The sequence below is a fragment of the Drosophila persimilis genome, unplaced genomic scaffold (genome assembly GCF_003286085.1).
Source record: "Drosophila persimilis strain 14011-0111.01,24,50 unplaced genomic scaffold, DperRS2 tig00000002-arrow-pilon, whole genome shotgun sequence".
In the NCBI taxonomy this organism is placed as follows: Eukaryota; Metazoa; Arthropoda; class Insecta; order Diptera; family Drosophilidae; genus Drosophila; species Drosophila persimilis.
The window spans coordinates 13,918,477-14,054,528 of NW_020825289.1; the positions used below are offsets into that span (position 1 = coordinate 13,918,477).

Genomic DNA, 136,052 nt, shown 5'->3' on the forward strand with positions numbered 1-136,052 from the left:
ATATAGCCTCTGATATTCGGATAAGAAGTATCCGGTATTGGTGGTATTATCCATTGAAACATTCACTGCTGCCGATTAGATCACATGGCATACGTTTTCCCCCCACCAGAGGCGTTCCCTTTCCCTGGCTATCAGAAAAACACAGTAACAGCAACCACTGTGGGATCAACCAGGGCAGCTCCACAGGGATCCAAACAGAGTCAACGAATCGTTGCACGAGCAGCAACAGGAGCTGCGGCTGTGAAGCACATTCGCCGAACGAAGCGAGAACTGCTTGTGGATACCCCGTTCGACGTTCCAAGACGCACTTGTTTTGCGTCCTCGACAGGCGGGGCTGCTGCGATTGTGTAGGTGTGTCTAAGATGTGACCCATTGGCCTCCTCATTGGCGTCTCTGTAAGACACAATTGTTGTAAAATAGAACATAGATGTATAGAAGAATTTAAATTATTATTTAATTTGGAAAGAGTACGCCGGCCTTCTGGCTGTAGCTTCTTGTTGAAAAAAAGTAATTTGGTCAGAGTACTACATACCTTGCGATAATGTATACCTTTAATGTATAAATAATGTAGTCAACTCCGTTGCATGTACTCCACCTCAGAGCTTTGTCCACTCTCTGCCCCACACGGATGCCCGGACAACAGCTGGTACGCCTGCTGGTGATGCAGCATGACTGTAAAATTGTATACGTAATTTAGGAAAATATTAGAAAATCCCCAGGAAAAATAATCAACAAATAGCCAAGAACAATTTGTCTACTCTTTTGACTGGTAAACATATATTTATACTACATATATGGGAATTTTATGAGTATTATTCTTTTTGCTGCTGGGGTAGGCCTTTGGGTCGGGCTTTATGTTCTTTTTTTTCTTTATTTGTCGTCCACAGTTTGACAGATAGGTAACATGCACAGTGCAGCCTTAAAAAGCGTAATAACCTTTCCATCTTTACCCTAAAAAGCATTTTAATGGACTGATTAATAGGAGAAGATTCAAGCTGCATGGGTATTCAATGGTCGACAGAGAACATCTTTAAGGCGAAAGAGGCCTGCTCTGTCAGTGATAGTAATCGTGTAGCTTGCCCATCTGAAGCCTCTCAACTGGCACTCCTACCTCTCTCTCTCTCCCTGCCACAATATTTGTGCACAAGTGTGCAGTGTTGCATAAGCTGTAAGAATAACCTGCCGTCCTCTAGCCCATATGCATTGGCAGCCCATATACTTGCCACAGGACAGGCAGACAGACACAGCCACTGCCACTCCTCTGGCATTGGGAAATATTTAGTTTCGATACGCTGCCTTTGGGCCAAACTCATTTAGATGTAAATTTTCGGAGCCAAGACGCTACCGGCTGCCGGCTGGTAGAGGAAGACAGGAGGGGAAGTGCATAAAATTTAATAACTACTAGCAAGTATTTATCCTTTGTGCTAGTCAATGGGCAAACGATTGGGAAAAGGGGCTGTGCACTTTGTGGCAGGGATAAACTGAGCGGATTAAGCACCAAGGGAAATGCTCTACATGTTGTACGACCACAAGTCCTTATCCCAAGTCCTTTGTCTTTGTCGCCGAAAGTGTGAAAAGAATTTTAAATGTGTGTGCAATCACTCAAAAGATGTCCGCTTCCACCCCCCCCCACACAATGCACCTTTTTGAGCTGCCACAGATTTATGTGGTGCCCCCGAAAAGAGGGGGTTGAGATAGTTGACCGGGCCAGCCGGACCAGACAACCACTTTGACATCCATCCAGCCTCGTTCCCCGTTCTGCCGTTATTTTTCCGAGCAGCTTTTCAAGCTAATACTCTCGATCCGTTGGCACCTCTCGCTCCCTCTCTCTCTCTTTCTGCCACCTGCTTCCTGATTTCTGCTGCTGCTGTATGTTGTCTGGCTCTCGCTCTCTTCATGACAAATGTTTTTGTTTACCCCAACATAATTCTTTTGTGATTGATGTGCTCGGTCCTGCAGCTCCCCTGCTATGCTATGTTCCGGCTACAGTCGGATTTCCCTCAGTTTTTCAGCCCCTGACTTTTTCTCTGCGTGTGTGTGTGTGTGTTTGTTTGCATAGAAAAGAGGCAGGAGAGAATGGTATGTATGTATGTATGTACGTGCACCTCTTTTGTCGCCCTGGTCTTGTGGCACTTGTAATAATTCGTTGCCAGAGTCTGGGTCACTTTCTGAAAGGTGCAGCAGCGGCCTTATCTCAAGTGTTTTCCCTGGGAGTGGAGTGGAGCACGGAAGAAGAGTAGAGCACTCCTGTGCGCCTGTTGGTGAAGTATTTATGGGAAGGTGGGCCCTAGGGCTTCATAATTTTGGAGATGGAAATTTACTTAACACAGCTATCAGAGTGGAATAGGTGTACGGATAGGCTAGTAAAATAAGATGCACTTAAAATCAGTTTCCACCTGAGAATGATTCTCTCGTACACCTATTCCTATCCGTACAACTATTTCACTCTGACGGCTGTGTTAAGTACAGTTATCTTTAACGACAATTATCCAGTTGATAGCAGAAACCAATGTATAATTAATTGCAAAATGTTTCTATGAGAAAAAGTCAAGTAAGACAATTTGTTTCGCCGCAAACCAAAAGTTTGTCTTTCTTAATGTATAAAGGATAAATGATATCTTTCTTTCTACATATACTTACCTAAATATACTATCTCTGTCTTTCCCATTTTCAAAGAATTGTTAAGAGAAATTGAAATTGCAGCCAGAACGAACTGCTCTACTGTCAAAGTGCCTTTCCTCCCATCTAACAATACACACATCAACTGAAGGAATGAATTGAGCAAAACTGGTCTCCCGGACAGGCCAAAAGTTAATTTAAAACTTGTGGGAGACACCACCACCACCACGCATTTCCCGCACTCCCACCCCCGAGAGAGATAGAAATAACAGATATCAGCAGAGCAGTTCGCTCCGTAGTTTTCCCAGATGACAACATTTCAAGCTTGTCTGCGAACGTAAAAAAGTTCTTTAAGCCTTAAAGGATTTGAATCAATATGCGAGTGGGACATATGTCCGCGAATCTTTTAAGAACTTGAACAATCACCATCCCTACAATATGTATATAAGCACAATGGGGGGATGGGGGTATTAACCATATACTCGTACATATCTACATATATCCCTCAACCTGGATACACTTTCGAGAAAATTCAAAGAGAAAGACGACGCGTCGCGACATTGCCCTGGCGTAAATTGACGGCACATTTCTCCACCGCACTCTCTTTTCCCTTTCCCGTTTTCACTCCTTTGGTTTTCCCTAAGCTGTTCAAAACAACTGACAACCGCAGAAGTAGTGCGACTTTTACTGCGCTGCTGGCATCCGCCATGGGTTGCACTCCCCACTCCTTTTTCTGGGGCGCAACTTTCGTTCGCTTCCGGCGACAGCCGTCGCCCACCCCCGACAGTGCCGACAGTCGACAGTTGTTGAAAAGTCAGAGGAGTTCTGGCTCTGGCGGATCTCCTCTTCCTTCTACCTTCTTCATTCTAGCTTCTGATTCGGCCTCTGCCGCTGCCTTTGGCTTCTGGTTGCTGCTTTCTGTTGTTGATGTGCATTTGGCACTTGATGTAATTGCTCAGCCTTCTTCTTCCCCCCAAACAAAGAGTGGGGGGGGGGGGTGAAAAATGGTCATTGAATAGTTTTGCCGCTGCAATGAGCGTGAACGAGCATCAAAGTCGCTTTTAACCAAGCTCGCAGTCGAAATTTATTACAAAATTCCATTAAATCTGTAGGTGAAGCATCAGCTTCAGGCTTCGGACATTGTTCGCAGCCGCAAAACTATGCAAATAAGCTGGGAATTTGTTAAATAATGAGCCAGGAGCAGGAAACCTCTCCTGATGTTTCATTTCTAGCAAGGGGAGGATGATGCAGCTGGACAGTGCTGTGGCCAGGTAGACGGAATTACTGCATCCGTTAAGGCCTAATTCTTTCCGCTGAAAGCTTTTTGGTGTTTTCTGAGGTGCAAGGAAGAGAAGAGAAACCTTTGTTTCAAGCCAAAAAAGCATTAGAGCCCCTCCACAGTACAATTTTGGTCAAAATGTAAACTACAGAGCAAGGGATCGCACTTTTTCGGAAAATCAGGAAAGTTTCTCCCAGAAGCTTCTCCTATTGGAAAGTCATTTTTCTTCGGATTCTTATTCTCTTATTCTTGTAATATCATTCTTTTTCATATCATTCATATCTCTTTCATTTGTCACCGATTTTATAGTGCACACAGACACCCGAAAATATTCGCTTCGCCCACCATTTAATGACATTTTCCTTTGCATTTGCAGAATTTCCTTTTATTTTTTTCCTCGTTTTTACTCTTGAAATGAAATGAAATTTATGCGAAGTAACAAAATGCAAATAATTCCAACGAAATTTTCATTTCTCATACAAAAAAAAGAAGAAACACACACACAAAAGATTAACCCATTGAGTGGCGGCGGGGGTTAAACGGCTGTAAGCAGCAAGTGTCCGACGGGTAAATTCCCTCCGATTAACCCCTGTTATGGTGTGGGGGGGATGGGTGGTGAGATATTGCTCAATGTATGCATCAGCAGCAGCAGGAAAAATAACCCAAAGAAGTCGTAGCAGCGGATACCCTTTTGCAGATTATTTTGCTTCGATTTGCCAACAAATACTTGATTTTCGCTTCAATTTCTCTGGTATATAGTGCTTCGATCTGCAAATAAAGGGTCTTGGTATGGGACTTGATCGACTCCATTCGTTGCTTTTGGTCCGGAATATATATCTATATGTGGACCATAGGCTTCTCTTTCTGTGGAAATCGTCATACCCCCTCCAAACCCTTTGAAGGGCAAAAGAAGAACTGCATTGCAAACATATGTATGTATATGTATTTATATGGCCATGCGGTCCTCCAGCTGTGGCCGCCTCTCACTCTCACTTCCACTGGCACTCTCTCCCTCTCTCTTTCACTCACTCTCGGCGCTGTGTGGCATGCGTGGCATGCATAAATTCGTAACTTGACCGCTTTTAAGTTGCATAAATTCTCGAATCCAAAGTGTCAACAGCACAAAATGCTGTTGTTGATTGTTGTTCTTGCTGTATGCCCCCTCCTGGGCGGCGGCTCCTTGCCCTCAGCCCACAGTTGCCTCCCCACCACCGATGGGTCATTGGGTTGATGATAAGCTTTACGCGTTCGCTGGACCATTGTCCTGCCTCTGTATGGCTGTGTGTGTGTGTATGAGTATGTGTAAGAGAAGAAAGATGGCCGCTTTGATCCGCGTTGATATCAGAGGCCACACCACTGCTGCAGCTGCAACGTCAGCGGCAGTAAAAAACGTTTCCAACACAGTGAAAAATGGATGAGGGGGGCAGTGGGGGGAGGTAGGGGGCTGGGGCATTGTGTGGATTATGCGGCAACTGCAGCAGGCAGTGGGGCAGACACGCAGACAGTCCACGTTCGAGTGTCAACAGTTTGTGGCGCCCCCAAACCCCAACCATTCCCAGAGACGCAGCAGGGGGAAAATGGCCGTCACTTTTTCAGTTAGTTCCGCGCTTAGTTGTTGAGTCCGGAGCCCCTCTCCTCCAACAACTAGTGGCAAACACACCTTTTTGTGCCATCATTCGCTTTACCCCCTTGCTTGCCCTATTCGTCTCTTGCGTCCACTCCATTGTTAGCCTTGAATGTGGCCACATGTGTGGGGGTGGGGATTTCATTTCATCGCGATAGAGTTCTTTGACTCTAATTTAATTTAAAGGGAAATCACCCTTAAAACCGAAACTATATTCTATATGGAGAATACAGTGATATTCAATGTTTATTCTATGCTTTGAACGATAAAACTGTATATTTTTGTTCGATATTTGTTCCAAAACAATCTGAAAATACGGCAAATACTTTAATGATCAAGGCATATATTGTGTTTCTGCTTCATCTTCCATTTCATTCGATACCCTTCATCCAGATGCAACTTAAACAAAAGAAAACTCCATCGAGACTCCAGTGAAAAGAGGCACCTGCTGCAGGTAGCATCTCCGGTTGCTGTTTCAACCCGTTTTGGGCCAGAAAAAAGGGAAAGAACTTGGCTATCAAGTTGCTTAAAAAGTTGTCACGGCGCTTAAGCCACCATACCCGCCAATGCTGCAGCAGCATGCAGTTGAGTGCAAATGAGAGACCCCACTTTCCCTGAGACAGCGAGCATCAAAATGTTCCCCGAGTATCTCTGTCTCTGAGTTGCAGCAGCTTTTCATTGCTTTTTCTTTTAATGTCTCCTTTGTCTATGTATTTATGCAGTTTCCATTGCTGCTTCCATCCATAGCAACTTTTGTGTTCCTTTTTTTGTTACGTCGAAAAGTTTCCATGGAGAATAGAGAGCGGGGATTCCATTATCATATACGCTGTGAGCTGCAGGGTATTCCCTAGTCGATCATTGCCTGGGTTTCCCTTTAACTTTTTCGCTTGAAACTTTCGCAATTCTATCAAAGTACACTTGCATTCCACTTCCACATCGCAACGCCACTCCCTTTCTCTCTGTGTGTCCTTCTCTGTGTCAAAAATTAGTCAAATGTATCTGTGTTTTTTGTCCAATCGCACCATGCCAGACTACCATTAGCAAACATCCTCGAAAGGGGCACTGCATACAGCATACAGAATTTTTCCTTATTATACCTTATATGAGCAGGGTATTCCGATTTAGTTGAGAAGTTTGCAATGAAAAGAAAGCATGTAAGTACTCGCAAAAGTGTCTAAACAGAAACAGAGTTTTCTTTTTGCTAAACCTTACATAATGGATCACTGTATCATAGAATATAGAAAAGCAGTATAGGGAAAAAGTTTTTGTTTCTTAAAAGAATCCCATACAACTTTGGAAGTCAGTTAATTTGTAGGTGTATGTAAAGCTACGGCTATTTAAGAAAGCTCTTCGTTTCCCAATTTTTGATTTTGATTTCACTTGTACTTTGGAAGGCCTGTTATGCTGTCTCTGTCTCTGTTTCTGGGTTCTGTGTGCTTTGTGTGGCATTCGGTTCCAAAGTGCCCCTCTGGTGCAATTTCATCACAATTTGGGTCAATTACACGCACTTGTCCAATTGAATATGCATGTGTGTGTGTGTGTGTGTGTGTGTGTGCTCGAAAGGGAGAGAGAGGGAGAGGTAGAGAGGAGTGACTGGATAAGGAGACAGCTCGCCTCTGGCTTGAACTTTAGGTCGAGTGAAGGAAAGAAGAAAGGTGCCTGCTGCGTGTCTGGAGTTTAGCATAAAAGTGTAGTATACATTTCAGAGTTCGTTCCATCAACCTAATGAGCCGCTACTGCTTCACTGCTCCACGCGTGTGTGTGTGTGTGTGTGTGGCTTATGACAGAGTGCCCGCATGCCAAAAGAGAGCCCATCAATTGTGGCCATAAATCATGTGGGAATAAACATATAATCGTGTAGAGGATATAGCAGGATATATGCAGAAGGGTTAGGGGACTGCAGTTGCAATGAAATTACTGAGAAAAAATCAACATTAAATGCAGTTCTCTAAAAGGAAGAACAAAATCAGAGACAGAATAGCCAGAAGCGAAGAACAAAAGAAAAGCGCCGAAAAAAGGAAACTGCGGCCAGTGCGAGTGCGAATAATTACTCTGGGCCACGGATACGTATAGATAAATTTATATGTATATAGCCGCCGCATTGGCTGTACCAGTTCACGGACAGTAAAAAACGGACAAATGTCCTGCTGTATAGCTGCGGTGAATGTTGACAGCATCGTGTGTTCAGCATCCCGGCATCCACTCTGCAGTCTGCACTCTGCATCCCCCTTCCTGTCACTGTTGCAGTTGATTCTGCCGCTCCTGCTGCTGCGTGCTGTGAAGCCCCAATGATCGATGTCGTATTGTCAGTTTCATAAAAATTCAAATAGCCAAGGCAACAGACAGTGTTCCTCCTCCTTATGATGCTGTTGCTGCTGCTGTTGTTGCTGATGGTCCTGCCCCCCAATGGGGCGTAAAAAGCTTTTGTCAAAAGGCTTAAACGGCCAGCGGCCAAACTGTCAGAGCTCGGTGACCCCCAATGTCCAGGGTTCCATTCGACGAGGCACTTCTTGGCTTTATTGTTGGCCATTGATGCCACAGCAGCACCAGCACCAGCACCAGCACCAGCATCGGGTACAGTGAGAGCAAAAACCAAACTCGCAGAATGCTGTAAAATGCAATAAATTAAACAATATCTGCGCCAAATTGCTGGCCCATGCCATATAAGGAGTAGCTGCAAGTGCGGCGGTGGGAAAGGGATGAACTGAAAAAGGGTTATGGGATGCTGCTGCTGCAGTACGATGTATTTTCCCCGGATGCTTCAACACAAATGCAGTATTCGTGCTGAATTTTCTTTTTTTTTTTACATTTACATGTGTGAACGGCATTCCGATTGCCCCTGTGAATGGCAAAATATAGCGAACGGTGAAAAACCTGTCGTGCAACAGTAGCTGCTGTTGGTTTTTGTTGATGTTGTTTTTTCTTGCGGGCCACCGTTTTGTTTTTTGTAAGAATTTTCCGTTTTCGTTTTTGTGGTTTTATTATCTGCCACGCCCCACGTTTCTCTCTTCTCTCTCTCTTTCTCTCTGTACCTCGCTCTGGCCTATAGGTTCTGGCCAAATACTTCGAGTCCGCCCCGCGCGCTTTCTGGTAGGTTGGTAGGGGAGCCAAATTGAATGAATGCGTACATTGGCCAAACACGCAGCGATTGCTACAGGACAGGACATGGCATCGGAACATGACTAACGGCGGGTGCAGAAGGAGCAGTAACAGAAGCAAACGGAGCTGTGGAGCCGCAGGACCAACACCAGTACGAACACCAGCCACAAGGCGCAGCCATTTAATTCAATCAAAGACAAAGCTGCGATCCTGACAAGCGATGGCCATGCAGGATTCTCCACAGCAGCATTCCAGTAGCTCTGAATGGGTAGCGTTGCCTACACTGAAAGAAACAAGAGTAGTATCCAGATAAATGGAAAATATGCAAATCAACGACTTAGTCCCGGAGGGGCTCCCTGATTGCGGCGCCTGCTGCTGTTTGTAGATTCTGTGCTGGGAAAACCCATAAGTGAGGCTCTAATTGTAACACTTTACCAGCAACAACATCATTTCCATTCACAGATAGAGAGAGACAAGCAGACAGAGAGGGAGTGAGATAGCGAGTGCCATTACCGTTTCTGATTTTGGGCCACTTCTCTGCTGGACTGGTGTTTTACTGGAGCGCTGCTGCTGGACATTTAAGGGGGCGACCTGTCAGTATGTGTTAAGCGTAAAGGTTTCAGAATGCCTGTCAATGCAATTAATTGCACAATTTACTTGCCTCACGCCCTCAAACACACTCTAGATATGGAATTCCCTACAGCTTGTGCGAAGCTCGTGTTCATTCATGTCCCACGCATGACGAACGTCATAAAGTCTGTGATGATTCGTAGTCCATATCGATCATAGTTCCAGCTATCCTTGATGCCCAGTTTCTGGCCCCTCGTCAAGGTGCCATCTTTAAGTTGTGCCTTAATTTTGGTTTCAACGTTGAACTCTCATAATTTAAACACGATAATTCTTATAGTCCCACAAATGAGATTTTATTTACTTGAGGTAATATTGCAATAGTATTTACTAGTATATTATTTGTTTACAGAAATTTTCAAATTGCTGGCTGAAAAGGTAAATAATATTCGTTTTATTGATTTTATTTCATATATTGGGACGTGACGCCTGTTGTGGGATAAATTAATAAGCATATTCAAAATGCAATAATGAGCGTATCGGGGCTGTGAACAGTGCCTGACATTACTATAGAAAGGCCAATAATTGTATACAATCATCAGTTGGACTCAGTATGGTATCGAATTGAATAAGGTCTATTTTCAGACCTTAGCTCGCGCACTGTACTCTGCATATTTATGTGATTTATATGAAATTTATTAAAGAAAATGCAAATAAAATGTCCAAATGTGATTTGATTGGGAAATCGAGGAGGATTTTAATGAATTTGACAGACCCTTTTCGAATGATATGAGGCCTGCCTATTACGGGAGGGGGCAAGCCGTGTAAACACCACATTTATGTACATACATTTATGTATGTATCCCTGATTGCCTAACTCCCTCTCTGACTCCGTCTCTTGGTTGGTGCTGTTATAATCCCATGGTCTTATCCTTTCACCATGCTTTGACACGCTTACAATTCACTCTTGAAAGTCAGAGGCTAATCCCCATCCGCCATTACACACTGGAGGAGATGCCTAGACACCCTTTGACCCTTTGCACCCGCGTGCTCTCGCCCACGTATCGCCATCTCTCTTTCTCGCCTTGTCTGTGATTTCTCGCGCTCATTTCGCGACACGTCTTCTCGACCCGCATACGTTGTCTCTGTCGCTGCCAACTGAAGTTTTCAATGCTTTTCATGCTTTTCCTTTTCTTTGCTTTGGTTTTCATTTTTATTTGTTTTTTTTTTGTAACATTTTTAATACCCGCAAACAATTTAATTAAGCGGTACGCTTTTTATATGCTCGTTGGCTCTCGCTGGCGCTCCGTTTCAGTCCTTTCACACTCCGCTTTGTCTCTGTCTCTGTCGCTGTCTCCACTTTGTTAACCCTCCCTTTCCGTCCCATATATCTCTGTCTCCATTTCCATCTCCTTTCGGGGTCGTTCTTCATTCTGTCTTTAGCTGGTTTTGCTGGTGGTTCTCATCGTAATTTTCACTTTGTCAAACATTTGTTGACATTTCGTTAATGTCCTTCCACATGCAGCAGTAGCCCCCTACCCCTACCATACCCCGTATATCACCCTGTTTTTAATTGTATTTGATTTGATTTAATTTTAAGTTGTATGTCGACGCCCCCCCGTGATGGTCTGTTGGCCTCATAAAGACATTTAAAGTTTTATGTTGATTTGTATAGTATTCAACTTTTTGACTTCCATACAAAAAAAAAGAAAAGAGCACAGAACAGAAGCAGAGTGTCTTGCTGCCTGCTCTGCATGTATTTCTGGTTATACTTTGTGATTTTTATAAATACCGGAAACGGAAATAACAGTCACTGCACGGAAATGGCACGCCATTTAATTTCCATGTACTGCGGCCGTGACTGCGACGCGTCTGCTGGGTCTCTCTCTCTCTCTCTCACGTTCTCTCGCTAGTTTAATCTCCATCTTTATCTGGGACATGCGTGCCTGTCGCTCTATTTAGCATTCAGCTGGATATTTTTAGGGCACAAAATGGCGTATGGATAATTAGCTATTTGTATGAGTGTACATCAAAAAAGCAATTTCAAGGGAAATGTCATTCATGGATATATCATTTTCTCAACTTCCTGTCCAGATATGTATCTAACAAACAACACGATTCATCGATTAGGTCCTTCAAACTGTTTAAAAAATGTTGATTAACTAGAGAACAGTTTTTTATTTAAAGGGAGATTGTATTTATTTATAAAAATCTATTTTCTTTAGCATTTGAAGGAATAGACACGAGGGTGTTACTTATTCTCTAGGAGAGAAAATTAAAAAAAGAACAGCGTCTCGGCGGAGTTTTGGGGAACGCAGAGCGATCTATAAATAATGTACAGACTATCGATACCAACCAAACTATAAGTAGCTTATATCCGATTGTCGTAATCTGTAGTATCCACATTTTTCATCAAAGGACCACCCGAAATGCCTGTCATTGAAGACCAGGAGATAATTTAGGTGTTTACAATAGTAGAGTCATTCCAATTGGATCATCTGCCAATGAATATAATTATTTATTTAATATTTGCATTTAATTATGATTCGACGCGTATTATTCATCTTATTTATTCATATTTTTTACAGTTGCGGCTGCTGCTGCTAAACTTATTAGCACTTGGGGCAGCCCATAATATCGCTCATTAGTTCTTAATTGGAGAAGCAATATACAATACAATACACCATAATATATATCTCTATTTATGTTTGCAAATCAGTTTTTAATAATTTTATAAATTCTCCCAATTGATGAAAATGGACCCCGCATTTTGAGTGGCCTACCGCATTGTCGATTTGTTTTGTATTTTTTTTTAAATTAAATTTTTTTGTATTATTTAAATGAATTAATAAATGCATTTGTGGACAGGACGAGGGCTTTAATTGCTGGAAGGCAGAAAACACTAAAGGATAAATTTAAGCGCTTTTGTTGAGAATTAATTGCGAATGCATTAAACCATCATTAAAGCCCCCGCTCTAGGCAGCATCCCTGAAGAAGAGGATTCTGTCTCCCTGAAATTTTAGTGAAGATATTTGTTGAGAGCAGACAAAGTGAAAGTTTTGTTGGATGGCGATATCATGATATGCAAATTTGCCAGCAGGGAGGCAAAACATCAAAGGCAAAAAGGACCCCCCGCAAAAGCGAAAGAGACAATGACCCCACTGCGATCTGCCTTGCCAGTCCCTACCCGCACACCATTATTTTTGGCTTCTCTACGGTTTTTTATTTGTTGGAGCCCATTTCGACAGCTTTACAACAGTCCGCATTTTATTTGCACGTTTCGTTTTACGGTTTTTGTCACTTGATATATACCTTAGCCCCCAGCCCCCTCTCTCTCTGTCTCCGCCTTTGTTTGCTTTAATTAAAAGTTAAGTAGGTGCGAGGCGCCTCAACAATGCCAGAAGGAGTACCGCTGGCTGCAGCAGAAGGAGAGGCAATGGTGGTTGGAGGCAAAGTCAACTCAAATGTTGGAAATGAAGTTGTCAACTTTTTCCACCTTCTTCTCCCTAGAAACACAGAAGAGAGAGAGAGAGAGAGAGAGAGAGGGGGGAGAATGGCATTCCCTTTTGTAGCCCCCAATTTTTGCAATTAATAAACTTTTTTAGCCCCCAATTTTGTGTATAATTGTTGGCTGTTGTGTGTATTCTACTGTTTGTGCAGCAGCAGAAGCAGTTGCAATTAGTTTTCCCAGCAGAAGTAGTTTTCCCAGTGCTGCTTTGATGCCTTTTAGGCACTCAAAATTCGGAAAATGAATGGACAAAGCAATGATGGGGATGAAGGGGTACCGGACAGGTGCCCCGACAGATTTTTGTGGGTCTCTCCGCCCGCCTACTTGACCATTTCTGTGTTTAGTTTCCCCTCTGAACAACCTCTGTGTCCTGTGTAATTAACGTACAAAATGGATTGAAAGTGCTTCAAAAAACAAAGAGGAAAATGGTAAAAGTGAAAAATACTAAAGGGGCAAGATAATTATAATTACTCATACTTTCCTGAAGAGATCGGAAATAAAGAAATAAGAAAAGGACACATTTATCTCCTCCACTTTTCTTCAGATGATAACGGACGTGGCAAATACATTCCTCTGCTTTTTGTATTTGATTTTTGTGGCTGTAAACAGCAATAAGATTTCACTACGCTTGTGGTATTTTGTTTGGAAAATTATTGGTGGGAAGCGCATCGTATTGATCCTGAGAAAAGTAAATACAAATTGTTCAAATGACAGTCTCTGCCATTTAACCGACAGACAGGCAACAAACGAGAAGCATCGTCGATGCCATGGCCACAATCTGAATGGCGTTAAAATCTGGAAAAACAGTAACATGCAACAGCAGTAGCAGCACAGCGGCCGCCGCAGTCCATGCAACCCAAAACCCCCCGACTCCCACTCCCACTCCCAAGGCTGTCTGAGGTCTATGGGGTTTTCCAGCGGTGTTTGGTGGCCAATTTTCTGTGGCATATTCCTGGGGATTCCTGCCGGCGTTGCCGCGTGGAGAGAGATGTGTGGGGTGTGGGGGTATTTAAACAAATGCCGGCATGTCTATAATTTCCCACAGTTTTGCACTCTTTTCGTATGGCTGTTCTTGTGCACTTCTTTGCGTGTTTTAAATTGTTTTTTCCCACCGAACGAAAGGCTGTTTGCGTTGAGGGTTTTTCCCCGTTTTGCAATTAAATAAAACGGAATGAAAATGTTGCAGATACTCCATGGACCCTCTTCCCAGACCGCAAATTGAGTGTTAATAAAGTCATGTTAATAACTTTAACGTAGGAGTGGAACAAGTGGGAGGTGTCGGGAATTGGGAGAGTCTTCCTTCCGCTTTTGCTTCTTCCTTGGGAAATTAGCAGAGAATGACCTCAAAATTCATTACATCTGCCGGCCGCTCTGTCGCTCTCTGGCCAGAGCTCTGCATATGCCAGGCATTCCCTCACAACAGATGCGACTGCAGCTCCGGGACGGGACGGAATGGGATGGGATGAGGTGGGAAGGGAGTTGTCTCCAGCAGCAGCTCGATTCCAAACACCAAACATCCGTTTTGGCCTTTCGCCAGGCCGCAACAAAAGTTACCCTTCTGACGACGACTGACGACTGCCTGGCAGCGGGATGGAAGGATGGCAGGATGAAAGGCTGGCAGGCTGGGTGGCAGCCAAAACTACTCCTATGCCTCGCCCTGCTGGCTCTTCTGCTGCACTCGTTGCCATGGCCATAGTCATAGAGGAAAAGGCGAGCCTCAAAATTTCATTGCAATTCATTCGAGTCAAGGAGGGGCGCCAGAGGCCAGAGAGTGCAGGGGTTGCTGGGACAATCGGCATCTCCTTTTCCTGTGACAAAAATGTAGCCAGAAAATATCCAACAGAAACCAAAAACTAAAGGCGAACTGTAACGGGAAATACCCTGTTAAAACTTGAAAAGTAGGTTCTCATTGTAATACTAGGGAAATATTTTGAGGAAAACGCAACCTATTGAGGAGTGAAGATTTCCATCGGTTTTCCATCATACCCTGCTCATAAGACTCTGCATATCCTTTGATAGGGTATCGAAAATAGAAAACAGAGGCATTGAATAAAAAGGGAAGAGCGCGAGAGGGACAGAGAGAAGGGGGGCTAGCTAGCGAGAGAATTGTAGCTTTCTTTTTTCGTCCTTTCGGCCCTCAAACAATGCTTGCAACCGAGGCAACAAAACAGCAAACAATTTGAGGCATTCAAATGTGCAACCAGGCAAAAGGGCAGAAAACGAAGAGCAGAGTGGAGCGTCGTGTGAAAGTTGCAGTCTCGTTCTGGTTGTTGCTGCCACTGCTGCTGCTTCTGCTGCTGCAGGTCCTGCTACTCCAGCTACTGGTGCTACTTCTGCTCCTACCACTGCAATTTGAGTGCGAAAAAGTTTGCATACCAAAACAGTAAAAGGCATTTATTCCAGCGTGAATCCGTTTGCCCAGCCAGGCAGTACAGGACGAAGACGAGGAGGCAGGAGAAGGGGCAGCAGCAGGATCTGCAGCTGTAGCTGGAAGCAGGAGTGGTACTCTCTTGCTCCTGGATGCAAGGCTACTTGCAAGTGCAGTCAATTGCCTATGTGGGTCAGCATTGCATTTACGCTTAATGAGCAGAAATTATGCCCGGCTGATGCTGCCACTCCTGCTGCTGATGCTATTACTGCTACACGTAACGTTTTCTCCCGACGCCTTTTTGGGGAAATGAAATCTGAAGAGCATTGTCCGAGCATCGGAAGAAAGCTTAATATTGCCGTAGAAAAAGCATCGTGCAACAGAAACATTCCTTTGCCTATGTGTCGCATCAACTTCTGCTGCTGCTTCTGCTGCTGCATGTACTTTAAATTCTTATAAAATGTAGTAAAATTGAAAGAGAGATTCACAGAAATTACAGAGGTGTAGAGGGGCAGGGAAAGACAGGTGGGAAGTGCGGTATACCTGGTGCTGCAAAAAGTAAAATAACAAGGAGCCAGGAAAAGGCAGCAACTTTTTGCTTGCCTTTTAAAAGTTACTTTTGCCACCAGCGCCACACTCCACACTCGACGTTCCCCGACACACCAATACCCCACCTTCCGAACACATACTCTCTAACATATCCTTGTGAAACCTTTTGGCAGTGGAAAATGTGTTTGCAATATGAAGAAGTAACTCCCATTCCCAGCCGCCATAGCTTTTCCCCAGGTAAAAGTTTACAACAACAGCAAGAGCAACAGCAACATTTAGTCGTAAATTATAATCAAAAAGGTGCCAGAAATGGCTCTCTCTTTCTCTCTGCTGCTGCTGTTTCTGTTGCTGCTGTTCGTGTGTGTGTCGGAAAAGTAAAGGTAAAATAAATAAACAAACCGCTGGCTGCATTTTAAAGGCTTGGAAAAGTGATTTTCCGAGAGCCCTGGGTGTTGGCGCTTGAACTCTAGTTGATTTGCCAAATTGCTACAGCATGCACCAAGGAGAAATTCTCTATCTGCCAATGAAGTTTAGTGGGTTTTTAAGGCTCTTAAGATAAACCTTGATTTGTAATTCGAGTTTTATATTCACTTAATTAGTAATGCGTTTGAGGGAAACATTTAGAGAAAACCCTAGAATCATTCCTAGCGTTTTTGGTTACCTTTAAATAGAGATTTTAGTAGGACAAAAATGTTAAAAACCATGGGATATATTACATATCACTAAAAAAAAGATATCATATATAGATTAAATATTCCGAAAACAGAGGTAGCATCGAGTAAGCCATTTTCCATTCTTTCAGAGAACGCTCAGCTTGCCGCTCTTCAAAATGCAATTGATATTTGTGCATATTCGGATGTACTCATAAGAGGTAAGAAATAATGACTAATTGGTGGAGAAACCTTGAGTTTTATGCGATTGTGGATTGAGTTGCATGAACTGCATGTGTGCACCGTTCTCTCTCTGTATTCGTATATTGGATCTTATTTCCACCTCCGCTCCTCTGATGCATCTGAATCGCATTCTCATTTCAACAGCATTTCGTCCCGTCTCATCTCGACTCAATTCAATTTATTTGTTGTCTTTGAGCCGGGGCTTTTAGTGTGCGCCCGTTGTACCTTTCCCTCACCGTAAACGACAATTTTTGTTACTGCAAATTTAATGCCGAATCGTGTCGGAGAGAGATAGCGCGCCGAGGACCAGACCAGTGAGGAAACCGCAGTCTCGGTTTTTGACCCTGTCTCTCTTTCTAGCTTGTGGCAGGACTGTACTTGGTTTTTGGTTTCACACATGGCTCATACATACATGATGCATGCAGCATACAGCGGCATGAGGCAGTCAAGCTAAAAACTCAGTTGAGTGCAAGACCCAAGAACAGGCTAAGGGTTATAGAGAGAGGACGAGACAGAGAGAGAGAGAGAGAAAGAGAGGGAGGTGTAAAGATGAGGAGGCAGAGTAGAGAAGTGTATAGAGTGGATAGTGGAGTGCACAAAAGTGTAGGGAACGGTGTGAAGTGGCATGATGCAAGGTTAGGTGAGAGCCAAAGTTAACTTTTGCCACGACAAAGTGACATATTAGCGTACTCAACTTTACAAAAGAAGAAAGACGGGGAAGTGCGGAGTGTCGAGAGTGTAGAGAACTTAACACTCGACTGCACACACACTGGTCTTGCCACTAAGACACTTGAGGGTTAATTTTGTTATTTGCCAAAGAAACTTTGAACCAAAATTTTAGGCATGTGTCAGCCAGGGCTCCAGCTCAAGAAATGTACTCCTCAAGCAACCCAATTTTTATAGGATATTTTTCCTCTCCACAGGAAAGACGAAACGAAATCAAAAACCAATTAGAGAAGGCTCTGGAATTTTGGGAAAACTTTTGGCCGGGCGCTATATAATTTGCCACGCCCTTGTAATTGCCTCCCAGCCTCCCAGCTGCAGAAGGGGTTTGAGTATTCATGCAAATGTCTCATAATTGCAAAAACATTTTCCTACCCAGTAATTATAGACTTAAAACCTCTCTGTTTCTCTCTTTTTGTAATTTAAAGACTTTTTCCTTTGGTGCTTCCCTGAAAAGTTGTGCATAAATTTTGTCAAAGGGAAAACTTAAACCCTGAAAGGGCGGTACGGGACGGGACGTGGATTGTCCACCTTTAAAGGATGGGCCATGCAGTCGTACCAAATAATAATTAAATATAAATTAATACTGAAAATGCATACACATGATGGCTTATAAATATCAATGGAATCATTTCGATTCACCGCATTTCCATTGCAGTGTCAGAAGAGCTATAGCCCATATATTATATATATATGTATGTATATAGGGATATATTCATTCGATTCTGTTATTTACATATTGCCCTACCAAATGATGCGCCATTTATTAATTATCTATTAAGTTCATTTAATAAACCAAATTAAAACGTGCCCAGCAAACTGCGCCAACTGCAGAAATTCAATAAAAATCCACACATTTTATGTTTATTAGTTTGCAATCAAAATTGCAAAATATAATAAAATATATGAAACGAGATAGCTGGCAATTTTCCATGGCATTTACAATATTTAATAGCCACTCAATCGGAGGGGAGGGGCAGGCAGGTGGAACAAAACATTCAATCAGCATAATGAATACAGAAAATGCATTATTAAGCCACTTGATTCTGGTCAATTGAGAGTGACAATGCCAGCCAGTCAGCCTGCACTGCGGTTGGGACCCTCCAAAACGAGTAAGTGGCTCAATTTCCGCAGATGTTTCATTCAAAATTATAATTAGTTTGCACAGTACTCAACGTTTAATTTGACAGACCGCAAATAAAACAAAAGAAGCCAGAATAAGTGCAAATAAATGTTAGAACTAAATAGCGCTAATTGGATTTTAATGGGAGAGAAAGAATCTTTTAAGCTGCAAGAAAATTATAGAAAATTGCTAGAAATATTCGAGTATTCAGATTTCTGGAGTACTTAACCACACAATTCCATTGAAATAAGGGAAAATGTATCTGTATTCACATAGTTACAGTTCCTTCCCCATTCATAGCCTTCACACTTCATCGTACAGCTTTTTGCCTAATGAATACTCAGCCATAAACTATCCATAATCGTTAAACACTCACCGGCAAACCCTGCACAAAGCCATAAAGAATGTAAAGCATATGTAAATTAAGTATCTCTCCCGTAAGAGAAGTGGCCACATTAGTTGGTAGTTGTCTTGCCGCAAAGTGAGTTGAGGGTTCCACGCGTTCACGCACCTTTCACTAAATTTACATTTGAGAAAGGAGGAGAAAAGGAGCAGATCAGCAGCAGCAGCAGGAATCCTGTGCTGTGCGCCTAATGCGCATTGAATAAAGTACTAAAAAAATAATTTGCAACCTCTGGGGCATAAAGCAAGGTAGGTGGAAGGCCCTGGTCCCAAAAGGGAAATCACTGGCAGCGACGCTTTTCAAAATTTTTATGTTTATTGCGTATACGCACTGTGCTTCACTGAGTATCTCTCCCTTTCTCTGTGTATGTTTGTGTGTATATTTTTCGGTGTATTTGTGGGAATTTTATATATACTTCCGGTTGGCGGTTGGCAACGCCCCCACGACCTCGCCTCGAGTTTACATAATGTTGTTTTGACGCCGCCATATTAACCAGAGGCGGAAACGGTGCGTGTGGCAGTCGTGGCAGAGTGGCAGGAAATGTGCGCCGCCAGGTACTTTCTATGTAAATGGATACACGCATTTGTTACCCTTTGCGGGAGGACTCCTCTCTCTCCACTTCACCGTTTAACCCTTTTTTTCTCTCTCTCTGTTTGCTTTGGCAACCCAAATATTTATGGCCCGTAGGCATATGTTTGGATCCAGCAATTTATTTAACCTTTTTAAATGTGTCCCCACATTCTGCCCCACCTCCTCTCCAGCCGTGTGTCACCGTGTTGTTTGCCCAGAAATTTGCGTAGATTTGTTACACATTACAGTGCGGAGTGGCCAGAGTTGAATGCAAAATGCGAATGCGTATCAGTGTTTAATTTTGTGGGGAAATTTGAGGAAATTTGTAAAATGAACAATGTACGTATGTCCTTTATGTAATTCCCTTCCATTACTTTAAGAGGAATATAGCTCTAGCACTCTTTCTACGGCTGTCAAAGCTAAAACCTGGATATGAATGGTAGCCCACACCGGTAATACACAAAAAATAATCTTCTCTTATGCGATCAAATGGATTTGACTATCAAGACAGTCTTCACTCACATCATAAGTTATGTTTACTTTTCATATATGTATTTAGTTTTTTATTTACATCTGTCCGCAGGCAACCTCTTCACAGTAAAACTTTTCTTTATTTTCATTGTCACTTTTATTTACGATATAAATTGCAGAATACGCTCCCTTCCAAAAGGGGAGTGTGGGGGTAGGGAACGACTGACCAAACAATAAAAGCGCCGACATTAATCTTCTCTGGACCTCCATCCCCCCGCCCCCTCAGCGAGGGAGCGCGTGAATGGTAAATGGAGGCCTTGCCAGTTCAGTTCAGCCTTCAGTTCCAGGCCCCATCTCGCTCCTTTTTGTTGCCAATTTCCGGTTGCAATGCTGCACGTTTCCGTCTGCGAAAACTTCACAACGATGGCGACGAAATTGCTTAAATGTAAATAAATCAGTGGTAAGAAAATGTTTCAGCGGTTCAGACGGTTCTCGCTGTTGGTTTGGCGGTTACCCTCTTCTCTGTTCCCTGTCTTTACTGCTGTAAGTGTTGGCTTATAAATCAGACAAACTGCAGTGCAGCCGCACGCTTCTGACAGACAGACGAGCGACTGTGCATTAATGGCGGCTTAAGAGAGTAACGACACAAGGAGAAGAATTTCCATTAATTGCACGCAATTTTTGTTGTATTTCCTGGACGGCGGCAGTAAAAGCGTTTTATTAGCTTTCCGCGGGCATAAATCAAGCAAATCGTTGCGGGGAGAAAACTCGTTTGTCATTTCCGACAATCAATTAAAACCAAATGTTGCATGAATACATGAACTTTTCATCATTGATCCATCATTCATCGCTGCCTGGGGTAGAAACCTTTCGTTTTGGAAAATGAAACTACATTCAAAATATGAATACGGTTGCACGATATTGATTGTTCTTCGGTTCGAGGCTTTAAAAATAAAAAATGAAAACTATGGAAAAACAAGCATTGGAGAAGGGAGTAACATTTTCTCTTAAGTGTTTAATTCAATGTTTCATCCTCTCCATTGTTGTGTTGCCTTTAACATTCATTCCGGATTCCCTCTTCCCTCTACTTTTCCATTTGAATCGAATATTGAATATTTACGAGTTTTTACGATTTAGAACTGCAATTGAATGCAATTTTTATGTCATCAGCAAATACAATGGCGCGGCTGCTGGCATTTTCATTTCCATTTCCGGTGTGACTTTTGTGTCGCTTAATTGCTGTACCGTACACCGTACGGCGGTGCGCCGCCTGATTGATGGGGCAACAGAACGCAGAGATGGAGGCTGGAGCAGGAATGTCTCTCCAGGAGCATAAACAGGCTTTTAATTTATAATTTATGTGGTGTATTTTGATTAATCGATTTCAATTTGGTGAGTAAACGCCACTCTGCCACTCTCTGCCGCTCTATCGCTCTGCCTCACGCCCTCCCTTTGGGTGGGGTGTGGTCTTGTTGCCTGACACCAGAAAGCTCCTTCCGGCAGGAGCAAAATCGCGTGGCAAATATTTGTGGTTCACACACACAGGCACACACACAGATAAATGCATAGGTATATACATAGGTATACATGTGGCATATCTGGATGGGAAATCTAAACAGGACCTCGAAGGAGGTAGCAGGACCACCTCCCTTGAAGCTGCTCCAAAATGTACAAGTCGTCGACGAGTCGAGCGGTCAAAATTTGCATAATTTACTTTGGATGGTAGGCGTTTCATAACTGCTGATAGTGGCAGGACTATGATCTGTGACTCCTGCGGCTCCTTGGATCGCCTGTCGCCTCTTTCGAGGGGGTCCCTCACTTGTGTTGCTTCCTGTTTTCATTGCTTAAGCGAAAATGGTGTTAAGTGCTTTCGCATACAAAATTTACATGCCATGCCGCATCTCTCTCTGTGACAGAGGTTTTGAACGAAGTATCGGCCATGCTCGGTGCTTTGGTTAGTGGATATCGCGCGCTATCCTGGATGTCGTCCCTGTCCTCGATGTCCTGGATGTTCTCGATGCGGCTGGTACTGTTATTCCTTTGCGGTCATGTCGCTCAGCTTGACTTCCGTTTCCGTGTGTTTGCTCACGCGGCCTGTCAATATTTACCCGATTGCTGCGCTACAAGGCAACAATCCGCAGTCCCTCCTGCCCCAATTCCTGGCTCCTGTTACAGTTCCTGCCCTTTTTCCTGCTGCCAGACTACAGTCGCCGTGTTCGTGAACATCAGTGTGCAACATTTGATTGTTCGGTGTCCCAGCAAATGTTTGCTCCTCCTCCTCATCATCGTACTGTTGTTGCTGCCAGAAGGCATTCCTCTACCGGCCAAAAAAGGTGAAATCTAGTGGACCCTCGTTCCATTTTGGGGTCACTTTACTTTGAAGTTAAATAAGTGGAGAAAAGGAATGAACTCTAGTTAAATTTTGGATGGTAACAGAACATAGTCACTCACTACCTGACCATTAAGTGTTGGCTGGAGCATGTCGGAACATGAGATCTCGAAGTCCCGCTTTTTGCAGGGTATCGAGCAGGTTCGAGCATACTTAATCCAGTTCTCTGATGTTCGAACTGATAGAATTTGCTGGACCACACTATTCGTTTGTGCAAGAGCCAACCAAAACCTCGCTTCAGATTCGTCTTTTTCTTTGCCTTTGTCGTGTTTAAAACCCTAACGCGTCGATAATGAATGGCATCTTAATGAAAAAACGGATTCCTCGGCAACAAGATGCGTCTTTGGCAGTAAATCTTTCCCGATACGAGGCTTTTCGGTTCATAAAATTATAGAATGTGACCCCAAACCCAGCTCTAAAGTGTCACAATTTTTCTTCGTTTTGTTTCATACATTTTATTAGGTTTAATTGTTATTAACTTTAGCCTAAAACTTATTACATTGTCAGTTAAATATTTTACATGCAGCTGCTTGGCATTTTAGATTTTATTTTTTATCCATTTTATTGTTTAATTTTAAATGTATGTTTTCATATCTCCATTTAGTGTTTAGTACTATTATAAGTAGCTTAAACTAAGTTCGATTTTCGTTTTTCCTTTACGTATAAAATGCAAACTGGAATTTGCTGCTCCTTCGGGAGGCTCCCCTTTTCTTAAGACTAATTTTTCTTTAAATTCTCTTTGACGATTCTTTTAATTACAATTTGACCTAATCTAGAGGGGGAAGGGTCTTAGATCTATTCGGATTTGATTTATCTGTCTGGTAAGTGTATGTTGTCTTATGCCTTAGTTACAAGCATAAGAGTGGATAATGAGGATGTATCTGGGGGTTCTCTGGGAGTACGAACCAAAGGGTAAACAACATTCGTGAATTGATTTACTTTACTAAAAGTTTTTCCGCGTTTTCCTGCCGCTTTAAGCTGCTGTTCTTTTCTTTAAAAATATATTAACAATTCAGTTTTGCGTTCCTGCAGTGCAGTGTCTGCTCTGCTACAAAATGTTTATTAATTTTTAGCCATAATTATAGCTATAAATGTTAATTGTATTCCATAATTTACACGACATCTTACTGGACTAAGTGGGGAATCCCATTCTGGCTTCCGTTTTCTGCTCTCTGTTTCATGCAAAATGTATTTATTGTTATCTTTTTACAGGTTTCAGCTCTCCTTTTTATCCTCACAATCCATCTACTGTGCCCCTTAAAAAGTGCCCTAACTAGGTTCTAGGTTCTTCCTTCCATTAACCATTCATCCAGTACTCGGACTCCTTTAAAATCATCCTTTCAATCCTTCCTCCATCACATACAACTTATAGTCAATTTGTTTACCAATTATTCCCCCGATTACCGACTTTTCTTTTGATTTGCTGACCTTCCGATGATCCTTTGGGGTACGAGTATCCTCCCCCGATGTAGCCTCAGATCTTCACTGGGAACCTCTTCGATCAGCTGCTGCTCCTGCACTCTTTCCACTCCTTAATATTTAGCGTCAGAAGCGTGTCCCGGTGCCATGATTACGATCCTGGGCGATCAGGACATCCTCGCCATTCAGCTGATGGTGCATCTCCTCGGGCACGGTCTTCAGCAGCTGCGGCTTGCCCTGAAAGACATGGATATAGATGCTTAAGCGAATATGGCAAGGCATAGCAAAGCCACAGACAGGACAGATAGAAGATGACAGGCAGGACAGGCATAAACAACACAAATGAGACACTAAAGAGCCCGTCTCCTTCAGAAATTAACGAGGCGCACATCATTCGAACATACACTGAGAGAAACAGCCAGACCCGAAGATAAACCTAAAATATATGCAATATTTGCACTGTTTTTAGAGTGTAATCAAAAGCCAAACGTGAAACGAAGAAACAAATGGCCAAAACACAACCAGTGCCGCGGGCCAACAGCGTCAACAGCGTGTCCTGCCCTTTTGGGTGGCAGGAGAAAAGCTCAAGAAATGGGAGGAAAAAAGTTAAATAAAACATTGTCCTGGTAGATTCGTTTGGTTTTTTGTCTCTGCTGTTCATTTGCGTTTTGCTGGCCCTGCTATTCGGGTCATAATAATTGCAATCATTAGAGTCAAAGTTGCCACACCGCAGTGTTCTTTTGGCATGGAATTGTTGTAAAAATGCGTAAAGTTTTATTGTACCCTATGTATTTCAGGGTATTCTAGGCAGATGAAAAACTTTGCGAGTCCAAATATCGCAGCAATCGGATGAAAACTAGTTCTAAGAGCTTCTATCTTTTTTTGTATGGTGCAGAAAAGAGTCGTTTAAGGTCACTTCCATCCACAATGTACCAGGTATTTCAGTGTCGAGTCTAAAGTTATTTCTTAAAGAGGTAATGCAATGCCAAAGCATTGCCAAAGGACCCCGACCAGGATGAGGACCAGGAGCTGTTGGAATCGCATTGCGCTGGGCCAAGAGTACACATAATGGCATATTTATAAAGCGCGACTGACAGAGACAATGAATGAGAGAGACAAAGCGCGTGAAAGAGAGAAAAACCCAGGGAAAGAGAGAGCCAAAGAATTTTCTGTTATTATTATTATATTTTTTTTATTGTTCTGCGGCTGTCATTTCTGTGGCACATTCCGAGGTCATTTACCGCACTCGGAACCCCGAATGAATGAATTTTCGTCGGTTCTTTTTTCGACAGAGTTTCAAGTTGTCTGTGCAAAAGGGGATCAAGGGTTATGGATTGCCAGAAAATTGCATTGTCAGGGAGTGGATGAGCGGATGAATCCTGGAATTTGAGTCATCTGTTGATCGATGGGCGCCTGCCGATGCTCTGCTCTCGAGGGCCACTGGACTTCCACTGTCCAATCGATTGTAATGGAAGATATACCGGGAGACAAAGTGGAGTTGTATGGGACTTTTGGATTTGAGGGGAAGGAATGAAAATAATCTGATAGGGGAATACGAGTACCCTTTATTTTCCCCTGCCCTTTCTATTAGCCAGGTTTTTATCAGGCGAACCGCAAAAAGCCATTTTCTGCCCCAGCGGCTGCCCCATTTATAAGGCGAAAGAACGAAAACAAAATCGGGCCAAAGATAAATGCTTTCCTGCTTGCTGCTTCCTGCTTCAAAATCCTTGCCACCGAAAATCCACTTTGCATATTGATGCTTTCAACGTTTTGGACATTAAGAGAGAGTGCTGCTATCATCAAGGGGCGGGCAGCCGGGGATGGAGCGGCAAGGAGTCCTGGACAGGTTCCGACAGTACGAGTACATCAAACTGCCACTTACCACATCGCTGCCATAAAGGCTCATGCCCACATTGACGCCGACAATGCTTCCGTTTCCGCCATTTGCCGTTGTCTGGTGCTGGTGCTGGTGCTGTTGCTGGTGCTGTTGCTGGTGCTGTTGTCCCGCTCCCGAAGATGTGGCTGCCACAAGACCCATGCAGGTCACCGGTTGGAGAAGTCCACTTTCGCCAGTGGCGGTCATCACGCTGTGTGTGAAGATGGGCGGCGGCGGCGTCGGCGAGAAGGTGGCCATTTGTGATGGATGTGACATGGTGACTCCGGTGATGGTGCTGTTCGTGGCGAACATCGGGCTGGTGGAGTACATGGGCATGGGATGGTGTGCCAGATCGATCTGTGTGGGCAGGAGAGTGGTGTGGAGAGAGTGGTAATGAGGTTTTAGTCATGTGATGATTCATATACATATGGCCCAAGGGTTAGTCACGGGGTGAAATGAAAAGCAAAGCCCACTCTCGCGGAGTCCACTGCTTCGCTGTTTACTCCTGTGTGTGGCTAGCCACACGCATATACAATATTGTGGCCAGCGTCAACTCTGCGGTGGTGCCCCTCTGACCCTGCCTCCCTGTGTGCGGCAAGGTACTACAATAATAATAATAAAATATTGCCGTACGGCTTGCTTATACACCCCTTACGGAGACAGAATTATGTCCTTCCGTGAACGCTCTCGATGAGATGGCTTTTAATAAAATTAAATGTATTTATAAATAACTCTAACATTGAAGGCCGAACAAGTTGTTGGCCAAACTAGTAAACATTTCAGACAAAATCGACAGGCAATACATTGTAGACACCTTTACGGTTCGATTAAGGTATGTTTTTGGTCTAGATTTGCTCATTCATTGGATTGAACTTGAAAACAGTTGCAGCATCATTAATAACTATAATTTTAGTTTTTTGTACTTGAAGGATATTTCGAAGCTAAACCTTTATAGACCTAGTTATTCTATATAATCTGGCCAATTTTTGTTGTATGTCGAACGAGTTTTCCATTTCTGTACATATCGATGAAATGTTGCGAAATATTTCCCTCTAAATAGATTTTCCTGCCAAACATTAAACTTTAAGTTGATTTTAACTAAATTTCTGGTTACACACACTTTTAATGACAAAGTAATCAGTGCTCAAAACTCTAACACAATAGAACCAACAGACTACTTAATCGAATTTAAAATAATTGCCAATAAAAATAAGGGTCAAAATCAAACGGCCAACAGCAGAAAGGGGGTGGTTGGAAGCTGCTGTTGGCAAAACTTCTGCATGTCATGTAAAACTCTCCAATAAATGACAATAAAGCCAAACAATGTCATTAGGTGGAAATGGTTGGCCCAGAACTGTTGTACCCTCGCAGCTTCTGTAGTGCTCCTGTTGCGGGTCCATGTCTGAAAGTTCCATTTAAGTGCATGTGCTGCCAATTGAACCTTGTGGCCATAAGTTGAGTCATTACGATAATTGCAGGGCTGGGGAGCTGGGGAAGCAGGAATGCAGGAAAACAGGACAAAGAATATTCTGTGAAACCTTGCTGGACAATTGGATCATAACTTGCGGAGAGTTTCAGGCACACAAAAATAAATGTACAGATACCTCAAGCTCTAAACTGTTTAGTTCCTACCCATTCATCATCTGACAGATCTGTCAGAATTACAGCTTCTGCCTTTGCACTCCTAAGCTCCTGAACAGAATCACTCTGCACTTAATAGAATCCTCCTCTGCCTTCTCTTCAATTCCGTATCGAACCCGTGCGTATGCGTAATTTTCAGGAATATTTCTGATGCTGCTGTTGCTGGCATTGCATTCTCTTTTTTCTCTCTTTGGGGTATGTGTCAGCTGTCGTTCTATTGATTTGCCACGAGTGTCTCTGTCTGTGCCACAGTCTCGGGTTGCATCTGATGGATTTCCGAAGGGTCCTTTCTCTTCTTATGACTCTTTTGTGTAAAAAGTAATTAAAAGTCCTCGCACTTGCAGCTGCAGCTTCAGCTTACACTTGCCACAGCAACCGAACTTGAACGGAAACACTCTTGAATCCCAGGGTCTCTTCAAGTTTATTAAACGAAAATACACACAAAAATCAAAACAAAAAAAACATATCATTTAAGAGACAGATCCCCCTCTAACCCTTACACACGCGTGGCATAGCCTTGTAGGTAGAGAGCCGAGGAGCAGGAGGCGCCACCACGGCCGCCCACATTGTCCACCACAGCCCCGGCCACATAGCTGCCACCGGCCGCTGTGGCCGCCTGGAGGTCGGCCAGTATCTCATCATCCATCATGACATTTACCTGCGAGTAGATATTCGGTTCGGCCCGCTTCAGCTCCGTCTGACCCCGGCCTGGCCTGCCCAATGTGGCGCTGCAGTACGGTGCCAAACGCTGGACGCCCACGGCACTGCCCACCATCGGAGCTGTCAAATCGCTGTAGCTTAGTTCAGTCTGGAAAAACGAGAGGATATAGATATAGATTGAGATAAGAGTACGTGTGGAACGTCAATCAGTTGGATAATTGTCAGGTGGTAAGGTCTCGTATCAATACGACTGTCCGCAGCATTGGATTCCCACTTTTCTCGCTTTCCTGCTTTTGGCTTTAAAGGATAATTACTACAGTTTTTGATCGGCTTCACTTGAAGTGATGTCTGCCAGTGTTTTTCCGGGGAAACGCCCCATATGCAGCGCCTGTTTGTAATGTGTCTGCCTTCAACAGCTAACCAACACTGTCCCCACTCCCACTCCTACTCCTGGCTTTCCCTTGCCACATTCGCACATTTTCCCTTTCCAACCTCAACACTTGGCCGCTTATTGCATTTTGGTGCAGAAGCAGCTGAACCAGACCCAGGGCCAGACCGGAGCCAGAGCCACACACAAGGCACATCAGGATGCGCGCATCCTTTGGCTCCTTAGCGTTTTCTCTGGTTTTCCTTGTACCTATTTCTGCTTTGGAGTCCGTTGCTGCTGCTGCCTCTACTGCTTCTGCTGTCCGCCTGCAACTTATTTTTATTAAATTCGCAAATGGAAAATTTATATTGCTGCAGCTGTGGCTCTTGCTCCTGGAGCTGCTGCTGACTTGGAAGCTCCCACTGGGCGTGTAAGTGTGGGCGGGGCCTTACATACAGAGTAGAAATTTCTACTTAAATGATTTTCAAATTATAGTTTTTTCTCTCTCTTTTTCTCTACCTCTCTCTGTTTCTCTGAATATTATTTTGTTGTTGTCTTTTCTCTGGGCGACCTTCAGGGAGCATTTCTTCAAGGTTCGTTGGAAATATTTCTTCTGCGTTCTGCCATTGAAATGACAGCAGCTTCTAAAGAGAAATATATATAGAAAATACATACTGATACATATACATTTTGCTATCCCTAGAAGCCATTAATTTCCAATGAAACCTAGTTCTTTCAGTGTTTTTTGGGGCAACTTCAATCAGCAAAGCATGCCATTGAATTCGGCTGCCCATCAATTGTGGCTTAAACAATAAACTGGCTATAAAAACCACTTAACCCGAGACCCGAAACCAAACCCCAACCCCTCCTTAGGAGAGGGATGGGTTCCAACCTGTGCTGTTCATTGGGTCATAAATTAAGATGAGTCTCTGCCACATGTGGTACGGGTTAAAAGGTTAAATGTTTGTCCGCCGACTAAGAGCGGATTAGGGGCTCGTACCTTCTGTTGCTGCGGCACTCCCTGAAGCTGGTGCTGATGCTGATGCTGGTGCGGATGTGTATGCTGCTGTTGCTGCTGCTGATGTTGATTGGCGTAAGCGCCCATTTTGCTAACGGGTATAAGCGTATTATACTGTATATAGGGGCCATGGCCGGGAGGCGGGCCCCCGGTCTTCTTGTCGACCACCGCATACGTGGGCATCAGGTGATCATAGGTGCTGGAGGTAATGACGGCGTTCTGTTCGGCCAGGGCAGCCGTGGCATAGGCGCGACTGTGACCCTTCGTTGTCCACTCATCGTCCACGTCGTGGCCATCTGTTGCAAGAGAAATGGGATGGGAGAGAGACAAGAGAGAGAGAGAGAGAGAGAAAAGGCTAGAGACCTTTGACGATGGGGGCACAGGGCACCTGTGGAACTCACCCAACCCACCTTGCGGTATGATGTCCGGATTCTTGTCAATGCTATCCAGACTGCTCGTCACGTGGCAGGTGTCCCTGCCGATGCGATGCATATCCTGCACTGATTGTCCGCCATTGTGGGCAAGGGTGCCGCCGATGCCCAGACTTCCATTATTGTTGCTCGCGAGGAGGCCCAGACTGCCATTGCCATTGGCGGTGGTGCCACCAGGACCTCCGATTCCCGCACTGCCAGTAGCGCCACTGCCAGTGCCACCTCCTCCTCCGCTGCCTGGATGCGAGTAATTATTGCGATCGCGTCCCGTTGAGCCGCGCACTCGCACCACAATCACAATGATGAGCGCCACCAGGAACACGCTGCCCACAATGCCCGCTAGGATGCCCAGGAAAGGCCGGATGTCCTCGATGACGGGTGCATAGGCCAGCGACAGGTCTGCGATGCGGGTGTGCAATAAAATGGAAGAGAGAAAAAAAAGAGGGCGAAAGAGAGCCCCAGAGATGGTAGAATGAGCGCGGGATACATATTTCTTTATATTGTTGTGCTCCCTTCCTCGGAACACTCTTTCCTTTTACTCTCCTGCTGGAGTGCTCTTTCAGAAAGGCTGTTACACTATTTTCTAACTGTTTGTGAGGCATGTTACATCTCCAAGGGGTATATCTATTCGTATGGTAATATGCTAATAGAAGTAGAGTATATTCAGCTTCGGGCACTAATGTTGATTTTTCTTGTTTTCCTATGTCTGTAACTGCCTCTCTCTCTGTCTCTGCCCCTTCGTCCTGGCATTGTTTTATGAGCTACTAACTACCTTCCATTCTTGGTTCCTGGCTCTTCCTTTGGCTCTGCCGCATATATGTAGATATCTGTTGTTGCCAGTTCCAGCCGCACGTGCCTCAAATTTAGTGTCGCTTTAATGAGCTGCATGTGTGCCCTACTCTCTTATGAGGGTCCACTGTAAGCCCCACCAGTGTTAAGGTTACTAATTTGTGTCTCGGTGTCCCACAATCCCACAGTGTGAAGCATTTCTAGATGGAAAAACAATGGACGGAACGATACGGAAAGGGGAATGATGCGGTAAAGAAAATAATAAATCCCGCTTCGACACCGGATTTATGTGTGTGTGTTTAAATGAAAATTATACAGATTCCATGCAGAGGAAAAATACTCAAGAAAACAGTATTCAAAAGTAAATAACTAAAAAAAAATTGCATATTATAAAAGTGCAGTAAAATAAAAATATATTGAAATAAATAAATATAATATAAATAATGATAAGAAATAAACATGCAAGAAATTAATAAAACTACTGAATAAAGTCAAAATAATAAAAATAATAACTGAAATTAGATTTAATAAAATATAATTGAGAAATAGGTGCCACCGCTACCTTCTGCCTGCTCCTCATCCTGCTCCTGCACTGCCGTGCCCGCATCGTGGCCCAAGACCTTGCCCTTCCCCACTCCAAGGAACTCCTCCTCATCGCATATGCAGTCGCTGGTGGTGGCCATCGCGGTGGTTGTGGGCCTGCGTCCCTGATAGAACTTTGTAAATGTGATTCTGACTGGAAAGCATGCCACAGAATAAGCCAAAATAGGGAAAAGGAAGAAGAAGACATAAAGAAAAAGAAAAATAAGAAAAAGGACAAAGCGTAAAGCAAAAAAGGGAAAGGAAACAGTGTCAAAGGCGGAAGTGAGGGAATTTAAAGCAAATTAAAAGAGAAATGAAAGAGCAGTAAATGCAAAACCAGCGTCAATTAATTTATAGGCAGAACAGGACCCAGAAAACGAACCAGCAGCCAGCAGCCGGAACTCAGGACATGCAGAAAATTTTCAAACGTACGTAGGGCACTTCGCCGAAACGAAACGGAAGACAGAGAAACCCAGTCCCGCATCACACGAGTTGTGGTTCAATTTTGGTTCCATTTCCCCCTTGGGAAATGACAAATGCGGGGACCCAGGATCCTGCCTAAGGACACTCACCCGTCTGCTTTTCGGGATCCTTCAGTGTGTAGACCTGCAAAATGGTCGCATTGCTCCGTCCCTTGGTGTTGTTGGCGATGAGGAAGACATTGTAGCCCATGCCGGGCACTAGGCCGCTCACCTCGAAGTACGGTCGGCTGCAAAACGTGGAAGGGGAATCGAATCGATAACCACAAAAAAGCCAAGAGCCATGAGGCAAGAGCCAAGAGGCATCACATGGAAATGCACATTCGAAAAGAGGAAATGGGAAATGGTTCATGGGACATGGTCATGTCCAGAGCATCCCACTGCCCAATGCCACGCATCGTTGGGTTTGTTGTAATGCAAAAGTCACACGGCGTGTGATTCTGATTGCTCTGTGTCCATTTCGATGTCTCTATGCACATCTCCATGCCTCCTTCTCTCTCTGCTTTCTTCCTTCTTCCTTCAAATTCGCTCCACTCACTTTAATCTGGAAACTTTTGGATTGCGTGTCGTTCCATTCATATAAACCTCCATTATAAATTCCTGTTGCAGACCACCGTCAAAGCCCTCGATGCACTCGATTTGGAAGCCCGTCGATGTCTGATTGAGTACCGTGCAATTTAGCAACGGATCCGGTTCGCCTATGACGGGGAAAACACACACAGAAAGAAAAAAGATAGCAGAAAATCCAACGATTATTTCGATTATTTCCATTATTCTTGCTGAGACACACAGCATAGCATAGGAGATCAACAACGAGCCAGCAAATTGCATATCCCCCAATATTTCAGCTTTCCAGCTTTGCAGCCTCGAGAATCAATATGCCACAGCTCCCGTCTAATCCCGGACGGAGGACCAGGAGTTCCAAAATGGCCAAAAGTGCCAAAGTCATCGGCAAATAAGCACTGAAGGGAGTCATCCCCCCAGGAATAACAAAAGCATAAGCAAAAACTGAACCAAAATGAAAAGCGGATGGCACTCCCTCACCCCCGTGCCCCAAGAAGAGGGATGCAACACTCACCTGCAGGGACTATTGTGTACACGCAGGGGTCACTTTGATCGCCAATCTCGTTGGTGGCCCAACACAACAGTGTTCCGTAGTCCTGGAAAAGCAAAGAAGGACACGGATGAGCAGGAGCGGGTAGCCGTAGTGCCGGTTGAGTGACAATGCATTTCGTTGGCTTAATTTATGCATGCAAAATGTAACATGCAACACCGTTGGCCGTTGGCCGATGGCCGATGGCGACACTCGTCTCTTCAGTCTTAATTGAAAATTCAAAACCGCAACTCGTTTGGAAAATTATGTGTCCGCCTCCACTCTCTACCCCAGCGATGGGCTGATTTATATGACCCCTAAAAGTACAAGAGGGGTTGGGGAAATGCGGATGTGGAACTTACATTCTCCGTCATGGGCGTGTAGTGGGCGATGCTCCTGCCCCTGTCGACGGCCACCTGGGAGGCGGGTATGTCCACGGTTTCGCCCTGGCTGGCATTAAACTTCCACACGTAGGTGGCCTCCATGGGATTGGCATCGATCTCGCAGGCCACCTTCACCGTCTCGTGGCGCCCGGAGCTGTAAGTTGTCCTCTGGCCGCCACGGCAGACAGGTGCAACTGCAAAATGGTACAGGAATCGAAAGATGAAATTGAATTGGCAAGAAATTTGCATAATTAAAGCAAAACATTCGACGGCTGCAACCAGAGAGATCCAGAAGTTGATTCTGCTTTTGCTGCTGGGATGGCATTAAATATTTAAAGGAATTGTTGCAACAACAACATTCCGGCCAACTGCGGACAACTGGTATGCCGTTTAATTGATTTATTTTATTTATCCGATGCAATTTGTCGTCCCTGACAGGCAAAAAGATATAGGATAAGTCAGACAAGTCTCTCGACTGTGATGTAATGGCATTGTGCAACGTGTTTGCTACAAATTGCAATCACAAAAATGGCAATTCCTTTTTGATTAAGATGTTATGCAAATTAACACTTTGTTCGGGCCTTTAATTAATTCGCTCCAGTCCTTCGGGGACTACGACTACTCACATCGTATGTCCAGCTGGACGGGATTGCTCTCGCCGTCGCCCTCCCGGTTGCTCCCCACACAGGTGTAGATGCCGCTGCGGGCCCGGCTGGCGTTCTGCAGCACCAAACTCTGGTTGGACACGGCGATGCCTTCGGCGGGATTGTTGGCTAGGATGGCACCCTGCGGGAGAAACGAAGGCAAAAAGCGAGTGGAAATTTTAGTCGGGATAATGGAAAGCGCAAATTGAAAATGTGCAAAATGTGAAATCGAAATTCAATTTACGGATAACTGCCGGGAATTGAAATAAATTTAATTTCTCAGGCTAATAACACTTTTATGTGGTATGTGGCACCCCGCATACGTTGAACATTGAACGGTTGAACGATGCATGCCCCTGGCAACGGCAGTGGCAGTGGCCGTGCGGCTGATTGAGGAAGCCGGAATAAATTAGGCATCCGGCTGCATAAATTTCCCAAGTGCGGGGGATAATTCAGTAACAAATTCTATATGTGCCGGTGTGGGTGGCATTCAATTTTCGTTTTAGAATTCAATTTTTGTGGCACACCTGAAATATGCAACAATTACAGATCCAGCCCCCAGCAGAAGGTAATTTATGGGCAAAATATAATGAGAATTACAATAATAATATGGTGTTTAAGGCAGCCAAAAAAAAAGGAAAAGTTTTCCGCAGATGATTATTCAGTGAATGAGCCTCCTCTTTTCATTCGACTTATTCCATAGAAAACGTGTCATTTTTTATTTAAAAATTACTGTTCACAGCATGTTCATGTTGTAGTCCCAACAGCACTTGAGAAATACCATTATTCCATCTACTTATTGGCGAAATCGGATATCTCCCTCATTTCCACTTACATTGTGCCGCCAACTGACTTTGTAGATCCACGGATTCGACTTGATGTTGCACTCGAAGAAGACATCGATGCCCTCGCGCAGCGTAGCATTCAGGGAGTTGGTGCCCAGCTCCAGGCTCACAACGGGGATATCTGTGTGGGGATAAACCAGGAATCATCTCTCGTTAGCAAAAGATAAACTCAAAAGGAGTGAGAGTTAGCGGATGCCATGGCAGCTGATGCTCTCAAAGCCAATTACTTTGAGTCGCCATCGCCCGCGCCCAGACACACGAAAGTGGCCCTCGCTTCCCGAATCCCTCGAATCCCAAGCAAAAGGTGTAATTATTGTGTAAGCCCCACAAATTAGACGGCCATTTAAGTTGTAGAAAATGCCATGCCCCTCACCCTACGCCATCCATCCGTCTGCTACTTTGTTTGTCTGTACTTCAGAGATATCTGCTGTGTTTTCGGGGTATATTGAGCCTGTGGTTGGGGTATGTAACAGCCAAAAGAGACTAGAAAATGGATAATATTCCTGAAAATACTACACTATGACTGCTACGACCACACACGGAGAAAAAACACTAAAAATGTTCATATTTTCATTTCGATTTACAAATTACAAAAATGTGGAAATTGCAAAAACATTGTTTTTTTTTACTTAAATGTTAACATTCATTTCGATTGAATTCGAATAGCTAGTAATTGTATTTAATTGCACTATTTTTGTTTGGGTTTTGCGACCGAATGTCTAAATTGATAAGTTATGGGTACGTCATACATGTATGTACGATTCAAGTTTCTTCTGTGAATGTGAATGTGTTTTTAATGGAACTCTTTAGTGGTACCATCCGTATTATGTATCATTATGTATCGATTATCTTTCATTCTCCCACAATTCTCTTAACTTCCAGAAATTCCAAGGTATCTCCTTGTCGTAACCCTCCAACAACGGCCTACTCTCTTGTTAATATTGTGTATTTTTCGGTGCTTTTGGCCAAGCAGGCAATTAGACCTTAAAAATGTTGATTTTTCCGAGCCCCAATGCGGATGATTGGGTGAGGCACTGGGGAGTGCTGAGTTACTGGGAGTCAAATTTTAACTTGATTAATTCAGAATTGTAGCGCGAATGCGAATCAATTAAGCTTATTAAGCAATCTATCAAATTGTGCAAACAACCCAAGCCCAGGCCCAATCCCCCATTCACTGCCTGCGTGCCCCTTTAGGGGGCAGATATTTCAATTGAAACAAGGCCAGAGGGTGGCAGGCTGAAAAGTAAAAAGGTAGGCAACAAAAACCGCACTTTCAGGGCAAACAGGAAGCGGTTCAGACCTCTCGCTGGAATGGCGCCCCGTTGGTGCTTTTGGCCATTTAAATTTCGTGCAAACAGGTCGGAAAACTGTAAAAGCGTTAAGATGACTCTGGCTATGGCCGCTGCCGCTGCTTGCGGTGCTTGTGGCGGGTTAAAAAGTTTCGCAAGTTTTGTGCAAAAGTTTCGCCGCCGCTGGAAATTAATTTGCCAAAACTTGCCGCAGCAGCAGCGGGCGAGGGAAATCGAAGGAAAACCTATAGAAAGTGTGGGCCAGCTATTTTTTACAGTGTTCCCTTTTTTTTAAAGCAATGCCCCCGATGGCCCGCTTTTGTGCTTTCGTTTTCATTAAAAAGTTGCTAGAGCGCGAGGAAAACATTTAATATTTAATCAGGATAACGCAAAACTCACGATAAATGTCCAATTTCCAGCCATCCTCCATGCCCGATTCGGGTATCATGCTCTGTTCGGCGCGGCAGGACAGGAACTTGCCGCGATCATCGATGGTGGGCGTGAATGTTAGCACCGAGGTGGTCATATTTCCATCCGGATTGGCCTGTGGAAAGAACACAAGCCAAAATTAAAAGCAGTCAAGACAAAGGAAAGGGCCCCACGAAAGGGTTGTCGAACGGGTTCAGGCACGTTTCATCGGCAAAGATTGGGGGCTGCTTTTAATTGGAGCCCCGTTGACTGGTACGTGACTGCCGTTCAGGCCTCAGCTCCAGCTTCAATTACCGCAAAAGCATGTGTACTGCTCAGCTCTCCCATTTCAGGAGGGTAGCAAAACTTTGCATCCGGGCCTGCCATTAACAGGGCTGACAGGCATTTCAAATTTGCATGTTTATAAACATTACACAGAGGGTAGCAGAACAGGGTATGCCCAGGAACTGAATGAGGATGAATCGGAGAGTTCTCCTGAATTTATATGAATATTTTGTATGGGAATCAACGCAATTCCATTCAAGTGAAGAGTATCTGTAAAGGGCATCACTTTCGCTGATAGATTCGAAGCGTTCTAGAAGATTAAATCTACTTGGAGTTTGAATTTTAACAATATCGATTCATAGGAATCCATAGGAAAGCCATATAGGCTTTGCGCTTAATAATTTAATGAAATCCTTAGAGAATAATACTTTATCTATCCTGATTTGAAACAGGATACCTTCCAGTCGTATCTAGAACTTCGAGGGGCTGTAGAGGAGGTTTCGGTTTTCCTTCCTTTTGGTCGTATTGTGTTCTGTGTTCACTTACAATCTCGTGGGTGTTCTTCATGGGGCTGCTGCCCTTCCACCAGGTAATCGTCGGCGCTGGACGTGCCCCGATGACAACGCAACTCAGTTGATAAGAATTTCCTGCCGACAGGGGCCGGTTCTCGCCCTGCAGCTTAACAATCAAAGGACGCACTGAAAGATACAGATACACAAATGCGACTTAGAGTGGGGAACCTAAGGGACTACTGGCACTCTCACTGGCACCGGAACTGGCACTGGCACACTCACAGTTCATGTCGAGGACAACGCTGCTGATAATTGGCGTTGTCAAATTATTGTTCTCCGCCCGACACGTAAGCTGCATGTGGAGATTCCTGCGCTCCAGGCGCGCCAGCGATAGGACATTGCCCACCCTCCGCTCCGAGAGGGACTGGCCCACACTGGCGTTCTTGTAGATGGTATTCCCATGCAGCCAGGTAACCCTCGGCTGTGGCCGACCTGCACGACAACGCCGAACAACGAACGAGAGAAAGAATTATCGAGTGTGTGGTAAGATGGGGAGGTGATTGTGTGGTGTGGTGGTGTGGCATGTGGCGTGGTGGTGTGTGTATGTGTTTGAAACTGATATGTTTGTTATACGGCTTGGACTTGGCGAGTCCTTTTCCTTGGCATTTCAGCAGAGGATGCCTCCGTTTTCTGTTGTTTGTTCAGAAACTGCAAGAAGTGGCTGTGTGTGTGTGTGTGGTTTAGTGGGTGAAATGGTTGTGATTGTGTGTGCACAAGTGCCTTTCGCTGTTTCATTTGTTGTCTTGTTTGGCTTTTAGCAATTTTCAAGTGCTCTCAATGCAATTTGTGGGGCCATTGTGTCTGCCCCTCTCCCTCACCCTCTCCCTCTCCCTCACCCTCTCCCTCTCTGTCTGTGTCTGTCTGTCTCGATGGGTATCCATGTGTGGCATGCAGCAGACAGCTAGCCGTGTGGAAATTAAATAAAATGTGAAAATGTGAAAATCCTTCGCCTGCAGCTTGCCCGCGCGCTCTCATCACTTTTAATTGTCAGACACAAGAAGCGCGCGTCACAGCGTCAACACTTTTCCCCACAGAGAGAGAGACAGACACGTGGCCGCCGCTGCTGCTGAAAAAGGACTTACCGCCGATGGCCACGCACGTAATGTTAATGGCGGATCCCTCGTTGTAGGGCCCCAGTGTGTGGTCCTTGATGGTGGCCCCCTTGCTGTCCAAAATGATGACGGACTCGGGCGGAACTGTCGGGGCGAAAAATGGTAAGGGAATTAGTGACGAGACACAGAATTTCTCTAGGAAAGTGCACCCAAAGTTTTTCCCGGACCCACCTGACTGCATTCCTTTTTGGGCCGTAAGATGAAGGCCCGTACATTTACGTCGACATGTTGGACAAACTTTTAATTTTCGTGCAGCCAAATTTGCTTGTTTTGCTCTTGCCACTTGGCATTATTTTGACTGCTCTTTCAGACCGTTTATCCACTTGGCTATGTGTGTGTCCTAACCCTCCGATTATCCCCCATTTTGCTGGCATATTTGCAGGGGGCGATCCGCTCTCTACTAACCCTACTTCCCCTCCGCTCGCATTAGCAACAGCAAAAACTTTCCGAAACACCCCGGGAGTGGGGCCTAGGGGCAACTTTTAATCTAATATCTTCTTTAAAGTTTTTTCCATACAAAGTTCTGTAAATCCTGCGTTGGTTTTACGCTTCACATGTCACAGCCACACACACACACACACATTCCCCGTGCTCCAAGCCCCTTGGTTTTGTGTGGGGCATGTAGAACATGCTCAAGGAGTTGGTAAAACACAGCCGCCACGCCCTGTCTCGTGCCCCACGTTTACGCTTCATCTGGCAGCAGAAGCAGCAGCAGCCACTATTTACCAAACAATATTCGACCATTCGGTCCATGGCCCTCTCCGTTCTTCTGCTCTCTTTTGGCTATATATCTCGTCGACTAAACGCCTTTGGAAACGCATATAAATTTTAATGGTAAATTGCAAGCCACAGCCACTGCCACTGCCTCAGTGCACAGGTGGCTCCCGCATTCCTGGAGAAAAACACAAGGAATGAAATTGCAATTGGCGAAGGCTCCTCATAGAAGGGGATTATCCAAAGAAGAAAGAGGGCTAAAGAGAGCAGAGCTACCGAGGCATGGGATACCCCTGCGATGGGAATAGTTAATATGTATAATAATTGGAAATACGAAAGTTATAGCCACAAAAATGGGATTTTCGAGTAAGGGTTTTTGGGTAAGGGTAGTTTTGCTAAAGTATTTTCACTACTTTCATCATAAAATTTCATTCTAAATTTCTTAGTAGAAGTTAAGTGGTTAAAGGGGCTAAGAAACAGTACCGATTTGAAGATTCTGTGCTCTAAATTTCTACTCTTTTTCTGCGCCCAATTCCCAACGAATCAATTCCTTGAGAGACAGAGAGAAGGAGCTCAAAAAATAGGGAAAAATCCATTGAAATGCCAACAAAAATTCAATTCAAAACTTGTCCCTTCTCTGCGCTCTCTCTTTGGCCAGCTTTAACCCTCTGGAAGCTGCAACTTTTGGCCAAGTTTGCACTTTAAAAGCTGTTTTCAGAGCCCCCTCCCATAGGGGATTGGAGGGTAGAGGAAAAGTTGGCAGCCCGAGCATACAGTTGGCATCTTCTTCTGTAACTAATGTGTTTGTCCAAGAGCTGAGTGGTGGCTGCGGTTGGCCCAAGGGTCGCTGGCCACAGGACATGTCGCTGCACAAATTAGCTGCTCACTTATGCTGCAGGCCCTGCCCCGCCTACCCCTGCAACATGGAGAGTACGTGCATCTCAATACTGTACTTACTTATGACTGTTAAATTCACTTTGGAGTTACGCGTCGGACTCTTCTGGAAGTCTACGCGGCACCGGTATTCGCCCGTATCGTCCTCCGTTGTTGACTTGATGCTCAGCGTGCCGGCACGGCCTGTCACGTTAAAGGACAGCCGTTCCCGATACGTTTCGTCTGACCAGTGGGTGCCCCGGTCAAAGTTCGAGTCCCTTGTATCCACACTGGAAAAAAAAGGAAAATGGAAGCAAAAGCGTCAGAAAGAGTGAGAGAGAGAGAAAGAGATTTTAAATGGGATTTTTCAAATGAAAACAAAAGGTGGGGCCTGATGAAAGTTTTTCCCCTCGTAATTGGGTTCTGCAATGAATTAATAACCCCCCACCACCCCCTCCCTACCACTTCCGCACCTCCATTTAAATTTATTGTTTTTCGCTTGAATTTTCCGATTATTGATTAACTTCCATTGATATTTGGAGAATTTCGCGTTGTAATGAGTTCATTTTGGTGGTCAATCAATGGTCTTAAAGTTTGGATGGCTATTTCTGGCTTGCTTTTTAAAAAGTTTCGAGCCAGAGAGAGAGAGAGAGACGAAAGAGTGCCTCGAGGGGGTAGTGCTATCGGCGAGTGGCGTGTGGCGGCAAGTGAGGCTCCTGATTTAGGTCAACATTTAGCCAAGTGGCCAAGTTAATTGGGTTTTAAAGCTGCCTCTCTCTCTCTCTCTTCACAGTCAACATATACTCGTAGTTAATTATGCAGCAATCGTTGTAATATTCAGCTCCATGAACCGGGGCAACAGTAATTTTAATCGAGGGATTTTACTGCCAGCTTAATCTAGATTTCGCCCACATGCAATTTATGAATTAATCATTGGAACGGCAATCAGATGGTTGCTAAAATTAGTCAATAATTTCTGCAAAGGGCCGCACTCCCCTAAGAATTCCACATAAATTCGCTTTTCACATGAGTAGATCTTAACTGCAGCTCTTTCCATCTATGTACATTGTACATATCAATGGCAGTTTTCTCCTGCTACCCTTCTCTATGGCCGTCTTTGCCACCTCTCTTTTTTCTCTGACAGCTTTTCCAATTGCTAGAGTCTGTGTTTTATTGCTTTTCAATTTTGATTTGTTCATGAACATATGGCGGGAACGACTCTTGAATCTTGATTCTTGCTGCTTGCGCAGGGTAGCTCTTGACTAGAGAAAGTGGCGAGGGGAGAAAGAAGAAAGGCGGAGGGCAGTGTTTCAGTGGCACATAATGAGGTTCTGGCCATCGCCTGTCCTGACGCTGGGGCAATAAAAAGTCAATGGCATTGACGGACTAGAATCGAGCTGAAAATTAAATGCTCCCCAAGTACAGAGCTCTGGCCGAATGTGGCCCGAAATAGTGGCTAGAGGATGGGAGGCGATTGCGATGGCTTTTCTGGAGTTTCTTTTATGATTAATTTACTTGCTGAGTGGTTTTTAATTACCAACAAGAGTTGGCCATTGCCGCGTATCGTTGTGCAACGCTAATTACTGCGAGACGAGTATTTTTGCTATAGTCATTTGCCTTGGAAGTCCGCCCATGAAGAGCGGACGACCCTGCCCTGCCCTTCCCTGCTCTGCCCTGCCCTAACCGAAAGTTCAATTAGTTTTAGCCGCCGCCTGGCAATCAGCTAATCAGCGCCCCACACACATGCCCCTTGCTGTCTTCTCTTCTCTGCTCTTGATGGCGGACAAATCCAATTAAAGTTTCACGCCTTTGATGTACTATGTAACTGGAAATGGAAATGGAACTAGAACGTGTGTATCTGTGAGATACTTGTACAAGAAGCCGAACATAATGTCAGACATGAATAATTGAAAAAGTTTTTGTGCTGTCGAAATGTAACCTTGGAGCAGCCACCCCCTGGCCACCCGTTTTCCAGGGAAAACTTTCATCAATTTCTGTGTGGCGGTCCTGGTCCAGCCTCTCTGTATAATTTTCTAGTTATGCTAATTTCCATGCCAGACGATGCATAGATGGGCGAACATTTCGGGAAAGAGTGGGGAACGTATGCCTTAATTAGCAGACATTAAATCAAAATGAAAATGAAAATGAAAAACCTGACATGTGCAGGTCCTTGCCTTGCCTCTCCTCTCCTATAATGTTGTCATTTTCTGCCTCATCTGTTGTGTATCTGTCTGTGTTTGCTGTATCTGTGTGTGTGTTTATGTGTGTCTGTCTGCTCTCGTATCTCGTATGTCTATCTGTCTGTGTCTGTGTGTATGGGCGTGTGCGTGTGCTTTTGTGAATTGAGTGGCGAGCGGGTTGAGTGCGTCAAAAGTTGTCTGTGGTAATCAATTTTGTTTATTTATGAACCCACCCCACACTCCCCACTGAATTCGTGTGTGTGTGTTTGTGTATCTCTGTGAAAATGTATTTGCGGTCAAAGTTCGGTGTGAGGCTACGGCCTGTAGTTGACACAAAAGCTTAAAGAAGAGGACTTAAAAACTCTTACGACTCACCTGTAAATGGGCGTCTTCAGGCCCACCTTGTACCAGATTACCAATGCCACACGATCCTCGTAAATGGGCGGCGTCACGTTGCAGGGAAGTAGGCCGACGGTGCCCATTATGGACTCGGAAAGAACGGGCGGACCTGCAACGCAAAAAGAGAGAAAACAGATGAGAAAAATGTTGAGCCAATGATGAAAGATGCTGTGACACAGACACACACAGAAAAAGTATGAACCGGAAGCGGAAGAAGCGGCAGCGGCGCACTCGGCGCGTAACAAATGATGTATAATTAGCCGAGGGCATTAGCACTTTGTTTTGCTACCCCGAGAGAGGAGGGAAAGCGGCGGCTACGATCTGCAGCTTTGGACCCACTAATAATACCATAAATAACAGAGGAAGAAGCGACTGAAAGGACACCAGAGAGAGAGCAGACGCAGACAGAGTCAGAGATAAAAGTGACGTAATGGGTGCGACGTCTTCATCGTCCTTCTGCCGGCGTCCTGCGTCTTGGCCGCGTCTTTACATTAAAGTGAAATTAGCGAGCAAATCCTTTTTCTATGCTAATTTCTTTTGGCTTTCAAGACGCGCGGATTGTTTTGGCCCCCGCCAAGATTCGTTTTTCTCGCTTTTTTCCTTCTTTTTTACTTCTTATATTCTTCTTCTGCCTTGCTTTTGCTCCATTTTTTTTGAGTTATGTCCTTTGGCTTTGGCTTATTTTCCGAGTCTTTGCTCTTAACAATTTCCTTCCCTTTCAGCTACGGCTGCGGCATTTATTTGTGTTATTTTTGGCCTGCACTTAAAATTCGTTTGCCTTTTCATTATTTTCGAGGCGGCCCTCAAAAATATTACAATGCAAGAGATCGAAAAGGGAGAGATAAGAAGAAAGATAGGGAAAGCGAGAAACAGAGAGAGATAGGGGTTGCTGTTTGAAGTTGACATTAATTTTGGGGCCTCTTCTGGGAGATGCCTTTTGTTGAGTGGAAAGGAATTTCTATATAGAATATTGTGCATACACTTTACAAGGGATACCATATGGATACCATAAGGACATGTCCAGCCGTTTTAGGCACAGAAATTACAAAATTTTCTCAAATATATGAAAAATTCAAAATTCAATAGAAAATCCACCTATTACCGTTCCTAGAGGGTATCCCCATTCGATCCTCAAATCCCTCCCTTTAAATCCAATTTTAATTTAAATTTTATAAGATTTTTGCGCTGGACTCTCAGACTGTCTTAATTTTGTGCTTTCGAAAAGTTTTCGAACCCTTTTTCGGGACATTGGCAGTCCCTCGTCACAGAGTTTTCCATCCGTTGCGTGGGGTGTTTGTATCTGTATCTGTGACTTATTCAAATTTAGTTGTCGACTAATTTGCATTTTGCGTGGGAGAAAAACAGAGGGAAAACAAAGTTATTAAAATCCATTGGCAGCAGCCGCAGACGGCGGCAGCAGTTCCTCAACTCAATTACATGGCTCATACGCAGCGGTGTCCCAGTCGATAGAAAATTCGATGCGCTGCGGCATGGACTCGTGGACTGCTAAGTCGTGAAGTTGGGCAAGCGATCCCCGATAATGCAATGCATAATTTATAATGATAATAAATGGTTTTTCCTGGCTCCCTGTCCATCGATTTTGCATAATAATAAGCCAAGTCAGACAAGGTGGGTGGGTAGTCCTCGTGGCTTATTTTCGTACCACATCCACATCCACGCGAAAGCCCAAAGAGTCGTTTAAAATGTCATGTTGTCTGTGCCGGAAATCGCCCGGGTAACCATTTTCTGTGTGTGCGGGCTGTGGGTCGGGTCCGGGTACGGGTCCGGATCCTGACTGCCGCCATGTTTCGATTTTCGCTCATTTCATATGCAAATATGTTCGATTTGCCATTAACTAGAGAACAGTAGGTACGCAGGACCACCGCAATAATAACAATGCTCCAATGCTGGAGGATGTGGGATGGAGAACACACATTCGCCTGCACTGCCACTGGCCCTGTCAGCAGGGAGGAACGCTCAGAAATTTACATTATCCTTGCGTCTCTCGTTAAACGAAATGCCAACATTAGCAAAACATTTAATTATAGCAATTAGCTAATTAGAGATTTCGCCCCACCACCACCCACCATTTTTGCCCCAAGGCCCGAACGTAAATTGTGTCCCCTCTCCCACTCTCTCCGATTAAACAGCAAAAATCAATCGGAAAATGCCCCATTTCGTGGGCCATTATGCTCCTGCATGATTTTCTGCTGAGGTTGGCAAATATTTTGTGGCTGTTTTTGGGGTGGGCTTTTGTATGCATTTTGTGTGGTTTCTGTTTCAGTTTGGGAGTTGAAGGAAAGGGTAAAATCGGTAGGGAATTTTTAGATTTCCAGGCAAGCTGTCTTTCAGGAATATTTAAGAGAAATCAAGAGAAGTTAAGAGAAATGCCATTGACATTAATTGCCACAACACGGCTGACATTAGGAGTGATGTTTTTCAGTGGCTGTCACATAAATGGGGCAGCAGCGCTTGCCACTCATTAGTTTGGCCAAAAACTGCACCCGTATTTTTGGGGGTGGTTGTCATTGCGATTCTGTTCGGGTTCATGTGTGCGTGCGTGTCTGCTGTGTGGCAAATTAATTGCACATAAAATTATAACGGAACGCACTTGAAACAAGCGACAGTCTTCCACCTTGCCACACACACAAACATTTGATGCCACTCACAGATGGCAGTCGGAGTCGGATGGCAAGCCAAAGGTCATAAAAACACCCAACAGTAACTGCCGAGTGCCTCCTTAGAGCCACGCCATTAATTAAAAGCAATGTGTTGATTCCATTTCTTATTCCTTGGGAGAAACCCTCGCTCCTCATTCCCTGCTCCACCCACTCTGCCAACAATTGGCATTTTGTTTTGACTTTTAGAGCATTTATAGCCAATTATTTTTATGGCCCAGAGGGTGGCCCCAGCTCTGGCTCTGTAAAAGGTGTCTGAATAAATGAACTCCAGGATCGATCCTTCGATGAATGTGACATGTATTACATTCGATTTATGCTTCGGGTATAAGTGGCTATTGAGTGGTTCTTAGAAGACGTTTCTTAATATATACTTTGTGATAGGAAACAGGAAGTGGAGAGTGAATTTCCTTTGAATTTTGTCCAATGAGGACAATATGAGTAATTAAATGTTGGAAAGCACTTGAAGATATTTTCTCCAAATAACACTACATCAATCCCATGATTATCATATAATACCTATAGCACAATTTACAGCCTTACGATGTGTTCTCAAATCACAAATCATTGGGGCATAAATGCAATTATTATTAATTATTTTCACAAAGTGATTCATTAAAAAAATATTGTTTTTTTGTGTGACAAATGTCCTGGAATATGTATCCATTCGCGGTTTCCTTTTAGTCCAACCACAATGCAACTGTGCAGCAGAGACAGGGATAGAAATAGATATGTTACTTGGGGACAAAAAAATATGACATTCTATGAGTGGATGTGGCCATAAATTAAATTGCTTTAATTAATTTTCTCATTAAACGTCATTAAATTCAATTTGTTTGAAAATCAGCGGGCAGGGTCAAAAGAAAATTTACCACAAAGCGGAATAAAATATAGTTTTTGCTATGAGGGAATCCCCCGTTTTTAAACAATACTTTAAAGATAAATTTAAAGAAACGAAACGGCCCAGAGGAGAGGAAAGGACAGGACTCTCTGGCACAAAATCTGGTAAAAATTATTATGCAAATTTGCTTTCATATTAGTGGCTTTTGCTCTGGCAGGCTCCACTGCCATCCTCCCTGTGTAAGATGGAAAAAAACGGAATCTGCGAATGGAGACATGGAGACATGGAGACATGGCAGCAGCCAGCGCCAGAACTTCACTTGACAACGGCAACATTTGCTGATTTGACAAAAATATGCACACAGAGCTAGAAGCGCACAGGATATGCCAGAGGAGAGGCAGAGAAATGGAATGACATTGCCGGAAACTCCACAGCCAAGAAATTGGCAGAGAAATTTAAATAAAAATCTTGTCAATATTGGCAGCAGATGCAGCAGCAGGGGCAGAGGGGTAGAACAGAGGAGTGGTGCAGTGTGGAGTGGAGTGGAAAGCGACCCCCTTTCCCCCCTTAAATATGAGTAACAAAAATGTTGTTTCAAATAAGTGCAAACATTTGCATAATTTGCTAAAATCATGGTGCCATCGAAATACAATCAGAATGAAATAATCTTTCGAAGCTATAGATACCTTTTAAAAATCATATTTTCAACAATAGATAAGTAGTTTTTGGGGGTTGGGGAGTGTAGAAACATATGCGAATGGGTTCTTTTCTGTACGATTACTTTGATAAAGGGGTTACTGAAAGACACATAAGGATCTAAGGATGAATGAAAAAGTATGAAATGCCATGGAGTGAGGTATTCATTCATTCAACGACCCCTCCGCTAATTGTTCTCAGCGTCAGCGGGGGAGAGGCAGAGAGATCATTAAAAACTGTAATCAAATAAAAATCAAATAAAAATTTCCAAATTCAAGCAAGCCCTGGAGGGCGTCCTGGATGGAGGTCTTTCAGTTACAATTAAATTAAATCTGGAAGCGGCAGGAGGTCCGTCTGGCAACTATTCATGTGTAAAAAATTCGAACAAAAGACTTTGCTGCTGCTCCTGCTTCTCCTGCTGCTCCTGCTCCTACTGGGGGCGACAATTACTGGCGACGGTCAAGAAGGCAGCACCACAGTCTTCGACTTCTTTTCTTTCAGTTTCTTGTTCCCTTTTCCGTTTTATGGCCATTTGCTTTATGTAATGCCAAGTGTTTTGGCCAGCCCACGGACGGCATAAAAGTAAAGGGCGACAGGAGCGTCGCACTTTTAATGTGCAATAAACTGTAACGATAATGATTATGCGTTGTAGATGGGGCCAAGGAACAACCAAACCAAACGAGGGATAGGCCTCGGTGCTTCTGTTGCAGCAACACCCGTCAATCGGGGGCATAAGTTGGCTTTAATGCGCACCCAAGTGGCAATTATTGAAAGTGCTACAGTCCGATTCCAGAGTCCAGAGTCCGAGTCCGAGAGAAAGTGTACCAAGAAATCGTTTTGTTATCGGCCTCTGCTGTGCAAAATGAATTTTATATTTAATTTAATTTTGCCAAGCACTTGGATTACCATTTTCTAGGGGTTATAATTGGAGGCGACTGCATGAGTCCTTGCGCTCTTTATATTCGAGTTGTAAATCTAGTTGTAATCGAGGCATAAAACAACCCTTTCAACACACACACTTATTCCCATTTATTTCATTACAGCAACCCAAAGAACACAAAGCCCGAAGATGAAGATGGAGATGATGTCCGTAAGTATTTTCCATTTTCCATTTAACTACGAGTCAAATAACTGATTCTCTTACATCCATGGGAGACATGGCCCAACTGCTGCTGTGTCCTGTATCCCACATCCTGTTCTAGCCAGCCTGTCTACCCTTTTGGCCACATAAAAATGCAGTAAAGTCGGTAGCCGACTGACTGACAGACTACCAAAACTTTCACTTCCTGTGCGGAAGCCTCTTTTCAAAGGGGAAAAGATTCTTAACTGCCAAATTTTAGTGGCCATTGTGTGTGTATATGTGTGTGTGGCATGTGGCGTGTGGTGTACCCTCTGCGCATTTACATTATGCCTGCCACACAGTCGATAAGTATCTGAGGGATACAGTGGGATAGGATACTCGCTTTCTGGATATCTCTTGCATTTTATGGCCCAGAGGAAACACTCTGCTGGAATCAGGTGGATAAAATACACACAGGCCCACACACACGCCCACATGGGAGACCAAGTATCTTTAATGCAGAAATCAAGTCACTCGAAGAGCACTTTTTCTATAAACATTTTCATTTTATAGATACTTAAAAGGGCTGGGCCGTCGGCGCCGCCTCGGCCTCGCCAGCATTTGGAGAGTAGCTTTTATGCGGGCGGGACCTTGTCCCTACCTTTACCTCTCTCTCTCTCTCTCTCTCTCTCTCCCGCTCTTTTAGCCCTTCTACCCGTTTTGGCCATTATGCTGGGTCTCTTTGTGCCAGTCTGTGATTTTAGCAAGCCTTCGAAAATTGTTGCATAAGGAAGGAAAAAGGGCTGCCAACACGTTGCGTTTATCTGTATCTGTATCCACACGAGTATCAGGTGGAACATGTGTGTGTGTGTGGGTGTGTGAGTGTGTGCGTGGAGAGTTCATTGAAGCCATGACCGTTTACGTTTCGCTTTTTTATCTGTAAATGGCATCCGGCTAATGCGCTGCTGACTCGAACAATGTCCCCCCTACTATCTTTCTATCACTATTACAGGAGGAAATCTCCATGTAAACGCATGAATTTAAGCTGCCACCAAGTGAGAGAGAGCCAAAAGTCAAAAGATAATTTTATTATAAGAGCAAAAGACTGGACTGGTGTAATATTATGAAAGAATAAACAAATTACATGAAGAAATTAATCTGTTTCTGCTTCTTTTTTTGTTTTAGTCAGAGGAAAGCAGGAACAGAAGGAAAACCAAAGCGAATTTTCTCTTAATTGCTGCACAAGGAATTTCAAAATGAAATTTTCATTTCAAAAGTATCTTATTTTATTTTATAATTCTTCATTTCATGGAATAGAGATACCCTCGACCCAAGGAACCTGAAGCAGTCATCAAATCCGCATAAAGAGTATCCCCTAGTCGAAAGATGAGACCTGTATTTCCGTTCCTTTTTTTATTCGGATATAATTTGTTGTGCACGCGGAGTTTTTTTCGCCAGTAAATATTCTCGCATTTTGCTTTCCATTGATGTGATGGCTGCTGATGCTTTTCTTTTCTTCGCTCTGTTTTCTCTGTTTTCCGGGTCGCACAACCCGCGGCTGTTGTTTCTGGTTCGTATATATTTCGTGATGGCATTAGAAATTAATGAAATCAATTCTGGCCAAAAACAAAAGATGGATGGGCGGGTATGGGCGGGTGCGGGATCCACAGATGCGTAGGGCATGAAATTAGAATTGGAGCATAGCAAAAATGATGCCCCCGAAGGCGTTTGTTTTACGCGAATGTGTATTGATTGGATTTTGATTGATCATAGGCTCTCGGTTTATGATTCTGTTTCCCGATTCTGAGAACTTCAGGGATACGATACTCTCTGCGCGTATGTGGGATTTGCCTTTTAATTGGCGAATTGTCTAAATACTTTCGTTGGAAAACCATTCAGTTTGGGGCTTGGTTCCCTGCCATTGAATATGCCTCTGCCTTGGACAGAAAAAGGGTCGCCGACCGCATAAAATATGAAATGTCCGGCCATTGAAAGGGGCAATCCGCATAGCATCGCATCGCTTCGCATATTTTTCCATGCACACAAAAAACAATTTGCTTTGATTTATGCGCTCGTAAAAAACAAATAAAATTTACATGCTCTCTCCCATATACATACACATAAAAGGAGTACTGGGCGACCGCTGTGCAAACATACTCGTATCTACATATATCCCCGTACATCTCTCTTTCGTCTGTGTATCGTACATAATATACCCGTAATATAATATTTTCCTAGCTAATATATTAAAAAATACGAAGCCTGAAAGTGCGCACCGAAGTCCTTGCTGCAGCATAAAAAACATCCTTTCTGCTGCTGCTCTCGGGGTAAAACAAACACAAATACAACAGGAAAGGAGCGTAATGTGTGCGTAATGTATGGCAAATATGTGCTCCCCACACACACATACACACACACACACTCAGACACACACTTACATAACTGAAGACCCCATAAATATTTCATCAAATATGTGTTGTGCCCCATTTATGATGTGTTTGTTACACTGTCCGACCCATAAACATGCGAGAAACTGCGAGAGCATTTTCATGATGCTGATGCGACGCCTGTGTTGGCATGCAGCATTTATGAATGTACATATGTGTATATTCCCAGCCCTCCTCCTCACCCTCGAATCGAAGCTCTGTTTTTTTTATGGTATTCTAAAGCAGTGGGAAAGGTGCACTCGATATGATAGAGTGTATTGATATGGATTATTGCTGCAGTCTATAAATAGATCGAAACTACAAAGAGCTTATTGCTTTTTCGTAAAGTTTCTCACAGTTTTTCTGCCCTAAAATCTGATCAGAATGGTATTCATTATCGTTTCGAGGAAACAATTGGTCACAGGACACGAAACGTGCTCTTTCAACCAAACTCTATAAGATGGCAAGTCTTTCTGCAAAGATTATTCCCTAAAATTATAACATTTCGGAGCGTAAATTCCTTCTAAAGAAAAAAATAGCAAAATGTGATACAAACCTGTAGAAAAGTGTCTGCCCTTGCCTATCTTTTGCATTCATTTGTTGCCTTTTCACAAGTTTGTATTTCACACACCCGAGTTTTCACATTGTCAATAATAGCGCTGTACATGGGCGAATGGCTTAACGCCGATTAGTTAATGCCACACAATTCGATTTGGCCAGGTTAGCCAATAGGCATTAGCAATTATGGGACCATTGGCCAGCGGGTAGGTCTGTTGGGGTTACATCTGGTTACGATAGCAACCGCAGAAGCAAATTAGGCAGCAGTCGATGCCTTCTGAATGAAGGCGGTGCACGGTATGTGGATGCAGTTGTGGATGAATGGCTGATGATGAATGGCCGTCCAAACGTGTCCGAACGTGCGAGAGGGCCGATTACATTACAGGAGCACCCAGCCACCACCCCCGCCCCCTCCCCCGCCACCGGCCCCGCCCAATGGCTAATGAAGTTGCGCAAAACGATGATCGGCAGCTTAGAAGCGAAGCGCTAACCGCGCTTAGCTAGCACGTGTCGTGGCCAAGCAGCTTGTGGCTAATGCTGTAATGGGAAATATGGCTGTCCCTGCCCTTGCCCAAAGTGGAAACTCAATTAAATGGGGCACAGAGGCATGAGGTACCGGCGAGCACAAAAGCAGAAGCAGAAACAGACGTTCATAACGCTTCCCGTTTGAAGGATATTGGTGTGGAGATCGCCGTCATTGTGTGGAGGCCTTGGCGCCCACTTCCGCCGTATCATGCTCCAACGCCGCAGAACAAATGAAACGCTCTGTCATGTGTCACTGCAACTGTGGCAATGGCAATGGCATCGGCAATGCCAGTGGCAGTGGCAATGCCTGTGGCAGACGCAGCAGCTCTGAACAATCAGTAGGTACATGAACGCTGACGTCCCATTCCGCAGAGCTGCACAGAGCAGCGTTCGCCCCGGAGTCATTGTCATTAATTTAACAGTAGAGTCTGCTACTGCTGGCGGCCTGAAGGCAATAGCTTAGGAGCTGCCTTCGGGGGCCAACGACTGGGCCTGTTCCCGGTTCGTTCCTCTGGCAATGAGAGTGCAAAATAAGAACAACTTGTCTGCTGAATGGGAGATCCCTCGTCGGGGAGTGCAGACCTATGCTCACAATAATAGCATGGAGAGACCTTTGATATTTCCACTGCCGGATTCCCCAATTCATTCCACTGTGCTGGGGGCCCTGGGCAATGGTTCTGGGAAGGCGCAGGGTCTAAATTAAATAATTCCCACAACTGTTACACTGTTTCTCTGTTTTTGTGTGCAGACAATAATCCCCCTACACCCCAGCCACCGAGTCCCCACAGTCCCTGGTGTTTTTTGTGTGGAATAAGAGGAGCGAGGATACAGGACGCTTGAGGACTAGCGGATAGCAGAGACTCCTGATAAATGAGTCCCTAATATGAGCGCTGTTAATAAAAGTGGCAAATTAAACGTCAACCTCTGCTGCGACTCTGTGCCATTTGTTCTTGTTGGGGAGGGGATGGGAGGAAAGTTGTTTCATTCTGTGGATATTGCCAGGACCCTCTACTGATTGTTGCTGTTGGTTCAAGGGGTATATTGTCTTTGTACTGCTTTGGAAGATAGCAATAGATACAGCAAGTTAATTATGGATTCTTGTGGCATCTACAATTTTAAAAGAAATATAATTATCTTTCTATCTAACCGTATTTATCAGAATCGTATGATAAATCTATCACCTACTACAAATGTCTTCCCTTTTCTACAGATATTTCACCCTTTTAGGGTATCCATCAGTCGATTTTCCGACTGTTGAGCTATTTCTTGTTTAATGTCTATTTGTTTGCTTTTCAAATGCCTTTCGGGCCCAATGACAAAAGTTTCCACAACATACCCTCCTCTCTAGTCTCTCCTTCCACTTCTTTGTTGTTCCAAAAGGATGTGGAGTCTCTCATTATTTGTCGGACACGCCCTTGCAACACTATACTCGTGCAGACGGGTGGATAGAGGGGGCGGGCGGGTGGACTGTTGTTGCGGCTGGTTAGTTTATAGTTTGTCGCATGATTTTCCAGTTAAATTGCTTACAAAATCCTTTGACAGTGCACGGACCGACTTTTGAGTGAGGATTTTTAATGAGTTTTCTGTCCCCTAATAAGGACCTCCGAAAAAGGACAAGTCACCCCTGGGGGGCTGTTGAATATTTAATTATCCTTTCTACCCTGCCACTCCCCCTCTCTGCATGCAGGTATATGGAAAACAATAAAGAGCAAAAGCCAAATGCAATTAAGCGAAAATAAATGGTTCTATTATTTAGATAAACAATTATTACACACAAACGCACACAAATTCATTCATTGATTATCGATAATTTAGGCAATCGGATAAGCAAGGGGGAGGAAACAGGACTTCCGCTTAAGCCACAGCTGGACTGTTGGCTGACTCCTGGCTGCTGGTTGCTGCCTGAATAAACAACACACAACATGATGGGGTAAATGGTTGGGTGGCCCCGGAAAAACGAGAGGAAAAATCTATTAACGCCCGGATTATTAACGTCACACCATATGTAATTTATACGTTAATTATGCGGGAGTGTGTGTGTGGCCTCAAACTCTTTGGGTGCCATATTAATTATAATGGTTTGTTTGTTGTGGATGCTGCCACAGGGGGAGACTAGCAGCACATGCAAGCCTTGTGCCATTTGAGATATAAAATGAAAATGCACCACGGGCATGATACTCTCTCGCTCTCTCTTTTCCTGCAGCGATAACAGCCTTAAAACTAGAAAAGTAAAAGTAACAGCCTGGCGACATATTACGACTAATGTCGCCTCGCAGTCGTTGGAGGAAACTGAGCAAGCAACTCGAGAGCAAAACACGACAATGATGATGATTTTCCACCCAAGAAAACTAGAGAGGCAGGCGAGCAGTTGGGGAGGGGAAGTGGGGTGAGTGGGGCACTATGTGAGTATGCATAACTAAGACTGCAAATGATAAACTTGCGAAAAAGGGGCTGAAAGCTGCTGCTGCTGCTGATTCTGCTGCCTCCTAAGTGGAAAGTATGTCAAGCTCAGTGACACAATAAGAACACATATGACAGCAGGGATGCAGGAGGACGAAGAGGAGAGGGCAGGAGGCGGCACGAAATGATATGCCACGTGCAAATTATAAGCCTGCATGTGTCGTCTATCCACATCATGAGGCTCTTGTTCTGGTTCTCCTTCTGGTTCTTGGCGATTATCTAAGCTTACTCCCCGTACCATCGTCACCTCCCCCCATGTGGATATGGCTATATGCCTTTTCTTTTGGCATTGCGCATACGCCTGCTCCGCTGTTCCGCTGCTCGCCCACTAAATGCGTTTATTAATGCTTCTCCTTGGCCTAATTCGCAACACTTCTGCGTCTCCGTCTTCGTCGCTGTTGCCATCATTTACATGCATACATCATTTTGCATACATGATGTATGGCACACAGCGAGAGAAAAACAAAGGCAGCACCAAAGCAGAAACAAAGATAATAAGGGACTGGGGGGCGAAACAGATGGCCTTGCCAGGTAGCAGGCAGCCCGTGTGTGTCTCCGTGCCCCATAATAAAGACAAATGTTGAAGGAAACTTGTGCACAGGACACATAATTAACACAGACTGAGAGCAAAGAAAGGCAGCAAAGAAAATTGCTTTGAACTGTGTGAAAAAAGGAAAAGCAGCCCTGTACACATTCCACATACAAGAAAATGTTTAATTTTGCCCGTACTTTAAGAGGCAGTAGCGGGAAAGACTGAGCAGAAGGCAGGTCGAAGGAATCTCCTCTCTCATGGAGATGGAGTTTTAAGTGGCGGCTGATGGCTCGCTTGTTGCTTTTTCAGTTTTAATAGATCCCCGAAGATAAATCCCAGGACCCGCAAATCATGACCTGCCACACACACAAACACACACACATCTCCTTCAGAATGTTACAGGACCTCGGCTGCCATCACCGTTAATAGCCGTCCGTTGTCAGAGCACAACATTAATCAAATTTTCAAAACGAAAAATCCTCCAAGCAGACAATCAAAAAAGTTTCCACGGTCCGAACCAGACCCCAAAACTGCCTTATTTGTACCCTCGAGTGAATGGTATGATGATTCGCCGAAAAGTTCCATCTGACATGCATCCCACTGCTGAGCCTTCCATACCCGATGTAAAGGGGAAACCTATTAAACAAGGCAGATGGCATTTCCAGGGTATCAAGAGATTCGTTTCTGACCTAGCAGCCAGCCGCGTTTCTCCTTGTTTGCTTTCCTTTTCCGCTTTGCAACCCGCTGCTTGCTTGCTGCTCCGATAAGCCCATTTAGCAACGTTGTCATTTCTCTTGTTTCGTAACGTTGATTTCATTTTATTGTTGCCTGTCTGCCCCATGCCCCGTGCCATCCACATGCCCCATCCATTTGCTGGTGATGCTCCGCACGCCTGTCATAAATCTTGTTTTGAATGTCCTGCCAGCGTTGATAGCGACTGCGTTGGAGAGAGCGAACGAGCGGACAGGCCAAGAGCTAGTGCCTAAGTCAAGTCAGTCGAGCCATCGATTCCTATGTATGTGTATATATGTATGTATAAACCCTGTATATACTCTATGTATGTGTGTATTTATATGGCCACGGTAACACATTAAATTAGTACACTTGATCGAGCAAGAAATATTTATGGCAAAAAGAGAGCTCTTTCGCTGGCGCTGTCGCTCGCCAACCGAAACGGAGGCCCAGTTGATGCCCCGCCAGTTTCAAGGCCACGACGCGTCGTAAGGCCAGTGAGGCATATCAGACGATGGACCGCCACTGTGTGTAGCAGTTATAAATCTCGAACGCAAATTGACTGTGCAACGTTGCGACGCCTCTTCAAGTGAGGATAACGGCGCGGCGGCGACGGCGGCAAAGCAGGAATGGAGAGCCGTCGCCATTTTGTGTGCCCCAAACATTTTTAGGACCCTTTATACAGAACAGAACCCCATCGGCCATCCCTCTACAGAACGACCAGTCCTCAGCAGACCAGTCGACCAGTCGTCCTGTCTAGCCTCTTGTTTCGGTTATTGGCGTAGGAGATAGGCTTTTGATTGGCATTTTATGTTTGTTCATCGTTTGACTGCCGCTTTGACTTATGTTTCATTAATTTGTATCATTTGTATTGGGGTTAACAAGGGGTTCCCCCCACCCTCCGTCGTACCCGACCCCGACTCACCCCAGATGGGTCCTTCGATTGTAAAAAGGTTGTCCAGGGCTGCCCAGGGTTGCCCAAGGAATGTGAGGATGTGGAGTAGGGTTTCCTTTTGGTTATTACTGAGAGTGATAAAGGATGATAAGCATTTTCATAAGAAAATGAATGCTTGTGAGGCTTCACAAATCAAGTAAATTTCATACGCAAACGAAAAGAGATGTCTTCGAGGCATGGAATTGATTTAAATATTAAAATATTGAAAGGCAGATGGGTTTCGATTGGTTTCGGGAATGTTATGATGGCAAAATTATCAAGAATCATCTTTAGCTCTGACATCATTTTCATACCAAAGAACATTTGACTGGAACTTAGTTTCAGGAAAATATTCGAAACTCAATGCACTCCTGGAAGATTACTTGTTGAAAACCTCTAAAAAACGCTTGGTGAATATCATTTACATATGTACGTAAATTTATTAATGAACTTCTTCTCTTCATGATATTTCAAGGAAAACGAATGAATGAGATTAATTTAATAAACTTTTTCTGTACTATATTTTATATGGTATTTGTATACAACTGCCGACTCAGAAGCATATTTAAAAGGCCATCAAATAAGTATAAATATTCATATATATTCTCTGATTGGATTTTATTATTTGTAAAACTTTTCCGAGTACCATAATTCCTGTGTTGAATGCCACATTGAAGGAGCGGCCCATCTGCCACAGAAACGGATCTTAAATATTTGCCACACCTGTGCGCATAAAGTAGGGTGGAGGGAGACGAGTGTGTGTATCTCCAACATTTGCACAAAATCTGCAATAAATTTATTTCAGATGCTTTCTCTCGCTTAAATGTTCCAACGCCAGACAGCGAGAGTGCTGGAAAATCGAGAACAAGAGCTCTCTCCGTAAATCCATTTTATGAATTCGATGAATTTTGTTTTATATGAGAGTGGAATGGAATGTAAGGGGGGGAGGGGGGTTTTGTTTTGGCTCGTGAATATTTAAACAGCATCGGTGGAAAATGAATGAAACTTGCTCTGAATACCCATGCGAGGAGCCAGAGCCCACATAGTGCGAGAAGGCGACTGAAAGAAGGAGCCAGCGCGTTGCCTGTCATATGCAAACGAAATTAAAATGCACTACAACATCGTCCTCCTCGTCGTCGACGTCGTCGGGAACGGCAGAGAAAAAGTGCGCACGAATGCATAAATAAGTGGACGAGGGAGACAGCTGCGTAAAGTCCTTGGGACTCCATTGAATGGCACTCGAAACTATGCAACAAGAGCCTCCTCCACGGCAGAGGCGAGGCAGGCGAAAGTATTTATGCCAGAGAGTGAGAGTGCTCCAAGCAGAAGAGCGGCAAATGATTCGGGATACGGACTCTGATAGGTAGGTCAGGCACAGCAGAAACCTGCTACAGCATAGCAATGGGTATGAAGGTAGAGAAAACCTTAAGAATAGGAAGCAAATCCAGAGAAAAATTTAAGAACAGGCTCCAAAATGAAGAGGAAATCCCAAGAGCAGGGATCCAATGAAGAGACAAGACTTAGAACAGGCCCCAAATTAAGAGCCAACCAAAAGCGATGCCAAAAACATGGCCCTAATGCTTTAAATAAAGAGCCAACTTTATGAAGAGTCAGCCACAGGTACGGAAACAAAATGGAGCATTAGTTGTGAGATTGAAGGTCCATATGAAGACCCAAATCCAAGAGCGAGACCCTTTTCAGGTACGAGGTAAATGCCCCCAGAAAACTGCAATTGCAGGACGGAGATGGGGCCATCTCCCACAAGTATAAAGTGTTTCATATTGTTGTTTTTGATGCACTAAACTTTAACAACTAAAGTGCATTTACGAGGCCACTCCCCCCCCTCTGCAACTTCCTAAACATCCTCTTTCTGCCGTAAATGGGTCAAACACTTTGCTCCGCGTGGAAGCTGGAGAGAGCGAGTCTTGCCAGGCACGTAAATGGAAAGTGGATTCCTCTGCCAAAGTAAAGTGCATATGCCCACACACACACACGAGTCGCGACAATGCGTATACGTCACGTTGTACAAAGAAAATGGGTGGAAGGGAGCCGTGGAACCAGGTTCTAATGCAATCGGACCGAGCAAACAGCGAGTTTTCTGTTGCGGCTTGATGGAATTAACATACGGTGGTGCAACCAGAACAAGGAGCTGAAACAGAACCTGAATCTGTATCTGCTTGTACCTGGTAAAACCCTGTCCATTCCAGCATTCGCTGATGATTCGCTGAGCTAGCTTAGAATTAGCATTGCCCGCTGGCCCACACTGCTGTTCGCTGACTCGACAAGAAAAACAAGAGAACCAGAATCGACATTGCGACTAGAAGATACCCTTTAATTGAGAACTATTGAAGAACAAACAATGCAAATGGACACACATTGAAGTAGACAGATATGTATATTGATTTCACGACGAATGACGGGTTTTTTCTGTGTGTGAGATGCTTTTATTGTTGCCAGGAATTACAGGAAATCCCGACCTAATATACCCCAACTGTATACTCCATGGATTACCAAGTATTACAACATCGTCGACCGGATGTCGGCTCAACCTTTTCGTGTCGTGTTACTGTCGCCGTGTGGTTTTTAAATGTGTTTTTATTGATTTTGCCAAGCACCACATACGCCTTTGGCAGGCATTTTGCGTATACTCGTACACTCCGCCGCCTCCCTCCGCTCTCCTAACAGGGTTGCTGCCAAATTGAAAACTGCACGCCCCCGAAAAAATAAATTTACCAAAGCGAAGGATATACGTAGAAGAAAAAACCTGGCAATGTCCAGGATTCCTCTCTCGTTCGCTCTTTTTCCCATTCTTTGTGTGGGGGGGGCCCCGTGGGTTATTTGTTGAGTTTTGTAAAATTTATGCTTGGCAGCAAGTCAAAATGGGATTGGAGGAGCAGGCAGGACACCACTGCGGTCGAGAGCGAGTGGTAAAGTTTATGCCATGGCCCTGGGCCCTGGATTCTCCCTTCTTGGTGTCCCATATGGCAGGCACTGCAATTCCCATATAAATTTAATGCGCCAACAGGCAAAAGAAATGTGTCCTCCCTAGAGTATCCACGGGGAGTGGTGCGGGAGTCTATGGCTATGACTTAATGCAAGGGGCTACATAAAAATTGCATTAAGCGCAACGAGAATTATGCAAGACAGCGGCAGGAGAGGCGGGAGAGCTAGAGCCAGAGACTGGAGCAATCTATTTTCATGCCCAACGGCTGGGGCCAAGGCAAAGGAAAAAGAAAGGATCCATGGGGACATGAGGACATGGGCAAATGGTAGACTAAGTAGCTGGTAGGTTATCATCCAACAAAATAAGCTAATTTTACACATGATAGGCCTCTTGCCGACTCCTCCACAGCCACGAAGGCCACGAAGGCGGTTTGTTCAGCTGGAAATGGGGTTACGCTGCAGCACTGGGCCATCACTGATTCCACAGAATAAAAGGTTTGTGCGGAGGGATCATAATAAGTGTGCTCCTAATGCTAAGCCAACATCCAAGTTCTTCTTTCAAGTGGTTTTGGGGACACCACACAGCAGACAGGGCCTGGCCCCCCTTTTGACATTTATGCGGGCAAGTTTTCTTAAAGCGCTTCCCGTTGAGTGGACCTTTGGGTCAAGTTAATGGACTAGAAATGGCCAAAATGGACAGGATGGACAGCGGCTGAGCAACGGCAGAGGCAGGAATAGGTCCAAACAGAGTCCAGCAGCAACAGTCGGCAGAACACGCAGAAAAAGTGAACAGAAACAGAAAGGGATAAAACATTGTAACAGTGAATAATGCGCATAATAAAGTGTCCAAAACATTTGTTTTCCTTTTGGTCCGGCTTTTCCACTCCCTTTTCTTTGGTTTTTCCCGATTTCCCTTCTACCTTCTGTAGGGCCCCTTTTTTTTGGCAGAACTTTCCCAGAGAGCGAGGAGAGCGCCGTCACCCCCCAACCCCCACGAGAGTTTCAAATTGCTTTAAATTTGTTGTAATGGCGCTTTAAGTAGTTTTCTTTTTGCCTTGTTGATTTATGATCGCCGTCCTGTGGGGCTACTGGGGGCGGATAGAGGATAGAGGATGTGGGAGTGCTGCCGCCTTTTCCTCTTAATGGAAGTCACCAGATTTTCTTATGTGCAGCATATTTTGATAATGGCCCTAAAATGCGGCCATAAATCGCAGTGAAATGAGGCAGCCACATTGAGCATTTAAAGTGTAGTTTTCCCATCCCATCCCATTCCATCCCATCCCATCTGCAGTGGAAAGGAACATAGTTGAGTGACAATTATCGGGGCCGGCTCCAGCGTATTGTATTTCTCCACTGCTGCTCGGATGTGACCGGACTGTGGCCCCCAAAAGCCCATCTGCAAATATTGACAGACCAGAAAACGGGGTCACAGAACGAACGATGGATCTGCTCGCCTGGATTTAGATACATACTCGTATGCACTTATGTATGTACATATGTTTATATAGATAGACACAGTCGGTCGGGTGTCTAGTCAACTTCCGGAGCATAGAAATATAGAAATTAAATCCGCACGCGTAGGGGATGCCACTCGCCAACATAAACACTGCGGCGGCGGTGTATGTGTATGTAAGTGTTGGGGCGTGTGCGTGTATGTTTGGGCCACAAATAAATATTGCATAAAGCCAAACAGACGCACACAGATACAGAGGCAGACAACATCAACATAAAACATAAACAGACGCATTAGCAGCAAATCATTTAAATATGCGAAATCGCAGAGAGAGAGAGAGAGCGAGAGAGAGGAGGAGAAGAAGAGTGAGAAAGTGCGATAAAAGACTGAGTATGAAAGACCAACCAAGCAACCGGCTAACGGACATTATAAAAAGGCCAGCGGTAGATAAACGAGATAAGAGAGATCGAGCCACAGCCTTAGATACCCTGGAAAATATGGCAATTTCATATGAGAATTTGTATTTTTCTGGATTGTCTTTGGAAATAAATACTACTCTCCCTGGATAATTAAAAGTATTTAGTTACATATGTTCCAAACTGAGACAATAAATAAATACCCACTATTTCATAAGATCCAACCATCTAGTCGACTCCACAACACTCTCTGAAAGGGTAGATACAAACTAAATGCCCAACGAGCCAAATAACTGACTTACAAAACATTCTGAATACCCAGCGACGAGATAAACGGCCGGTCGGTCGGTCAGTAGGAAAAAGCATGAAAACCGAGGGGAAAAGCGAGGCAGCAGACATCGCTTGGGGCAGGCTCCTCCAGCCTGCGAGATTGTCTACAAAAACTATCTTGGGGGAAGGGTGTATGTGTATACCCCACAAATATGATGTCTAAATCAGTCCTCGCCTTCGCCATCGCCCTGCCGCAATATTGTGTATTAGATACACGTTTCAAGGACAGCAGCAGCAGGCAGTAGTGGCTACTGCCACCTTTTGACCACAACACAGTCTGAAGGAGGCATTCTTTTGACTTTGCAGCCCATTCCATGGCCTGGCTAATTACACCACATCCCCGTATAAAAACCCGTCTCGAAAAGTGGGTCCCTTTTGCGTGTTTTGTTGGGAAATGAATGCCATGCCCTCCCCGCCCCATGCCCCACCCCTACTGGCAGGCAGCTGTGCGAAATTCTTCAACTAAAATTGCAAAAGTTTTCCCCGACAATTGTGCCTGTGTGCGTGTCTCTGTGCGGACGAAAGTGTTTGTGTGCTTGTGTTTCTGGCTGTATTTGTGTGTGTGAAAAATGGCCAAATGGCAACTAATATGGCGCACATTAATTACGACAAAATGGCGCTAATGTCGTCAGTGCCTCACCCGAACACACACAAACACACACACGGACACTAAAGGCACGCACTTCCGTTTTGGACGGAAGAGGACGGACTTTCATTAGTATGCGTGTCGCAGCGTTTGTTTTTTTTAGGAGAATTTTGAAAGGAGGAGTGAAGAAGTGCAGAAGCTGTTCTTTTGGTAGAAAGTGCTGCTTGATGGAGTATGATTGAACTCTGCTTGCCTTTCCAAAAACTCAAAAAGAGAGTAACATTCCTTGATTGAATTGCATTTCCTTTCCTAAGCATTAGAGCGACTAGCAGTTGGATGATTTTTAATTGGAAATGCTTTAAAACTAGTTAAATATAACCAATAAATATCGAAAATATTTACTTGTTGACTCTCGGTTCCCTTTAAACCATATTTCCATGGAAACTTTTGTTCTTTCTTTTGAAAGCTGTTTTCCCACAGATTAAACGGTTAGACCGCAAGACACAGTAAATCTGAGGAAAATGGAAATAGCTTGCAGGAATTCCATTAATATATCCATTCTGATTGAAGCAGCATAAGCTCCCGCTACCGATGCGGATCCCCAAAGCAATTGTCTCCTCCATTGTCGTCCTGTGCCTTTGTCCAGAGTAGAGTTGACAGAACAGACAGACAGGTTGACAGGACTTTTTGTAGTGGCCGCCGGTGTTATTGCAGCATGATTGTCGGGGCAGCAGCAGAGAGCCTTTGTGTGGCTTCGCTTAGGTGTGAAAGGGCATATTGTGTGACCAGCGGCACGGCGGCACACACGTGGATGGGATAGGGCGCTTAAAGGGTGCCCTATTTGTGGGATGGCTCTGTACAAATATCCGCCCCGGAGTACGCGAGAATAACGAGTGCGTGTATGAGCTTGTATGTATGTATCTCCTTTGTGGTCTTTGTTGTGCGACTGGGCTGCTTTTTGCCTTTTGCCTTTAGACAAACAATGCACGTAGGCGGATGGCGATGGCGGAGCATAAATATCGCCGCTGGTTTCTGCCCCATGACCATGTATTTTATTTATATACGGGCTATGCAATATACTCGTATTCGGGGGGTATTGGTAGTCATTGCTTGGGCACCTCTTGAGAGTCGAACACGAGCTGGGCGCGACGATACGCGTATGGCTATCCCCGTCGGAAAAGGAGAGGAAAGAGCTGCAAGCACCATGACATAATATTTTCATCTTACTTTACGCCGACAATAAACCAGAGACATACACAATATCCCTTCAGAACGAGTATCACGCGGCAGATGACAATCAAACATAAAGTAGCCCTCAATTTTCTTTTGGGTATTCGTTTCTTTATCCCCAGTCATGCCCCACATTTGCATGTGGCAACAGTTGGAGCAACGACGGCATTGATTCCTTTGTGGCTCTTAGCTGTGGGTTGTTGCGTGGCAACATCCTTTGATGTGCCACAGAGCCCTGCCATGCCCTGCCTCTCGCTGACGGCATTCGAAAAAAATTCGAATTAAATCTTTTTTGGCAAGGCGGGATTTTCGGGTTATAAGATGGCATTTGGAGTTTAGGCGAAATTTAAAGGAATCATTAGGTGGAAACGAATCAATTAGATTCGCTCATTCTCTTTCTGTGCCACCCATAAGCGTCTGCGTCTGTTTCCCTGTGCGAGAACCGTTTTATCCTTGCCCTCACAACACTAAGGGAGCGGCTAAACGATAGAAAATCCGTAACATTCATTTAACCGTAACTCTAACGGGGACAACAAACGGGGGAAAAACCAACAAGCAAACAGAATACTCGCTGGGGAGCACTACTGAGAGCTGCTGCTGAGAGTGTGAGAGAGAGAGAGAGAGAGAGAGCAAAGGCTGAGAGGTTGCGTGCAGCACAAAGGAGAAAGAAGGCTAAAGAAAAGCCGCGTGCCACAGAGCACTGAGTCGCTCAGAGCTGCCTCTGAGCCGCACCTTGGGGAACTACAAAGGTCTCCAGCTCATTTCGGGCAGCATCACGAACTCTTTATCTCTCTCTCTCTCTCTCTCTCTCTCTGTCTGAAGTCTACATGTGTGGGGCATGCCCCAAAGTAGGCTACAAGTAACGGGAATCGCAGGGCAGTGCATGTGTGTGTCGGCTTTGACTGTTGCTTCAGTCGCGCCTTCTGCTTTTAGCGTCTGCCACAAACAACAACGCCTCTTGTTATGCGCGAGCTCACACACACACACACAACGCCGCTCCTCCCAGCCCTCAAACAATGCCACATCTTGAGGCAGCCAACATTTTGTACGACTTTAGAACGCTACTTTCACGCCAAATTTAATCTGAATGACATTTGAGGGCGAAACTACTTGCCAAACAAAGGAAGACCCGAGAAGCGGTCACCACGGCGTAACAGATTCCGACAGCATGGGGGTGGTGCACCGGCGCTCCTGGCTCCCTGACAGGCAGATGGGATACCTTAATTACCCTTGATTCGGGAGCATAACATCCATTTGTTGGATATCTACATAAATCAATCTTAAGAGTGCTTTAAAGCATTTAAGTTTAAAATGTAAAGTTTATTTTTGTAGTAGAGGAGGGTATTTTATACAAAGAGGTTCAAAATTGTTTTCCTCATATCTTTGCTCTTAAAGCGCAGCGATGTAATATCATTTACAGTCAAAGCCAAAAGCCATAGTAGCTTCGGCTGCCTACCTCCCTCCCCTGAAGCTTTTGCTTCTCAAATTAAAGCTTAGAGAGTAAAAAGAAAAAAAACAAAAGCTCATCCATACAGTAGCATACTGGAAGCGCAGAAAGTCGAAGTAGTTTGTTGTTCTCTCTCTCTCTCTCCCGTGCTCATCATTCTGCTTGTACGATCATGCTTCATGTGCGATCATTCCACGGCAATCTCAGAAACAGTAAGTTCGGACTGCTCTTTCGGGCATTGCATGTCAGAAAATACGAAACACTCGGGTGAAGAAGAATTAATAATAACCAACGGCACCTTACTATTTGGCGCAGATTCTATTGAATTTAATGTGAGTACATTTTCTTGGTTGAACCTATAATATAGATTGGTAATGCCCTATAGTTTGCAATCTGCTACATACAAACGTAAGACTTAAGTAGATACATATGTATGTATATGCATAGTATATCCATTCATGGACCATATGTATGTGTGGGAGAAACGCTTTGACCGATAAAAATCAAATTAAAAACGCAGCAGCATTAACAAAAGAAAAACGGCACAAAATTATAGAAAACCAGAAAAAGCGGCAGACAGCAGACCATTAAATCAAGCCACAAAGACCATAAACGGCGCAGATTTTGCCATACCCTTACCAAAACGGAGTTACTATGATATCATTATACATGTTTTCCATGGAGAAAAGTAAGCATTTTTGACAGAGGTTTTTATCTTTTTCTAAGCAAATCAGTGCTCATTTTCGACCGAACGCAGTCTTCTATCGCCACTCATACGAAAAATGATCCTCATGGAATGATATTATATATTATCTGCCATATCTCTACTGCATCCGTTAGGGTATCTAAAATGTCGGCCTCTGAAGACACTCCCTTTTGTTTCCCATTCACGATAAATGCACGGCCAAAAGGCTGGATGGAGGATGAGTGCTTTTGGCCACAGACAATTTTGCAATTTAAAATAAATAATTTGTATCTAAATGTGTGGGCTAGCACACACAAACACAGATGGGCCAGTCATTTTTGCATGTGTGTGGATGTAGATTGCATTTGGCAGATTAGGCCCCGCACACACACACGCCCCATGGAAAGGGCCTTCTGGTCGAACGTTGATAATGCGGGGCGGCGCATTCCCTTTGTCCCGTCTCTAATTTCGATTTGTGAAATTTATTTCTGATTGCAAATTAAACGAATAGAGAAATCGTGAAATTGAGTACATATGTATTTTTTGAGCATTTTATAAGGGTTTTAGGGCAAAGGTTGCCAGTGTTTAGGGTTAATTTTCTGGTCTCAAAGGAAACTTTCTGCAGAACGAAACTTCATTAAGCTTGCCACAGAAGCAAGGGCAACCAATTAGTAAAAGTGTCAACATATTGGCGGTTCATATTTCAAAAGGAATCGACTAACGAGGCTCTGATTGTCGGCTTTAACCACAGAAATATCCGCTGTGAAGCACTTACAACTTTAACATGTTAAAAATAAAGCTTATACCGTTGTTGTGGGACAGCCACTACACAAGTGCTCGCTGGGGTTTTGTAGGCTCTGAGCAGGGAACCGGACATGGACACGGGATTCCGGACACCGGACACCGGACACCGGACACCGGACACCGGACACCAAATGCAATTTGAGTCAACTCTTGTCGGGTTTCGCTTGCCTGAACAACAACACTGTGAGTGTGAGTGTGAGTGTGTGTGTGTATGTATGTTGGTGTGCGAAGGGCTGGAGGCACAAATTTTGAATGTGCCAGAGACCGCAGGAGAGGACAACCGACAACCGACGCAGCGATGTTGGGGCTTGTTGTCGTAAAAAGCCAAAAATGGGTTATATATTCTAGGCACAGACACAAAAGCTGCGTTGACAAGGGGCCGCCAGGCCACCTACGAAACAAGAGTTGAACTTTTGAGCCCCAGTCCTAGCCACAGTCACCCCTTTCTCCTCTCATCTCCCTGGCCTCTCTCCTTTAAAGACAACGAGGGCAACGAGTCGAGTCTCGTCTCTCCTGCTTCTGGGCTGCAAGAATTTACCAAAAATTACTGCAAAATTTACATAATTTTCAGTCAAGTTTTCTCCGAGCAACTGTATGAGTGCCGATTTGTGAGTGTGTTTGTGTGTATATGCAGGGGCTGTGGAAAATACTCATAAATAAATGAACATGGAGGGAAATGGCCAACATCCTAGAATGCAGTCAGTCCATGGCTCTCCCCCCACCCAGCTCTTTCTCTCTGTATTTCTATGTGACTCTGCTCTGGCCAAGTCAGTGGCCTTCCTCTCCTGACTGTAGGGGGGGGGGGTGGCATTTATGGGACGCGTTGAAACAGCACAAAATAACATGAAATAAATAATAACTTTTTCTGCTTTCGACTCTCCGTGTTTTTGCCCCCGAGAGTCCGGGAGTCGACTCTCGAGTTAATTAAAATTTAAAAGCCGCCGCCGCACTCGTGCGGCAATTGCACATCCAATTGCCATGTTCGGAGTCGCAACACAATGTTGCAGCAGCCGCAGTTGTGCGACTCTAACGGTTACTATAATGGTTAGTGGTACGCTGTCATAACCGTTGCTGCTACTGCTGCTGCTGCTGCTGCTGCAACTGTCATTGTTACTGTTACTGTTACTGTTACTGTTATGGTGTCGTCATTGGCAATGTCGAGTTGAATATGATATTGCGGGAGCAGGGAAATATCCTTTTGTTTCATTAGTAGTTCGCTCGAGAGCCGATCACAAAAAAATTCGCTTCAACAGTTCACCGCAATTTCATTAGTCGAATTTGGAATATAATTTCGTGTCACTTTTTCAATTGGAGCAATCTTTAAAGTATACAGTTCTTAGAAACTAGGCGATAGTTATGCTTTATCTTATGGAAAACGGACCTAGGACGAAGGACACATAGTAGATTTTTATTCTCGGGTATTCCATAGTCGATCACCATGCATTTCTTTCAAGAGAAAGAACCAACATGAAAAAAACCTGCGGAATTGTTTTTCCCACCAAAGAAAACAAATATTTCTACGTTAATGCGCGCGGCAGCTGTCATTGTTAACGGGAATATGTGGCATTCGTACGCGTAACGGGAATGGCGTAGAGCGGGGAGGGTGGGTGCGGCAAAGACAAAGCGCTCCAGCCCACTGACAGGTTAATAATCTCGACTCGATAATCGACAGTCCTCCAGGAGGACCCGTGGCCCCAGCCAAAGGACCCGACAGCAACAAAGGGCCGACAGCCGAGCGCAGTGACAGCTCCGATAACACGCATACTGGAACACAGAAGAAGAGTGTGTGTGTGTGTGTGTGTGAGAGCTTATTAACGTGCCGCAGACAGCAATTGGGGAATTCCTGGGAAAATGCTTTCCGCCTTATCTGTGCGATCTCTGCTCTACCCACCAGACCTCCTCTCTCTATCTCTCGCACACTCTTTGCAGCCGCTCTGCTGATTGGCAAATATTTCAATTATTTTTTCATTTCATTCAACGAAATGTGGCAGGCGGCGGCATAGCAATGAAACAAAATCCGACTCTGAATCAAAAAACAAAAAATAACAACAAAAAAAAAGAAATAAAAACCCCAAACAGAACAGAGCAGAACATTTATAAATCTCATCCAGCAAATACAAAGTAAAATGCTTCGTTATTTATGGACCTTTCCCTGTGCTTTTTTCCCCCGCCATATCTCTCACTCTCTCTCTCTCTCTCTCTCTCTCTCTCTCTCTCTGTCTCTCTCTCTAGTTTTCCTTTTGTTCGAAAATTGTCAGGCGAATGACACACATTTGTTGGGTGGCTTGGGGGAGTAGGGAGGAAAACGAGAGAGAGAGAGAGAGAGGGAGACGAGTGGTTAAAGTAGAAAAAATGCAAAATAAAATCATAAATTTATTAAAATGCAGCAGCGGCTACCAGTTTTCCCGCTTTTCCTCGCCACCCACCCGCTGTGAAAATATATTTTCATGTGTATGCGATGAAATCTACATGCAAATTTTTAAAAACTCAAACCAGAAACAGAAACACACACACACCTATGGAGGACAGAACACAGGGACGGAGCGGGACGGGCAGGACGTAGGGGGGTGGTGGTGTGGCGGTATATTTGACATATAGCCGCGTCGGTTTTACAACGTCATTTCTGGTTTTGTTGAAATATTAAAATGGATGACACACAGAAAATGCATATGCCCCTGCGACTTAAAAAAAATACCGTACGACGATTGCACAAGGGGCGGGCCTGTAGAGACAAAGAGAGAGATAAAGGGTGTGGGAAAGTACACACTTTTAGTGCTGACAAATATTTGCTTAATCGATTAACTATTTTTTGCAAAACGAACCATAATGAAGGGGCATTAATAATGCCTCCATACCATTGTTACGAGGGCGCATTAGGTGTTGCATGTTGAAATATTCATAGTCATAGATCGATAGAGCATAATGGAAGGCCCAAAATAATTGGTCTTTCTTGTATGGCATTTTAAAATAACTTCATTAAGTATTTGTATCAGCATTGTTAAATGGTACCTTATGGTTTTCTAATATGATGGCATCGGTTTAATGGGTAGACAGAGGTTGCAATATTCGCCGAGTAAATTCTGGGCATCCTTTTATTGATTTCACTTGAACTGCTTGAAGAATAAACCTTTTAGACCCATCTTACAGGTAAACAAAACCCCACTATACACACTGTATGTAGGAGATTGTCATATATCATTGTGTATCATCTTTCCCCAGTTGGCTGTGTAAATCGCCTTCAATCAAATAACTCTTCAAAAGTGCAGGCGAAACTTTATCCTTGGTCCAAGCATACTGAGGCAGGGAGAGGAGGACACAGGAGGAGAGTGTGTCTGCTCACTGGACGACCAGTGTTGAGAAAGTTCCACCAGTTACGCCTCCTATGTTTGGCTTTGATTTAACATTTTGTACGTTTACTTTACAGTTTAACTGGCGGAAAACGCACGCCACGCCCCCATCAGGCCTCCATCAGGCCCCCAACCAGCTCACATACTAGTTCAGTCCCTCAAGCCAATCCCCCATGTCCCTGCACAGTGCCTTGCCTCCCTTGGATGTCCTTGCCGCCTGCATTTTTCTACACTTTCACATTGGCAATTTCATTTGGCCCATGGGTCGACGTGGGAGTTCAAGCTGAAGTCGAAGCCGAAGCTGAAATCTACTTTTCCCTGTTTTCCTGTTTATACCCTACAAGAGGGAATGGCGATTGTGCAGAGATGTTTTAGTGCCACAGAAGGGATCGTTTCTGGCGCCAGAAGTATTACTGATTAGCCTCAATAGCTGTGGCATGTACATATTGTTCTATATTTGTAGGTAAAACTCTCCCGTTTTCTAAAGAATATTCTACCCATTGACAAGGTCCACACGTTTTAGGAAATGTTAATCAGAATCCCATAACTCTATCATATATACTAGACAATTACCTAGGGTATCTATACAGTTGGTCCATGGTGCAACCCTTTCTTTCTAGTTCCTTGTCCTGTATCCCCTGTGTGGCAGGCTACTCGACCGTGTTCTGTTCTGTTCTGTTCTGTTCGGTTCGGTTGTGGCATGGTCCAGAGTAGTGCGCGCGTAACTTGACTTCGACTTGGACTGTTAGTGGAACTCGAACTGGAAACTAGAGCCATGCCGCACAGATGAAGTTTCCACCCACTACACTGACGGCTCTTTCGCCTACATTTAGCCGGAACTGCTTCTCCTTCTTCTTCTCCTTGACAACTTTTTTGCTGTCGCCGCGTTGTTTTAGTTTCAGCTTTATTCTGGTCCTTTCTTTTTTCTCTTTATTTTTAGTAGTATTTTTTTTGAAGTGTAGTTGGTTTTAGTTGCTCCGCGATGTTTTTATTTTCTGCGCCCTCCCTCTGACACTCCCTCGCCGCCTCTCCGCGTCTCCCCCATACCTCTCTAGCTCTCGACACAAAGTTAAATGCTTCTATGTCGCTGTTGCGCAGCCGGGCGGCACAAATGCGAAATGGCTACAAACAATTTGAAGCAATAAAATAAAGAGAGCATATGAACACAAGGAGTTGGAGTGGGTGGAGTGGGAGGAAGGGAAGGGAAGGGAGACTACTACTACTCCCACTTGCACTGGCACTGCCACTGCCACTCCCACACCCACACCCACACCCACACCCACACCCACTTCAAGTGCAACCTCCTAAAGCACACAATATCTGGAGACTAAAAGCGAAATTGAATTGTAAAATTGTTATTGCGCTTTGAAGTGGGCGGGGGGGAGGGAGCAGTACGGGAAGACTCCCATGTACATATGTACATGTGGGCGTGGCCTTGGATGGAAAGTCGCGGTTGGCTTTCGTTTATGATTGCCATATCCTGCTCCGCTGCTGCTGCATTCTGCTCTTCCGCATTCAAAATCTCGTCCACAATGGCTTCACATGGAAAGCACTCTATTAATCAAATTTCAAAATGCCCGCGGGGATTCAAAGCGGAGCAAAAGGCAGTGGTATACCCTCGGGAGTACAACTACAAAGAAGGGGTGAAAGAATAGAACTATTGCTCTTATAAAACTACTCTTTGGCTTTCGAAATCCAAGATTTCATATAAGTTACAAAATCTGCACGAGTACAATATACCCGCGTGCACCCCAGGATATACCAGGATATAATTAACTTTCTGTTATGACTGCCCTCTCACTCGCTGGCTCTCTCTAGTCTAATTAGAAAAGTGCAAGGAATGTCGAGCAGATTGCAGCATATTCGAGAAATAACCCCACAATGGACCATAGAAGCATATAGAGAGAGGGAGAGAAAGAGAGAGCGGGAAATGTGGCATGCATGGACGGACTCCTGCTGCTGCTACATAAAAGCCTGCTACACTGTCCAGTCAAATTTTAATTTGGGTTTTTGTATGCAAATTACCCCGAAATGTTGTACAACAATTGGCAGAGACAGAGACAGAGACAGAGAGAGAGAATGAGATTTTCGGGGCACATTCTTTGCCGACAAATTGTTATGAATGTGCGAGTGGATGCCGCCCGGATGCACGGATGTGCGTTTGCCCTGGCTTCCTGTGAAGCAGCCAGGACCCTCTGACATGTGCACTTGCAGGTTACTCCCCACAGAGGCTGTGGCTGCACGTGGCATTCGGGCCCGTCCCTAAGCCTTTAAGGTTTCTCTTGGTCCCTATCCGTACCCTGTACGACTATCAGTGTGTGTGCTGCCAAGGACTCAACGTCTATGATTAGGCCTCAAGCACCAGGCTTTGCCACGGACTAATTGCCAGGTTTCTTGGCTTCCTTTGAGCCCCTGCAAGGGGATGTTCCAGGGTGCAAGCCACTCCTGAAACCTTGAATCAATATCTATTTATGTTTCATCGACAACCACACAAAAACGACTCCTTCTCGTTTATTTAGCATAAATATAAATTTATTGAAAAACTTTGCGCTGATTTGACTGCTTTTTTCCTTGTTTTTTCTCGGCTATCAGAAACTTTAAATGCAACACAAATATATTTTCCTGGGGGTAAACTTTTCCATGGATGCCGCTGCGGCTGCCGCTGCCGCTGCCACTATTGCTTCCGCGGCTGTTCCATCGCCTTGTATTTTATATGAAAACTTTTTTGTTTGTCAATTTTTTAATTTTGTTATAGCTCCCTTATGCCGAATGCCCTTCTGCGCACCGGGCACCATCTCAAGAGCATGTGTGCTGCCTTTTGGGCGGGTTCTGCGTAGTAGTTTCGGCCCTCTTTGGTGTGTGCTTAAAGTTGCTAAATATAAACTTCCGCCGGTTTGTTTGCACTTCGGGGAAAGAAAAATAAAACGAGTACTGAAATATGTTGCACCTTCAATTGAGGATAGCATAATCATGGGAGTGTCCTCAGTTAAGGGATTACGGAGGTTCCATTGTTGTGTTTTATAATTTTCTCAATAGCCGGAGGAAGAACCCATTTCAATGCTAATTGAAAGAAAAACGAAACAAATCCTTGTTAGAGAAAAACTTTTCTGTGGGCTGTGGCTTTTATTCCGACAATAAGTCAAAATATCTTTTGATTTAAAGCTGAAACATTGCTTAAGTATTAAGTATTAGTTATTTGGCTTTTCCCAGCTCATTTCCCCAACTTCCCTTGGATTTCTCAAAGATTTCTTGTCACTTCTTGACCCAAAGCTCAAATGTTTTCCACAATTCGACTTCTTTTGAGCAACAACAATAACAATTTAGGTATGCAAATCCAATCCTGCCACAAAAACAACAACAATAACAATTTGCAAGAAAAATCAAAAGATTAATGAAAAAGTTTTGCGAGAGATTTTGTGTGTTTTTTTTCTTCGTGTGAGATTTGGGCATGGAATTAAAGAGCACTTCCTCCTCCACTGTGTGGTCGGGATCTGGATCTCCTCTCTTTAGCATACAAAACGAGACGCAACGCACGAAAGGAGCGCTGACAGGAGAGGCCCCTGGGGCAGGTGGAAGGATAATGCAGAGGCCCAAAACAGAGGGAGGGCCCCAAGAAGCTGGGGACCAACAACTGCTTATTTATTTATTGTGCGGCCAACACTAAAATGTAACTAAAATCAGGGGCCCCGGCACTGTGTATCCTGCCAACACATGATGTCTACACATGTCGTTCTTCCAGAGATATGTACATCGCAACAAAATGAGGGTTTGGTTTGGCGGCGGGGGCGGGGTCGGGGTCGGAGGTGGGGCCCAGCACAACCGAGTTGACGTTGACGCCACTTTGATATATTATGCACGCTTGAGGCCGGCAACAAATAATCAAGTATCAAATTCCACACGGAATGCTAACGAAAGAGCAGAGAGACCCACACACGGAACAATTTTTTCGATGCCACAGCCAAATGGGGAGCGGAGCCCTTTGCCCAAGTCCTAAGCTGTCAGGCGCCACATAGGGGCAGAGACAGAGGCCGCAATTTCGGTTGTGGGGGCGGAGGGTGGTGGTTATGGTGGCATTCCGACAAAGACAAAGCCTTGCCTCATCTGCTTACTACCAGGTGGAAGGAAGGATGGATGGATGGATGTAAGCAGGAGCCCTGTCTGCGGTCTGAGTTTTTAGCGCGCGTATGTGGCAAATGAACAATCAGAAATGTTCGTAAACGAAGGCTGAAGGATGTAGGACACACATAGGGCAATGACAATCTGCTGGCAACCACATGGCAACATCTTTTGGCCCGAAAAACCCAGAAATAGCACCAGAGGCAGGGATAGGGAACAGTAGGGAATTCTAAGCCGATTAACAAAGCATAATAGTTGTCAGTCAGTCGGTCAGAGGAGCCCGACAATATAGCTGCTACTTCCAGGAAGAGGACAAAGTTGTTTGATTTTTCTATGAGCTGCTTGCCTCCTTGCCCATCCCCCTGGCATATGGCAGAGGCGACAACTTGCTGCAAAGAAATCGGCCCTAAAGCAGAAAGTATCTTTTATCCTGTGTGGCATTTACATGGAAAAGCCCATAAGTCAGATGTGCAGATTCGAGTGGAAAAGTGTTTTGTCATTTCTCTCTCTGGCCCAGCCCGTCCCTCCCCTTATTAGTGTTGGGCCTCTCGCCGCTAAGCTTTATTTGCTCATTAGTGTGTCTGTCTCTAGGTCTGATATCCAATTGGAGATATCATACCGAATCCCCTCGCGCAAGGAGCTTAACCTGTAAGCCAAAAACGAGTTCTTTCTTTCCCTCTCTCTCTCTCTCTGAGTTTTCTCTCTGTCTCTCTCTCACTCTCTCTCTCTCTCAGGGAACTGTCGGCAGTAATGAGTGCAAATAAATTTCAAGTAGGCTTAAAATTTTCCACTTTTTTGACCTGGAAATTGCCCGAACCGAACCTCTGGCCGCAGAGCTCCTTTTGCTCCTTAATATTCAATGTAACCGCAGAAATTCATATACAAAAATAACACGAGCGTTAAGAGGGGCAAAAAGTGCCATGAATAAAAGAGAGGCGGATAACCAGAGTGAAGAGAGGTGGAGAGTACACACAGAGAGAAAGATACATATACACAGCGAGAAAGGCAGGGCCAGCCGAAAAGTAAGTGAAATGAAATCTATTTAACATTTTCGGGTGGCAAAATATTCCTCCATTTTTCGTGTGTTGTTTTTGCTATCCTTGCTCATCCCCCTCCCGACGCACATAAAAAAAAACAACAAAATACAAAAATATAGAAATCACAAGGAGGACAGGACGGACGCCCACTGATGGCGCGCGCTGCCTTTTTGTGACGCACTCGAGGGCCCGATGATAAATGTCCCTCTGCAAAGCCATGAAATGAATGAAGTATGGCCACGCATTTCCAAATCGGCCCCAAGGCAAACAACGGCAAAGAAAAGCCACCAAAATGGGTCGAAAATGGGGGAAACAGGGGAAAAACAGGGAAAAAGTCACAGCAAATGGAGTGAGGCAGAGGTGGTTTCCTTTGAAGAAGAAACAGAAGTAGGCTACTCCATATCAGGCACAAGACACAGCGGACAGAGGACATGCAGAGAGCAGGGAGAGCAAAGCCCAAAGAAAAGCCAAAGAAAAGCAAGGAAAATCTTGACAAACTCAACGACCGAAGAGCACTGCTTGTCATTCAACGCGCTGTCAAGCGGCGGCTTCCTTGCTGCTGCTGCTGCTGCATCGGGATTTTTCAACGATTTTCGAGCCAACATTCGAGGCGAAAGTTTTTTCTGGACAACTGGACACGCACACACACAGACACAGACTCACACACATAAATATAAGGACATGCGATAGCAGAGGGGCGACTTTTGACCAGCCGAAAGTTGTTTTGGCTGTTTTTCTGTTCTGTTTTCTTTTTTTTTTTTGGGTTTTCCCTTCAAGTTGATGCTTGACTTTGGCTTGTCCCATCCATCCATTCCTCTGTACGGTTACTAAGCCGCTTCGATTTCTGCGCGTGTGTGTGTGAGTGTGTGGTGGCGTGGGGCGTGGCGAACGCATCTGTTGGCCTGGTCAATTTGGTGTGCAAATTGTTTGGGCTGTGCCTGGCTCAAACGTCAATAATATGTTGATAATCTGGCTAAAAAGAGGGGCTAAGAAGGGTGAGAATTGTGCACAAAAAGCGTGTTTTGGGCTAAAAGAAAACTTGTTCAACAACTTACCAGCCAAAAGCAAAAGTAAAGCTGTAAGAAAATTAGGAAAACAAATATTAAAGAAAGAAAATTTAAGTAAAATCAAAGGAGATATATTTGAAATGAAGAAGATGCACAGAAAATGCGAAAAAATGTATACTTAATATATAAATATACAAAAAGTATAAATAAATATAAATATTACAAAATTATAATAATATATTAATTATATTAATATATATTTTGTGTGCAAAATTATATTCTTCAGTAACTTAAAGGAATTGGTTTATTGTCAGGAGCGGGAAAACGGCTTTCTTTAAGGAGCCAAATGAACAATTCCCAAAAAACAGACTTCTACCAAGCAGCCACGCATTCGAGTGCGAAATACCGTTTTCCCGGAGAACTTTCTTCAGAATTGAATAAGAAAATCAGTGCAGTCGAGTGTGTGATGTACTCGTGTACCCTTTGCAAGACGAAACTTGTTCCGCAGAAGAACCAATTGCTTTGCTTAAAGTAACTCCAGCTACAACTCCTTTCCTGTCCCGTTGACGAGCCAACAAACTCCCTTGGCCAAAACAACTGACTCTCTCCCTCCTCTGCATGAAAGACAGATCTGGCGGTAAATCTGGCGTTAAATCGCCTTCAAAAACTTGAGATATGGACAGCCGAATCGAAGTTTACACTGTTTTCGGGGAGCTCAAACTTTACTCATCAGATATGCCTCTAAGTAAGTATTTATAAGGCTGTCTGATGCGGCTTTCGGTGCTCTCCTGCTATGGTGCAAATGGAAAACTTTGCTCGGCCACAGTGTTCCTGTATGTGTGGAGCGGCAAGCCAAACATAATTCCAAAGTTTTTGGCCAAAATGTTGAGTAGGTTGTTTTCATAGAAATGCGATAAATACTTTTTCAGCAGTCCACAGGCCGCTGAGCAGAGCAGAGTGGCAGCAGAGAACCGAAGGAAGTGGTCTACGGCTCTCTCTGCTTCTGCAGGAGGAGGCCTCCAGCGGAAGGCGTGTGCTGCAAAGTTGTTGCCTTGGAAAACATGGAAATGCCAAAGTAAAAAGTTTCTGATGGCGCAACAACGAAATTCAATTGAAAACATATAAAATCTAAATTTATGAAGTCCCTTATACCCTGGAATACCTCAGTCTCAGTCTCAGCCTTGCCTTCCTTTCTGTTCGGAAAACTTTTGACTGTGGTGCCAGGGATCCTGTGAAGTGAAACAATATGCAACCCCAGGCCGCAGGCGTTGGACCGCTGCATTGGCCTGGTCTGCTCTGTAAATGACGTTCCACAGGGCGTATGCGTGAGCGTATTTGTGATCCCCCAGATTGCTCATACGCCCTGTTAATTGAGACGAAATATGTGTGGGCAGGGGAGGGCAGGGCGCTTCGTAGATTACCGAAAACTTCTGGCCAGGCTAATGCAGTCTTCTCTGCTCTGCTCTGCTCTGCTCTGCTCTGCTCTGCTCATTGTTCCATCTTCTTGGCCAACTTTTTGGATACTTGGCAAAGTTTTGTTGCCCTTTTTTCATACTTGAACTTCGGCCTGTGCCACTTCCTCCCCCCCCCAGGGCTTATTTATTGGCCGAATTTTATTATTTGATGGCCAGTGGAAGAAAGTTTCTGACCAGCCTCGAGCCAGAACCATCGGGAGAGATTCGCAGTCGCAGTCGCAACCAACGAAATCGAAATCAATTTCGAATCCATAACAATTTTCGGCATAATTTCCGCACGCATAAAACCCTGAAAATTCCATTTACTCGATAATGCAACGACAAAGGACGCAGCACCGCTTTGTCGATCCGCAAAACCCAATTTCTTTACACACAATAAACTTTATGTTGATTGAATAAAAGTTGCGTCAGGGACACACACACACATGCCGCACACACGGCCTTAATGGCAGTCAAACTTTTCACTTTAAATTAAATTACTGAGCCACATACACACGCGAAAAGAAAGAGAGAACGAGAGAGAAAGAGTGGAGAGCACTGCGCATCGTGGGCAGGGGTGGAAGCAGCAGCCGCTAGGCACAATCAGTTTATGGGAAAAGCTAACGAAATCAGTGCCCCGTCTATATCAATATAAAGCAACGCTCAAATCGACCTGGAAACATAGATAGATATACTGGGAGGGATGGTTCTTTGTGCAACACTTACCGTTCTCCTCCTCGATGTTGCGTGTCATGGTCGTAGAGGAGCTGACACGGACACGTGTTGCTCCAGCCGCCGGGCCATTTAGCGTGGACAGGACGAGGCACACCAGCAGGCAGCAGCAGTGGCAGCAGAAGAGCGAGGCCTGGCCCATGATGGCCCTGCTCTCGATCTGTGTTCTGTGTGTGGTCTTTGCAGTCTCTGGAAGAGCTTTGACGTTGGCAGTGGCTCGGCTTTGGTGGGTCCTGGTCCAGGCTCGTGTACTGTGTCTCCTCTGCAGTTTCTCTGTGGCAACGCCTTTCTGCTTCTCTTCACACTTTTCTCTGCCCCGGAGACATTTTGCTGTAGCTGATTCTTTGGCGCGAATTTGGTTTACAACTTATTTATCGCAACTGCTGTGAAAGAAAGCGATAGTCAGAACAGAGGGAGAGATTGTTAGAGACAGACAGAGAGATAGATAGAGAGATAGATAGAGAGATAGAGGGTGAGAGCATAATGCAACATTTGTTGACATGTCAATAAATAAAGTAAAACGAAATGAAAAACCCGAAAATAAAACGAGAATTTCATTCCATTTTACAGATAATTGCAGTTTGTTGTCGCTGCTGTCGCTTCTGCCGCTGCTGAGGGAAATCCTATTGTGAGAAATTTATTTAATTGCCTCTATTTTTGGTTTTTGGCAAATTTGTAAGCAAATTCATTGCACTTTTCCCGCCCATTCGCCCATGCCACAACCATAACAGAGGGAAAATGTAATTTATGTGATTTTTGTACAATTTTATTGGGTTAATTTGTTTGTTTTCACTTTTGAATTTATGGCAATTGTAACGCACGTTATTTATGCGACTGAAATGTTCAATTTATGTAGTATTTTCAAACCCAATTATGGAAATAAATGCAACACGACACAAACCAATGCCTGACAAAATATAAGTGCAAGTTTCACGCGGATTAGGATTTAAAGCGTTGATTGAGGGAGAGTTAGGCGGAAACTTGATTTCGTACAGATAATTGATTGTGTGTCCCATGGATTGTCATGGTTTTTTAAACCATTCCTTTGCATTTCTACAGGTGTTCTATCAGAGGAAAAACTCTTTTTTTTTACTTTGTTTGAGCCACGTGACGAACCGAATCCGATAAAAACAAATGGAGACGGTAAGAAGGTCACTGCTTGGGCTATGAACAAAACCAGAAACAAATGAGTTCATCCATTTTGCATTGTTTCCTGACACGTTGAAAGGGTTGAGGCTTTTTTGCCAGCTTTGTTTTGAGTTTTATTCCTGATCGATGGATTAAACGCTGTTCCTAATCAGAAAATGTTGGGTAAATTTAACCAATCACCATCCCAACACACATGGCATACTGGCATCTCCGAAAGCTAATTAAAGGGCTCCTGGCGATGCCTGCTCGCACATTTTGACATCTACAAATCACAGGCCGTTTCCGCACACAGAAGCGTCACATCAGCGTCACGTACGCGTACACCTCAATATTTTAAAACATATTATGCTCCCGAGCATAGGGGCTTCTTTTAATTAAAGATTATTTATAACATCCACTAAGCGGAAAGCAGTGAGAAATCGGCATTTGGAATGCCGTCTGCGTACATATTTGTTATAATTTATGTGGCCCATATAAATGACTAACAACACACGCCACACGCCTCCTGGCGGGCTGGCAGGCTGGCAAACACGAAAGATGGAAGATGGTAATGCCAGGCTGCAGCGTGTAAAAGATGTGCCAAAGTATCCTCGTGCGCGTGTAGATCTTTAAAGAGCAAGGAGCTTGGTGAGTGTGGGGCAGGCCCAAGGAACGTGCCACCATCAAAGTTCAATATGACGACGACGCTGACGATGATGGTAGAATTGGGAATGGAAATGGACGTGGAGATAGGAGAGTGGGGAGGAGTGGTTATGGCTAACGAGTACGAATTTCTCTTTGGATTTTGCGTTGTTTTTCTTTTCCCTCGATGGCGTCTGGATTTTGCTTTTACTTTTGTGTAGCGTAGAAAAAAAAAGCTCAATAAACGATAAACAGGAAAACGGAAATCGGAAACTGTTTCTAGACTACGACTACACTGCCACCGCCACCGCCACCACCACCACATGACGTAGATTCGAGGAAGAGGCTGCGAGGTATCGACATGCTTTTATGATATATTGACTCGCTCCTGGCCCCCCTCCGATTTTTATCGAAGGACACATAGCTTTTAGCTCGCCGCACTACTAATTTTATTTGCGCCGAAACGTAACTAAAAGTTGTTGTGTTTTTATGTTTATTTTTTATAGTTTTTAAATGGAAGCCGCAGCCGTAAATAAAATTGTGGCACAGGTCGGAGCGGAGTTCATGCCCTACGCTTGAGCGAGTGGTTGAGTGGTCTAGTGCTTCGGCACTTAATCATCCTTTTCGAGTTCCGATTGTCGATTGGGGAGTGTGGAATGTCGTTAATAAATCCACTGGCCAATGGTTTTCAATTTCAATAAAGCAAAGCCCGTGGCGAGTGTCTGTAAATCGTTTGTAAATAAAAAAAATAAAATTCAATTTTATAATAAACACAAAAATATGCGGAGTGAAAACATTTGGATCTAATCTAAAAATCAATTCGAAAAATACTCGTCTGCATGTGTTTGCCACTGGCACTGCAAGTCCATGATTGAATCACGGGGAAATGGTGAAAGCTTTGATTGAAAAATATACCAAATAACTGTGTTGGAACGTGGAGATGATTAAATATACATTTCTGAGATTCTTCGTTGGAGCTTAAACTATTGGCAAATATAAAAAAAATTTGAGTAGCACTCCACTCTCACGAATCGGCTTTAATGTGTGGCAGCTCTCGAATCAACTTGAATGCAATCCAATCGAAGCAATTGGATAACAGCATCATTGTTCAAGTCGATTGTTCAACTTTAATTTAACGGCAATCAATGCCACACTTTTGAGTGTGTATGGCCCACAGAGGACTGGGTTTGAGTGGATGAGGCGTTTCGCATCCCTCCTGGGATCTTTAATGTGTCGCACACCCACCCACATACAGACAAAATCCATTTACTTTGCTGCCAAAACTTTGCAAATCAGTTTAGACTCTGGGAAAAAATATTGAACTTGTGTGCAGCCAATAAAATGTGACTCACATTAGCTAATGCCAGCCAGACTGTGTGCCCCACTGCGTATACGTAACCTGCTGCTGCCTGTACGTGTGGGACGGGAGGTCGGTGATTTTCTATGACGTGTGCGGGGGAGAAAGGCGAAGCTGCACATTGTGCCAGTTTTCGCCATTGAGGCATGCAACCAGCTCGACGATCGACATGCACTTCAATTTACAAACTTGCAAAGTCAGCAAATGTCTGTCTATCTGTTGGTGCATGTGTGTGTGTGTGAGTGTGTGTGTGGGATGTTTTCCGGCTGCAACTGCTGCAGCAAAGTGTGTCGACTCTTTTCCATTTCCGGCATGCAAGCCTCCCCACCCCCCACCAATCCATTCGCTTTCCTCTCGCTTTGCCTGAAGCTTGTGCTCTCGTACTCGTAATGTAATGAAGTGAAGTGTGTGTTTGCATTAAAATGCAATTTGAAGTGCAAAGAGTTACAATATTATTATGGCATGTCGAAGGGTGAAGCGCAGAAAACCGAAGAAAAAGGGTCCTTGAGGCGTTCAGAGCAGAGGTAACTCTCTCTCCTGCACCTGCACTCTCCTCTGGTTGCTGCTGCTTTTTTTACTGCGGTTTATGGCCGCTAAGTGAGCCTATAAAAAACGACATGCATGGCTGGTCATATGACTGCCTGGGGATGTTCAAGTACACTTTTATGAATACTAAAAAAATACTGCCAGAGTGAGACGCAAAGAGAGGGCGAGAGGGATGAGTGGGGCAGCAATCAGAGCGTTCCACACTTGGCGCCATCGTCATGCACACATCGTCATCATCCTGCCAGCTGTTAATACCCCGCTCTCTTCCAGTAGGATGCTAATTGTGTGGCATGTACCTAACCGTTGCATGGCATACTTTGCACTACTTTAAGGGGCATGCATGTGACACCGCTTAAAACTCTTATCACCCGAACGCAGACAGCTGCTGCCATGACCTTAAAAACACATCAGTTCTATTGCACATTTGTGCCTTTAATTCGTTGTTGCTCTTTTTTCTCAATTCCCCCAATAGTTTCGCTTTACTTGGCTGTATCCGATTTCATTTATAAATTGCTGTCGTTATTGTTCCAGAATTTCATAATTAATTAAAGCATCAACAGTGCATCAGCAGATGCGTTCCAAATAAGTTTGCTGGCCAGTTAAGCATATAAAGAGCCTAAGTGTGCGAAAACTGACCATTAATGAGGAATTTCCTATGATAATGGGATGCAGTGTGGAATAAAGCTATTCTGATGGTGAATGTTGCCCTAGGGTTCGGTTAAATGTTGAATTTCGATGGGATTTCAATGTGGTGTTGAAGTGGTGGTCCCGTCTTAATAAATCAATGGTGGTATTTTCGCTTGAACTTTTTCTCTTGCCCTTAAAATCTTACAAAACCGGAAGGATAAGTGATCTTAATTAAAGTAATTCGTATGTGAAGTTTAGAGGATCTTAAAAATGAGTATCAACTATAATAATATATAGCTTTAAGTAAAAAAGCAGTCGTATGTCCCTATATGGTTTATAGAGAGAAAGCATGTATTTAATAAGAGGTATGTTGTGCATGCTAAGCATTTAACCCATATTTAAAGCACATTTTCTATAAAATTATCGAATAATTTCGACAAAATATCTGTGCAAACGAGATGACCTTGTGCTCTAGTTGCCCCATCAATCGCCTGCTGGCACTTATCCCAATGTGAAAGCACACAATTCCAGCACAGCAATTTCCCCTTGAATTTAACTCGAATATCAAATAAATTTCCATTCAATTTGCATTCCTAATCTGATTATTCATCTCGCATTCATTCGCATTCACAGATTTTGCACCTCCTGCTGATGGCACACTATTGTATCTATGAGCCCAGCCTCCAGCCAAGCCCACCCCAGCCCCAGCCCCAGCTCCACCCCTTCATCTTAATCAGCTCCAATGCCCGCCTGCAGCTCAAGAGCATTCTCCAGCAGAAGAGGCCAGGCAGCCTTTTCGAGTGGCACATTCGACAGACAGTGTGTAATGAAATTACACGCACACTTCAGCAATTTAGCAATTTAAACAAATGTATATTCTCCTTGACAGAGAGAGGGTGGGGTTGGGGTTGGGGTGGCGGTAGTTGTGCTACGAGTAACATTTCCCATTAGTTGATAGTTCGTATTTCATTCGCCCCACTACCCCCAAGGCCAGGCCAAGCCCAGCGTCAGGGGCCAGCAATTTTGCACTTATGTTTGGAATGGCATGAAATATGATGGCATTTGCCACATGGGGCAGCAGCAGCAGTAGCAGCAGCAGCAGAAGAGGACGCTCGCTTGCATGACATGACACTGGAGAACAGTCACGAAAAATAGAATAATAGAAAATACCAACGCAAATGCTTAACAATAACAAATTTTGCGTGCAATTTGTATGACCAGAAGAGCAACAAAAGCATGCAAAAAACAATTCTAAAACCAAAACTAAAGTCTAGGCTATACGATCCGAGTGGTAGATACCCTGCACGGGCTAGCTTTGATTATAGAGAAGGGAACTCTCGCATCTGGGAGTTTTTTTTTTTTTTTAAAATCGCACATAATGATACTCAAACAGCTCCCCCAAGTATATATCTGCTTTATAGGATCATAAAATAATAGCACCTGAGAGGAGGGTATCAGAAGAGCAGCTAAGCATGGAAATCGTTTTATCTGCTTTGCCGGCTTTGCTCTCAAACACACAAAACCCTCAGATACTCGTGTTGTACGTATCTATGGAGCAACCTCCCGTCCCATCCCACACAGAGACGCAGAGTAATCCCAGCGACGCCACTCACAGATTCGTGCGCTTTTCAATCGCTGACCGCCGCTGCTGCTGCTGCTGCCGCTGATGTTGATGCTGGAAAATGACTTTCATTGAAACGCAGAAACGCAGAGGCAAAAGCGATTTGTAGTCAGTCGTCGGGGATCAACGCAGTGGGGGATCTTAAATGCTTTGATTTGCGGAATTGAGGTACGCTATGAGGCAACAGCAACAATGACAGCGACAACAAATTGCTTGTTGCAACAACAATTACAACAATTACAACAACGAAACAACGAAGAACTTTGCTTACATTACTAACAATTTGTGTATGAGAGCGCGCGACACTGACGCGACTAAAGGCGCACTTGAAACGCACTGGAAACGCACACGTTTCTGTTTTGGATTTTCTGGGGGTTCTCTACGAGGGCTGCGTTTTCCACATTTCCTTGCTACTTTTCACATATTTTCCGATCGGATCGGCTTAACCAATTTGTGAGGCTTTGATTTGTACAGATTTTGGGGGCATTCTCCGGCTGGATCTTTCTTTTGCAAAATGATTGCCACACGCCACACGCACAACCCGCGACCGATTCGCGACACAAGCTGATAAGGAAGTCCCGTTAGTTCCGACCGTACCCGCGGGATCGCAAACTCTCACTGAAACTGCGTTTATGGTACACACTGTGGCACGGACGGGCCCGAGAGCCGAGCATCGAACGACAGCCGCAGAGGCACAGAGCCACAGAGCATCACCCAAGCACGGATGCTGTGTGCCCCGAGTGGTGGCCCCCCAAAAGCCGAGCACACTCGTCGCCAATGAGCGAGACGAGACGAGACGTGACGAGGGCATGGCACGATGCGCTGGCATCACGAAACGGAGGCTGTGGACAACAGAGCTCTGTTAGCAGTGGTACCCTCAAAGTAGAGCGTTTTTATAGCAGGCTTTTGGGGATAGATTTCCGGTTAAGTATTGGTGTCCAAGGGATTGCCCTGCAGGTGCACCTTCTGATGGATCAAACCCTCAAAATTCGATCCCAAATCCAAAGGGCATATGAATTATAGACGAGCTGCAGCTCGAATTATGGCAAACGTCCAATCTTGTTTACATTTCAAATTAGCCTGCGGCATTCCGTGCTCTCTCTTGTACTCTCGGATGCTCTCGGCTTTTCGGAGAGAAAAATCTCCAGAAATCTCTCGCGTGGCTTTGGACTCTCTCTCTCTCTCTGTCTCTCTCGTGATGCTCTCATTTGCGCAGCTTGTACTAAAAATCAGCTGTTTGTGTTCTAAAATGTACATCTGCTCATGTCAGATGCACGGAATAACAATAATTTACTTGGGTGTGAATTTTGAGATGAGTGCCGATAAATTCCATAGAAATTCAGTATATTTATGAGTAAGGGCATATCCATTCATAATAATTTCGTTCACAAAATTTGTGGATAATCTGCCTTATTTGCCAGACCTTTGACTAGCAAATACTTTGTCATCCATCTACCTTCAATATAACATGTATCTCCCTTTAGTGTGGTTTAGCTTTGGCTTCCTTTCCCTATAGCACGTCAATCAAAAACCCACCTGTTGCATGGCGGATCCGTCAATCAATGCAGGTGCAACCATGCCATGTTATTAAAAAAGCCACGGGAAACTGACACAATCCAGAAAAGACTGGAAAAAATCGACAAATCATAAATGGAATCTTTTTCCCTTAGCTATGGAAATTGTTAATCCAACAAATAAATTGTTATTCGGATTAACAGACAGACTAACAGACACTCGGGTATCTCTCTACCGAAGTCCCTGTTACGGTTCTCTTAATAGCCTAACGTGCTCTTTCCGAAGAGAGTCCATTTCAAAAGTCCTGCCAAAAACTGTGCCGAAATAAACACTGAGACAATCGAGAGCTTTTTTTATGGCTGTGGCCAGGCAATGGCTGCTGTTAACTGCGACCCCCAAAACTAGGCCAAGTCGTAAGTCTGTGGGAGCGACAGAGCTCCCAGGAGGAGGACACGCCATTCCCCGTTCCCGGTGCCCCGTGACCCATGCCACACGGCATATCTCATATTCACTTCTGCTGCTGCTTCTGCTCTGCGCCTCGCTTTGACCCTCGGTTAAAGTCAATTTCCACTTGCACAAGTGTTGGTCAACTGTTTTTTATCAGCTCGTAAACATGGCGTACAAGTTCATTTCGGCGTTGAAAACGTGTACTGTACTCCACCTCGCACACTTCCCTACTCCGCGCTTCACGCCGGCGAGTGTGGCATGTGGCATGGCAGCTGTAAAACGGACTCCACTCCGTGTCTGCTGACATTTTTAATAGCAAACACAACACGCAACGACTTTTGCACATGAAATAATGCCCCTCGAAGTACTAAGTAGTCGAGAGAGTCCGAGCACCGAACACCAAACAGATGGATGCACCATGGGAGGAAATATTTGCATCTCAGACTGATAGAATGATTCGATAGCGCAGCATAAATACCAGAATCATTCTGAATCATACCAGAAGAATCTGAACCATCACAAAAGAATATCTCCTGCGGTCCAAGTTTATGATCTTTGAGGCTTTCAACAAATATCCAACACTCATGAAAAAATAGAAAAACATAGAAACCTAAGAACAGAACCACTAAGAACCACTGAGATGATCGAATGTGTGTCAAAGTTTCGATTAGGTGTTTCTCTGTGAATTCCCATAAATTGTTTTGAGTGCCTCAAAACGAATTTCTTCCACTGTTCGGCTTCATATTTTCCACTCATGTTGCTTTTTTGTTTGTAATGAAAGTGTTTTTTATGAAGTGCCCGCATCCTCTCACACGCACCCGCACACGCAGCAGCATGCGTATCCTGATCTTGTCCTGGCTGTGTGTCGGGGATTGCTGCTGCTCTAGCTTCAGGTCCTGCTGCTCCTCCTGCCTGGTCCTCGTTGTAGCCAGTGAAATATGACAAAAAGTATGCTACAGTTTCCCCATTTCCGCATGTTGTTGCTGCTGGCTTGTTTTTGTTAGCGCTTTAATGGCGAAATAGAAAAGAAAGTCAATGCCGAGGAGTCGCCGTCGCCTTCTTGTTAGTGTATCTACTCGTATGAGTGTGCGTGTTTGTGGGGGAGTGTGCAATAGCAATAAAAATATATTTCACAAACTGCTGGTCCCCCTCCATCTCGTCGGGATCCACATGTTTTCAACCCTTTTGAATAGGAATGGGGGGGCTTAGATTTTGCGCTTCCACTGAAACCCCGCCCCGTACCCGCTGTTAACCCTCTAACACTCACGCGTACTGCTTGCTATTGTGTGTAGCACACACACACACACACACACACACACAGAGACAAACAGAGGCATGCAAAACAAGTTTGCTACAACAAATTATTGGAAAACCCCGAAGTTTTCGCTTCCCCTCTGCTCGCATGAGAAAATATGACAATAAAAAAAAAAATACTCGAAGAAAGTAATGCAGTAATGCATCTTGCGACTTCGACATACCCTCTACTTCACTAAAGCCTTCTTTGCCACCTTCTCAATAGATATCCACGAAAGTCGGTGAATAGGGCAATAATATAATTTGGGTTTCTGGGAGACCACAGATGTTTTTCTAAAAATACAGTAATGGAAATGTAGCTAACGCTTCAAAAATCATCAAAAATAACTGTACAGATCATAACTTAACTCTAACACGTAATCTTCGAGATTGTTTAATTATTCTTTTTTTCTTATTCCATTATCCAGCCAATCACAAAAACTCTTGCTAAATAGATGGATGATAAGTACGTGGCAAATCAAGGCAACCAACATACCCTCTTAGCTGTACGAATACCTTGTATAAAAACCGTGGAAGCGAGTAAAAATCTCGTATAAAAAATACAAAACTTGCTCCAAACTTCAGCAAAAGCCAACAACAAGCATATAAAATGTGTTTTTGTCGCAGTTTTTTCTATAGGATATGCCCTCCTCCCCTATCCTATCCTTATAGCAGGGATATACACACGTATCTGTATCTGTTTCTGTGGCTATGGCTGGTGGAGTTATGCCACTAAAACACATTTTGCTTAACGCGCTTGAATCGCTTCTAGGACTGGTGTCCCCGCCCCTTCTCATTCCCCTTTCCTTCCTTCCGCTCTCTCTTGACTGGTGACTGGATTTCGGGAAATTCGGTGGGGGGGGGGTAGGGAAACTGGTGTGTTTCACAGCCATAACGATTTTCTTTTCAATTTGACTTTAGTGCGTATTTTGTTCTAATTTTATTGCACGTATTAAAATATTCTTGGCCCTGCAGCAGAAATCATTCCCATGCCCTCCCATTTCGAGGGCCTGTTAACACACAATTTTCTGTAGCACAAGCTCACTCCCAAATGTATACGCCCATAAACAGCAATAGAGGATGGATGGTGTGCGAGGGGGGGTGTGGAGGGGATTCCAATTTTGAAGTTCTGGTCGCATGATAATATATTTTTTATGATATTTATGGCTTTTGATAGCCTGGCTTTTGCTTAGCTGGCAGGCGATTTATATTTTTCGGCCAACTCTCTCTCTCTCTCCCTCTCTCTCTCTCTATGGAGAACGAGCCGCCCTTTGTTTTAGTTTTCCTTCCCCCTTCGATTCTTCCCCTTGCAATTTTTACGACTATTGTTGTTGCCTGCCATCGTTTGTGGCTGTTTATTGTTTGTGATATAGGAATAGATCCTGCATCCCAACCCATATGCGGTTGTGATATCTGTTGTCGTATCTGTTCTTTTTTTATGCCAACACACACACACACACACACACACACGTTTCGATGTCCGGAAATACCCTAATACACGGGTATTATGCAGATTTTTGGTGCCACTGAATGGCTTTCAAATATTTGCAATGCATAAAATACTTTCGAGTACAGGGGGATTTTCCATTTTGATCCACTTTTTATTCACATTTAATGCAATTCTAAAAAATAGTACGAGTACACGCCCTTGCGTCCCGCTCCAGCAGAGAGCAGTGCAAACAATGGAAGATAGAGGGAGAGAAAGAGAGTCCACTCCTGTGGAAATTATTTTTGGAATTTCCTCAAAATGTGGGCCAAAAATGTTTGTCTGCCACTTTGCCAAACACTTGTAGAAGCCAAGGAGGAACGTTGGAATGGACAAAAGGACGAACGGACTTCTGTTATGGCCTGCAATTAAAATTACGCTCCGAAACTGGACAACATTTGGACTTTAAGTCTTCCATTGAGGATCTTCGTTGAAATGTAACTCAAATTGTGTTTGCGGAACAATCTGGAGTCTGGGAACTAGAAGTACGAGTAAAAAACATTGAGCAAACCAGTTCAAGTGCAATGCCATTCGAATACAGGGCTCCCGCTCCATAGAGGCAATTGTTTAAGCAAATATTGTAAGGGTGTGGAGTCGTTGGAGGAGGATGTCCTTCGATTGGCGGTGGGGGTGGGTTCTGCATGCCGGGGGGGAGCCTGAGGCTGAGGTTGCTGCATGTTGCCATTCAGTTAATTATTGAGCCACGAGCACGTACATCTCCTTTGTATCTGTGTGTGTGTGTGTGTGTGGCTGTTGTAGCTGTTTGCTTCTGTCTGGCTCTGGGTTTAACTTAATTAGTGCTGCGATGCGCTGCATTTTGCGGTCTTCATTTAACGCAGCACCAGGGCCGGCCCCCAACAGGGCACCACCAGTGCTGCAGACCCAAACAGAACTGAAGAGCGAGGGCCAGAATCGCAGAATCGCACAGCCACACCGTAAGATTGCCACATCGCCAGGGGCATTGCTTTGGGTTAGGGGTTTTGGTTCTGTCGCTGTCCTCTGTCTCGTTCACTGTCTCACTGTCCGTTCGGCTACGTTGCAGCGGAGCCAAATTTAAAACTGCATGCCACTGTTTCACCCCCTCCACACGCCAACCCTCCCTAAGGGAAAGCGGGGGAACGGGTTCTGTATAGCCTCTCTCTGATGTAGTCAAACATTTCACGCTGTTTATTTGTTTGATACCCTCTGCAAAACGAGCTAAAGAAAGGTGTATATGCTTTGGGACTTTGCCTGTAGTGTTCCCTAGAGTTGCTTGAGAATTGCCTTAGTTTTTATTAGGTGCATTCCCTTTGAAAACGATCCCTACATATCGTATAACATACTTCTATGCGTTTCGATCATCAAAACACTTGATCATCTTCTCCATGCTTCCACTACCATTTCCAGGGTACTCCCATCGTCGCTTTTCGGCACCTCTTAGCCATAGATTTTGTCTTTAGTTTTTTGCCTATGTTGTTCCATGAGTTCTGTGTAGGACGGTGCTCCGTTCTGTGCTTGCATGTTGCACGTAATTTGCATTGTTGTTGCCTTTAATTGCTTAGTGTTAATTGCCGTAATTGCGGTAAACTAAACGCAGACCACGAGAGGGCAGGCGAGCAGAGAAAGAGCAGAGAAAGAAGAGAGTAACTACGGGCACGTAGACGCTGTGCTGCCGTCTCTACTGCTAGGGGCGGTGGTTTAATTAAGCTTTGGGGCCAGAGAACCTTGAAACCGAGCGCCCGAGGTCACTGTCCCAGTCCCTGGCAAAGCAGCAGCGCCAGGTGTCCGAGTAGGGGTCTCCTTGGTGCGACTTTTGCAGCTTTGTCAAACGATCGCCCTCCAATTTAGCTCAGGGCGATGTCATTCAATATGCCACTGGGGCTCACCCGAGAAGCGGCGATGGGGGACATGGGTGCGGCAATTGGAGGCGGATGGCGCTCGTTAAAGCCCATTAAAGGCCGAATGCCGGAGAGCGACTTTAAAATGTCATCGCAACGGCCACAACGACAGCCACAGCCACAGCCACGACCAAGACCACACCCCAATGCCTCGATACGCTCTATTACTCATCGCTGACGAAGGATACGGGCTCAAATGTCACAGGGCCCGGCCATAAATTCCGCCAGAAGCATAGCTGAAGGCCAATTATAGCCCAAACGGATATGCGTACATACATGTATCCTTTAGATATTCCACATACTTTTCCGTATTGAGATCTCTCACGGCAAGGCCTTTTCGTGTGTCATGTTTGGCTTAGGGAGAGGCACCTTTTGCGGATGGAATTGGTGGGCGTTAATTAATTAGGGAGGAGGCTGCTGCTGCTGCTGCCCCTCCGGAAGTAGCACTGGCTCTCCATTAATTAGCTGAGATACAGGCACCACCACCCCATAAATAGTGTCAGCTAAGCTCTGGGCTCTTATGCCGCCACGAACTTTAACATTCTTCAACCTTTTCGGAGAATTCCGTTACTCTCATTGGGATGTCAATGGGTTGTCCTGACCCTACCAAAGTACTGGTTGTTGCCAGCAAAAGTCAATACAAAAGCCAATTGATTGGAAAATGATGTGACTTGGTGAAAGAAGTTCCGTGCTCTTCCCTATTGGAAAAGTATGTAAATGTCATTCCTGCTCGACTCGGACTCGGACTCGGAATTAATGTCCGCTTGGGGGCCCATAAAAAGTGGACACTGGGGATATGGCGAATGTGGCGACTCCCCCAAAAGAAATTAACAGCGACAATCATCGACAGTCAGCTCGTGACGATGGCGACTCTAATGATTATGCATTAAGTTGTCATTAAAAAATTAACTTGATTACTCGTGACGTAAGCACAGAGGACATTGGCGACTCTCTCTAATGAATTGATAAATTGAATTAGAGAGCGAGTAGTAGTGGTAGTCCTTTCTGGGTATCCTGCGAGCTATTGATAGCAGCCACCGCCACCGCCGCCGCCGCCTCTGATGCGCTGTCAACGTGTCTGGTAATCAAATTACAAGTCAACCCCCGCTTCGGGTGTGGGCGGGTTCGGCCTTTGCTTCGGTTTGTGACGTGGCCAGACATAATGCATGATTGATGATTGACGGACAGAGTAGTGGCATTGGTGGTAGTATATCTGTATCAAGCGCTGAAAGTGCCCCACGGAATGGTAATTGGAATGCGGCTCCACTAATCATTAATCAGAAATGCTTAATTAAACCTCAGGCAAAGTACGGACTCGACGACTCCTACAAAGTGTTGACAAGCCATAAAAAGTGGGTCCCAAGTTACCGCCGCAAATAAAAATGACGAGACAAAAGCCGCTAAACGATTGGCTTGGCGTCAGTCCACAGTCAACAAAAACATCCCGCTTCCACACCTCTCCTCTCGGTCCACGGTCCGCGGTCCAGAGTCCTCACCTTCACCCGACCAGTCCCCTGCGCGATTTATAACATTTTCCATTTCAATTGTGGCTCCTGCGATGCTCGATGACTGCATTCGCGATTCGATTCGATTGATTTCATTCGCCTGCTCGTCGTTTGGCGGTTAGGGGGTTCGTTTTGGTAATAAAAATTCATTGCAATCGTTGTCGCTACCCTGGGAAATTTGTATACGGGTTGGATCTATGATATCAGAATCGACTTATGTAATTCAGGTGACATAGGCATACAAAATTTCAATCAACATATAAAAATTATAGTTTCTCGTTGTTTCTAAAACTATTTATTTCCATCTACCATATGGTCGAGTGTTCTGGAAGGGTATCCAATGTCTCGGTCGTCGAATCCAGTCATTCATTCATTTTTATTCATATGACTGAGGACTCTGTTACGTGTTTCCCTCTCTCCACTTTCCCGATTTGCTTTCTTTCTTTCATTCTTTTGTGGTTTTTTGGATTCAGATTTGTTGTCAAATCATTTTCCCCCAACTGTGTATCTGTGTGAGGCAATAAAACGTGTTTGGAGCGCTTGCAACTTCCGTTTCATTTGATTTCATTTCATTTTTGCCATAATATGCAGCAGCAGCAGCAGCAGCGTTGACATCGTCGCTCCGCTCTGTTCCCTCTCTGCCACTCTGTTGCATTTTTCATCATCGTCACTAGACGACACGCACACTTTTTGTGGCAACAATGCAAGCAACCGCAAGTGCCACTCCCCTGTTCCCCCCGAAACCTTGCTGCCCTTCGAAAACCATTCACTTTGCATGCATTTACGCTTATTTGAGCATAATAATTTTTGTTTATTGCCTACAAAAACTGCTCTTTGCAACTGCCGCTCTGCCTCTGCCACTACACACTTCTCTTGCAACTGCCACACAAAAATTGCAATGTGACGGACTCTTGTTGAAAAAGAGATCATCGAAAAAAAGAGCGGCTTAAATATTTAAGTGTTTGGGATTGTTGATGATGCGCTTTTTAATTGTTGCGAAATCAATTTTGCATATGGCCGCTTTATGTGTGTATTTCTGGGAGATTTATCGGCCCTGCCACATGCCACATGCCACATGCAGGGGCATGCTGCCACTCTTTAAATGCTTTCATTTTGTATCCATCCATGCATCATCCATATCCCATGCATATTTATATTTGCCCCCGTTTTTTCTTTGCCCAAATTCCCTCAAATTTCGATGTCGTTCAAGCGAATATTATGGATAAATGAACTGCCCAATGATTTAATGGAGAATTTAACGCCTCGAGTGGTAATGGACGGGTAATGGAAGCAATGGTATAGGAATCACGAGTTGAAAAGGACCTCGAGGGTTATAGGCAGGAACGACGCGAGCTCTCTATGATATCTGCACATCACTCATTATAGTCCTAGAAAATATTCACACTACTTAAAGACTTCTCCCTCTCCAAGTCTTAAGTTTCAGTAGCGAGAGGGAGAGAGTGATAGACGTCAAAGAGAGCCACTGGACCCTGGAGCCACTCGAATGTGTAATTTAGTTGAGTGTTTCCTACCCCCTCCTGCTTTCCCATAGTGTCTATCTGCTGCTGCTACAAAAGAAATATTAAAAATATGCAAATGCTGTCCTGTTCTTTATTGTTTATATGCCTATGCCCATGCCTAACCCTTTTCACCCAAAAAAAACTACACTACAATCTGAGACAGACCACTCGTCCGACCCCTCCGCTCCACTCCTCTAACCATTCGATTTGGGGACACACTCCATTTGGCAAATATAATAAACATTCAAAGGGGAAGGGGGTGGGAGGCCGCTGCCTTATGAAGATTGCTGCCATTTCCTACTGCGATTCGGGTTCAGATTCAGCATCAGATTCGTCTGCGTGGGTGGGCCACTTACAATGAATTTCTGTCTGGTCAAACGGAAAATGAATGTGTAAAATATTTTAATGCGGCCTTTGGCTTTTCCAAAAGAGAGAAAACCGAGCCTCCGAGGCTTCGATATATCTATTGTGGTTCTAGATGGTCCACTGATTCCTTCAAGTGCTACGTATTTTATTCTCAATCAAACAGAAACCGAAAATTAACAAATGGTGGCTGATATTTGATATTGAGCCGCGCTGTTCAAACAGAACTGTTTGCTCGACCAATAATCATCACATTTCCGCAAACAATCTTCCTCCGCCGCAGAACCATGAAAAATTCATGGGGGAGAACGCAACTCAAATATTCATAAACGATGAAAAAACGACAGATTAACACAAATATTGATACAGCGACCGAAAGACGAAAGGACCCTTGGTACGAGTACGAGTACTTCAGCCATCATCCAGACATCTCTTGTCCCTCGTTGACCCTCGTTTTGGCCCTCATTTTGGCCATTCGCAACGCGTTCTTTTGCTTTGTTTTGAATAATTCTCCATCAGATATGAAATATTAATGAGCGATTGCTTCGGTTCATGTGCGTATGGGCAATATCATTGAATATGCAGCTGGCCACCCAGGACCAGGACACTGGCAATGGAGAAAGACACACCCCGAAGGATAATCACTCTTGCAGATGAGTTCTAATGACCACATGGAGCGGATCCCCCCCTCTCGTGCTAGCCCTTGGAGTTGGTTAAAATTTTCAGCCCTGCAGCGTGGCATAAAATCTGCTGGGGTCTGCACAAAAAATCTTTCTGCTAGGCTGGATACCGCTGGCGTCTGTGTGTGTTCCTTGAGACAGGACTTGCCAGTGGCATATAAATTTAACTTTTAATGCGCTGCGTACGCGAATGTGTAAAAGATTATCTTTATTGGCCATTAATTCATATTTAAGCTGGTGCGGCAAAAGAAAAAGGCGCCATTTTCCTTCACTTTTTTCGGTCGTTTTTCGTTTTTCCTGCTTTTGTTTTTTTTGTGGAAAAACGTTTGTAAAACACTGGATTTGCGAAAGGATAAAATTATGCTTTGTAAAACAATTAAGTGGCATTAATTATTGCCAACCCCCACGTCCCACGCTCCCGAATGTTGTATGCCTCAGACTCAGACTTCAGCCCCCTCTGGACTATACGTAATTGCCTTTGGGGTTGCTGCTGTGGAGGGAGAGGGAGTCTTGTATTTATGAACTCCCCTTAATGGAAAGGATGTACAAGTAGTCGGGGGATTTGTCTAGATACTTTTTAAAGAGCGGAAGTGATTATTTGTGCGGTTTGTCGGTTAATTAGTAAGACAAATGGGGAAGCGATTTAGGATTAGGTTCCAGCTGAGGCTCTGCAGGTGGCAGGCGGATAAGGAGATACACTTGAGGGATGGATGGATGGACTCATTTGCAAATAGATACCTGAAAACAGATTTATGCTGAAAATAAGAACAGTGTTTCCGCCCAAACAAAAGTCGAAGGAATCTGTGCTTTTGCTCCGCTGCAGCTCGCAATCTGTCGCTGTCGCAAGCAGAATTTGAATACTCCTCTGGATTTCAATCGAACATCCTGCGATGCCCGAGGCAGAGCCACCGCCATTCTGTAGGACCCATAACAATATCAATATTCCATGCTTACGAGTACCTGAACCACTCATCTCGTCGACTCCACAACACCCGGACGACCCCCGGCCTCCGTTTTTCCACTTGCTGACAGCCAGAAAAACCCCTTTAGCAAATTTACAAATTTCCGCAATAAACCAAATAACCAAAGTGAATACAAAACATTCGCAGGAAGCATGGAAAACCCTCAAATCCTAGCAGCAACAAAAAGGGAAAAGGGAAAATGGAAAACTGCTGACATATGCAGCAGCAGAAGCAGGACGACGAGCAGCCACGGCTATTGGCAATTCGGAAAAGTTCCCTGCTCGATGACAGAGTTCCGAGTAGCAAATTTTCCCCCAAACTTTGAAGTGAGCAAACGCGACTTTCATTCTCTGTGCTGCTGCTGTCGCTTTTCCTTTGCCTTTCTCCATTTTCCTTTTCGTTTTCCACAACTTATTTGGGCTAGGTAGGGTGGTGGTGGGGGGGTTGGATTGGAAAGCAAGTCGAAACTCAAGTGAGCAGCAAAGTTCAAACACCTGACAGATAGAGGGGCCCCTGAGCTCCCTCCAACCATCAAGTGGCACGCCCCCTAACATGAGTCCTCTAATAGATAAAAAGCCAGCAGCCCACCGACGACTGCTCCCTCGCTGGCGTCTCCGTCTTCCTTTTGTTGCGGTAATGAAATTTATTAGATCATTATACGGACTCTGCCTCCGTTCGTTGTCATTACCTCAACCTCCACGATATCTGACTCCGCTGCTCTGCCTGCTCCACCCACCCTCTTCGCGCTCTCCTTTTGGATGCCTGAAATTTGTTGACGCTGATTATCATTTTCAAGTTCTGACTTTTCATTATGCGAGGAATACCCTCGCAAATGGAGCGTCTTGTGGCTATGACTGGCTTTTCGCAACGCAGACAGGAAACATGGTATCAAATGTATCTCACAGATAAAGATGTATCTTACAGATACTAATTTATCACACAGATACAAATGTATCTCAAAGAACATGACGAACAAGACTTTACACAGGTATATAAGAATGTATCTTATAGATACAAAACCCATGAATGGGTTACAGATACAAAAGTACTTAAATAGCGTTCGAAAAATCTGAAGGTTGTCACAGATATCTCACAGGGATAGTAACTTAGAGGTACAGCTCCTTCTCACAGATGAAAATTCTGGAAAATCAAAAGTTTATCCCAGATTCACACGTACATTTTTCAACGACAAAAAGATATAAAGATATAATTGTACGTGTATTTCAGTAAGGAACAAGAACTTGAAGGCCACTGGCAGCTTAAAGATGAAAATTTGTGCCAGAAATTATCTTTCTGATAATAAACTTGTGTGCTGAAGGAATTTGATCAAAATCTAATGTCGAACCGATGGATCTTTAAGGGTATCTAACGCCTCGGCACCCCGAAGGTGCATTTCCTGCTTGTTTTCAATTTGAGCGCACAGAACAACAAAAAATGGTTTGTTTTCCCTGGAAATGTTCTTTGTCCTACTTGTGTGTTTCCTTTCTCGCATCCCGCATCCTGCACCACAGCTTTCCCCATTTGCTTTCCCTCCCACTTGCAGTGCTTTTGCACACTTTGCGGTGTTCTTTATTGTCGGAGGGGGTGTGAGGGTGTGCGTCTGCCCTATTCAATGGCTTTGGCATAATTTAACTTAATTTTTGGCACAAAATTGTAATTTGCATTAAATTTATTGAGAAGGCGGCCGCTGTGTCTCCCCGCTACACACTCCACCAGCGTCTTTCCATCCCGTTTCGCCTTGAAGTTGGTTTACTCTCGAGTGCTGCCACTCTCGCACCATTCCCCCCCTTGAATTTTCGAGTATTTTCCATCTCAAGTTCAAGTTAATAGACTGCCAGGCACTTGAACTCATTTTCCTATTTTCTCATCGAATGCACCGTATGGAATTGCCTCCCGCAGTGGGAGGCCAAGGGAAATCTCTGTAAGGGGTGGGGCTGCATATGCGACAACTTTCAAATGAAATTGACAACCCTGTCAAGTAGATGTCTGGCCTTTGACTCCCCAACCTCATGGAAAATCGGCTACTCCCTGGTCCCGTCACACGCAGGCACACACAAAAATTAGTTGGGGGACTCCACTACGTACTCCGGAAGCGCTGTCTCCCAAAAGAAAAGTACGCAAAATCCACACAACAAACAGGCTGCTGGGGGCTGCTGGGGGCTGCTGGTAGGGGCTGTTGGTAGGGGGAGTCGTTACGGTGGAGTGCTGACAATTCCCGCGGGAATTCTCGCAGAAATTCGCTTAATAACTTTCCTAGCGATGAGTGGGCGGGGCCGTCAGGGGGCATACACCTGAAGGGAAGAACCGGGGACGGGAACGGGAATGGGGACTCAGACTCCGACTCTGCCGCCCTGCCAGACAGTAATTTGTTTTAACAGCGCCTTTTAAAGATATGTACAGCCTCCTGCTGCTGCTGTGGTGGGAACGAGAGTCGAGTCCTTGTCGTTGTGCTTGTTCTTGGTACCCTGAATGCCTACCTGCCTACCTGCCTGACTGCCTGCTGTGACCGTCTCTCCATAAATTACCCGCCACGCGGCGCTAATATGGCGCAACATCCATAGCATTTGCCACTTGCCGTCCCTCCTCCTCCCAAAAGATACTCCTGGACAAGGTGTCCGGCACGGACGGCCGTTCTGTTCCGTTCCGTACCGTTTTGGGGCTAATGCCACATTCAGTTTTCGACTGTTTACGCTGTTGCGCATACGACACGTGGACGGAGGCGGGGATGAAGATTAGTGGGAGTGGATGCCAAGAGGAGTATCTGCTACTAGGTGGTAGAGGATTAGGCAGCGGAGTGGAGTGGAGTGTAGATGCCACAAGTTGCGCTTGTTGCTTGTAGTGCGTCCAGCACTTTGAATGGACAGTGGAAGGGAAGGGAAGTCCCCATTCTTCGAACAGCTTAAATATTTATGGCCACAAAACGGACAGTGGGGAATGGAAAGGGAAAGGAGGCATCGTACATGTGTTGCATGTACCAGAGAGAATGCGATTTATTCAATGAAAAGAGCGCTGGAAGGTCAAAGAGGGAATGGGAATGAAACTTCAGAGAAAGAAAGAGATGTGGAGCAGGACTTCCCTTCCCTTTTCCTCCCTCCACTTTCCAGTAATGCCATAATTCAATCAGAAGTTAGTTTAATGCGTTTTCCGAAACCATCAAAGCGCCGACTCGATGTCGAATATCGTGAATCAACTACGAAATTGTTTGCCCCAATACCGCAGCCCCTGCCCCTGCGCCTGTCTGCCACCCGCACATCGCCAGAGGAGTCGAAGGGGAAAGCGGAAAATAAAAGCGAGAAAAATGTCAACCACCAAACGCCATAATAAAGCTCAAAATAAAATCAATTACGCTCGATTAAGTGAAATAGTTACATAAATTACAAATAACCAGAGCTTTTGGGGCAGGGACCCCACACAAAAAGAAAAAAATATATATATGAAACAAAGAAAATAAAGAAAGAAAATACGCAGAAAGAGAGAGGAGAGAGAGGGAGAGTCGCGTTGAGATAACTATTAACATTATACGAGTGTAGGGGAAAAGTAAGGAAAAAAATGCCCGATTATTTTCCGCAACATAAAACAAAAGACAACAAACAGGAAAGTAGGGAGAAGAGGCAGAAGGAGGAGTACTTTGTCTGCTGCTGCTTTGGAAAAATAATAAATAATACCATTTGATGCTCTCGAAAGCCAACAGCCCAAGCATTTAAAATACGGAATGGAATACTCTGTACATTTGCGCGCTTGTTCGTTTGTTAGATGGGTGGCGGGAGGTGGAGGTTGGCTGCGCTACAGCGCTACCCCTCCATTCTGCATCCCTTGTTTGCAACTTTACGCGCAATTAATCTAAAATAAATTCATTTATAATTTGACAACAAGACTTAGACAAAAAAAGCGTTAATTTAAAAGCTTTAAAATAATCAAATAGAAAAGCACAAGGCATTGGTGGGTTAAGGGTGGGGCTAGAGGGGCGCAGCGCGCGAGTAAATTCGATTGCCGAAGACAAATAAACGGCTGGAGCTGAAAGGAGAGCGTGGAATACAAAAGATGTCGATAAGCAGCAGTGGCAGTGGCAGTAGCAGCAGCAACAACAGAAGCTACAACAATAGCAGATATAATAACAATAGCACTAAAGTATCTAGCGAGTCGTCGTTGTCGGGGAGTCTCGTCGCGTGGCGCAAGCAGAGAGAGTTCAGGTTCAGTTCAAATTAAACGTAAAGCAATTGAAATCGAATGTCTGTCTATCGGCGGACAGCATTCCACCCGCCCCTCCTCGTCCCACCGCCACAGTGGAGTGCAGTCGGCCAAGGAAATGTTTTCATTGGTGGCACACGATTATTGTTGCTTTTGCTCTTGTCGCAAGACGACGGTGCCTCGTGTCCCGTGCCCGTAAATTATTATTTAATGACAGACCAAATTGAAAATAAATTCAAACCTAATAAGCGTTGAAATAAACGCTCGATGCGCGATGCGGTTCAAATAAATTGAGCGGCACGAGTCATTGTGTGTGGAGTGGAGTTTGGAATGTGGCAGAGCAGGGGGCAGGTTAAATGGCTTTTAGATTGATGTGGGTGAGTGGTTAAAGGTTGCCATCGTTAGCCAGCAGCTAGATCGGGTGGAAAAGGACTTTCAGGACATATATGCGGTACGTACGTATGGATTTCCACCATTACGGCTGTGGCATGACCCCTAAAGCTTCTCATTCGATTTGACGTGCAATTTCCGGGCTTCCCTTCACAAAAAACAAAAAACAAACAACAACAAAAAAAACACGACAGAAAGTGGGAATTAAAGGCTTGCTTTTGGAAACCGAAGACTTGGACACCCTCGTAGGTCCACAATAACAATATGTCCCATGAAATGTATATGACACGCATGTGCCATTCGACTAGTAGACTGCCTGCTGACAAGAGGGCAATAAAATCAAATTTTTAAGGGAATAATTTGCATAGAAATCATCATAGAGAGTCCGAAATGATTCCAGAATCATCATACCCGCTTTCTTCTTTGCTTGCAGGAGCAGAAGTAGCGGCTGCGGGAAATCCCTTGCCTGATTTTCGGCATTCGACCATTGACCGTTGCCTTCCCTCATGCATGGCACTGGCACTGACACTGCCACTGCCACTGCCAGTTCCACTGCGTGTGGGTCCCCTGCTGTGCGACAAACGCTGCTGTCACACAGAGATAACGGTATTATGCTCAATGACAACACAGCCACAGCCCCAAAGAGTATAAGAGGGAGAACATGAGAGAGGAGAGTGGACGGGGATTGGAGTGTCACTCTGCCCCCGTGGGGCATTTTAAGCGCCCGCTCACTGAATCGCTCGATTGCCCAATTGCGTTAAACAAATAGACCAACAGTAATACCCTGGCCGTAGCCCAATGGCTTAACCACTCCTGCCTCACCTGCAACCTGCCCCACCACCTGCCACACAGAAAATTGTAAATTCCTTGTATGCGGTTACTAATTTTCCCCTGCGAGAGGGGGACAGAGGGAGAGAGAGAGTCAGAGCTTTGAATGCCATGAATTTTTTACAAGTGATTAAAAACCGCAAAAAAAATATCCGCAAAGAAATAATGGTATAACGAGGCATGGCATCCCACACACAGATCGGTTTTCTATATGTTATTGTTCGACTCATTTGAAATTCAATTTCCAGCGAAAGAAACCCGCATTCAGCACACGCCCGCTGCAGAGGGCAGAGGACAGGGGCACAGGGCACGGGGCAGCGCTATAACTCATATTCGATGCCCCATGCCCCACATTTGAATCCCGATTTGAATATGCAATTTCTCTGTGCGGACTATTGATTTTTCCGCCCATGGGAATGGGACTGGGCGGTCTTGGCGGAGCCTCTACCTTTGTTAAAGTTAATTTGCAAAAGCAAACAGAGGGCTTAAAAATACACCAATTCCAACATATGACATGTCGAGGAGGGCGTTACCTCCAATGGTGCAAAATTGGTCCAAAATTGCATCATAATTGCCTGGACGCGCGCAAAAATGTAATGGAAAGATATGAGAAACACAGCTGTGAAAATATCACACGCGTTTTCGTTGGGGGCAGAGTTTTCCCATCATCGCAGGGGAGCGGATTTCCCATCCCACATTAAAGATTAAAGATTACCCTTGAAAAAACTAGAGGCACTTGCCCCGTCTGATTGGCATTTGCGGCACACACATGTAGAGCCATTACCTAGGCAATAAAATACCCAAATGCCCCGAGTCACAAGTCGGAAAAAGCAAAACCCTTACAACTTCGTAGACTCCCGACTCCCAGGAGGATATATCCATCGCAAAGCCTACAAAATGCGTACAAATTAGCCAGACGACAGAACAGAACAAAAGAACCGAGCAGAGCACTTCTCTGGGGGCTCTGTCTCCTCTTTGGCCTCGACTTTTCGACCATCATTTATGGCAGTGGACTTGGGCACAAAAGCTGGGCCAATCAGGCGGGTCCAAGAGTCCAATCACCAAATCGTGTCTTAACATAATTTTTCGTATGCTTTAGAGCCCGATCCCCCCTCTGGACCACCGACTGTACGGGGCGGTCGGGCAGGGTACAAAAAATTACATTTACGTGCTTCCAATGTGTAATTAAGGATTATTTTGTGCTCAAGTGCTCTCCCTATCTCTCTTTCTCTCTCTCTCTCTGTCGTGTCCTGTGGGGCTTTGTCTAGGCCCAGAAAATCAGTTCAAAGGCCAAAGCTGCGTGACTTTTCCAGCAGTTTTTCGTCTTGTTTTGTCTCTATGAAAATTGACTAATGATCCTTAGGAGAGACAGAGAGAGAAATAGCTCTGTGTGCGTTTAAAGAACTCTTTAATGAGAAAGTAATCGAGGGAAATGCTTTCCAAGTGGCTGTCGCTCCTGTGGCTTCTTTCTTATGCACTGGACGTGTCGCTGGTGCGTACCCAGTGAGCCCCTGGGAGCGTCGTGTGTTATGACACGTTCCATCGTTCGGCCACCATCCTTTGGAGCGTTTGGAGTTAAGCTTTGCAAGTCTGGTGCCAAGACCAACAAATCCCACAGCGCCGATACCTGACGGATAGATGGACGATATGTCACTACTGCCACAGGCTCACTGCTACTGCCAGGAGAAGTGTGGTAAAGGATGTGTCCTTGTGTGTGTGTGAAGAAATTTGCATTATGCACAGTTTAACATGCAAAATGCCACTGGGATGCATGACAGGGACTTTGCCACTGCCACTCGGGCACAGCCGCTCGGACACTCCTTGAGAAGTGCAGGAGCAGGATGGAAGAAGGAGTCATGGGAGCATAGTTATTAAGCAAATTCATTTCAATCTAATCAAGTTGGTCAAACAACTTTAAATTGATTTCCCAGAGAGCAGCGGAGGAGAGAGGCTTGCTACAGAGGCCAAGAGAGGAGAGGAGAGTAGCGCAAAGAACAGGACAGAGAAAAAAGGGACAATTTTAACGGACAATTAAAATTTACGCCGCAAAGACAATGATAATGAGATTTTTAATAACCTCGTAAAGCACTCCGTCCACGGATCCGGTTAAGCGGTGACAATGGCAGAGCCTGCGGACGCCCCCGAACGCCCCCCGGACGCCCCCGGACGCCCCCGGACGCCACCCGGACGCTGCACGGCAAAAGTTAAGAAAGCCGGAACGACATGCGCCGCTTTGCGTCTTTGGCCAAAAAAAGTAGCCAAATAGCCGCGGGTTTCCCTCATTTCTTTCTTCGCTTTTCCCTTCTGCATTTTGTGGTTAAATGTTTTCCTTTGGCTCTTCTTTCGCTTTTGTTCTTTGTTCGTGCAGCAGCAAGAGACGGAAACAGCAGCAGAAACAATTAAAAGTTTCCGTTGGCACTTGCACTTCCGTGTGCCACACAGACAGGCGACCACTTGCCACATCATCCATTTAGACCCTGAGTGCGTGCCGCCCCATATCCCTCGGAAGATACCTTGGAGACAGCAGGAACTTAATAAAGCAGTTGATTGCCCTGTGAAGTGATTAACTGGCTGTAAGATTGACCCTCTACGAAAAGGGTATTTCCAGTACCATCATAGCCTCTCCTGGCGCATATGTAGGGTATCTTTAGATCCATTTAGCCTTCTGTTTGATTCTCGTCATTTAAGCGTGAAATGAGATTTTTTAAATTAATATTTGCCCTCGTGGACACAAAAGAAAAAGCGAAATTAGGGAAAATTGTCAACCGTTTGACAATTTATTTGCTTAGGCTCTAATTTCCAGCTTTCCAGCTGAGCGGAAAGTTAATGCTGTTTAATCAACGGATTGCGGTTGACGGCATCGCATCGCATCGCATCGTGTGGATAAAACCTGGGCATTAAAGTCTCTCAAAGTATGACACTAATCGCAGGCTTTGTTCCTGGAAAAAAACCCCTTTTTGGGTCAAGAACGGGTACAGAGGAGAAAGCTACAGATAAAAATGATCTACAGGCGGTGTCTTAGGTCCGCATTGCCATGACTTATCCTTGTCTCTTTTCAAAGGTCCTTTGGCACTTCATCAAGCAGCTGTTGATTGACGTTGACGTTGGCCAAAAGGAAACCCTGACAAAGGTTAAAGTGCAGCTAAAATTAAAATGAAAACCAGAAGAAAGAGAAGAAAATTAACAAAGAGCAAATTAATCAAGAGCATGATCTAAACAGAATCAATAACCTAAGAAACGATTGCTATCAGATGGATAAAATACCCTTTCTGATCGACATTTACTTAGGTCGAACCCACCTTGAGACTTCTCCGACTGAAAGATAGTCAAAAGTTGTGTATTGAAAAGACATTTGTACAGGTTCTCAATAGCTGTAAGCTATTTTACAGCATGCACATATGCTTTAGCGGCTTAAACGTACTTTTTTTCTTTCCAAAAAGTTTCAAGAAATTTACTAAAAATAACCCCCCAAAGTCTAAGTAGAAGCTAAAGGAGTGGTAAGAGGAGGTGGAAAAGGTGTGGCTGTGGAAAGGTGCTCCTCCCAGTAACTGCAGTATTAGGAGCAGAATAAATTGAAACATTGCGTATACGTAATATTAGCTGTAAATATTGCACATACGCTCCGTGGCAGCAGCAGAAACAGAAGGAACAGCAGCTGAAAACAACCCAAATAACGGTCAAGCAGAAATGAAATTTCCTCATTTATCTGGCCAAAACGCAAACTGCAAGCCATGCCCCATAACTCATTTCCCTCCCTTCCTCCCCCTCTACAATCTTTCTCCACAGAGGGAGCGTTGGAGTCAGCGTTGCAAGTGTTAAATGTGACCACTTAAGAGAATGACAATAGTTTTTAACTTGGCTAGAAGTTTTGGCGTCACCGCAAAGTGGTTTTAGCGCAAAAATCTCGCAGAGAGAGAGAGAGAGATATATATAAAGAGCGACCAGCAGCAACTAAAACTTTTTCCACATACAGAATCGTATAGTGGATACATATGTATATATATCGTGTATAATCCTTTGCCAAATCTGGACGATATGTCGCTGCTGTTGCTGCTGCTGGAAGCGACCCAAAAACTTGACGAAATATGCTGCTAATACGAGGAACTTGTACTCTCATCTCCCAGCTCCATTAAATATGCATGTGACCTCTGCCCCTGCCACAGAGCAGAGAGCAGTACAGTCGACGGGGACAGACAGTGACAGGGCGTGCCACAAAATGCTGAGAGATACAATTCCTCAACAGTCCTTGGGCCCGTGGCCAGCCTGCGATGGCATTTCAGAGCTATAAATTCCGTTAGGAACAAACACCGGGGTCTACGGCAACACCAAAAGGGCGACCAGGGGAAAACCGGAAGCGACAGTTGGTCATAGGTTTCCTTCCAGTCCGCTGACTGCTGACTGCTGGATGCGGCCAGCACTTTGCGGTCACTTCTCGTCAGAGAGCCCATCGACTCGTACGCTGAAAATTAATTTCAAATTGTCACTATCCCGCACACACACACAGTCGTCGCACTCGCATTGGCATTCGTATTCGCGGTTCGCCCACCCCACACATCCTATAGCCGTATGATAGTTCAATTTCATTTGATTCCCTGACAGAAGGGTGGCTTCTGATTGAGGCCACGGCCTCCCCCTGCCGTAGATACTCCGTGCAATTGTATGGCCCGAAATCGGTATGGATTCCTTGGGACCAAACCGAGCTGGACCTGGTCTGTTGATTTCATAAATTTTCCAGCTGCTGCACGCCCAGAAGCATGTGACCAGCGACCCTTGACCCGAACACGTTGGAAAACTTACTTAAAATTGAGGCAGCGCCTGCCTGCTGTTGCCTGCTGCTGCTGGCTGTTAAGTAATTAATTATCTCTGCATCGGATTACCAGCGGAAATTACATATGCGACTGGAAAAGCAGGGAAAAATATCATGAAGCAGGGGAAAAGTTACGCATGAAATGCATTCGTCCTTGCCGGGAACCCCCTGGGAATGCGCATAAGGACCATATTTACGGTACAATACAAATGCATAAAACAAATCGATGGGTTAATCCTCCAAGGAATTAAAGAGTTCATTGTGCAATATGCACCATGTGACAGTCGTATCGTTCCGCGTATTACTATTGGCCACATTATCGCGGGCTTGTAAGCGGCTTTAAAGCGCAGCAGACTGTCACGGGATTCGTGTAACATATGCTGCAGCCGTATCCACAGATGCCAACACAGAGGTGAAATATTCCCTTTTAAGATTACTAAAATAACAGAGAGAATGAACTTTAAAGTATCTCTCTCTCTCCCTGCCCCTTGTCACATTTCATGTACACACAAACACAAACGTCATATCTAATAACACAATCGAGTGGGCGGGACGGCGTATCCTGCAGGCAGAGGGGAGAATGTCACTTGGCTGTCAGCATAAACCAAACACGACAGCCAATCCCCAATGCCAATGCCGCACAAAAATGCTAACTGATCTCAACTGATTGCGTGTCAACGTGGCTCTCTGCTGTCCCCCTCCCCTCTGTGGCTAAAACAAAAACAGAAAAACAGAGACCTCCCCCACCCACCATACACATGTCAATATTTATCAGAGATAACCCTCAAAGCAAGCAGCATTTTCAGTGGCCCATTATAATGTGTGTGCAAGGCCGGGAAATCAAAACAGCAAAAAGAGAGTTTTCCTCGGGTTTTGGTTTTGTTTTGTTTTTACGTTTTTTACATTTAATATAAACACATTTAATTTATACAACATGACAGCGACAAGATTTTGGGTCTTAGATTGACGAAGCATAAGCAGATACACAAAGATACGCAGATACTCTGCCCAAGATACAGATACAGCGACACAGAGGGATTCAGGCAGGATATAGGGAGGCGAGCATGTGTGTGGGACTTAGTTGGCTTTCAACTGCGGATCGACCTGACAGCCAAGGCAATAGAGTGGAGCGGAGTTGGGGGAATGTGGCATATACCTTAAAGAACTTGCAAATTGTCAGCATGTGTATCTGTATCTGTAGCTGTAGCTGTTCGTATTTGGGTTTCGAGTGGGTTTTCAGAGATGGGTTACAGGGAAAACTCTGTTTCTTTGTGTGTTCTTAAGTTTGTTTGACATCACCCGTGCTCCCCGCCTGTCGACCTGTCCCCATGCCCCATGCGTATGTATAAAATTGGAAATACTCGAGGATTATATGCTGATTTAACGCATGGCAACCGAAGGAAGGGGAACATCTTTCAGGGGAAGCCAAGTTTATCCACCGCGCGCGTGTCTGTCTGTCTGTGAAATCGAGCAACTGATGGGCCAAAAGTTGAATGCCATATCTATTTGAATACACTCACACTCCTAGTCGCACTCCTATTCCTATTCGTATTCGTATTCGTATCTGTGTATCTCGTTGTGTCGCCCCAAAAGTTGTGCATTAAACAAATTAATGCCATAAAATGTTCCTCAACTCAAGGAAAGTTTTCCTCCCTTCCCTTCCCCTAGCCGTCCCCGCCCCACGTCCCTCCATCAATTGTTGTTTTGGGACAAATGTTTTATGTGTGTTTTTGGGGCGCTTTTTGCGTTTGTTTATTGAAAATAAACCAAAATTTATTAACAATAAAAACGAAACTACAACTAAAACATCGAGACATAAAGTTCGTTCGGGCGCCTAAGAGATCTGGAGGTCATAAAAGATGGAAACTTTCGCCCACAAATTGCAATTGATGCCCAGATTTTTAAAAACCCAAATGAAATTAAAATCTCTTTCGTGAATACGAGTATTTCTGTTGAATAAATCCATGGCAACCCCGTCAAACATTAAAAAAACATTTTCTTTATTGCGGCACATTGGAGGGACGCCACCACCCACACCATGCCACTCATTCGGTTTTTGGCTTTGGTTTCGGTTTCCAGCTCTCATTCTGTATTCAGGGCATGGAAAACGAATGCAATACGAGATACGAGTACCTCCTCACATCCAGAGGTTGGTTATTTGTAATTGAATGGGATTTCCAGCAGCTCGCTCCGTTTGGATAATTATTAGTTTCCACAACACGCGGCGGACACTGTGGACGGTGGACTGTGAAATTTGTCTGCGGCCTGGCGCGTATTTGTATTGAGGTTTCTGGCCCTCTGATTGGCATTCATTCAGAGGCTACCGACCTCCTTCTGCCCCCCCATAATCTATTGTGCCGCGCGAGTAGCAGCTATGGAAATCAATCAAAGTTTTCCATCAATAACCATGCACGATCAAAAGACGAAAAGCAAAGACGAAGGAGGAGCTGGCTGTCGCCTGAACTTTGTGCAGATTGCCGTCATTGTCAACATGCATTCGATGGGAAGGACCCATCCCCCACAATCCCCACACACACACACAATCCACCTCGCAATCCTCGCATGTGTGCGCCATGGCAACTTCATGAAATCCTTTCGCACTATTTCATACGCTCCTGGCTGCTGGCTCCTGGCTGCTGGTTACTCCTTTCTTTCACCCGTTTCCCGAATGGCAGTAACCCGTTTTTATTGCCTTGGCGTGCTGCAAAGTGCCAAGCCAGAAAGCGCACTCGAAATGGTTTTTCCATTGCTTCCATGGGGCTATGACTGTGTTGGCCAACACAACAAATTGTATCCACATCCACATCGAGCTGCAGCTGCAACTGTAGTTTTGGAGGAGCAAAATCCCCAGGACTGCGAAACGGATGCGGAAACGGAAATCCGATATTATTGCGTTTGTATTCTATTAGAAGTGCGTCGATGTTGCCTGTCTGTTGCCTCCTCCTCCTCAGGTGTCTGTCTGGGCTTCTACTGCTGCCCCATATTGTGGATGAAAATTGAAATGTCATATTGGCCCTGGCTTTGCATCTGATTCTGAGCTTAGTGCCAAGCACCCAAAGAGCCAGAGAGCTAGAAAGTCAGAGATTTTCGCAGCGGCAACGTTGCAGAATCTGCCTAAATCTACAAATGAAAAACTGTTGTCTCCACTTCAGTGGGGAAATTAGAGAAACGGAGGCAATGCAATCCCAGGAGTTATGTAACAAAACAATCTATGGATTATCAAAGCGAAACACCATCGATTCGAAACCCGCAGCGTAACCGAAACCAAATTTTAGGCTCCCCTTATAGGAAAAGATGGTTATATGCACTCTGCTTTACCATCTCTCCAGGATTCTGGGAAGCCAGCTCTTGCCAGTACTGGTCCGTTTCAGGGAGAAAATACAGCCAAAATCTAGATATTTTCCTTTCCGAATGCAATGCGAATGACTACAAGTGCGTAATGCTGGCCTTCGGCTACAAATTGTTCCTGCACATTCGTGAGTATTCTGCCGATTAAATAAGCTTTTGTTTCTACCGATTGCAGCCTGCAAGGCGTACTACCATTGCATTCTGAGACCCCATCCGTCCAACATTTGTGGCGCCCCGGGTGTCGATTGCCGGGCTCCATTAAGGTGCTTCGACAATATACAGGTGGAACCCATTCTTAGAGCAGTCTAATGAGTAATCTATCTATAGGAATATAAGGATGTATTTCAATGGGTAACTTTTTTCATCGACCAAAAAACCAACCATTTTAAACTGAATTGCCCTTTAATCCGTAAGTTTTGTCCTATATTTAGAAATTTTACATGTTTATTCGATTACAATTATTTTTAATTCCAAAATGCCAAATATCTGGAAATCTGATCAGTTGTGAGCCGTTTTATAATAAACTCATAGATTTGATAGCAAAACTCTGTGGATTTGGGAATCTATGTATTAAAATTATAGCATTTTTCTTTAAAAGCAATCGTTAGGCTGGTTTCCAGAGGATAAAGTGCCAATGATAGAGGGGAATCAGATTCTATTTCAAGTATTTTGTTGGAATATACATTTTCTTAACGTTTCGTAGCAACTTTTGTTCAACTTTTATTGCATATATCGTTTATTTTTGGGCCAGAAACAACAGTCAGCACCCACACGCATACACACTCGTACACTCCGATAAAGAACGAAACAAAATGGAGGACACACAGACGGCAGATAACAGAGGGAGAGACAGAGAGTGTGCGTTATTTATTGTTGCTCAGGTTGTCAGGGCGCTAATAAAGTGGCACATAGTGGATGGACGGGGGATGGGGTACTGCTGGAGGGGGAGAAGTCAGTGAAAGCTGTAAATAAAACGAATGCCCCAAGTGGCGTCCAACTTTGTTTGACCAAAAGTTGCCTCCTGCCACTGCCACCGGCCACTGGCTTCTGTCTATTCCGCACAGGTGCTGCCACAACTTCTATGCCACATGCCTCATGCCCCATGCCCCATGCCATGGCAAGCTCAAGTTGCACATTTTTTCCATCAAATGCGGGGGACATTTGCGGGAATATTAAAAAAGATAATTGCTGCTACTGTATGGTCGGAAAGGGACGGCGTTTGGGAAAATGGAAATTAGTGCCGTGGCATAATGTCGGACATGCATATTTCAAATTTAATTTATCACAAAAAAAAAACACAAAGGAAAATGGGAAACACAAAAAGCCGGATGTGGATAGGGAGGCACAATAATGTAATTAAATGTCCCACTTAAGGTGTTTGGGGAAACTGTTGGGGGGAAAATCACTTTGAAGTTGTTGCAAATTAAAATTCAGAAAAAAGGAACCTGAAGTTGTAATATTTACACTTCGATTTAAAAATGTATGTACAAATACCCAGAGATTTACGCCGAGAATGGAATTTGTGAAAAAAATAATACTAATTTTTATATTTATATAAATATAAATCCCAAAATTTCCAGTATGAGGCGGGGCGCATACCGTATTTATGTATTATATTTCTTTGAAAGGGTTTTATATTTGTTTATGTTTATGAATTTGATTTAATTCCACAATTTTTGTAATTAAAAATTAAATATCTAATTTATATATGGGTGTATCTCTTTTCGCTGAGTCTACATACACATATATGCATTCACTTTCGGCAGAGACTGTAACCGAATTGCCATCCGAAAATATTTGCCTGGAAAATTGTTTCAAATTTGCAGAAATCGCTGCATCCCAATCTGTGCTCGAAACTAATTTCATCACAGAACAAACCCCATAACTACTTAATTTATAACGCAAAGACAAGGACCCCCCACAACACACACACGCATAAGAGAGCAGAAGGTAGGAAGAGGAGGTGAGGGGCAGGAATTAGCATAAAAGCAAGTAATCTGCAACTTAAATGAGTTTCTGCCTCGAGTCGAGTGGCTTGGCGACGAGGAGACAGCATTATAAATAAATATCATTTAAAACAAACTGTGGAAACTCTCTTAACTAAACGTGTCTGCACTTTGTGGCACCGATTGCCGCACTCGAGAGCAATTTGAGGCATGCAACGAAAGGAGTACGGTATGGCTTTGTCTCATTTAACGGGCTATAGTTTCTGTGTAATTAACCATTAAAACAGGCCCAAAGACACCGTACAGCACAGCAGTCTCTGTCTCTCTCTCTACCTCTCCCTCTATCTCACTGTATCTGAATAAATGCTGTTAAATGTGTGCTAAGTAATATGCCATCTCCACCTTTGATTCCGAATACTCTGCATCCATATCGGAATAAATGAGGGGAGAAATGCGCTTGTTGACAGCTTGATAGCGTGGAAATGGGGGAAAAAGGAGGAAAAGGAAGTTTAACATTCATCAGCTTACCTCACATCTGAATACCAGAGTAAATGGTTAGGTCTAGGGCCATTTGTACCTATTCTTATGCATTACAAATTTAGACATGGATGCGATTGGGTTGTTTTTTACAGCCAAAATTAAGCAACAAAAAATTCCTATATTCCTCCGGTGGACGTATTATAATAAAATTCTGTAGTTTCTTATGGCCTTTCCTCGTTTCTAATTGCAGTTCTTTGGTGGCAGATGGTAGATGGCAGGTGGTAGGAACCGCAGCTTAATCAAAGCGCAGTCCTGTCCTGCATTGCCTTCGTGATTATTTGCAAGGTGCCATTCCATGCCATAGCAGTTGCCAGCGAGCGCGGAATCAACGTCAGAAGGTGGCAAGTGTCAAGGTGTGACAGGGTCTCGCAGGAAGCAGGACAGACCTCGACACGACACCCATTTTGACAACCCAGCGCGCTGCGGCAGCATTTAATCAAGTTTGCAGCTCCGCTGTGTTTATGTCAAGTGTCTATTTGCCTATAACAAACAGAGACAGGAAGACAGGAAGACAGAGAGACAGGAAGGACTCCTCCTCGCACTTTGCACTTTACAAGACACAACATTAATTAAACAAATAAAGTGCAGGCAGACGCAGACGCTGGCAGACAGACCACCAAATGGCTAAAAGGGGACGCGGAGCAGGAGAGTCTGCAACCGCACAAGGCTTCAGAGTCATAAGATTCGTAAGTGGCGGAGGGAGAGCAGAGAGACCCCTTCCCCCACACACACACGTGAACGGGAGGCGATTCTAGCTGTGCTTAATATTGAAGCATTTGCCACACAGCTAGAGAAAGGGAAGAGGGCGAGGTGAGGGGCATACATATCCGCATAACTGTCCCAACCCGATGTCACATCGCTTTCATCCCTGCCTCCCAGTACTTCCGTTGGATACTCTCTTTTTTTATGTGGGATGCTTACCTGCGGAGTTTACGCCCCCGAGTCCTGCTCCTCCTCCTTCTTCGCCTTTTGACTGCGGCCATAATTGAATTCCTTTTTTTTACGCACGCTCATTTGTGTTTGCGTTTATATTAACAAAGCAGCAGTCAGCAGGGCAGGTCGGCCTCCGAGTTTATAAAAATACTTGTATAAAAACAGAATAAACACAGAGGGAATGAAGTTAGGGCCCGAAGAAGAGGAGCAGCAGGAGGCCTGTCAACTGGGACACGTCCTGCAGCAACTGTCTATCAATTATAACCTGACTGCTATGAATTCTCCACCCCTCCCCTTATTACCACTCTACTCGCTACTGACAAGGACATGAAGTTTATTTGAATTCCTTGGGTGTCGTTTGGCTGCGGTTCCCATTCCCGCAAAAATTGTTGTGCCTTGCCAAGTGCCCTGCTAACCGAATGTTTTGTGCCGTTTAAGTCGCTCATACGGACGATTTTCCTCACTTCTGTTTCTCTTTTCTTACCCTTGTGTTTTGTGTTCGAGGAAAAGATGCATTTACTACTGGAAAAAATAGCAAACTAGCAGAAAAATAATGCAATCCGTTCGTTTTCGTAGCCATCTCTTACTTTCTCCCACTCTTAGTCCATCCAGCTGCCTAAAATCTTCACGAATTTCCTTGAACTCCATAGTTCTTCAAGGTACCAACAAGTCGTGACACTCCATTGTGACATTCCCTGTGTTTTTTCCGCTCAGTTTTATTTGTTTATGTGTCAGGAAATTAAAATTTGCTTGCCAAGTGGCAACATGTAATAGGAGTCTTTTAATGTCTTTTCAAATGAGAGCACATTTTACAGTAGCAGAACAAGTTTCCCGATGGAATCAGAGGGGAATCGCTGTTACAGAGAGTTTCAGGAGAGTCGCAATGTGTAGAAATGGTAATGGGTGGAAAAGGAACACAATATCTACACATCTACGTGTAATATATTTATATATTCGGTGCACATGCACATGAATGCCGCTCATAAAGGCCTGCCACAATCTAGAGACCTGGAAAAAGGGATGCCATATATATGTATATATTTGAGTTCCTGTGGCACATACCAATATTTGTGCCAAACCTCTTTTGGGTTGGAGCTGAAAATTCGGTTTCTGTTCCACAAATATTGTGTTGCTGCATTGATCGGCTTTAAGATGCATGCCCCACTTTGTGCTGGGAGAGTCGGTCGCCCCTACTGTGTACTGTAGATGCAACACTTTTGCATGTTGCATTTGCTACTGTGCTGCCTGCTGCCAGCAGTCTGCACTAATTGCAGTTTGTTTCTGCTACTGCTGCTGGGGCTGCAATCTCGCCTTCCCCCTGCAGCTGCAAGCAAGCTCAATTCTAATAACAGCTGCAGTTGCTGCAATATCCGACACTACGTCCTCATGCCACATGCCACTGTTCCACGCCCTGAAGGATTGGGGCAGCAGTAGCATATAGAAAGCAAGGGCTGGGCTGGGCTGGGCTGTGCTCATAATTAAATATTAATTTGGGAGCTGGGCAAAAGTTTCCCCCGAAAACCCACTGACCGACCAATGGCCATACCCATCGCTGCAGAGCTGCTCAAGGAATTTGTTTCAATTTTTGTATAATTTATTAGCTAAATACTTTTAGTTTGTGGGGATTTGGCAGCAAACTTTCCGGGGGGGCTTCAGTCACCGCTTACCGAAAAGCAGAGCCCAGAGGCAGAGTCCAGAGTCCAGTGTACAGAATCCAGAGCTAAAGCCAAAGCCGTATGCAAGCCGCTTAAGTCCTCAAGTTTATCAGGATCGTCCTACCAATGCCCAGCCAATAGACAAGCGACGACAGTCGTTTGAAGTGGCGGCTGCTGTTGCCCCTCTCTGGTCAATCTGTATCTGAGTCTGAATCTGAATCCCGAATACTTCGCTCCACCCTGGCCAATGCCATGACAATCATATTTACGTGACCTGCATGTATAATTAATTCCCAGGCTCTCGATTCCTCGAGTGACTTTCGTGCAGGGTGGGGGCGGGTGCGGAGGAAAAGTTTTTCCGCCCAAAATTAAACACAAGCAACACGCAGCAAGCAACATTCGGAGTGGCAGTCAGAAGAGGGCATCTGCGTGCTTGACTTTTTGTTTCGTAAGCAGTTTCCTTCTTTCGTTTCTCAACTCTTGATCTGCCTTTTGGATACTTAACTTTTGGCTGAGATTTGGACAAGCTGCCCACCACCCACCCAACCGTGCCCCCCTTAAGCCCTGATAAGATTCCATCAGCAAAGACACACAGATACTCCATACAGAATCCCACACAGATGCTGCTGCTGCCTCTGCCTCCGCTGTTGCCTCTGTCTGATGCTGATCCGATAATTAAGTCGGGCATTTCGCAGCGAACGGAACGGACCTTGCGGGTGCTTTCGTATTAACATGTAAATATGTCATTTATTATGCCTGTCCGTCTGTCCATCCGTCCAGCCTCAGCCACTATGCCACATTCTGAGTGGAGCGGAGGTGCGGGTGCGTCCCTCGTCTCTTCTGGAACTATAATTAGCGGCGAGAGTGGGTGCCTTTTCATTAATGCGGCTAATAAATGGAGCTTTTGGTTAGCGGAATGCCATTAATATTTCAGGGGCTGTGGCAGCCGCAAATACTTTGAGGTTATCAATATGCTACAGTCATCCCTCCTGCCACAGGCACACTCACACGCGCACTTATACACGTACATATATGCTGGGGGATGTCATTGCATCTCCTTCTCCATCATGGCCACTGATAAACAGGAAGACTGTTTGTTTTTATTGCATAAACTACGGATAAACTAACGCACAAGCACCGCTCACCAGTCTATCTCACACCGTAATGGTTGTTGTTTTTAACCCATTTCCGCCGCCGACTGCTCTCATTATGACTTGGCGTTTAATGGGCAATAAGAGACACGATGCCGTTCCGCGTTTACCCTCCCACAGGATCCGCGCACACACACACACACACACACACACAGTCGATAGCCCAGGTTATTCGAGTGCGGAGCTTAAGTATAATAACCGTTCTCATCCTCCAGTCCCTGCAGCTCCCGCTCCTGCTCCCTGATGGTCTGATGGCCATCCCTGTGGTAGTCCCATCCTCATCCGCACATTAAAATAAATATTTGCGCTAATCTGTCATTTGTCCTCCTCCTCCTGCGAGATGGCTTGTCCCTCAGCCACAGGGACAGACGGCGGTAGCCAGAAGGACACATCCAGAAAGTCAATCCCCAGCAGCAGGACACTATTATAATTAAAATTTCATATTGATAATGTGTGCGCTTGTCGCACAGTGGCACATGGGTGATGTATGGCAAGAGGTGGAACAGGAATGGAGCAACCCGCAATAGAGGAACCTTGCTCTTAAATGGAGCTAGAACTTGAATTAATTTTAATATTGAGATATTGTTATATATCAATCAATTTGCGGGATCAAGTCAGAATCTCCTTCTCATTTAGTGCAAAACGGGGCCTTAATTTCTGTATTTTTTTCTATAATTTTCAAACTGTGTGTGTGTGTGTGTCTGTTTTCAGGTAAACGACTACTCCTACTATTACTCCCAGGAACAACTTTTAATTGGCTTTCCCCCAAAGAAAAGTGGGAGCAGCAGGAATGGCATCTGTGGTAATTAGTCAGTTCGCCTAGCACGCGCCCCAGAAGCAGCAGCATCTCCATTTAGTTGATTTATGTAAAACATCCCATTGCTCCCTCTCCAACTCCCCCCTCGTAGCCCACGAGCCACTTGGCATAAATATAATATTATTGCCGCCTCCGCCGCTCTGCCCCCGCAAAGAAGCAGCCAGTGACAAAAGTGCGCCAAGTGTTTATGTCCTCCATCTCCCCTCTCCCCACTGCCTCGTTCGTTGCTTTTTTCATTTGTTTGTGTTTGTGTTTCTGTTCGTTTCGGATATTAATAATATATTTTTCCATGGCTCAGCACTAAAGCCAGATTCTGGATGCCGGATACTGGATTGTAGATGGGAATAGTTTTTGGGTGGCAAAAGATAGAGGGTTGGCGAAGGGGGGAGAAGGAAAAGCTGTGCAAAGTTTTTATTGCTCTGACACCCGCTTCATTGTAGGTGGCCACCCCTTTGACCCCCTTGACCCCTTGCCACTTTCCCTATACACAAACATATCTCTAGCGCTTTTGGTGTCTCCTGTAAAGTTCTTTGAGCAGAAGGGGTATACTGTATTCATGGTGTTATATGCGAGGCGAGGGAGAAGCCATTTAAGAATCGACTTTATCTATATATGGATGTCAGGTACTATATACCTGTTCTATCCTTCGATTAGTTTCGATTATATATAACAAAATTATCTATCTGTTTACCAAAAATCATCAGAAAGACAGTTCCTTTAAGACATAGGCGAAGATACTTACCAGTTATTGGGAATCTTCTAGTCGAAGCTCTTGTCGTTTTACTTGTTTTCTCTCATAATCGCATGTTTGACGCTATAAAATCAATTCTTTATCTCTCACACATGGAGAGAGGAAGAAGAGAAAAGAAGGCGAGACGAGGCGAGCGAGCATCAGCTATAGCTATAGTTGTATATATATATATATATCTTCAGCCACGACTTGAGCTTGAGTTTAGCTTCAGCTTCAGCTGCCGGCAGCAGCAGCAGCGCCTGGTGCGTGTCATAAAAACGATTTGGCTCCGGGACCCTACGACCCCACGACGACCCCACCCTGGGCATAAAAATGATATTACGACAAGTGTTGTTATTAAGGCCAACTGTAGTAGTCAGCATCTCTCTAGCTGGGGGTCTGCTCCTGCTCCTGTCCCTGCCTCATGGCCCATGCCATGCTGTTGATGAAAGGGGAAAGAGCCGCCTCCACCCCCGACTCCCAGTGATAACCGTTACAATGGCAAGATATATAAAATTTAGCTCAAATGGCTTTGGCAGCTCCAGAGCTAAACATCGCATTTATACGACGATGGGACAATGTATGTGGGTCGAAGGCGATAGAAGAGTGGCGCATAGACATAGTGGAGCGGGTGAAGAGTGGAAAAGAGAATGAAAATGAGGAAAAACAAAACAAATTGAAAAGCTCACATAAGCAGCTGATGGCACTCGAGTACTAGAAGTTGTCGTACAAGCGGACAACATGGCGTATGATTATTGCGAGTGTGAAACAAGCGGAGAACAACGACAACGACAGCGCAACCGTAAGCAGTCGTATGAATGTACAATAATACCCTACACTCTGGACACCATATTGAGACAGGGGTATAGACGTCGAAGAGAGCAATTGGGCATAGTTTGAAGCAAACTGAAGCTCGAGGAATCCTCGAATCCAGAAATGATTAGCGATAAAGGGGCAGCAAGGATTGCTCGAAGGGTAGCAATAGTTTCTGTGGAATGTTTAATTAATTATCACGATTACTGTTTTAAGAGAATATCTGGAATTGAAACATCAGACAGCTATAAATAAATGAATACCCAACGCAGTGAAGAGCCCAAGGGCTCTACCGAAAGAAAAACTTGATTAAGGGGAGTGTAGCCGCCAAAACCATCCGTGTTGCAGCCTTTAATTAGTGCAACCAAAGTCTGTGTATTACTTCATTTAATCAAAAAAGTTATAGGGCCAACAATAAACCAGAAAAAAACAAACGTACTGTCTCACCAACATGCAAATTTGTTTATTATGTTGTGATAAAAAAAATAAAAACCCAAAAAAAGACCACCGAAAAAAACAACACAGAGAGGAGAGGGAGAAACGTATGAATTTGACCACATGCATATGTAATGCGGTGCAAAAAGAGAGAGAGAGAGAGAAAATTCACGAAAACAACAGACAACGTGAGCATGGCGAGCGTGAGGGGAGGGGGGGGGGGGGGGGGGGGGGGGAGGATATCTGAATCCCTTTTCAACGGGAGACCCGGAACACGGACAGACGGGCAGCCAACTAATGGCACTGTCAACGCGGCAGGCACTGAATGGCGGCCGCCCATGCAAATCTGTGTTGACAACGTTTAGCAGCCAAAACAGAGGAGAATACTCCTACACATACACACGTACAAATTCACGGACAGGGCTTGTGGTGGAGAAGGGGTATTCACGGGAGGTTTCTCCGAAAAGGTGAATGTAATTCTTTAGCCTCACTTTAAATATATTTGCATCGTCCGAAGATAAGGACAGGGTATTTTATGTTCTACTCAAAGGATGCATTGAAAACTTCATTTAATTTTCAAGCGAAAGCATCCACGCGGAGGGCTGCAGAGTTTATAAGCTGCACGGGTGCTTATCATGGGTATATCTATGCGCCATGTTGCAGAAGATAGTACTCTCCCCACTGCCCCATTTCCTCTTCCCATTTTCAGTTGCTCAATCAGCAGCAGCAGCAGCAGAAGAGCGTCCTGCCACATTTGTTGCTTGGACAAACCGTAGTCCTGGGTTGCCACCTTAGGCACTTGCCACGTTTATCTGCTTAGCCAACCGCCCGCCCCCATCTTGTGGATAGGTTGCAGCCGTATATAAATGCGGTTTTTAAGCTAAAAAAATTGTTTTTGATTGCATTCGTGCAGCAAATTGCATCAAATATTGAAGAACTATGGGTGTAAAAGTCGATATACGTGCTCCATTTCATTGGTACATTGGTTTCCGGCTCTCTCCAGGGTGGAAGCAAGGCTTTAAATTATGGCCCCAGTTTTGCATGTGATTTATACGGAGACTATTGGTGGCACGAGTGCATGCCAAAAGGCAGGAATGCGTCCTCTACCTCTTCGAGAGGCACTGAGTGGAAAACGAATCGCTCGGACAATCGATATGTTCTTCAGAACATTTAATACCGATTTCCAACAGTTTTCATCCATGAAAAAACTAATCAAAGCACACTGCCACTTAATTGTTGTAATTTAGAGCACAAAAGTGCCAATTAAAGGTAAATTAACTGCAACTCGGCGTATACGCAACGTGCAACGCCCAACCGATGCTCGAAACATTTTCAAATGCCACATTTGCACTGCCTGCCACATTTTTGCGTATGAATGGGGATTGTTTTGATTTCCAAACAGTTTATCATCGACTGCATCCGTGTGGCTGCCAATGTGGCAGTGTGGCAACTGTGTCCCCTGCGGCAGCCGTCTCTCTCTCTCTCTCTCAGTGGAAGAATGTGCAAATGTAATTGGCTTGCCATATGATGGGAAAACAGAGTGGTCAGGCGGCGAGTGGCCGCTAAATGAAGATTGCATTCTGCCGGCTGCAGACTTAAAGTTGCAAGAGTTTTGCCCCCTTTGCGGCTGCTGCCACACACAATCTCAGACAATATATCAGGCGGCCGCAGCACACCACTCCGTGTCCAGTTTTGTGACATTACAGCAGGACAACAGGACGGCAGGACATTCGCTGATAATGTTGTCCAGCTCCATTTGTGTCCGCTTTTTCCCATAAACATTATTCGCACATTTGCGAATCGTGGCGGCATGGGGCAATCCGTTGCGGTCTTGCCTCGTAGCTCATTGTTGTCTGGCCACCCCTCCCTCTGCGTCCGCACACTCTATTGCTGGTCCAAATAATGGCATTTTCATTGAATTTCACGCGACAAAGTCAAAAGTTTTCCCAGTAATTGCAGAGGGAGTGAGAGAGAGCGCGCTCTAATGAAGTTGGGACTCCACAGAACGTTCGCAAATGACATTTGGAAAGTGCTTGCGCCATGCGTATGGCTAATGACCAGCAGACCAGTTTTTCCGACGGTCTGAAAGTTCAAAGTCTGTTGCGGGGGATCGAGTGAATTATGAAAATTGCCCCCAGACCCCAAAAGCCTCAAGCCAGAACTCGAACTGTAGCAAATTAGGCGCACTGAATCGACATTACAAGCACGTTGCCGTTGCCGTTGCCATTGCCTGCCGCACTGTACAGTACACCTTTTCCCCGGGACGCCACACGGACACATGTGTGCGGCGGGGCTTCTGGTTCCCTTTTCGCTTTTGCTTCCCTTTTTTTTTCCTTTTTTTTTCGTCGGAACTTCACCAAATCACTTACAATATTTGGACCCGCAGTACGTGCAGGGCTTAGGAATCGCTTCCTCGTTTCCCCCAATCGAGTGTACCAGCATCCCACCAGCATCCCAGTGTCATACGCACCGAACTCCTGGCTCTTCGGTCCCCCTGCAGCTGTTGGTTTTTCCTTCGGAGTTCTTGCGGCTTGGGGCTGCTTCTCGACAAAGTTAATTTTCTTAGCGTCAAGCGTGAAATCGATATGGCCGCGAGCTGTTTCATAAGTTGAATTGAAACTCTGCAAATTGTTCAGGTTGCAGTTTTCCCATTCCGTTCGCTTTACTTTTTTCCGTTCCTTTTCCCTTCCCCCTGTCCGTGCCCTTCTTCCTTCTGGCTGCGTGAGTTGATAAATAAAATACTCAGAATTCCCGACTTGGCCGTAGGGATTGATTCTTCCGTTGCTTTCGTGGTTCGGGGGGGTTTCAATGGCTAGCAAAAAAAAAAAACTTTTTGAGGGGACGGCTAATAAAAATTCTCAATTCTTGCTTCTTAAGCAAACAAGTTTCATTTGCCGTCATGCTCTGGCTCTGCTTCGGCTTCGGCTTCTGCGCTGCCATTTCATTTTGCATTTTTTTTTTTAACTGCTATTTTATTATATTTTATTTCGTTTTATTTTGTTGCTGGAAAAACCTAAGTTGGTCGCTTTGTGGACCACCAGCAAATTAAGTTAATAATAAAACAGTTGCTGGGGTTACGTTCTCGTTACGCTTTCTTTTTTTCGAGAGCGCGGTGGGCTTGCCTAAAGTTTGGGGAAAGTTTTCTGTTTAATTTGTCGAGCGGCAGGCTTGGAGGCAGCCAGGCAGAGGCAGATCTTTAAAGTTTATGCCCCGCCGCGGCGCATTTTGAATTTAAAATTAATATTAAAAACTTTGATTTATTGTCGCCCTGACGCCGCCGAGTCGCCAGTCGACAGTCGAATATGCCAAAAGTTGTTCGACTTTGTGGAGGACAGGCCAGGACACACAGGCGACAGGAGGGGTAGAGGATGTCAGATATGAAGTACAACAAAACAAAGTGTTGTATTAACATAATGTTTTACTTTATAATTTCTGGCTTTTTATTTCCGATGCTGCTGCGGCAGTCGATAACAAAACTTTGGCCAAAGCACAACTTGGATAAGGCACAAAAAACGCCAAAATTTGGAGTCAATAGTCGACTACGGGAGTACCCAGTGAAAGCCTGTAAATGAAACCCCGCGCTGATAATTCTGAAATGATTTGTGACCCAGACTACGACGGATAACCCGCGATGTTAGTCACCCCGACATTTTGAGGGTCAGCCAATTGTGACTTTAGAAAGAATTCACTCACGGAAGAGAGTGGCCCTCAAGAAATTCCCTCAGAAAATCTGTAAGAATAAGACTCCATCACATGTAGAGGCACTAAACCGAAGCTCCTTGAGCTATACTCGGCTTGAAATGATAATTTCCGTCACAAAAACTTTCTAAAGAAAAATAAGACACCTTTAGAAATTGGTGTCCCGCTAACGATGCCTTTCAGCTCTTTCGCGCAAAAGTTATTATTAAAACAAGCAATTTGCTACACGTCAAATCCATTGACGCCATTTCGAATTATCTAGAAAGCACGGATTGTCATGTTACATATTATGCGGCATGTATGAACCTCCCACTCAAACAGCATTCAATGTAGGGTGACAGCAGCGGCACTGGCAGCAGCAAAAAGCAAAGTTGAATTGAATTTAGCAAACTGAAGTTTTTTGAATATATTTAGCTGACTATGGTCTGAAGTTGATATCTGAGACGGTAGCCATGACAGTGCCAGGAGCAGCAGCAGAACCATGCAAGGAAGAAGAACGGAACCCCACTCTAAGGCGCCGTCTGCTGTGCATAATTTCAACAGTATTGTCACCTTAGCAATGCGCTGGGAAGTTTCCCCCGAAGAAGTCGCCCAAGTCGAGAACACAACCGTTTAGGCAACGTTTTTATGGCTCATTAGAGCAGACGTGGCAAATAGGTTTTCGGCTTAATTCCGAGCCTTGTCAAAGTTCTTTGATCTCTGGTGCTGGTGATGCTGCTGCTTCTGATGCTGATGATGGCAATGGAAATGACGATGAAGAGGATGCCAATGCCAGGGCAACATCGTTGTAACCAAAAACCAACCGCCGGCAAAGCCACTTCCTACATGTCACGCATATCAAATGAATCCCCGACCCCTACTACCCGGAAGATACTCTCGAAGATACTCTCGTAGAACAGAGCACAGAGCTACAAATTCGTTTATAATTTTGGCCGAAGAGTCAGAGAGAGAGAGATAGAGGGCAGAGGGGGACCCCTGTTAACTGATTTTCGATAATGCTCGTAAAATCCTTGCAAAATTGTACAGCAAAAAACCCCACATTCCACAATCCACACGAGTGCCATTGGCATTTGCATTGATTTTAGTTAGGAGATTTTTCCGCAAATGGAAGGAGGAAAAGCCTGAGAGACTATCGACCATTGGGTAATATTTGGCAATAGTTTTCCCACTCGAGTGTTGAGCAAATATTCGATATTCTGCACTGCAAATATTTCGATTTCAATAAATTGTAAATTGCAATAAAATCTAATCCCACCGTTAGCCTCTCTTAAGGCTAACAACTTTTTTAATATGTATGTCGGATTTATCCATATGATGAAGGTGCTACAAAAGGTTGGAAATCCAATGGATAAACTTAATTAACAGATTTCCCAGGCAGGATTGATGGAACCTTTCAGATTTCTGACACTCCTGAGCCGCAGGCCACCCTCCCTCCGCTACCTGCAAGGCATAGTTTCTGTGATTTAATTAGACGCTCAACTTGTTTGCATTATCTCCGGTTGGGCCGCCTTGTTTTTTGGCCTTTTTCTGGGGTTTTTTGTTGTGTGCTTATGGTATTTGTTGGTCTACGAGTATTATTTTGTGGCACTTTAAGCCATTTACACGCACGCATAAATCTTCCTCCTCTAATTATCTATGGGCCGGCATCAGTTGTGGACCCACATTTAAGTCACTCCTTGTCGGACGACCTGGGTCCTGGGGATTAGTCGTCCATCCCTACACTGTTTATAAAACCCGCACCCAAAGGTCGTACCACACATACATACATATGTCCCCGTAGCGTAGAGGTGATAAATTACCATCGGCCAAGGTGTCATATTAAAACCAAAACACTCACACTCTCCCCTCCTCGCCCCTTTTCATGCTCATGAAAACCCGCAAACCTGTGGCCCTGCCCTTTTAAATAAACCTCAAGGATCCCCAGCAGACCCCGCTGCCCCCCGAGAGAAACAGTAGGGCGGATGCCCCAGTCCTCAGTCACCAGACCCCAATCCCATGGCATAACTAACGAGGAGCTGCTGCTCTGCACTGCTCCGCTCTGGTACTGGCACTGGCAACCGCAAATCCAAAGCCAAATCAAAAAGGGTTGCCTGCTTATCACCGCACACAGTCATAAAGTCAGAGGAGACCCTGCCCCAACCCAGCATCTCACACGCACACACACATGTGTTTACCTGTATCCTCACTCTCCCATCTGCTGCTCCTTTCAACTATTTAATATTGGCACCCGCCCGAGGGGGCCAGCAAGAGCAGCAGCAATGCCACTTAAATAATTTAAAACTAAACTGCTGCGAGGAGATGAAAGCCCTAATATAAATAGGTATGAGAAATACCGTTATCTGTAGTACTCGAATATCTGTAGAGAATTTATGTTAAGAGAAGAGAGAGAGACGGATTTATGAGGGATTCTTTGGAAAGTCCACCAAAAAATCTTTTTAGATTTGGATGAGAATATCCCTCGAAAAAAACGAATAGCGGTAAGAGCGGTACTCTTAACGAGGAAAATCGTTCATGGATTGGAATCTACAATAATATCGACAAATTATAGTTATCCTCAAACCAAATACTTTTCTGCCAAATATTTTGCCATGGATTCAAACTAGAACTCTACATATACATACTTATATCACTTATCAATTAGTGTTAGATCGAAATTGACAATGATATGAATTGATGAATTAAATTAAAAGAATTTCCATTGCATTACATGATTATGGGTTCTCTTAGTCCTTTAATAGACAGACTCCTCCAGAGCTGCAGAACTCTCTCTCCCACTTTCTAGAGAACTCTCTTTATCTACAATGTCTTGTAGGCTAAGTGAATACTTTGTTATTTATGGGAATCTATTGTATGTATCTGTATATGTGTATGCATTGGAAAATGTTGTTTCTATGCCCGAATTACGAGTAGGAATCTACCTCTCTGTCTTGTGTCCAGTCAAGCTGTTCCTTCTCCTTCTCCTACTCCTGTTCCTGCTCTTCCTACTCCTCCTCCTCCTGTTTCCGCGAGTGAGTAACTTTTATGGACATTTATTTGTATTACCCTTTTTGCAAAGGGGGAGATCGTAAATTTCAATTTCAGGCACTTAACACACAGCGCGCCGAAGATTATGCGACAGCAGCAGAATCTTGCCGCCAAAATGAAGTCAAATGGGGCACTGCACACACACACACACATACATGCAAAGATAGTCAGAATACACATACATACATTCAGCACTCAATAAGATACATTTGTATCTCATAGTCAGAGCGAGAAAAAGAGAGGGATGTAGGGATGGTAGGGAAGTGAAATTTGTTTTTCTTTGCTTTTGGCTAATTAAAATGTTTACAAAAGCAAACAAATGAGGGGTGGGGAAGGCGAAACGGCGGAATCGTGCTGGGAGGGGGGGAGCGGAAAGGCAGTAGAGCATTTTTATAACGCATCGTTTCTCTTGCTTTCGGGGGAATCGCGAGTCGATTTCAAGAATTGAGAATGGAATGAAATGGCGAATGGCATAATAAATGAATAAATAACATTACATTTACATGTGTATATCTGTTTATCTGTGTGTGAGTCTGAGTCTGTGTGCGTGTGTGTGTGTTCGTGTCCGTGTGTTTTGCGCCTTTTAACCCTTCCGTATCACCAGAGAGACCGCAAAGCTCGTGGCCTGTGTAAACACATTAATCATACAAATGCCACAGACAGAGATCGAAAGTGTTCTTGTTCTCCCTACCGCCGCACCCACACCCACGCCCCTTCCCCCATACTATACCCATATCATTTCATATCCTTCTGTTTCTGTTTTGGGGCAATCCTTCGGTGTTTCGGTTTTGCAATCATAAGCAGCAGCAGCCACACGGCAAAAGGAAATTAAAAGCGAAAACAAGACAAAAACCAACAAAAAATTCACAAAAGAAAACAACATTAAATTAAAAAGCGGCAGTATATATTGGTATAGAAAATACCCTCTAAATGAAGGAAAAACTAAGTAAACCTCTGGAAAGTCGAGTTGAAGATTCTATCTTTTATCTTTAATAGCGCGAAAATCTCTTTTTTTTACTGAAATGATCGGTGGGCACTCCACGACTAAAGTATACCCCACATTGACCCCACAATTACAGGGTATGAAAAAAAAGGAAAAAATGAGCCAAAAGCCAAAACAAACCCAAACCGAAGCAGAAACTGGAACTGAAACTGGAACAGAAAAGAAAGGCAGAGGACAGGGAAGACACAACACGTGTGTGTGAATGTGTGTATCTGTGCGCAGAAACAAACCAAAACCAAATAATATGCAAATACTTTTACCCAAATGCAAATTTCGCTCCACTTCGCCCCCCTTCCCTTCGAAAAGGACTCTTGTGGTCTCATTTGTAATTTGTGTGTCGAAGAACTAGTGGAGGGAGGTTCCTACTACATCCACAAGTAATTGAGTTGATTAGAGAGAGAAGACCTTTGACCTTTGAACTTAAGTGGAACAAATCTCTCAATAATCTTAGAGGAAAAATAGAGTACTTTCCGATTAATCATAACACACCCCACCTCTAAGAATGCTTTAGACGTCTCCATCTATCTGTCCCTAAGACCTTTCGGGCCAGCCGAAGAATGCTGTCAATATAAATCACTGCCATGCGGAATACTCTTCGTATCAGTGACAGGACTTTTTAGGTAATTAAATTACATATACAATCCACAGAAGAACAGGAGCAGGAGCAGAAGCAGAAGCAGGAGCGATGGCAGACTGGCAATCATTTTCCTAGGAAAAAAGTATTCCATTCCGATAAAGCCCTCCCCCGTAATAAGCCACTTACCCGCAGGAACGCCTTGGAGCGGGCACTGCGGTGCGGGTAGGGGGGGTGTGCGGTGTTCGGGTGAACTTTTCCAACGTAGCTGCAGGAATTTTCTACTTTGGTTCTTTCTTGTGTCTTTGTGCCGGGAGCCTCCTCGCCTCAACAATAAGTTGACAATTTGCAAGTTATGAAAGTAAATAAGTGAAATAGTTCTACGGTTGGGAATGGGAGGAAAGCCGGAAAAGTTATGCCTCCCACTTCCACTCCCAGCCACTCGCAACCCCTGTTCCGCCCCTCAGGCTGCTTATGGTAGAAACTACAACAAATCAACACGACTTGCAACAAATTGAAATGATGTATTAGGCCACCAGGGATTAACGCCCAACTAATAAATCTCCCCTGGTCGTCGTCGTCGGCGTCGTCGTCATCTCTCAGTGAACCCTAGCTATGGAATACCCCACTGTAGCACCACAATTAGGAGTTCACTCAAGCGGTGGCCCACTGTCTCCATTCATACATTAATAAGACACAAAATGTGCAGATGGAAACTTGGTCCGCCTTTTCCATATGTTGGCAACTTATTTCACGGTTTTCCTGCAATTTGTCGTCTCGGGTCAATAGACAGAGCACCGAGCCCCGAGCCCCGAGACAGTCTCTTGACAGCTGTGTCGGTGGAGTATTTCCATGGATATTGTATCTGCGAGTATGTGGGTATCTCTACGAGTGTGTGACATTCAAGTAGATTTGATGGCAAAGAGCGCAGATAATGCGAGTAATTTGAAGCGTAACCATTGCTGACTATTTTGTGGGGGGATGCTTATGCCTGACTATTGAAACTGTCTTCCAACGTATGAAACAGCCCTTAAATGTCAAAAAGTCTTTCATTTATAAGGAAAAGTCTTCAAATGTAGAAGAAGAAAGCCTTCTTCAAGTAAAAGAAAATATCCTGAAATGTAGAAGAAAATGTTAAAAGGAGTTCTTTAAATGAAAGAGAAGTAAGACAATACCATCAAATCTACGATTCCACCTCTGGGGCAAAGGAAAATATGATTGTTCGCCTCGATTTCCATTCAATCTGCAACAGGAGAGTTTGCTCTGTAGGAGATTTTCTTTAGAAATTTGTCTGCCTCTCAATTACCATTCAATGACGAGGACTAAGGCCAAAACTAAAACAACAGAAACACAATCTTTGATAGCCAACTCCAAGTCTGGGCCTGGTCGGGGGACAAAGGAAAAGTGTCAGAATTATTATGTTGCTGTTGTCTGCCCTGCCCTGCCCTGCCATGCCCTAGCCTGCCATGGCTTGCTTAGACTCATAAAAAGCTGAGGGAAAACAATATGCTCCATGCGACCCGTTGCCTTTCCTCTGAAGCAAAAACTTAAAAAACTAGCCAAGCAAAAGTCAAAGTCTTATCAGCAACCAAGTGCCAAGAAAAAAATAATACCCTGCCAATGCAGGGAGGGGCTGGGCAAAACTAAAAGAAAGCAAAGAAAGTGTGGAAACTGCAAGGCGATATGCCGAAATATGGCTTTAAAGTTTTCTTTTCTATCTCTTTGTTTTCATGTCCCTTTTTGAATCTTCAGCACCAGCGTCGAACTGGCGACACTTTTTGTGCCACTGGCACTATCGAGGTGTCGGAAGAGTACAGGACACTGGGAGAGAGACACTGTCATAAATTCAAATACAAATTCGGGTCCTGTTTATGTTGACACTGGGATTTTGACGGGGCGACGGCGACTGCTTCTGTCCTGACACTGATAAACAATACTCCCCCTTGCCCCCATTCCCTGTTGAGTATTTATAGATCTCGGTGTACATCTATCTATCTATCTATCTATCTATCTACCAGATAGATGGTTGTACATATGTATATAGCGGATAGCGGCAGCAGCAGGCAGAAGAAAAATGCTTTTTAAAAAATTACATTACATTGTCTACGCTTGAGTGGGCAGGAATTTATATTTGGTTGGGCAAAAAGGTCCTTCGTCCTTGGACCTTGGCTGCTCTCTGGCCGCTGTCGCCCATGTGGCGGACACACACACACAGACACGCACACCCCACACCGAAAGAAGAGAGCCCACAACAAGACACGACACCAAGTGCCAGGACAATCGATAGCAATAGCAGCCGGCAGCAGGCAGCAGGCGAAACAAATTGTTCGCTGGACTATGCAATTGTCAGTCTAAGAACATTACAGGCCTTCGAACGCATCGTATCGGAGACTCAACCAGAGAGACAGAGAGAGCGAGATGGTCCGGCATACATACATACATATATCACAATAAATTGCTTTGACCGAAATCATAATTATAAAACTAATTAGCTAAGAGATAAAAAAACAAATGGCTTTATCTTAGGGAAGGGAAAGCGAACTGGAGCAGAAGCAAACTTAAAGCATTCCGGCATTCTCCCGGTACTTGCAGGGTAGATCAAGGGCATATTGTGCTCCTCAAGATGTATGTACCAGAAAGAAGATGCCGTTTTCTAGCCTCTCTAAGAATTAAAAGAAAGCGTATTAGTTTGTATTTATAATGAAATTATCGGCTCCCGCAACGTACTCTTTATGCGGGTCTTATTTTGCTCATTACTTCGTTCTTTTCTCTGAATCTTCATTCTGCATAAAACACGGCGGCGAAGCGCTCTCAGTAGTGCTGAGCGTAAAATAAGACCTGAAAGAGAGATAGCGGACTATCTTGTATTCTACTTCTATTAATAATTTAGTAATTATGTGTTCTATTTTTTCTGATTATTTCTTTTATTTTTCTTTTGCAGCCAGACAATTCTTGTGGCATTCATGGATTTACTCTAACTATAACCCAATCACCAGGTATGTCCACAGTCCATAGACCGTAAATCCGCATTTCCGTGATTTCTTCCTTATTTTCGCTCCATATTTATAGCATTCTAAGAGTGGTGGTGGGGTGTTGTGGGAAAAGAGAGCATCAAGTAATGAGTTTGTTGCTTGCTGGAGCTCTGAGAGCAAACTTCAAAGCAAATATCTTCCCCCATAAAAAATACAAGAAATAATTGTCATCATTTGCTGGGTCCACAGTTAATTGCAGCTGACGTCAGTCATTGGCCATAGGATTGCCCACCGTTGCCATTGTTCCAGTTTCTCCTGTAGCTCCCGCCTGTTTTCCCCTCTCCTGTTGTTGGGTAAAAGTTGTCAAGTGTTCGTCATTGAGTGGTCGAGAGTCTAGGATATATATTTTTCCGCTGCCCGCTGCACGTTCATTTGCTGTGCGCATTGTGCCACAGTCGAGTGTTTGCGATGCCCCAACAGAGGAGCTGTCAGCCCAGAAACGAGAGCCAAAAAAGAGCCAAGGGAGAGCCGGCCCTTCTCTGGAAGGGGAATCGGTAAAGGAATGATCCATATTCGAAAGTTAGCGCTTTAGATACTCTTCCAAAACGATCGAAGAACATGGTAAATGTATCATCGCTTCTATGAAAAGTATTTGGTATACTGATTATGATCTTCAGCCGGCCCTTCTCTGGAAGGGGAATCGGTAAAGGAATGATCCATATTCGAAAGTAAACGCTTTAAATACTCTTCAAAAACGATCGAAGAACACCACTCCATCACTCTGTCACAAAACGGAGTTGTGAAATCATGGTACCCCTTGGGTGGGATACCCTGACGGCATGGGAAACATTGTTAAAGTGTCGTCTATGCGGCGTTACAATAACAGTCAAGTCAACAATAATAGCAACAAGCGACACAATGAGCGCGATATAATAGTAAAAGCTTTTCATGCGAGTCGAGTGTGCCGCAGTGACGTGGCGTGGCATCCTCCGATTCACCCCCCTCACACTTCCACCACCGATGACTGTGGCATTTTGTCGGTGAATTTCTGAAGCGTTTGATGAGGCATGCCACCACTCCACCCCCACTCATACTTAAACGTACTCCCACACACATGGAAAAATTGGAAATTTATCTTTGATCTTTTTCCGAGTGCGTGTTCTCGTGTATCGCTTGATGGCAAATAAACAACGACAGAAACGAGTTTCGGTGCCTTGTTAGATCTTGAAAATATGTAATGTGTTAAAGGACACCCCCTACCATTGAGAGGAGTGTGAAGGAAATATAAATTTAACAGGACTTAAGACACAAATATTCTTAAGAATTATATTCAGTGATTGCCACCGAAACAGAGAAGAAATGCTCGCTTTTCTGATCTCCAGCAACCGGTTGCCACCGCAGGTCCCATCAAAATCCCCCAAAAAGTTTACACACAAAAGACAGAAATGTCTATATTCTGTCACAAAAACCCCAGCCATGGCGGGGTGATTAGAGATGGGCTTGGGCCTGCGCCCCTGCCCCTGCCTCTGCCCTTTGATGTAGCAAATTTTTCGGACACTGAGCCCCTAATTACTTTATTGGTGGCCTTTTCTCGTGGACTCGAGAGTTGAACCTTTTAGCCCTTTTCACTCGACATGATTTCAATTATGAGGCAAAAACGGAGGCAGACACGGAGGCTAAGGCTGAAGCAGAGAAAGAGGCATACAGGCTTTGTCCCCGTTTGAGAGGCCACTCTCTGCTCAGGCTATTACCAACTTAATTTCATTATAAATTGAAATCTTTCTGCTGCCCCGTTGAGAAAATTGAATTTCCCACCCCTGGCCCACCTTCATTTCGTGGCATGTGGAAAGCTTGCTTCTCTGGCTCAACAAATAAGCGTGATGTGGCTTTATTCTCGGTCCGCAAATAATAAACATATCCGGCATTAATCTGTACGGAAAGGAACGGAACGCGGTAGGAGGTTTCCTTGAATCACAATTGTGACTCGAAGGAAAAACAATATCTCTCGCACATAAATCCATATTAATCCGAATCTGTGGACTGAGTGGCATACACACACGTGTGTGTGGCGTCTCTTAATAAAACAGTTGCCATATCCGCTAAGGAGGTATCTTCGATTCGATGAAATCGAGGCGGGAACCTCGATATCTCTCCCCCGTTCCATGAGTTTGTGTTTTCTTCTCCGATCATTAGACTGATTATGCGGCACTCTCTCATCGATCCCCAGCCAAATTTTCCTTAACAAAGTCCCCTCTGAATGTAGGGCATTCTGTGGTCTGGACATTCCGCTTGTAGGATTAATATTTGTTGTTTATTTTTTGAGACGACTTTTGTTATTGTGCCTGTCATTCTGCCTGATTGGCCACTAAACACACAGAGACTTTGATTTATGGCGGAGGATTGAGGGGGTTGCTGCTAAATGATTGAGGACTATGAATCCTGCAATTAGTCAATATATCAGTTGGTTCAACTCTTTCTTGCGGTTCCCTGAACATCGCGAACACCATTCGACAGCTTTTCGTTCGAAATTTAAGAGAAACATTCGAGAACAACATTAAGAGAAGCATTAGAGCTTCTGCTCTAGTTAACAGTGGCTGAAAGCTTTCTGCCTGCTAACTTAACAGCAGCCTAAGCACCAGCTGTACAGCACTACTCAATTGATTTGAAGTCCCCCTCCTTGAACACGTTGTCGTTTTAAGAAGTCTGAGACCTTAATAATCCTTGCATTACGGCAGAGTAATTTATAAAAACAATAACAAAGTTAAAACATACCACACACACACACACATCCATCCATCCATCCATATGCCAGAGAGCAAATAAATTTCGTTATAATTGCAATTTAATGTAAAGGCAAAAGCCCAGCGCTCGTCAGGGGACAGGACCGCAGATGGAGATGAAAATGAGCTGCAGAATGAGGCTGTAGCTGTAGCTGTAGTCGTAGCTGTAGATGTATCTGTATCTGTGGTCATTGGCCACTGGCTGAAGGGGTACTCCAGTATTTGTAGTCAATATTTGATATTTGCACAGATGTTCAGCTGCCAAATTGAATATGGATTTTGCATAAAACCCACACACACACACACACAAAAACATCACCCGATAAAGAGAGAGAGAGGGATATATATGGATAGAAGAAGACAACATAATGATGAGGAGCAAAAAGCCAAAGTAGATCAATATTAAACTGGACTTTTGACCGGAAACCAAATTGAAAATAACAACCCAGGCAGGCAGTAGCCAGCCATGGGAGAGCATGGCCAAAAGACATGGCCACAATCGCCTCTTCCTGCCCAGAAAATACAATGCGGAGCCTAAAAACAATGTTTTCTGTGTTGCAGAAATCAAGGAGGGGCCGGAACGAGCACGGGTCACATGTGCCATCGGCTGGGGAGAGCATGAATCAATAGATGCATGAAACATTATTTTCCAATCAATTAATTTTCGGGTCACTAGATTTGCTTTGCAACACTTACCGCTTGCAGTGACGATGGGCTCTCCCTCTGCCACTGCCACTGCCCCTGTGCTACACAGCTTGACCAATGAACTCTTCGGGTAAATCATATGGAATGATTCGCATCCTCTGGCTCATCCCTGTTCCCTGACCTGACCATGGCCCTGGCCCTGTCCCTGTCCTGGCCATCGAGCATAAATGTTTAATCAAATGAAGCATGCACAAATTGGGGTTCGCTTCTGGTCCTCCGGCCACGGCCCTCGAGGCTGGGGCTGGTCAGTGGGATATCCATGGATTCATGGGTCCATGGCCGTGCCACTGATTTAATAAACATAAAATGTGTCAGCATTGTAAAATTACTTTGTCGCCGCCGGCGGGCCAAACAGCAGGACGCGGAGCCACAACAACAGCGACAGCCTCTCATGGAAACAGAACCTTAATGTATTTGTTTTTTTCTTTCTTTTTTTTATGACAAGTTTGTCATTCTACGATATATTTTTTGTTTTTGCCATGCAATTTTCCGTTACATTGAGCTGCCCGTCCATTCGACATTGCACGACCATCGCCACACGGCGTATACGTAATGTGCGTGAAGCGAGTCAATTTTCCTCGGCTCGCCCTTTCCCGCCTGCCATATGCAAATTGAGTGCTTCGCGTCACTTCGCTTCAGTCCTGTGGAGTGACGGTGCCTGCGGCCGATAACCCTGGCGATACAGCGCCTGCGAGCGGTCAATTTTAATGGAATGTGCTGAAAATTACCGCCGCAAATAATTAAAATCAACATTTATGCAGCGGCCGGACAGTGCAATGTGGGTGGCACGGTCGAGGTCGAGGTGGCACGATTGTATTCCATACGAGTATCGTATTCCATACCCAAGAACGGGCTATATATTTTGAAGTGTTTGCTTGAGTTTTTGGGTATACAAAAGTCTCCCTTGACGTTTCCTGATTTCATATTATTTATTAGGATTTTCGTGTGTTTTGCAACAATTATTAAAATTTATTTAGCAAACCCAATTAGCTTTTCCCACAAAATTCCAAAAAACGAAGCTGCCACTACAAGTAAAAAAAAACTCCAACCCACAGACACAGATAAAACGGAGACACACAACCACACACACACACAAACAGAGAGGGAAAGAGAAAGAGTGGGAGAGAAATAGTCAAAGCAATAGAACCGCAATTCCACATATGAATGTAAAAAAATACTACATAAAAATACAACAAGCCAGTTACACGATAATAAAACATATTTTAGAGCAAGGAAAATGCACAACGAGAACAAGAGAGATCGAGACAGAGAGAGAGAGGGGCAGGGGGAGTAGGGGAAAATGCTTATAGCTAGAGGAGGAAAAGCAAGCACTTTTCCATTGTAAAGGCAATCTACACACCGACCACACAGGCACACCGCAAACTCCCACACAAACTCCCATTCGACAGGAAAGCAAGTGGTAGGTGCACAACTGATATAAAGAACAAAGGATACCCTCTAATTGGCAACTGTCAACGAAAAAAGATGGTAAAACTTTCAAAAAGGGCAATATTTTACAGCGTATGAACATATTTCTTTAAACATGTTTTAATAATAGTCCAATTGAGACGACTTTTGGTATCTACTGCAAACTGAAGCGCGTTCCCATATCTGAAAATAGGGCCGGCCATAGGGTTTCATAGGTTATGGATCTCCACAGGCCTTCTCAATCCACATCCACCTTCTTCTGCACGAATAGAGCATACCCATATATGTATAGATACATCCTCTACGTCTACCAAAGAGCGAGAACTACTTATGCCAGTCCACAAGGAAAGTGCATGAAAAACTATTGCCAACAGGGCAATAGAAAGGGAGAGAGTGTTTTACGCATACATCCCACTCTCTTGCACTCCCCACATATTCCATGTTTGTGGTCGGGGGTGGGTGGTTCTTGTCGGAAATTCTTGGTGCGTATGATAATAAATACTTAATCCCCAACAAAAGAATATTAAAAACAACAATAAATGGAAATGCTAAAGAGCATAAAGAAATGCATAAAAACAAATGTCGACGGAACGGTGGGCAGGCGGGGAGGAGGATAACAAAAGGCGCTTTTGAAATGTAAAATGAACTTGGGTTCTGGCTCTGGCTCTGGCTTTGGCTTTGGTTCTGCCTTTCATGCTCTTCAAACATGCATGCATATAAAATTATACATAAAAGCAAAACGCTTATAACCAGGAGCTATGGAAGCACCAGCAGAAGAAGAAGGGGTAAACACCATAACAACCCTCGAGAATAGAACAAATAAAAGAAGAGCAGAAAAGATACATAATAGAAGAGAATGAGTAGCAGTATTGAGATAGAGCTTGGCAAACATTAGTAATGCCTTTTCGGACCCCATACATTTTTAGCCTGTCGAAGCCATGCGTCGAATTCCAAGGAATCTGCCATTAAAATAGTGAGAGATTGTGCTTTGTAATTATTACAATAATAATCATACGCACTGTTAAACAGCGTACCCCTCCCAATCTGCGGCAAATAGAATGCTAGAGGGTTTTCGGAGGGCTATAATGTGCTCCTATAATTACCATTTTCTGTGGTTTCCATTTAGAGAGAGATAGAGAGAGAAAGAGAGAGAGATAGAGAGAGAGAACATTTCAACAAATATTAACATTTTCCCGCAACGATAAGCGAAAACTTTTATGTGCGTCCTTCCATATCCTCCGAATCCTCCTCCTCTTCCGTCTGCTTGTGTGTGTGTGTGTGTGTATGTTCGCTGGCATTATTATAGAAATGTTTCGAAAAAACAAAAGCTGATGGCAATCTAAAGCCCAGAAAACACGCTGAAACGCTGAAAAGTTGCAAAGTGTAAAACTTTAATTACAGCTAGTTTTCGAAGGGAAAGGGGAGTGCGAGTCCATTGCACCACCGCTCCATTGAGAGAGCAGAGACGAAATGTGCGAAACTTTGCCTATTTACATATGTAGACATTAGATTATAACTTGTATTAGAAAGCACTCGAAAGAGAGTTGCACATGATGCAGGGACCATGTGCTTGTAGAGCACAGGGTTCCGCCCCTTCTCATGGCAGTAGATCAAAGTGCAAGGACACCTCCAGAACACAGAGCACACATGTACTCCTTCTGCACACATTTGTCTTTCCGTTTCTGTTTGTTGTTCTGTTTATCAATTTTGTCTCTCTCTCCCTTTCTCTGACTTTTGACACAAGCCCTGGCTTGAGCGGCATTTAATTAATTTTCTGGAAAATTATGAGCATTACGTATGTGTATTTTGTGTGTGGCTTTAATTCTCTGTTCTCCATTAATTCTGATAGAATGTAGTCAGCTGGTCTTTTTCTAATAAATCACTTATTGTTAGCGTCGTTTCCCTGTCTCTCCTTCAGATTTTCTCGCAGTTTTTCCTAATTAATTCAACAAAACTTACAGTCCAACTTTTTGGCATCTTATAAATTTTAAAATGCTTTACTGCTCCCGCGACTCTCTCTCTCTCTCTCTCTCCCTCTATCCCTCTCTCTTTCTCTTTTAATGGCTTGTTGCTAATCGAATTTCATGGCATTTCATGGCATTTCCCCGGGTTTTTCCTTCGTCGTAGCCCTTCCTTTGTCACAGCACTCGCTCCTGACAGTTTAGCTGCTTTTGTGGAAGTAGTTTACATATTTTCCCTCCTCTCTAGCGGAGAAATGGAAATCCATTTAGCGTAACTCAACACTTGAGCATATTTCTCCACTCTCTCTCCGCTTAGTCCCTCTCTCGCTCTCTCGGCTTTCATTTTATCATTCCTAATATAAACTTACAGCCAGTTGACAGCTTTTTTAATTTATTTCATTAAAAAATTGTCGCTCTGCGAGGAAACTTTTTCAATTCGCATGCGACAGCGACAGCCTCAGAATCAGAATCGGATTCTACTTG

The 136,052-nt window shown here is 44.5% G+C and overlaps 1 protein-coding gene across 7 annotated transcripts; it reads right to left on the bottom strand.

The window, feature by feature from the left end:
- Positions 1-22,679: 22,679 nt before the first annotated feature.
- LOC6593115 lies at positions 22,680-83,832 on the bottom strand. Of its 7 annotated transcripts, none has more exons than XM_026985258.1 (20): positions 83,475-83,832; positions 77,268-77,653; positions 42,221-42,353; positions 39,750-39,955; positions 38,049-38,162; positions 37,189-37,398; positions 36,941-37,092; positions 36,101-36,245; positions 34,403-34,533; positions 33,550-33,709; positions 32,903-33,117; positions 32,526-32,607; positions 31,986-32,145; positions 31,541-31,677; positions 30,949-31,122; positions 29,568-29,996; positions 29,149-29,462; positions 27,780-27,929; positions 25,487-25,837; positions 22,680-23,841 (listed from the first exon to the last, which is right to left on the bottom strand). In XM_026985258.1, exons 2-20 carry the CDS (start codon positions 77,413-77,415, stop codon positions 23,731-23,733), a joined length of 3,522 nt encoding a protein of 1,173 aa, XP_026841059.1. In that variant the 5' UTR covers positions 77,416-77,653; positions 83,475-83,832; the 3' UTR covers positions 22,680-23,730. The 7 variants fall into 7 exon arrangements, with proteins under 7 accessions (XP_026841059.1, XP_026841058.1, XP_026841057.1 ...); XM_026985257.1 differs by having other exon boundaries at positions 77,268-77,656; XM_026985256.1 differs by having other exon boundaries at positions 83,466-83,832.
- Between the last annotated feature and the right edge of the window lie 52,220 nt (positions 83,833-136,052).

Excerpts from the sequence above, each read along its gene's own strand:
- LOC6593115 (XM_026985261.1), bottom strand. The coding sequence starts at position 77,415 with ATGGGCCAGGCCTCGCTCTTCTGCTGCCACTGCTGCTGCCTGCTGGTG. Across the intron at positions 38,163-39,749 it reads AGTGAATTTAACAGTCATAA|TTCCGCCCGAGTCCGTCATC; the intron begins GTAAGTACAGTA and ends TCGCCCCGACAG. Across the intron at positions 33,710-34,402 it reads AAGTCAGTTGGCGGCACAAT|GGTGCCATCCTAGCCAACAA; the intron begins GTAAGTGGAAAT and ends TTTCTCCCGCAG.